The 144,179-nt window shown below is 37.5% G+C and overlaps 7 protein-coding genes across 23 annotated transcripts in view; 4 read left to right on the forward strand and 3 right to left on the reverse strand.

The window, feature by feature from the left end:
• The first annotated feature begins 14,107 nt into the window (after positions 1-14,107).
• Positions 14,108-29,973, forward strand: zdhhc1 (zinc finger DHHC-type containing 1). Of its 2 annotated transcripts, XM_053616784.1 has the most exons (12): positions 14,108-14,503; positions 15,933-16,187; positions 16,548-16,805; positions 17,069-17,244; positions 17,579-17,680; positions 18,840-18,967; positions 19,664-19,819; positions 22,377-22,498; positions 24,014-24,102; positions 25,865-25,979; positions 27,017-27,119; positions 29,367-29,973. In XM_053616784.1, exons 3-12 carry the CDS (start codon positions 16,587-16,589, stop codon positions 29,873-29,875), a joined length of 1,719 nt encoding a protein of 572 aa, XP_053472759.1. In that variant the 5' UTR covers positions 14,108-14,503; positions 15,933-16,187; positions 16,548-16,586; the 3' UTR covers positions 29,876-29,973. The 2 variants fall into 2 exon arrangements, with proteins under 2 accessions (XP_053472759.1, XP_053472760.1); XM_053616785.1 differs by lacking the exon at positions 14,108-14,503 and having other exon boundaries at positions 16,103-16,187; positions 16,551-16,805.
• Positions 29,974-31,277: 1,304 nt separating this feature from the next.
• On the reverse strand, positions 31,278-35,378 carry LOC128602772 (uncharacterized). 13 transcript variants are annotated; one of them, XR_008384882.1, is made up of 10 exons: positions 35,017-35,236; positions 34,785-34,933; positions 34,595-34,703; positions 34,273-34,354; positions 33,723-33,847; positions 32,793-32,959; positions 32,341-32,487; positions 32,141-32,197; positions 31,776-32,039; positions 31,278-31,620 (listed from the first exon to the last, which is right to left on the reverse strand). XR_008384882.1 is itself a non-coding variant. In XM_053616795.1 (9 exons), exons 2-9 carry the CDS (start codon positions 34,877-34,879, stop codon positions 31,922-31,924), a joined length of 900 nt encoding a protein of 299 aa, XP_053472770.1. In that variant the 5' UTR covers positions 34,880-34,885; positions 35,273-35,378; the 3' UTR covers positions 31,278-31,921. The 13 variants fall into 13 exon arrangements, 10 of the variants coding, with proteins under 10 accessions (XP_053472770.1, XP_053472766.1, XP_053472769.1 ...); XR_008384881.1 differs by having other exon boundaries at positions 31,754-32,039; XM_053616795.1 differs by lacking the exon at positions 35,017-35,236 and adding an exon at positions 35,273-35,378 and having other exon boundaries at positions 31,278-32,039; positions 34,785-34,885.
• Positions 35,314-55,123, forward strand: tppp3 (tubulin polymerization-promoting protein family member 3). 2 transcript variants are annotated; one of them, XM_053616798.1, is made up of 4 exons: positions 35,314-35,482; positions 53,145-53,342; positions 53,786-53,939; positions 54,606-55,123. In XM_053616798.1, the coding sequence occupies exons 2-4, from the start codon at positions 53,155-53,157 to the stop codon at positions 54,795-54,797; spliced, it is 534 nt and encodes a 177-aa protein (XP_053472773.1). In that variant the 5' UTR covers positions 35,314-35,482; positions 53,145-53,154; the 3' UTR covers positions 54,798-55,123. The 2 variants fall into 2 exon arrangements, with proteins under 2 accessions (XP_053472773.1, XP_053472774.1); XM_053616799.1 differs by lacking the exon at positions 35,314-35,482 and adding an exon at positions 49,840-49,989.
• Positions 55,124-60,001: 4,878 nt separating this feature from the next.
• On the forward strand, positions 60,002-66,691 carry LOC128603159 (uncharacterized). 3 transcript variants are annotated; one of them, XR_008384985.1, is made up of 8 exons: positions 60,002-60,258; positions 60,386-60,462; positions 60,548-60,931; positions 62,081-62,244; positions 63,754-63,907; positions 65,235-65,703; positions 65,810-65,927; positions 66,153-66,691. XR_008384985.1 is itself a non-coding variant. In XM_053617409.1 (7 exons), coding segments are annotated over exons 1-7 (1,314 nt in total). In that variant the 5' UTR covers positions 60,002-60,193; the 3' UTR covers positions 65,811-66,099. The 3 variants fall into 3 exon arrangements, 2 of the variants coding, with proteins under 2 accessions (XP_053473384.1, XP_053473383.1); XM_053617409.1 differs by lacking the exon at positions 66,153-66,691 and having other exon boundaries at positions 65,810-66,099; XM_053617408.1 differs by lacking the exons at positions 65,810-65,927; positions 66,153-66,691 and having other exon boundaries at positions 65,235-65,778.
• A 3,073-nt stretch (positions 66,692-69,764) lies between these two features.
• Positions 69,765-81,780, forward strand: dpep2 (dipeptidase 2). The gene is made up of 11 exons (XM_053616511.1): positions 69,765-70,382; positions 73,054-73,204; positions 74,215-74,341; positions 76,712-76,841; positions 77,511-77,652; positions 77,909-77,978; positions 79,017-79,193; positions 79,502-79,586; positions 80,432-80,507; positions 80,661-80,796; positions 81,562-81,780. Exons 2-11 carry the CDS (start codon positions 73,074-73,076, stop codon positions 81,778-81,780), a joined length of 1,293 nt encoding a protein of 430 aa, XP_053472486.1. The 5' UTR covers positions 69,765-70,382; positions 73,054-73,073.
• A 3,034-nt stretch (positions 81,781-84,814) lies between these two features.
• Positions 84,815-112,242, reverse strand: slc12a4 (solute carrier family 12 member 4). The gene is made up of 24 exons (XM_053616984.1): positions 111,249-112,242; positions 102,518-102,615; positions 99,326-99,457; positions 98,745-98,891; positions 97,719-97,773; positions 97,388-97,518; positions 96,961-97,202; positions 96,444-96,658; positions 96,105-96,269; positions 95,643-95,741; positions 95,411-95,468; positions 95,141-95,315; positions 94,652-94,770; positions 93,687-93,785; positions 93,401-93,520; positions 93,180-93,284; positions 92,762-92,930; positions 92,454-92,649; positions 90,841-91,010; positions 90,412-90,543; positions 90,136-90,243; positions 89,303-89,490; positions 88,872-89,005; positions 84,815-86,844 (listed from the first exon to the last, which is right to left on the reverse strand). The coding sequence occupies exons 1-24, from the start codon at positions 111,385-111,387 to the stop codon at positions 86,753-86,755; spliced, it is 3,288 nt and encodes a 1,095-aa protein (XP_053472959.1). The 5' UTR covers positions 111,388-112,242; the 3' UTR covers positions 84,815-86,752.
• A 24,361-nt stretch (positions 112,243-136,603) lies between these two features.
• The window catches only part of slc6a2 (solute carrier family 6 member 2), a 25,022-nt gene continuing 17,446 nt past the window's right edge, over positions 136,604-144,179 (reverse strand). Inside the window, exons 9-14 of the mRNA XM_053617104.1 lie at positions 143,384-143,512; positions 142,733-142,832; positions 140,141-140,241; positions 138,720-138,887; positions 138,392-138,463; positions 136,604-136,908 (exon numbers count right to left, since the gene is read on the reverse strand). Of these exons, the coding sequence (XP_053473079.1) occupies positions 136,885-136,908; positions 138,392-138,463; positions 138,720-138,887; positions 140,141-140,241; positions 142,733-142,832; positions 143,384-143,512 (594 nt within the window). The 3' untranslated portion in view covers positions 136,604-136,884. The remainder of the gene's footprint in view (positions 136,909-138,391; positions 138,464-138,719; positions 138,888-140,140; positions 140,242-142,732; positions 142,833-143,383; positions 143,513-144,179) is intronic.

Consider the following 144,179-nt stretch of genomic DNA (forward strand, 5'->3'; position numbering starts at 1 on the left):
GAGATTTGGCCTGGCTAGTTAGCAGTCTATGAAATGGCAAATGGCTCAAAAAAAGTGATGGTGTTGCTAGATGTGGTAGTATGAGAGTTGACGCTTCGGAAGCCGATCCGTTTGAGCAGAGTGTACAGATGAGAAGGTGAAAGAGCTGGATAGACTAAAGTGCTGCTTCATTGGTTTCTTTAGGTGCAGATGAAACAAGGGTTAAATCCCACTGGCACCACTATCAGCAGGACGTCAAAAAGCATTGTGGGTAATGTAGAAAGCCATTAACCAAAGCAAAAATAGCCCATCGTACTGATGAAAGAAGCTATACTAAAATAAAATAATAATTAAAAATAAAACTCCTCAGAATATCATTACAAAATCAATCTTGACCATTGAAGATTACGTTATTGATAAATATTGACATTCAAGTTATGTCATCTAGACCGTGTGCATTTGTGTTTCGCTTTGTTTCCTGTGCAAGACTGAAGAAATGGATTTCATTTGGAGTCCACATTAGACTGAAAGATAACACCCACATAACAGCATCTTTCAACATTATCACCAGAAGCCTAGTTTGACCCTGAGATTCTCCACTCTAAGGTGAGCGCTTGTAACTTTCCAGACTACACAGAAAGCTGGAGTTAATTTATTTGCACAAAGAATATTTTCCATTGGGCTCTCTAGGGATGCCTGTCGTAACAGAAGTGTTATGCAATTTTCCCAAAGAACACACATTCAATCCAGGCCTGTTTTCCATAACCACAGCTCCTTGCTGAACAGTCTTGCTTTAAAATGTGGTACAAAGGAACAATTTAGTGGGAGCGAATTCATCCCACAGTGAGTGTGGTTTCAGCAAGTGGTTCCTTGGAAGCTTCCCAAATATGAATCAGCACTAAGCTTTTATATCTGTCTCACACTTGCATAGTGAAAATATTTGACCTTTGCTGCACCATTTAAATAAGGTAGGAGTAAATATATTACGTGGATTACAGTAGGGACACACAAACCTTGCCAGAATATGCAACCATTTGACATGAGCTAACTAAAACGGCGCTTCAACTGTAAAGTATGAGGTTAAAGCTGGCTAACATACACAGATTCAGTTTTAGGTTACTTCAGGTGATGAAAATGACCTCACACCTCACCTGATAAATGATAAATAACATGCTAAATAACATGCTAATGTAATGTTGAGAGCAAAGTGTTCTAGTTTTATGCCAGCATTCAAGGATAAGACGTGATAAGTAGCATTGCTGTCTCATAGCTCCATGGCCCATGGTTCAACCCTGAGCTTGGGTTACTGTCTGTGTGAAGTTGCATGATCTCCCTGTGTGTTTCCTCCGGGTTCTCTAGTTTCCTTCTGCTTCCCAAAAACATGACAGAAAGTAGATTGGCTAAGTCCAGTCCAGTCCAGGGTGCAGTCCTACCTTACACCTAGTATTCCATGGATACACTACCCTGGATAAAACACTTACTGAAGATGAATGAATGATTTGCAATGCATTTCAGATCTTCCTATTTACTTTGTGTTAGTCCTATTTTGTGCTATGCTTGGTTTTAAGTCCGGCCATCCATTTGCATGCTGCTTATCCAACACAGGGTCTCGGGGGAGCCTGGAGCCTATTCCAGGGAGCTCAGGGTAGGCGAAACCCTGGTAATTGATATGGTGATGGTAAACGCTCTGTACTTATATAGGGCATTTTTTTAACCTTAGCGGTTCTACAAAGCACTTTACACTGGTTCTCATTCGCCCATTCTCACACACACACTCATACACTCACATACCTAGGGTAGCAGAGCTGCCATGCAAGGTGCTAGTTTGCCATCGGGAGCAACTTGGGGTTCAGTGTCTTGCCCAAGGACACTTGTGGAGTCATGCGGGCCGGCAATCAAACCGTCAACCCTACGATTAGAGGACAACCCGCTCTACCACCTAAGCCACAGCTGCCCACAGGGGTGAGGGGTGCCAACCCATCACAGGTCACAATCTCACACATATTCTCTCACTATGGACAATTTGGAAATGCCAATGGACTGGGGGAGGAAACCAGAATACCTGGAGGAACCCCTCGAAATCACGATGAGAACGTGCAAACTCCACAACTCCGTAAACTCCTCCAACCCTGGAGGTGCAAGGCAAACATGCTAACCACTAAGCCACCATGCCACCATGCCCCCCTTGGTTTTAAGTCATAAAGGGAATTATTAATTCTTTACATTTGGAAAATTTCTAGTCACATTTTTCCCTTTTTCCCATCATTACTTCATTCCCTTGCTGAATTCACCTGTGCTGTAGAAAAAAAAAAACAAACAACCCTAAATCCTTATCATTTTCATACTTGCATCATTCTCCCATCTGGCAACATAGTCCCCAAGAAAAACTGGAACAAGTGACTGTACTGAAAAAAAAAAAACTTTTAAAATTTGCACAAAAATAAAAGGCAAGTGACCCTATTTTGACTTGCCATTGTCCTAATTCATATGTGGTACACTTCCTCCACTTATGTAGACTTCCTTTTGCTCTACAGGGTGTAAATCTGTCTTTTGTAGTAAATCAGAGCACATTGATGCATAATCAACATTCCCCACAGAGATCTTACTGTGAGCTAACAGCACTAGTGAGGGATTTCCCTGGCAATATCAGATAAACAAATTTATCACCATATAAAAATGCCATTGTTGCAGTAACTGTTCTTCCAGAGCGTGGGTGAAGGATGTGGGTGAATGGGGGAACACAATCACTGTACAACCTTGAAAAAACAGCATATCAACTATAATGAATATGTGATAACTACTCATTAAGGCCTGGACAGAGTTGAATATGTTGTTAAATTCTCAGAACAGACACATCAAGCCATTTCTTTTTTCTTATTTCTAATTGGGTTCTGTTTTGATGCCAAGAACTACTTGTGTTTGTCACTTCAAAATTAGAGCACACTCTTACACAAAGGTCCCCTAACCAGAGGAAGTAATCATATTTGGTGAGTAGGACTGTGTGGGAGAGAAACAACTACTAGTGAATGCAAATGTGAATTTTCAGCTAAATAACTAAGTAATCATTTGTATCAACATGACATTTAACCTCATTTTAGACCTATGTAGAGAGGCATTATTTAAACATTATAGTTCTGTGGTTTAGAAGTGTTTAGGTCACCCATATTTGGCTTAAAGAATCACAACATTAACCAAGTTGGACTAAATTAAATTGCCTTTGGTATCATTGGATTGGCTTTATATGAGCACCGGCCACTTATTAGGAACACCTGTACACCTGCACGTTGATGTAATTATCCAATCATCCAATCATGTGGCAGCAGCACACTGCAAAAAAATATCATGCAGGGCAAGCAGTTCAGTTAATGTTCACAGCTAACATCAGAATGGGGAGGAATGTGATCTTAGTGATTTTGACTGTGGTGTAGATGTTGGCACCAGATAGGCTGGTTTGACTATTTCAGAAACTGCTGGTCTCCTGGGATTTTCACGCACGCAACAGCCTCTAGAGTCTATACAGATTGGTTTGAAAAACAACAACACCACCAACAACACCAAAAAACCAACCAAGTGTCAGCAGGGTTTTTTTTTTTAACCACACCTGGTTACCCTTCAGTTAGCTAAGAATAGGACTCTGAGGCTACACTGGGCACTAGTTCACCAAAACTGGAGATTTGAAAAGTGTCACTGAGTCTTTTACCTTTGTGCTCCAAAAGCTTACATCCCCAAGACAGCATATCTGATCTCAGCCTTATCAACGAGAGAGTTTTTGTTGGGAAAAATCTCTGGAGATCAATTCCAACATCGATAAAAACCAATGTCCCTCCCTCTCACTTTTCCTCTTCCTTCTTCACAAACAGAGAGGTCAATGGTTTAAAATAAATAGATGTTGATGACCTTTACTTTCATTCCTTCAGTTGAAGGGATACTTAAAAAGCACATATGCTTTTGGTGATCCAGTGTGAAGTGTTTGGTATAACTGCTTTTGATAACTTTTTGCCGATATAGTTTGAAGATGATCTCTTACAAATTACGTCAAAATTGGACAAACGATGTGGAACAAGTTAAAAAAAGTAACTTTTTCAGAAAATTCAAAATGGTGCACAGGAATTTTAGCCTACCATGGCAAAAATTGGTATCATTGTTCTCAGCATGACCCAGGGAATCTGTCAGGACCAATCTCATGACAATGGACAAAAGTAGTCAAAAACTATTAGCATTTTTTGTAATTGCAATATAATATTGTCCTGAAAATTTTGAGTACTTTTGGGGCATGGTCGTGATAACACCTACCAATTTTTTTTGACAATGCACCAAGTCATTCATAAAATACAGTGTTTAAGACTAAATTCAAAATGGCTGACCAGCAAAATGGCTGATATTTTGAAAATGTAATATCAAACGACTTCCACTGAATCTGTGGAGACCAGGTTAATGATTTTAGGACAAGCCTTTCATAAGTTATAAGCAAAAATGTGCTTTATTCATACATCTATGAATAAATACAACATATACAGGTACCCTAAAGTCATGATGGTTATGATATATACTAAGTTTGGTATGAAAACGCTAAAGCGTTTCGGAGATATAGCCTCACATCCATTTTGGCGTGCTCCCCATCGGATTCATTTGCGTGTTGTTCGAGAACGGTCTGGTCTATCAAAAAGCTTTTGAAATTTTTTTGTCAGCATAGTCTGAAGATGATTGCTTTCGAATTTCGTGAAAATTGGACGAACGGTCTAGGAGGAGTTCAAAAAAGTAGATTTTTCAAGTTAATCAAAATGGCGGACAGGAAGTTTGGCTGACTATGGCAAAATTGGTATCTATGTTCTCAGCATGACCCAACGAACGTAATAAGACCAGATTAATTACAATAGGCAAAATTAATCAAGCATTTTAAATTTCATTATAATTTTTGACCAGAAGGTGGCACTGCCCCAAAACCTTTAGAGTACCTTCAGGGTAATTTATGACAAAATTCAAACTGGCCGACGTCCAAAATGGGCATTATGGGAAAACTGGGTATTGTTTGACTCGACATGCTGCACCAAATCTAAAGAGACCAGGTTTGTGATTTTTTCGAATTCGTTCACCCGTTTTTGAGAATGGTTGTGTTTATCATAAAGCTTTTTGATAAACACCTTTTACCAGCCTGGTCGGAAAATGATCTGAGCCAATTTTGGTGAAAATCGGAAGAATCGAGTTCGAAAAAGTAGGTTTTTCAAAAAAAAAAAAAAATCTAAATGGGGGAAAAATTTTCATGTTGGAAAATGACATCATAGGGTGCAATCAAACTGTATTGAGCCAAGGAATCAGAAGAAAAATGAATTAGCCCTTAGGGTTCAAAAGTTATTAGCACAAACGTAAGTGAAATTTTGAACAGTTGGTGGCACTAGAGGGATTGCACTTGAGACTCCAAAATTGCTGTGGTTAATATTCAGACTCTCCTCTATCAGTGTGCCAAATTTCACGTTTTACCATACAGTTCTATGGGCTGCCATAGACTTCCAGTGCGGAATAATAATAATAATAATAAGAAGAAGAACACTAAAGATTACAATAGGTGCCTACGCACCTTCAGTGCTTGGCCCCTAATAAACAAATACATTTACTCTTCTACACAGCGCTGAGACTAAACAGAATGTAACATTTGACTCTTCTAGCCCACTTCTCGTTAAGACTACATCAAAATTATTGTCATCCATACTTGACACAATAATACTATTACCTTTGCACTAAAAAAACCAAACCTTTTGAAATAATCGTATTTTACATGATAAACACAGGTGGTTGTTACATGAAGTAAGTAGGAATCAAATAGTAGAAGTTTCATTAAAACATGTTTGACGTATAAGGCTAAAAACATCAGCATTTAATTCTGTACAAGCACAAAATTACACAACATGACAGAGTGATTTATTTAATGTGAAATCACAATACATTGTGGACTCGGCCAGTAACAGGAGATGTTCAGCAGATCATCCATAAATGATGTCACTTTTAATAGAAGCTCCAGTGATGTTTGATCCAGTCACCCTGCATCCAAGCAAGCAAGGAAAGGAATTTGGGAAGTGCAGTTAAAGAAATGAGAAACACCCGCGCTTTACTGGGATTTCATGAATGTGCTGAATAAACGCAACCATTCTTTATGACATGGCTCCGAAAGACTCCAAAATAGTGCACTTCATAGTGGTCTAAGATACAAAACGGACATCCTGAGAAGACCTTCTCAGGACAAGATCGACAATGATTTAATTTCCAGATTTCCAGGCAGACATCTCAGTTGTGCAATTAAGTTGAATGACTACCAGAAGAGGATAAACCTGCCAAGGAGAAATGGAGCATGTGTAGGCCTATCTAGTTTCTCGGACTAGTGTTCCTAGAGTTATAAAATCCTTAAATTACTAACAGAAGAGCTTTTGTAACATTCTGCATTTCTATTTGGGTCAAATTTCTGAATATAAAACCTAAAAGTGAAAAATGTCTGAATTTAAAATACTAAAATCTCCATATTTCTCAGCTAGATCATGTGTATATCAGGCTCATTGTAAAACATTGTAAAATGTGCTCACATTATCTGGATTATTACCATTATAGTACAACTGTCCTACATGACCCATGAGTCCTTTTGAACTAATGGCCTAATGAGATGACTCTCATTGCGCTCTGTAAATAAACACAGTGTTCTGTTTCAGTCCATCTGCAGCCAGGGACTCGTTGCTTCTCTTTCTTTATCCTCTGAGCAATAAAAGCATGAACTTTTGTGCCACATCCAATTGCTGTAGAAGCTTTAAGAACCCGTGCTGAATGCTTCATGTTTCTCTCAGCTCTAAATATAGCTAGAGTGCAGACCAACCAGTTTGCGGTGACCGGACAAAAGGCTTTGGTGTGCATGTGTTAATGTGAGTGAGCAAAATGTGTGAGTGTGAGAGTGAGGGAAAGCAGAGGAGAAAGGACAAGGAGTTCCGTGTAAGTGTGTATTTGCGTACATGTATCTGAACATTCCCTTCAACTTCCCTATAACTGAAATCCTTACACGCCTCCACATACACAGATATAACACAATGACATTGATCTCAGGCCTACCGAGGACACCGGTATTCCTGTAATCCCCTCAGTTCTCTGAATTAATCCGGTTTTAGACAGTGTGTTTACTTTTAAGATCATTACTTGTCACACTGTGTGAATGTTCACGCCAATGCTCTATGCATTTTCTCAGCCTCTGTATCATGTTTGCGTGGATTTTGCTCAACATATTCAACATGTTCATATTTGCTCAACATATTCCCATGACTTTTCAGACACCCTGTATAACAGTCTGTGTAATTACAGTACATGTGTACACCGATTCAGATTATACGATGAAGATCTAACGATAGATCTGTGATTAAATGTTCATCAATAGGATATGAGCTCATGCAGAAAAATGGGCTGGGACAAACAAACAATCTTTAAAGAGAGTTGATTTGTTTTACTGAGGTTTCTCCATTGCCACTTCCATATGTAGCTGTCCCATGAGTTTTGCATAATCCTATGCCATCCTAATATTGAGGGTTTTTAGACGAGCACTGGTGCAACGCTCAGACTCTGAGGTTTTAATTAAAAATTTCTGACAGTACCAGAATTTTGTCATTGGCCGTTTTTTGGTCGCACTGACGTTAAATTGCTAGACGCATTATCCGTTATGAGACTGCAGATCTCAACTCATGAGCAATTATTTTACAATGCATCATCATAAAAGTCTTTTTATGTATAATAAATGTATAATTATAATAAAATGTATAATTTAAGTTTCTGTGTTTAAACTGAGTTACAGTGTGTGAAAGCTAGTGTAATATCCTGTTCTTCCAAGGCTTTGTGCCAAGTCTGCCTTGGTCCTCCAATTGAAAAGAATCCTAGTGAAATCCGCTTCCTCTCGCAGGGAGAATGGAGATGGAAATAGCTCATTGTTTTAGAGGACACCCTGTAGGATATTGTCAGGTCTTGTCAATGAGGCTAAATCACTTCATTGCATGCAACAAGCTCTGTGCTGCTTCCAAACATTGTATAACGCTTTCATGGAATGTCTCACTCGGTACTGCAAACGTGCTATGCAAAACGGCCATCAATCGTCCCCGCTTGAACTCTGTAGGCCCTCACTGTGACCTTTGCGAAAATGCTGAAAATGCTGATGTCAGATTTTGGGGTAAAACAGGCGCATTGCTATTAAAAAGCAAGTGCAAATGCAGATTAAATTCTTCTGCCAAACAAAAAAGGCAAACGAAGCATTCCCTGACAAAAGGGATGTGCTGAGCAAAGGCAGATGTTTTCCCTGGTCTCAGGGACAGATCGACATCCTGGACAGGGATCACTGTCACATTCCTCCCTCACTCACTCCCTCACTCACACTTGCTCTTTTTTTCTCTCTGACTCAAGTTTTCTCAATCAGCCTCTTTTCACAGTGAAGAAAAAAACCTATCACATAAAAGAGAGGAAAAAGCTCCCTGAGAGGCCTGTGTGGCTCTGCAGTCAGCGAGTCAATGATGGATTGTCATGAATCATTTCAGTACAGAAGCCTTAGCGGCCATGCATTATACATTTTTTTCTGTTGTTTTCTCATGATCACGACTTAATTTTCTTGTGTGTGTGCGATTTGTCAAATCTTTTATCTTGGTATATAATATTATTGCAAAAATGTATTATCATTGCACTATTCTAGATCATATTATTGCATTCAAAAGTATTGTCTTCACGTGTGCTTTGTTTATTAAGAATAGATCCATTCAATAACATTGCTGCCCACCCTCTGCACTACACGGGCGAGGTAAGGCTTGCGCTCCTCTTCTCAGAGAGAGCTACATGCACCGGCCTCTCGCCCAAAATCTTCTCATCCATTCCTTTAATGGCCACCATGGCTTCCGTTGTGGATGAAAAAGTAACATAGCCATATCCTTTGGAGTGGCCATTCTCCATCATCACCTGTAGGGGACAGCGCAGAGATACAGAGAGCAAAGAATGAGCATTACATGCACCTCCGAATAGGCTATATGTACGTCTTCTATGTTAAAGATAATTTCAGGCAGCAGCTGTACAAAGTACAGTATATGAAATAAACATTGGGGAAAGGAAGAAAATGTAGGGATTACTAGTTCACCTTTGCACTGACGACGACTCCAAATGGGAGGAACTCCTCGTACAGGCGCTTGTCGTCCACGGTGTAGTCCATGTTCCTTATGAACAGCTCGACTCTCTACAGAACAGAGTGCAAACTCCAGTGTGTTAAGTAAGCCATTCAAAAAGCTAAAAATGTGAGAAAGCACAACACAGCTGTACAAGACCTGGTCCAAAAGCATAAATATAAAAGTTAAAAATTAATTAATCGGGGAAGAGATAACTCAGTAGTTAAGACATTGGACTTCTGACCAGAAGGTCATGAGTTCAAATCCAAATATGGACACAAAGGTATGTCCTCTCAGGCCTGTGATCTGCAGACAGACTTTACTGCTGTACTTTGGTGTTCTTGCTGTGGCGAGACTTGTCCACAGGGAACTTCTTGGTCTCGGCAGCTGCTGGTCGACTTGAGCCTGCATCTTCTTGGTCTTCGTTTTCTTCTTCTGCTTAACCTTCTCAGTCTGATTCTGTTTCACAACATCGGCCCAAGTGAAAAGTGTAGGAGTTGGGACTGTGGATGTCTCTGAATTCTCATCCCCTGTTAGAGGTGTAGGAGTGGGGGCTGTGGATGTTTCTAATATAATTCAGAAATAAAATGTCTATTATCCTCATTTGGTGTGTATATGTTTAAAATTGTAACATGTTGTACAAATATTGTACCAGTCACCAGGATGTATTTACCCTCAGGGTCCTGTTCCTGGTATTCCAGAACAAATGGGATATTTTTGTGTATTAGTATATCGGTGCCTCTCCTATTTAACTGTATGAGGATGAATAGATTTGATCAACAGTTTCAGTCTCGTTTAAGTATTAAGTGTTCATAGATGGATAAGTGAGTTTATTGTAATAGTGCAACAGTAACATTTCGTTTGTTTGTTTGTTTTAGAAATGCAAGAATATAACAACAGTGAACCCAAGAACAGTACCCTAGCAATGCCCCCCGTGTCAGTATGGTGCCCGAAAGTCTCTTTCCAAGTGACACCAATATTTCTACAGCTACTCAGGAGCTGCCCCAACAACCTCCAACTTGCAATGTCCTTTTCCAAATCTGACCCATGGCTGAAGGGAACATCCACCTTCAAAATTAATTTAGTCTGAAAACATACACACACCGTCCACTTTAATAGGAACACCTGTACAGTGCATTCATGCAGTTATCTAATCAGTCAATCATGTGGCAGAAGCGCAATGCAAAACATCTGATTGGTCTAAGCTGACAGGAAGTCTATAGTAACTCAAATAACCATTATTTTCAATCATGGTGAGCAAAAAAGCATCACTGAATGCACAACAGATCAGACCTTCAGGTGGATGGGTTACAACAGCAGAAGACCATATCAGGTTCCACTTCTGTCAGCCAAGAACAAGACTCTGAGGCTATCATGGGCACAGACTCACCCATACTGGACAGCTGAAGACTGGAAAAAGACCAGGTGATTTTTTTTCCCCTAATCTTCAACTGTCCAGTTTCAGTTAGCCTGAGATCACAATTTTTTGCCCCCATTCTGATGTTTGGTGTGAACAAGCAAATGTATATCCAATTGTAGCAAACAGGTAGATTTAAACATTAACAAACCATGATTGAACAAAGTTAACATCACTTCATTTTAGTTCTGAACATAAAAAAGAGGAGTAATTATATTGGGGGTAAGATGATATTACAATATATCCCAATCACCCATACCATTTAGCAGTTCTACTAGAGTAATAGAAGTTAGGAGTAGAGATTCTCTTAACTTACCAAAATCGTTTCTAAAGTGTTCAAATGATGGAGGGGTTTCCATTAATCTACACTTATGTTTGAAAAAATGTAGGGGTGTAAAAAATGGGGGTGAAAACTTTTGCAAGGCACTGTGCACACTTCCCTTTATTCATGTGATACACAGTCATCCACGCATTAATGGCCAGAGTTTTACACTTAATGTGATTTCCTGCCCCCAGAACACTTGTGCTTCTCAGTGTACTGTGAAGCTCTCAATGTCCCTGAACAAGCATGTCAGAGCAATGCAATAATAAAAATTTTTAAATCTGTGAGCTTCCAGGTTACTCATCCATGATGTACCGTACAAGTAAACAAAATTTGATCCTGCCCTAAATACCAGAGTAATTACCAACCATCCACAACTACACACTAATTGCACTATTCTGTAAAATGAAAACAAACCTCACCTTCCGGTGAGACCCGAGCCCCTGCTGAGGAAACTGTCCTAATTACCCGCGATCCTTTCTGAAGCTGTCCTGATATGAAAATAGATCTAACTGAATGTGTTTGCCCAAGTAGTAATGTTGTATATTTAGGAACACTGACCATTAGCATGCATTCTCATTTGGGGCAATTTAGCTAAAAGTGCATACGTATTATGGCAGTTTCCTCAAGTTGGGAACAAACAACTCCAAAACAAACAAGTGCAATGTTTGTATTTTGATGTCTTTCAGAAAAGCATTAGTCTTTCATAAGACTTCTGGAAAAGTTTTTAAAGCAGAATTCATTGACCACCTTCTGCAAAGGCTTATCCTATAAGGCTAAACAAACAAACAAACAAACAAACAAAAAAACAAAGAAGAAGAAGAAGACAAAAAAAAAAAAATTAGGTGAACACCTGCTGCTGCTTATAAGTTTTTTTCCCCATAAGGTGAGGACATTTTCCCCGGGTTTTGAACTTAGGTTCAAAACTTAGGTTCTGAAGGTAGATTTCCAGCATGAGGAATCAGGATACAACACCTTAAGTAGTCAGTTACAGTGATAGGGATATTGGTTATTTTAAAATTTTACAAAAAATTTTTGGTTCGTCTATTAATTATGTTTAAAAAATGTTCAAAATACACTATAAGCAAAAGTATGTGGACATCTGCCCATCACACTTGTATGTAGTTCATCCCCAAATGGTTGCCACAAACTTGGAAGCACACAGTTTTATAGGATGCCTTTGTATGCTGTAGCATAACCGTTTTCCTTCACTGGAACTAAGACACCCAAACTTGTTCCAGCATGACAATGCCCCTGAGCACAAATCAAGCTCCATGAAAGCACAAAATTGACATGGTTTGCCAAGATTGGTGTGTAAGAACTCGAGTGTCCTGCACAGAACCCTGACCTCAACCCCACTGAACACCGTTGGGATGAACTGGAATGCTGACTACATGCCAGACCGGCTTGGCCGAAATCACTGCCTGACCCCACTAATGCTCTTGTAGCTAAAAGGGGAAATCCCTCTTGCCATGCTCTAAAATCTAGTGAAAAGCCTTCCCAGAAATGTAGAGGTTACTGTCATAGCAAAATTTGACTAAATCTGGAATGGGATGTTCTAAAAGCACGTATTTTTAGGGTCCACATACTTTTGGCCGTATAATGTAGCAGAAAATGTCATCTTGTGTGCCTTGAATCTCAGTTTCCACATTCCAAGTCTTTGGCATAATTATGGTATATTATGTACATGCATTGCAATCAGTTAATTTGGCTGATTAAAGTGACTTAACCAGTTATCCAGTGACTTAAACATGAGACAGTAGTATTTCAGGGTTAAAGGTCTTGTTCAAGGGCCCAAGTATGATGGCTTGGTGGTGTTAGATTTGAATTCACAACCTTCCCAAACAGCAGCCCAATGCCTTAACCACAAAGCCACCGCTTCCCTGTGTTGGTGTGGTTAGGTGGATGAACATCACTATGCTGCTATCTGCTGGGCTCACACTTGTAATACAGCTGCGATAGCAAAGCACTAAAAGTAACTCTTTTACAGGTGATAGTAACTATGGCATTTGCTCAAATTTGGTTCTGACCACACTGGCATAAAATGTTAAGTGAGGAACAATTGAGGGAATTAGGAAAATAAACAACCTTGGGGTGGTGTGAGTGCTGTCCTGAAGACTTTCCCATCGGGGAAAAATTTCAGACTGTTACAAAGCACTGAACTATGGAAGGACACTTCTTCCATAAACATCATCTTAAAGAAAATTTCTCCATACCAACAACTATATATATGTTTCTTTGTTAAATAACAACGCGTCTGTTTATTTATAGCCTTAGATTATGTAAAGTGCCATCACGTAAGTCCCTGTGAATAAGCTTTTAATATAGAAACGTAAAGTATGCTATATGGACAAAAGTTTGTGGACACCTGACAATCACACCCATCTGCTATTTGCTGTTATAATGATCTCCACTCTTCTGTGAAGGCTTTCCAATAGATTTTGGAGCGTAGCTGTGGGGATTTGTGTTCAATCAGCCACAAGAGCATTAGTGAGATCAGGTACTGATGTCGGGTGAGGAGGCCTGGGGTTCAGTCAGTGTTTCAATTCATCTCAAAGGTGTTCAGTGGGGTTGAGGTCAGGGCTCTGTGCAAGACACTCAAGTTCTTTCACTCCAACGTTGGCAAACCATGCCTTCATGCAGCTCCCTTTGTGCACTGTCATGCTGGAACAGGTTTGGGTCTCTTAGTTCCAGTGAAGGGAAATTGTAATGCTACAGCATACAAAGTCATTCGATTCAATTGTGTGACAGCTGTTTGGGGATGAACCACATATGGGTGTGATGGTCAGGTGTCCATATGTACATTTGGTCATATAGTGTAAACGTGTACAAGGTATAAACCTGTGATTTTGATTTTCAGCCACCGCTGTCAGAGCTGCTTTTATAGAAAACAATGCCTTCTGACTATTCACATTCAAGAACACAACAATGCTGCGGTATTTTATATATATATATATATATATATATATATATATATATATATATATATATATATATATATATATATATATATATATATATATATAACTGTAGTAAATCTCCTGAGTTAAATAATATGAACAAACATTATTTTGTTCTTTTAACACTAAACTGCACGAGAGAAGATTTTAACATTATACCACCAAGTTGATCACTTTATCTTTTCTTTCTGTCTTTAAATTAACTCATCTTTCCTATTAAACCACTAAAACACTCGGTAGCATTATGTGTTGCAAAAACACACGTCTTATTTTGAACAGCTTAGTTAGTTAGTTGGTTAACTTGTTAGTTTAAGGGATAAATCAATGCATCGCTGACTAGCGTATAAAACACACTTTTATTTTGAAACCCACACGCGCGCCTGCTCTTCCCGGAAGTACGTCACTTCAGCATCCTCCTCACATCCCATTCACGCTAATTATTCCTGTCCGGGTTATTTGTGTTGGAGTGAATCTCCTTTTCAGCTGAGTTTACATGTCGAACGGGTAAAATACAGGTTTAGCTGGGAGGGAAAACTCTATAAATATTTGCATTCGCGTTAAGTTTGTTGATATTAGCTGCCGCTGTGAATTGTTAGGATTTCAGTTCACTCCTGTAATAATAACGGCTGCTTTATCTGCCATCAGCTGCAGGGTGAAACGGGGGAAGGTATCTGTCTGAGTTTCTCTTACAGTCTCTTACCTTTTATAAGACTATCTCGTTTTGTTGTACTGTTTGGATCCTTTATTAAAACTTGAATGCTGCTAGCTAAGTAATATTACCACCCCGAGCTGAACTGTGAGCACTGGAGATTGCAGCATGTTTATGCAGTTTATAATAATAATAATAATAATAATAATAAAAAAAATAGCAGTAGTAGTAGTAGTGGTATACATGTACATGTGTAAATTTATTACCACACTACCTGTTATTACATGTGTAATAATAATAGTAATAGTAGTAGTAGTAGTAGTAGTAAAATAATAATAATAATAATAATAATAATAATAATAGTAGTAGTTGTAGAATTAGTAGTAGTAATAGTAGTAGTAGTAGTAGTAGTAGTAAGAATAATAACAGTAGTAGTAGTAGTAGTAGTAGTAAGAATAATAATAATAATAGCAGTAGTGGTAGTAGTAGTGTACATGTACATGTATAAATTTATTACCACACTACCTGTTGTTACATGTGTAATAATACTAGTAAATAATAGTAATAGTAGTAGTAGTACTAATAAAATAATAATAATAATAATAGTAATAATAATAGTAGTAGAATTAGTAATAGTAATAATAGTAGTAGTAGTAGAAGTAGGAGTAGTAATAATAATAGTAGTAGTAGTAGTAGTAATAGTAATAATAATAGTAGTAGTAGTAGTATACATGTACATGTATAAATTTATTACCACACTACCTGTTATTGCATGTGTTATACATGCTACTGACATATTTATTTAGAGGTAAGGAAATGCCTGATACTTTTCTTAATTATTATTTTCCAAACAAACATTATAAAAAACTGTGTTTAGTTGTGAAGAGAATGTTACAATAAAGGCCATTTGGGGCATTTTTGCTCAGCATGCGTGTTAGAGATTAGGTATACACATCCAGATCAAATGATCTCGATATTTCCGGCTCATAAATTGTAGCAAGGCAGGTGACAATCAACCTTTCTAAACTTACATGAAGTTAAACACACCTATTTGCTTTTAAACTGAATGTGTATGCTGTGCCAAAGGAGATAAAATTAACTGTATTAATATTTGTCTTTAAAACAATTCCTTTTTATAAATGAACACTGAGTATACAAACAAACGTCCTAAAATGTTAGTTTTTGTCTGTTTATTTGCCAATGATATTTTAAACTTAACAACAACACATCATACTGTATTAATTTATAGTTAATGTTGTAGGACCTTCGTGAAACAAGTTAACTCCTGTTATTACGTGCATTAGCAAAGATATAAACATGTCATAGAGAAGTCCTCTGTCCTGAAGACCCTCTCAGGGTGGAAAACACAGTCAGTGTTAAATAAATAAATACTTGACAGATAATTTGTTACTATGTAATATGAACGATAATTCATGTCTCGTTGTAGACAGTTCTCCAAGCTGAGCATGTTGCATGTTCATGACATGCCTGTGTAACTTCTGAGCATGGAGGCGGTGCTTGTCAGCAATCGTTACTTCAGGAAGAAAAAAACCCAAAGCATCAATGGAGAAGGTCATGAGCCGGTGATGGACATGGACAGACTGGAATCACTGTTAACGGTCGAAGATGACGACGACTGAAATGAGGTGGAATAATTTACTGACACTTTGATGGACAGCCACTAGCAAATAAGCGAAAATAGGTGAGTGTCATAAAATCATTACTGTCATAATAATATAGTAAATTTATAGCTTATATTCTTTTTCTATATTATTGAAATTATTCCCCCCCATGAACAGACTTTGATTTATTTAAGACTTGTGTTATTGTGTATTTGAGATTGAATGCATCACACTTATAAGCTTAGTTTTTGTTGTTAGGACTCATCCGGAGATTATTGCATATAGCATCTGCCACGTTTTTGGTGCTCAGTAGGTCCTGTCCAAAAATTGGGCTTCATAATGCAGCATGAGTGCTTATAATTGCTTTAGTGGCTTAGCTAAAAGCATGGTAGTGTGTGTTTGAGTCTGAATTTTTTATGTTTTGCTTGTGTTTATTGCAGCAGTGCCGCAGAGACAGGAGAACTCGGGTCCGTTCTCTCATGGACCTGTGCAGCAGGAACCCGAACCGCACGGTGCCTGTGAGCGACGGTGTGCCCAGACGAGCCGACGTACCCCTGTGCTCCAGAACAAATGGGTGGAGCTGGCCTCCTCACCCCTTCCAGCTGTTCGCGTGGCTTCTCTACCTTTACTTCGCAGTCACAGGCTTTGGGGTTTTCATCCCTCTGCTGCCGTCACACTGGATCCCGGCTGGCTATATTGTATCCTTTGTGATGAAGTTGGACACATGGGTTAAAATGTAGAGGTGGGAAAATAATCCGGAATAGTGCATATAGGCTGCGTTCACACAGGAAGCTCAGATCTGATTTGAGCAATTTTCAGCATGATAGCAGTGACAACTATGGTACTTAACAATCTCTCCATCTTATACAGTATGTATTATTTTTCCCAAGCATAATTTAAAAAAAAAAATTTGATTCAGATTTACTCTTCTACGGTTATTTGACTTTAACCCAGTGATCAGTGTACGGGCATTACGTTCGTTTGTCACCTGCTCGTGCACCTGACCGCTGTCTCCATCGACCCTGCGGACTATAACGTCAGATCAAAGAGCTACAAGGGACCACTGCCTGTGTTCGACCGCACAAAACACGCACACGTCATCGAGAACTGCCACTGTTACCTCTGTGAGGTGGATGTGTAAGTGTGGCTAGAGGGTGGAAGGAACATTTCTTGGCCTGCCTGAAGCAGTGAAACACTAAGAGATATTGTATAGTGAAATCCTGTAGTTAATCAAGCAGTCGGTTCAGCAAATAAAACCCGCTAGAAAGATGCTAGATGAGGGTTTGATCACGCTTGTACATGATCGCTGAACTGTACTTACGCACTGAAAGGAAGGAATCGTGCATGAGCATATGGTGTAAGCTGTGGGTAACCAGCAGGCTTCACATCCCTACTCAGCCCTGCTTAGAGCTTCATCTCGAGTCTGTTTTATCGTCAGGAATTAACCGTGGTGTTTCCCTGTTGTTTTCAGAGGGCCGAAATCCAAACACTGCAGCGCCTGTAATAAGTGTGTGGCCAGTTTCGATCACCACTGCAGATGGCTCAACAACTGTGTGGGCAGCAGAAACTATTGGTGAGACCTTCTGAATAATGAATACGCAATATGTTGTGATTGTTTAAAGCAGGACAGAACAGATGGCATTCCCATGATGCCTTGTTAGCTTGGCACTTTTCAGTTTTGCTACAGGACAGCTACAGGAGAATCACATTTCTGTTAAGCAAAGCCAAAATTAGAGTCTTGTTAACCTGGAGCACATTCAGAATGGCACCCAAAACAAACCATGTACATGCCTAAGACTGAAATTACTGCATTTCTTACAGAATTGAAGCCATTTGATCAAATCCAACGAAACCCTGCAAACTGCCTAGTTGAGTAAAATAATCAACTTTGGGGTCGTTTCAGTGATTCTGCTTTACAGTCCCTCCAGGATTTCACGATTTTGCGATCGCAGAAATGAACACGAAGTCAAGCAAGCTCCACAATATTCGCAGGAGCTTGCAGTAATTTTCAGAATTACCTCAGATTTTGGCCAAGATGCGTCACACGACACATTCAGTCAAAGCCCTCTTCGATTCAGGTGTGTCGAACACGAGCATAGCTAAAAGGTCTCATTTACCAACAAACATCACTGTGAAAGAGTGTGCGAAACAATTGCAATTTTGTAATTGTAAAAAGTAGTTTTCTGCAAAACAAACAAAAAGCACACACAAAAAAAAACTATTTTGAAGAAATCAAAATCAAGCATTTTTGGGCCACAACAAATCACAAAAAAAATCTCTGCAAAATCCTGTATGTACTGACTTTACATCAGGCTCCATTCCACCACCCCATCACTGAATATGGTAAATGGTCTGCACTTATATAACGCTTTTATCCAAAGCGCGTTACACTGTGTCTCATTCACCCATTGACACACACACTCACACCAATGGTAGCAGAGCTGCCATGCAAGGCGCTAACTTGCCATCGGGAGCTACTTGGGGTTCAGTGTCTTGCCCAAGGACACTTCGGTATGTGGAGTCACGTGGGCTGGGAATCGAACCGCCAACCCTACGATTAGTGGACAACCCGCTCTACCACCTGAACCACAGCCTGAGCCACAGCCAAATAAATTCCTATAATAGCGTGTTATAGAATCATGTACTTCTATAACAAGGTCTAGTGTCAGTATATTGTTCTGCAGTTGTTCTTGTCAGTTTTCACATCTTTCCACATCCTTTCTCCATTGCAGTGTTTTCCTGACCAGTGTCATATCCGCTCTGCTGGGCATATTTTTAATTGTGATCATCGCCACATACGTTTTCATCGAGTTCTTTTTGGACCCGTCGAAGCTGCGATCTGATAAACACTTCCAGCAAGGTAGGGTGCTCTATATGCTCTGATCTGACAACAACAACAACAAAACCCTTTGGCGATGATTCATTCAATTTGTTTACATGCACTTAAATAATCTGATTATAGCCTATCGTCACTATTTAACTGCAACAAATTTCATTCATTTTCCATTAGCACAGTGGTAGCGTTAAAAAATGTTTTTTTTTTAAAAAAAACATATAGTGCTGATAAATACTTTTCTTGTATAACACAATATGCTGCATTTTAAATGCCATCATGTTATGTATTTCTTTTCGATCGAAAGCATGGGCTCATGTTTATAGGGTGCTCACATTACACATCATCTCTGAATGATAGAGATGATCATTTTTATTTATTTATTTATTTATTTTTTGCAGATTGCACATAATGCTATTCCTCTAGCTGTTTCTGGCTTTTTGATTATATTTGTGTACTTGTTCAGTAAAGATCAGATTAACAATATGTGCTGAATAATCCTATTATTTGGCAAAAACCTTGCCATCCTTATTGGATTTCGTGTAATCTGAGCTTTAAAACAGCTTTAATGCCGTAAAGGGTTTAGTATGATTTAGTATGATTTGGGCGGTTTAGTAACCGCCCAAATCAGATAAACGAATCCAGGTTTCTCTGACTCATATTTCTCTCTGCTTTCTTTTTCGTGCCCACACCCTCCTTCCCCTTCATTCCGCCTACCTTCAGTGAAGAATGAATCTGTGGTGTGGTTTGTGTTCTTGCCTGTGGCTCCTGTATCTACAGCAGGACCAGCCATCCCTGCACTGGCAGGAGTAACCATCACGATGGGGCTTCTTTCCTCACTACTGCTCGGCCATTTACTCTGCTTCCACATCTACCTCAGTGAGTGCACTACATACATCACCATATAGTCTTTACACATGTCTCTGCTACTCTGCGTGCTTTTGTGGAACGTCCGCGAGACAAGTTAGTTCCTGTTCACCGCTTACGCTATAACTGTTATTCCCTCACTTGCTTTGTAAGTTAATAATAAATGCAGTTTGTTACCGAGAAACTGTAAAGCACAAATACCTCCTTCCTAAAGACAGTCCGTCCTTTGGTGGAAAACCAGCTTTACCTTTGGTTGTTACAAAGCGCTAACACTGGAGACTCCTTCTAGAAAATGTTAAATAAACCTCTTCTTACAGAAACCTTCACCATATCAGTGATCATACATTTTCCCTTGTTAAATAACATCGTTTTTGAAAACCCTGTGTATTATTAGTCGTAGATAAAGGCCCCTGTGAATAAGTTGTTCCTATAGAAATAATAACGCATTAGAATATTCTAAAGCTGTGATTTTGTAACTATTGCAAGAGCTGCTGTGTTAGAAAAACAATCAACATCTGCTACCAATCACAATTGAGAATTCATCAGTGCTGTGGTGTAAACATTACTAATATGTCTTTACGCGAATTGCTAGCTAGAGCATAAAGAGGTTGTGATTTATGTATGCAAGCTGCAAGACTTCCTATTGGCCACTGCTATATTTTAGTTGTTATTAAAAACAACAGCAACAACAATACAAACACTGCTCTAGTGCGATGCTTGAGAATATGTTACGATGTTCACATGTTCACGCTGACTTGAAACACAAGTGTTCGCTCAGTCACGATCATCAGCACCGCAGTCAGTGATGTTGCTTAAACCCGATGATTCACCAGTTTTATATTTAGACCGTGTTTCCAAGGATGCCTGCTGGTTAATTGCTCATCGTGATGCACAATACAGGCCAGAACCACTCTGCTAAAATGGAGATGATTCTCTTTAGTCATGATAGTACTAATTATAATAATAATTTTAATAATATGTTTCGTTTTAGAGTGCTCTATTAAGGTACTCTGAATTAATAGGAGGCAAAAGACTGGGAAAAAAAAGGTTCTAATTAGCGAGTCCTGATTAATAGTAAAATAATAACAAAGAAAAAAACCCCTGATTAATAAGTAAAATAAAATAATGATAAAGGAGGAAATATTGAGGACGTCCTGCTGATTACAAAAAAAATGACAAATTCTATACAATGATATTTTGATACCACGTTATCTCAGAAAAGTATATTGTGCGTGGATGTGGGTGATAAGACAAAAATTATATATCACCATTGTTGAAGACTTTTCAATACTTTATTTAATGTCTAAAAATGTAGTATATTTATTTTTTTATATTTAAAAATAATATGTAAAATAAATAAAAACTTGTTAACTCTGAAAGCAGAAAACATTTTGCAGTTTTTAAAGTTTAAGTACAAAACTTTCACATCAAATCAGCTGCTTCTAGTCAGTTTGCTCTCCATCCATCCATCCATCCATCCATTTTCTATAATGCTTCTCCTACACTGGGTTGTGGGGAGCCTGGAGTATATCCCAGAGGACTCGGGGCACAAGGTGGGGGACACCTTGGACAGTGTGCCAACCCATCGCAGGGCACAATCACACACATTCACACACTATGGACAATTTGGTAATGCCAAACAGCGTACAAGACATGTCTTTGGACTGGGGAGGAAACCGGATTACCCGGAGGAATCCCTGAAGCACGGGGAGAATATGCACATGTGCTAACCTCTAAGCCACCATGCCCCCCTAGTTTGTTATTAAAAATGTAATAAAATAAAAAAATGACAATCCCAGAAAAGTGGATTGTCCTATAATTTATTGTGATATCACTATAATATATTGTTATATCTCCTAGCCCTAATAGTGACATAATTTATCAGTATAGTAATACATTATCATAGCATTTCCCATCCCTGTAGCTGATTGGGCATTAAATTACTTGGTTATGTTTTATGATTTTCCATATTAATTTATGATAATTAATTTTAGACATTAAATAAAGGTGTATCACGACACTGCTGTCTTGCAATGGGATAGTTGGATATAACAGATCCATTTTATTACAGTACTTTTGCAAAGACGAGCCTTTCAGCATCTGCTTCTGCGAGAGAGACGAGACGGGAAAGTGAACTGATGCCGGTTATTTGGCGGTTAAATACAGCAGGATTCTGATCTTATGCTGATCTTTCCAGTGCCGAGTCCGATGATCATGGTGTAGCGTACAGCTCAGAAGAGCATCTGCTTCCTATTCTTATATAATAAACTGAACTTCATCTGCACTATTATATCCTCAGGGCAGTTATTTAATTACCATGAGTAATGGAATACAGCTGCTTTGGGTATAGTTAATGTTAAGTCTGTGTATTTGCATTGGCTGTCCATACTACCTTAATATTAATATTAACTATACCCATCTACACATCTGTATTCCATTATTCATGATAATTAAATAACTGCCCTGAGGATATAATGGTACAGATGAAGTTCATTTTATTACATAAGAATAGGTGGTTCTTATAGATGGTTCATAAGATAGGTGGTTTATGACCTCTGTCTTCTCTCAGTGTGGAACAGGCTGAGTACATATGACTACATCGTTCGACAGAGACATCGACAGGAGGCAAGAGACACTAACAGAGGACCTTCAGGGAACGAGCCTGGAGTTCCCAAGATGAACCTCATCAAGGTGAACATCCAAACACTCAGGTCTGAAATGACGTCCAGGTATGATGTTTAGATATTCAAGGCCTGTTTGCGCACACAGGTCCAGATTAAGTCTTCTCTGGTTGTGATCTGAGGCTCCTATCTATAAACTGAGCCATGCCAGGTTTGTGGACTGCTCTCATAACGGGATGTTTTTATTAGATTAGTCATTTAAATCATTCATCTGAATGAAACTAATACAGGATGCTGTTCATTAGGTTGCAAAGATATAAAAAATATTGCATGCCGTATTAACTATCATGTTTTACACATGGATGCAGTTTAGTCCATGGCAACCAGGTTGTTTTGAATTGTCATGGTTGCTTCACTCCATCGTGTAATTTTTGGAGAAACGTCTCTGCTAGCCGTCGGTGAAAATCTCACTTGGATGCCACGTTGAAGTCTTGCAAAGCCATGGGAAATGAGCATCCACACTGTTGGGTCACTTCCTGTTTTAAAGGGTAGTTATGTTTGAAGGACAGTGTGACGACTGGAAAGTTTCCAGTGGAGTAGATAGCGTGGAAACAATGTGTTATTTGTTAGCTACTGCAGAAAAGTGGACGGGTTAGAGTTAGGGTATACACTGGCAACAAACATGGTAATGTATATAAACCCTACATTTCCCATAGGACTTTAGGATAGGATTTTTGATCACCTTTCACCAGCAGCGTGAATGGTGCATAATGTCGTCAGGTTTGGCTCAATGGTGCAACAGACCATGTGGACACCGACTCCTACAGATCCATATGGCTCTCTATCATGCCAAATGCATGCTTCCTATGTTCTGTGGCTTACTCACAATAGACATAATCCTCACCAACTCGGTACCCAATTCTACATTCACAGTAACAGTGAAGTTTTATCTTTCACAATAAATCGTGATGTGCGTTCATGCAAATTTTGATAAACAGTGACCTATTTGAAGATGAAATGGGCAACTGATCTTTCTTGTGATTGCTGGATGAAATTTTTTTAAATAGAAATGCAGTTTATAGGCTCTTATGGAAGAGCTCATGCAATGCCAGCTTGCCACCTCACTGGGGCGCTATAATTTCAAAAAGCTCATCGTGTCACTGTTTAAAAGCACTGTATGGAGGTTCGTGTACAGTTGCATAAAAGTCCATTTACTTGGATTTGTCATGAGCTTCACACACGTTCACTTCCTGCCCTGCAGCTACGTCCTGGTGGTAAAGCCTCTATGAAAATGGTGCACATGGTGCCGCTTTAGGAAGCTCTACCATCTTGGACTATAGTGCGCTGGTATGTTCTAGGAGGTGGATTGGCTACATTAAATCGCCCCTAGGTTTGAATGATTGTCCATGGTGCTCTGTGATGAACTGCCACCCCATCTAATGTCTATTCCTGCCTCGTACCCATCATTCTCTGGATCTGCAAGATGGATCTGACCAAGATAAAGTGCTTGCTGAAGATGAATTTCTAATAGGATTTACATTCTCTGAGAAATATATCGATTCTCTTTTCCTTTCTTTACATTTAGGACGTGAGCTATTCAGGTACTCTAGGCTACACCAATCCCGAGATGGAGGTAGAGGATCCTGCCACCAGGAGCTCACATGGAAATCCCGAGTAAGACGACAGAACGCATATATTGCTGATGTGTACCACTACAAGTCAGCCAAAATTCATCATAAAGTGACCCATAGAAAGCATCAGGGAGGAAATTCTGATACCAGTCTAATCCTTGATTTGTTTTATAAAGAGGTTTAGCGACTATTTTAAATTCAGTGCTTGCAATTGTGCTATTAAATATGCAAGCAGAAGAACATTACACATCATTAAATTATTACACAATATTTATTATACAATTACATATGTATTATTATTAGCTCTGGCAACCGATTCTGAGGCATTTCTTTATTGTCTTGATTGTCTGATCATGTTCTACATATCTTTGCTTTGAAAAGATCTTTGAAGACCAACATGTACATGCTGTGGGTGCCATAACATTTCCAACAGGCACCACTGCTCAGCCGCTGACTATGTATTCTTAAATCCGTTAAATTCAGCATAGTTGGCTCAAATCAATCATCTAGCCTGCTGAAAGAATAACCGCTTAGTGGCTTATTGGTGTTTTTTTTTTCTTTTCTTTTTATGATCACTCATAAAAGTAAATAAATTTTACATAAAAACATTACAGTAAAATGTTATTTTATTGTATAGAGCAAGTCCTTCACTAGCTCACTGAAGTTCGGTAGAAGAGAAATAAATGCAGTTTATTAGGCAGTGAAAACTTGTCGGTATGAGCCAGAAACTAAATTGTCATGGTGACTGGCTTTTTAACTTTACCTTCGTGCCAGTTTTCACTTTTGCCAGGATAGAAAAAAGGAAAACATTTTAAGTGGTTGTGGTGTCTGTATTCTTAATTTATATCACATCCAAGACTCTCTAAGCCTCATGCATTTAGCGCCTGTTTATTTATATTATTAGCCCAATGGGACAAAGTGTGGCGAAGCTCTTAAGTTCGTACTGTGACTCGATGTGCCGTTCGGTAACCACGTGTTGAAGCTGCTATGTGCACGTTTCATAAGAATGAAACCGAATGTCATTTCTTAATAGTAGGCATTCATTGTGTTGTCATGGTGAGCATTTCAAAATACACAAACAAAGCGTAAATTCAGTTTGCTTTCCCATGACTTTAATGGCACTTAGCAAATTGGAGAAGAAGAAGAAAAATGTTTCGAGCACTGTCACTGATCTCAGCTGTCACTTTCATTAAATGTAGAAGGTCAGAACAGTTAGGCAGCAGTAATGAGTTACACGCTGTTAAACTGCCATTTCAGTATAAATTCTAGCTTAGGCTTTGTAACAACTTTTTTGGGGAAGAAAGTCCTTTCCTCATACCAGGGATCATTTTCAAACATGTTGTTGATCTTAAAACCATCTTGTTGGACTTGTAATGTAAATCAAGAGATGGTGAGAAAGAGCGAGCTTTATCATCTAATGCGAATCGCTAAGAAGATTCGATCGCTCGGCAACTGCAAAGGACACGCGGTGTGTAGTGATATGCACAAATAAAGGTGTGTACGTGTGTGTTTGACCTCTTGGTATCTCCCCCACCCCCCCCCTGAAATGCTGTTGCTCACAGTGGAATGTTTTAGTCAGGAGCTCAGAAACTGTCAACACTGTTGCTATCATTTGTGATGGATAGCTGTAACATTTGAGTGGGAATTAAAGTCAGTTTGCTAGTCTTTTATCTTATCCTGTCATGCTATTGTTAAACCCGATATGAAAAAGCCTCTTAACAAAGATTTGTGACTAAAGCGAATATACTGGTTGAATTCACGCAGTTACGTGCTGTACTAATCCGACGCTGCGTCTTTGTATAAAGGTTGTACGGTAACGGCAGGATCAGGAGCTCGCAAGAAAGAACGGCCGACGAGGAGCTACTCCCTACCGTGTCCACGGAGCAGAAACCAGCACCTCGTCCTTCTAAAAACACTCAGGTTCGACACACACACACACACACACACACACACACACACACACACACGCTATAGCAGTGTCGTGGACACTACTCCGTAGGGAACCCAGACAGTGCATATTTTAGGGTTAGGCAATGACGTGGGCCGTCAGGGCTTCCCAAACATTCCAGGGCTTTCAGAACGAGTGTTACTGTTCAAATATTAGTCACATTTTCATAATATGTATAGTATATATTCAAAATAGGCAAAAATGACAAGGCATTGAGTACTATAATTGTTCAGTAATATTTACATACTGTAAAGTAAATTAAAGGCCATAAAAAAAAAAACAACCCAAAACTAAACCATATTTGCTGTCTTGTATGATCCCCATGTTCCACGGTCATGCAGTGTAAGCCAACTGAACTGGACAACACATATCCTGAACATGTTTAGAAAAAAGGATATAAATATATAATCTGTTAATTAAGTTCCAGCATGCGCTTATTGAAGGTTGAATCTCAAAGGGCTTCTCATTTACTGTGAAGTGCACCTGTATGTATTTTGTTATTCCCTGTGTAGTGAGAATATACTGTATAGTGAATAGAAAGCCATTTGGGACTCGGTCTAACGGATTTGTAGGGGCTTTGGTAGCACCTCCTTTTAGTTTTCTTTGCTTAAGAAAGTGACGTTTTTTTTTCCCATTTTGCGGTTTACGAAATGCTTTCAAATACTACATTTAAAGTAAATACAATTTGAATGCCATTTTAAATGCTTTGGAAATCTCTAATACGCTCTGAACCTCACCTCACCCTGTGTCAAGATACTGGTTAGATAGAAGCAAGCTGAGATACAAGCTCAGGCACAATACCACTTCGTTCAGTTCTGGAGCTATGACTAACACTGGAAATAGATCTTGGTTACGATCTGTAAACTCTATTACACACACGCTTTGTGTTGGTTATCTCCATATATTGGATTGAAGTGTTTCTTGAACAGTAAAATACACTTCTGATCCCTGTCGTATTTTGAATTGTTCTTCCTTGGTTTCTTGTTTTTTTTTTGTTGTTGTTTTTTAGAAGAAAAAGAAAAAAGTGCGTAAAATACCAGCAGAAGTGATCAATGACCGAGGCACAGAGATGAGTACGAGTAGAGGCCTGGCACATCATTCAGCTGAGCAAGGTAACACACACACACACACACACACACACACACACACACACACACACACACAAACAAACAAACAATCAGCCATCATGCTTATTTGATAGTCATCAGTGTGGCCTCCTACATGCCTGGTTTGTTCCTCCAGGGTCTAACACCGAACTGTCATATACATATTGGGTAGAATTATAGCATTTTAAACACACTGATGCATACTTTTACTTAATACACTACTTACTAGTGTTTTCTAACTGATTATTGCATTTTATATTACCTAATATGGCTAATAGTCTGTACTCCATAGCCACATTTTAACTAAAATGGAGTTCTTTATTTTATGTTCTGCATTTTTGTTTTCCCTGTCCATCCATGTTTTAATTGTGTTCATGTTCCAAGCAAAGGCTGTGACAGTGAAAATATCAATGTTTCCCCTCATGTTTGTAACTTACTTAAAAAAAGACTGTGTATAAGCAGAGCATCAAGTTAGCGACCTCTAACCGACCTTCCATGGGTTCTGCCATACTGCGAAATGTCAGTTTGACTCCTGAAGTAGAAAATATCACGAGAGTGGGCCATTCATGTGGAACCTTTTCATATACACACCGAATACACGGCCATATTCCAGTTTGCATTATAGTTCGTGAGTACTGTATCTGCAGAAAAATGGAAGTTTGGTTAGTAGTCGATGCTAATTGGAATTACACTGCCAGTTTTATCACGCAAAGACGTAAGGAAATGTTGGCGTTCCTCATGGTTTTGTTTCGTTGCCACCACCACTCTCATGTTGTCTGTAGAAAAGACATAACAGCTCCCTGCTAGCTAAATGGTTAACCTCATATACCTTAACCTTATATTCGCATGTTTCCTAGTAACTGCGTTCTCAAGACTTTAAAGGTGAACATATTATGCGTTCACCTTATGTTGAATCTCATAAATCGGTAGTTACGGAGCTGTAGTGTTAGGGAAGAAGTTTACGATTGTCTAGTGTAGTATTTGCTTAAGAGCAGTGGTTCTCAACCATGTCGAGAGATCGGGAGGGGGTTCAAATTGTTTTCAAGAGAATAAAAAACACAGACAGGGCATCATTTGGGTGCTCGGTGTATTTTATTGCTTTTCAAATAGAATGTGCGTAAATGAAAAACCCCACGATCCCTCTCAGTCTGTATTTTCTTTTTGCTGGGGAGAGACGGAGCTTAGCTGGCCTTTTATCTAGCTGTCAGTGCAGTCCAGTGTTGCCAACTTAGTGACTTTTTTTTTTGCCAAAAAAAAAGCGCCTAGCGAGAAATCTAGCGACTTTTTGGACAAACCTTAGCAACTTTCCAAATGTCGCAGGTACTGTCCTGCAAGCGCGAGGTCTTGCTTTCCCTCTGCACTCACACCTCTCTCTGCGTCCACTCTGTACAGTGAGGGGCTGAGAGGCGGAGATTTAACAATGTCATGGATAACGAGACGTGCCCTTCGTCCCAATTTACATCATTCATATGCGAATGTTTTTAGAATGTGATACGAATGTAATTCAACATGTTTTACATGTAAAATAGTCCACATTATTACAGCCTAGTTCTCTTGTTCAAAGTAGTTATAGTTCAGAAACATTTCTGGTCATTCATGTTCCATACCTGTCCGTTATATAGTTTTATAAAAGTCATGGAAAGTACTTTAAAAAAGTACCAAAAAAAAAAAAAAACAAAAGCGAAAAAAATCTATCTATCTATCAAAAAGAGATTAGGTTATATATAGATAGATTTAATATAGAACAGATAATCATTGTACCAGGTCTCCTCCAATTTGGGGGGAGGGGGCACATGATATGGGAGGCTTAGGGGGTGCTATAGTTGCCAAAGGTTGAGAACCTCTGCTTTAGAGCAATTTAGAGAAAATTGCAATAGTGCTATATCTGGTACTGCTCCGTCCTGACACCTAGTAGTTTATGTATGATTCTATTTGCTCATTATGTTGGGCTGTTTGCATTGTGGTGGTTGCTGTGTTCTTTGTGAATTATATGCACCGTTACTCCTAATCGTGTTTGCTTTGTTTGAGTGTAAGCAGTGTGTGTTATCTTCAGTGCTGTGGAGTCATGTGGTGATCCACTGCATCAGGATTACTAATTACAACCTGCACTGCCAAATTATTAACATAACACACATTATTTTAGTTAATAGTACATTCCTCAGCAATGTGTTAGCGTTCATTGTGTGAGTGTGCCATATTTCTGTACAGTGGTTTGTGTGCATTTTTTGTGACCTTGTGCATCCCAATCCCTAGAGTTCTCCGTAGCTGCTGCCACTCTGTCCTCATCCTTAAGCCAGCGCCTCGCTTTCCCAGCATTCCCTGTGCGGGTGACCCTCCCCCCTCTGGCCCCTGTGCAAGCTGCCGGCCCCCCTGCTGAGTACCACTCTGATTCCGCAGAGTCTCTGGAGGAGATCCCTGTAGCTCTGGCACGCCTGGGGACTGCCACACCAGCGCGGGTGCCCATCACTACCGTTGGCCATGCCTCCTCTACACAGCGTGTTTTACTTCAGCCATTACCCTCTCCACAGCCCCGGACCAAAAAGAAGGCTGTGGCTCGCAAGGTTGCAGAAGAGAGATTCGAGATGGCATCCCATAATCCTTTCGTATTCGTCAGTAGAGGAAGTGAAGAGACTACATTAACTCTAGACGGCGCCAGAGCGGAGGACGGACTCGGTTACGTCGGAAAACGCAAGCACACAAGCAAGAGAAGAGGCGTAGAGGAGCCGAGACTCGGCTCCAGAACAAACACACCGCTAGCATAGGAATACAATTGCCATGACTTACCTGGCTGAGCAAAATGCTAGCAAAACCTCCCAGAGATAAGCTCTATCATAATCATACGAATCCACGGGCACTACAATCTCAGATGTAGCAACAAAAGTCTCGGTCCACCTATGCAACCACCACTGAGTGGAGGATTTTCAAACTGGATTCTGATCGATCTTTTCAGAAATGGTCATTGCGGTTTCATTTAGCATTTCATTAATTTCAATACATTTTCCTAATCACTTCTCTCGTAGCATTGCTCAATTGTATTTGTACGTTTTTTTTTTAATTTATCATAACACGGTTTTATCAACTATTAATTCATATTGAATGCCAAAGCTTGTATATAGTGTACAGTCTATAGCAGATTGAAATATCTGTTGACTGTTGCTCTAAACATAAACACCAGTGGGTTTTTTTCTTCCTTTTCATAATTCCTATATGTTTAGTTGTAATGTTATCATTAATGTTAGTTGTTTTTACAATGGCACATTTTCGTATATTACGACCTACCTACTTTAATGTTTCGTTCTTATACTTGCAGAAATGTCACTCATTTCCTTGAGCATGAGCCAAGTCCTAAATGTCCCAAATGGAGCCCTAATCCTACAGTCCTCCTCCATGTCCACACGCTGGTGATATAGTTGAGATGTATGCGATTCAGGCACAAAGATGTAAAAGCAAGCATTTCCGGGCGGTCCTTAAAACTTCATTAAGTTCCAGGTGTGTTGGTTAATGATGGCTCGCCGTTCAGTGATGCCAGGTGAGGGTCACAAAACTGCACAGTTATTACTTAAAGAGGATGTTTAATAACTGATAGAGGTGTGTGCAGGAATTTATATCCTGCATCCAAAGGATTTCTGACTTTCTGAGGATTTCTGTTCATTCTGACCAATCCCACATGCCCCCGCAGGAAGTTTAATCAATCCCACCTTCTCGCACATTTATTATTTCTGTTTGCACTTGGACGTAATATTTTCTAATAAAACGAGCCAGTTCTATTTAACAAATGGGTGATTAAACCACTGTGACACTGACTAGGATAAAGTTTGTACTGCCGATGAACGAATGAACACGGTAAACACATCGCACAGTGGTGTTCAAGCATCCAATATGCTACAGTGTTAATAAACGTGGCCTTTCTTCATATCTTTATTGCTGTTGTTGGCTTTGACGTCGCTGTATGCGCTTTACCTCGCTCTTAAGAAAACTCATCCACTGTGTTTTAAGTAAGAGACCACTGCCGAGTCCACTTTGATGGCTTTGTTAATGAGCCCAGTAAGTGTACAAAGTGAATACTGTTTTAAAGCCATAAATAAGAAATGCGACACCTTGCGCCCACGTGAGGACCGTGAACCTGCAAATGTGCCATTTGGGACAAGGACTATATCTGCACAAGCGTTTTCTTGTATGGTAATTTATTGGAAATTTGCAGTATTTTCTTTTTAAAAAGGCCCGGGTACTATATATTTTCTGTGGTATACTATTGGGGGGGAAAAAAACAACTTGTTGCTTGTTTTGTGTCGTCTTACGTCTTGGTAACACTAATGGATAGATCAGGCCAGTTTTGAGGCCTGAACACAAAAAGGGTCCTGTTTCTAGGTTGTTAAACAGTTATTTTCCTGGATTATCCCGAATATCTTGTGTAGAAGCGCAATCTTGACGGATTGTGTGGAAGACTGGTATCAGAAAGTGTGTGGCGTTGGGCAAAATACAGTGGATATAAGAAGTCTACACACCCCTGTAAAAATGGCAAGTTTTTGTGATGAAAAAAATTAAACGAAGGTAAATCATGTCAGAACGTATAAAATGAAGTGAAAAATTTTAAACAGAAACATTTTAGCAGAAAATACAAAAGTTACACTAACACTAACCTTGTTGCATAAGTGTGCGAACCTTTTTATAATTGGGGATGAGGCTGTGTTCAGAATGAACCAATAGCATTCAATCTGACGTTCAAAAGTAATGATCGTACAGCTGTCATCAATGAAATTATTCAGATTAACCCCAAATAAAGACCAGCTGTTTTTGTGGGATTTTCTTCACATCTTCTTGGTTTTATCTGACTGTGAAGCCAAAGAGCTGACAAAGCCTGTACACACAGATTCCACTGTCGAAAGTAATCGATCAGGAGAGAGGTACCGTGGAACACCGTGAAGGCTGTCATCAACAAGTGGAGAAAATGGAGCACAATGGTGACATCACCAATAACAGGACGTCCCTCCAAAATTTATAAAAGGTCAATAAATACAAAGACTTACCATGGAGGCTGCCAAGACACTGTCGTGGAAATTAGGCAACACTCGCAGACTCGTGCGCTGAAGGTAAAAAGGTTTATTACAGAAAGATGGTTGATACAGAATAGAATAAAGCAGGATTGAATAATGAGAGCGCTCTAAAGCGCTTGTGCTGAACCACTACTATAGATATGAAACGCAGAGCATGATACACTTCTGTGTACCGATAAGAAGCGGTTTGAGGCGGTTCAAACAGGCTTTGTTTCAGGATCTTAGAAGATGTGCAGATGAACCTTGAACAGAAGAACATGTTTGTGTCTCTGTAAGCAGGTAAACATTCTGTACTGATCTCAGCGACATGACATGGCCTTCTTAACATGGCGTTATCCTCAGATGAACATGAACAGAAACAAAATTATTACAAAGTAAAAATGAGTAATTTCCCTCACATTTCCCCCATTTTATCATTACAAAATACGATAACTAAAATTAACAGAGAAATTATTATGCTGTGAATACATCAGAACTTCAGAATCCTTTCACGGTTCAACTGAATTCATCATGAAACAGACATAATGAAGGCGCTAAGGCTGTTTTTGGGGATATAAAGTATCCTGTAGTCAAGCAAGCTCATTTAAGGTGAAATGAGAGTCGTCATGGTCCATGGAATATTTACAATAGACGTGAAATGGATGTCAATGGGTCATCATCGTCAGTGTCGCTGGGAGGATCTGATACCCAGTCAGTTTTAGGAAACAAGTCAGGTTGGTCATCAGAGGGATCGTACTCAGTCTTTGTCAACATCAGCGTTTGGTCATTAGTGATTTCAACGAGCGTGAGAGACTGCTCCGAACGAGAGAAACGATACAAGGCAAAATGAGCAAGACAAGAAGAATCATTGCACCTATTGGTAGACAGATGGTTAATATCCACGAGCCCCATCCCCCGAGTACTGAGTTCAGCCAATCAAACCCCGTCTCGCTAGTCTGCAGAGGGTTGCGTATCGCAGACCGCATGCGTTCAATGATAGAATAACCATTATGTGTCTGCGTGACGAGGGGACGTGTGACGTTGTGTGGGAGCACTGTTGGTAATGATTCTTATGACCAAATGTGAAACAGAACGGTTTACAGAGGCGGCCAATATCTTGTCATACGGGCTTTTAACTACTAATTGTCGTCCAATCTGCAGCAATAGTCTACTAAAGAACTAAGCCCATCCTAATCCTGTTTCAGAACAGGATTTGCTCAGTCTGTTTTTTTTAGTGTCCCATTTTCTCTCTCTACCACCCCATCACTAGCTGGATGATATGCACAGTGCTGCTTTAAGTCAATACCCAAATATTCACCCACCTACTTAAGGGCATGGCTCACAAAAGGTGTGCCATTATCACTGGAGATTTTTTGTTGGAGTTCGCCATCTAGGAATTACTTCTCTAAGCAATACCTTTGCTACCACATCTGAGTCCTGTTTGGACATAGGGAACGTGGCCTTCTCTACCTTCAAACCTCAACCCACATTATGAGTTGTGCAAACAGCGTAAAAAAAAAAAAATTTTTTAAAGAGTAATGAGAGAAACCAATGCTTTATCGCAGCTACCATTCACCCTTTTGACGCATGGTCCCTGCCATGCGTCGATTTTGTAGACAAGGACAGCCCTGGGGGCACCGCCAAACACACACAACACGGCCTTTTCCTCGTCCGCGTAGCCCGTGCTTGGAGGTCTGAAAGCTGTAAAGAAGGAGTGATTATTTTCTTTTGAGTTTTGGGACCATAGATGGAGCTACTTGCTTTGCTGAACTGACCGCTCGAGCGTTTCCTAGGAAAACAGGGTCTAATTTATTAATGTGTGCATCACATTGGCATACTGCAATAGTTTTGGGGAGTAGGACTGCATCCAGCAGCTCAGATACTAGTTTGTGGTGGGCTATATGTGTTCCTGAACTCATGAGGAAGTTCTTGTGTTTCCCCAAATCATTTACTACCTCAAAGACATATCTACGGTCTGTGTAGATATTTACTGACCATCCCTCAGCATGTCTTCATGCCTCTATGAGGGCATATAGTTCAGTTGCTTGTGCTGAAAGGTTTGAGGGGAGACTTCCTGGCAGACCGTCTCGTGTGTGATTACTACTGCATAGCCACTCAATTTTTACCTGTCTCTGGGTCACGTGATGCAGACCCGTCCACAAAAGGATCAGATCTGGGTTTTCCAATGGAACATCCTTCAGGTCGACTCTAGGGTAGCAAAGTTCATTAGTCAGTACAACACAATCATGTTGTTTCCCCGTCTCCCTCTGTTGGAAGAAGAGTAGCAGGGTTAAGGACAGTACATCGTTTTATAGTGACATTCGGCATGTCTAGTAGTATAGTGTTATGGTGCAGCCATCGTTGGGTGGACAGTCGTGAGGTTTTCTGTTCAAGTAGGAGTAACAACACCTCATGTGGAACCAAGAGGTTCAATTCTGAGTAACCTACCAGGTCTCTGGATGCCAACACAGCTTTCTCAGCTGCTGCTACTGCACGTACACACGGGGGAAACTCTGCAGCGACTGGATCCAACTTACCTGAGAATGAGCTGTCCAACCTGTCACATATGCCATCTCTCTAAGTGTTGCTTCTACAATGGAATAGTTTAGAATGAAAGTTCTGCAATACGAACATATACCTGGGAAAGATAGAACCTGTTTCTTCGTCAGAGGCTTTGGAATCTTCTAGATTGCAGATACTCTGTCTCTCACTCTCACTCTCACTGCTGTACATATCTTGCTGTACATTAGCAGGAATGTAGCAAAACATGGAGGTGAAAGCAGCGGTCTGTTTATTTAAATGTGAAAGGGCAATAAAAATATGTTGTCACTAAAATCAATGAATAATCGTGATAAATAATCGGGATTAACATTTTGGCCATAATCGTGCAGCCCTAATATATACCCGTCAGTATATATCTTAGTTTGAAGCTGTGATCTAAGAAACACCAATATCTCTGCCGTCGCAGAGGCGAAGTTCCTGGAACTTCTTATAAGAATTCGCTTCATGTAATACTTCTCTCAATGCACGCATTTCTTAAATCATTGACTCCCTTCCCTGGAAACAGCAATACACAATGACTTCATAAAATTCTAATTGTAATTCTAAATTCTTGATGATTCATACCAGTCACTGTTAAGGCTGCATCCTTCTTTCGCTCTGCACAACAAAGGGTAACTCGCCTTCGCGTCAACACAGACTTCAGGGTGAAACTTTTCCACGAGCGTCCTCCGGTTTGCTTGTTGTCCAGAAAAGCTGAAAAGACTCGCGCAGCCCACCCAGGGATGCCAAATTGTCGTGGAAATTAGACAACACTCGCAGACTCATCCTCTGAAGGTAAAAAAAAAGGTTTATTACAGAAAGATGGTTATTACAGGAATGAATAAAGCAGGATAGAATAATGAGAGCGCTCTGAAGTGCTTGTGCTGGATCTGGTGGATCTAGAACGTTTTTTGGAAGAAAGAGTGGATAAATATTGCCAAGATGTGGCACGCTTATGGTAATAAAAATCAAAAAGTGCTTCAACAAAGTATTAGTTTAGGCGTGTGCACACTTATGCAACTAGGTTTTTATTTAAGTTTTTATTTTTTTTTTCCATATAAAAGTTTGATTGTTTTCACTTTTATTTGTTTACTTTACAATTTCACACTGAAGGTAGGAAAAAGTGATTTGTTTCATTATTGTACTTCACAAAAACCTGCCATTTTAACAGGAGCGTGTAGACTTTTTTATACCCACTGAATGTAATGTATGGGGTTTGATGACTGAAGGATGATCCAGTGTAAAAACCCATGAAATCTGTCATATATGGGGTCTCTCACATTTTTAGCATCTGTTACGATTGTTTAATTTATACTTTGGCCCAGGCATAAAACAATTTGTTGCAAAATCTATTTCTTGTACAGCAATGTGACACATTAAATCTTTTTTTTTTATCCACTTCCTGTTTTCTACTTCTCTCACCCTGGAGGTTATTCTAGCCTCAACACCTGGTCAGTTTTCTACACAACATCTCTGGACATGATAAATCAGGAGCTTCTGTCATATATAATAGTCCCACATGTGGACAAATTCCTGAATATATTCACTGAGGTGAGAACACATGCTGTAGGTGGGGGTTTTTTTGTGGGGTTTTTTTTTTGGTTGCTTTTTTTTCAAACCATCTGTCCTTCCAAAGTGGTATCCATGGCAACACACCAACACACTAGTCCAGAAATGTGGAAGCATGGAAGGTTAATGGGAAACAAACAAGAGCTGATGTAAAACCCTATTCATCCTGCAAGCCTCCATTGAGTTTGTTCTCATGGCCTGAAACAAAACTGTTGTAACTGTTCCATTCTTCATAATGAGGTAATGATGCAGGACTAAAGAGGAAATTAGCCTTTAGCCCAACGTCACAGATACATGAACCGTGAGGCTGCTTGCTAAATGAACACAGTTCAGCTCTTTTGCTGGGGCTGCTTCTGTTTCAGTGTAATTGGCTTCATATTGGAAGAAACACATAGGAATCAGAGGACTTCCTATGTGTAATCCTTGCAATCTTTCCAATTTGACAGTTTTGTGGGCTGTATTGTTTAACAATTCATGAGTTGATTGTGGATTTTATATATGGAATCATGTATTGCTTTGTCTCTGTATGAGCTAATCAGTGTCATTGTCACTTAAGGTGAAAAAAACCAACCAAACAAACACACACGTATTTACTCCCAGCTGAACGAAGTGTATAGAAATAAAGCTGGTATATTGGTATAAAGAAGCAAGAGTATACCAGCTGAAAAAAAAATGCTATAATTCTTATTTAGCTTCCTCAATGCAAAAGTAAATTCTGTCAAATTAATCCCAGTTTCATCATACTAATCATTAAATTTCAAATCTGTTGGAGTTCAGAATTCAAACTACAAAATTTTCGTTCTATTACAAACTGAACCACTTTTAGAATTATTGGCAGCTTAAATAAAAAAAAAATGAGATATGTATTTATGTTTTTTTTTTTTTGGGGGGGGGGGGGGGGTGCTTCATCAAGTGTAGGACAGTTCATGTAATGTAATGATTACAATCCCAGTCCATCTCAATTCTAGCTTGTAACACTACAAAATGTGAAAAGTTTCAGGGGAGGTAATTACTTAAGACATTAGACAATATGACATTAGTGATAGTGATTTTTTTTCCCCCCAGAACAATATTGTTCTTTAAGCAAAAGTTTTCTTAGAACTAAGTCATTTCGCAAAAAAAAAAAAAAAAAAAAAAAAAAAATGGTTTAAAAAATTGATATTTGGTAAAGCTTTTCCTGGAGACAAGAACACAAGTATCTCTTATAGGTTTAGAGGCAGTTGTAGAGGATCTTGGACTCCTCCATATGCAACACTTCAAGTTCTTTTAAGTTACTAGGTTTCAATGGGGTTCAAACTAGTAAATGAATTTATTTATTTATTTATTTTTACATTATTTTGCAGAACATGCATCCAAATCAATGCCAATATGGTTCCAGGACACAAAATCATTATTTAGCATTGATAATCTATGACAGAATATTAACCACATGCCAGAGGCAATAAGGTTTTAGGCTAAAATAGTAAATAAATGGTAACACTATAGTTTATTTTCTAGGATTTAGTATGTTTGCATTCATCCTAATATTATCTATGTGAATATTTTGTCACAAGTCTTTAAAAAAAATGTTTTATGAGAACTTCTATTTACAGAATGGTATGTAGTTTCTCCAAGTGTTTTAGTGAAAAACAATTTATACAAGAATTTTTCTTAAAGGATGCTAATCATTTTGGAGTTGACTATAGCACTTAGTATTAGGTATATTTAAATATGAACGTTGAATGTTTTTAAGACAAGCACAAACTTGTCCAGACTATCTTTGGGTGGCACTTCACGCTGACTCAATGTTCCACCCTTAAAAACGGCCATCAGTCTACTGACGAGTGTTGAGTGTTACACCTGTTTTGTGTTGGATGGCATGCCTTAAAATGTCTTCATTGCGCTAGGTCATAGGGTTTATCTCTAGTCTGACAGGTGCTATGCTAGTATTTACATGCATTCTTGATTCTACAGCGGTGTTGGAGCTCAAAAACACTGCAGGTCTGATGACAGATTTCCTTCGCACTCGTATATTAAAGCACATACATATCCTCAGTAACAGGTGATTGCATATCGAATTGCCATTTATGGATAAACATGGCTGTGGGTATTACTCTATTTATACAAGTTCTTAAGGCTACTCTAATGCATTTCCTGTCTTTTCAGAACCTGAGCCAACATCAATAATCCTTGTTTCCTTTACAGGATCACATTAGCGTGTTTTTTATTTAAATTTGCAATTAAAGCCATTTGGCATTTAGCCGATGGATCAAGTTCTCAGATCGAGCTGTAAAATCGGTTATAGACACCCGTCCCTGTAAAGTCCCACTCAATCCAGATGGTTAAGTCTGAAAATATCACAGTCTCGATTTCCCCCAAACCCATTTGGATCATTTTGGTAATTAAATACAGAGCTTTTTTAGTGCTTCACAAGGGTGTAGGGTATGTTGCACATTCTCTCTGTCTCTCACACTCTGCCTGGTCCCTTTGGTTGCTGTTTATAGGGTTGTATTGTGTTGTTGGGACAGATAGTTTATTCTGGCAGCGTCCATTTCGCATGGTCACCCGTGGTAGCCATGGCAGCGAAACATGACGACATCATAACAGTGTCAGCACGTTCCTCCCTCTAGCAGTGACACCGTGACTGACATTGAAATGGAGTTTAAAGACCTGTGCAGTAGCTCTATTATTGGCATGGTGAAGCCTGAGCAGGGGATTATGACAACCCTGAGGCTCAGCCTCGGCTGAAGACAGGCGTCTACTCATTTTATGTGATTTATGGCAGACCTCAGTGGCTCTGGCTGGGATTTGTTGAATGATGTTTATTCCCAGAGGTAACAAGGGTTTTGGTACACCTCTCAGAGTCCCTGAATTATGGACTAAGAAAGAGTCTTATTTCATCAATTAATTATTGTGAGGTCATTTGGCTTTGAATGTGCTTTATGCTGCTTGCCAGGAGCAGGCGTCCGCCAATTTTATATTGAGGCTATGTACTATGGAGTCTGTTTTGGTTTCTGTTTTTACTTTAAAATCTGAAATTTTCTCAGTTCTGAATTCAGTCCCACCTTGTCCTTGTCCGTAAATTAATGCTACACTCTTTACACACTTAACCGTTTCTATTTCAAACACTTCAAAGGTTCCCAGAGGGGGAAATTTATTTTTTTTTCCCATAAGAAGGTAGGGCCTGGGTCTAATTTCTTCGGATTCCAAGTTAGTAGTCTGGTTAGAGCACTTGCTACGATTACAATACCATTTTATTATTTAAAAAAAAAAAAAAAAATCTAGTATCAATTTAACATCAGGCTTGTTGTGCCAGTGGGACGTGAAGATTTGTCATTCTGATGCAAGTTTATTGAAAATACCTTTGACAAATACCTTCTGTATTCAAAACAAAAATGAAAGAAAAATACAGTGTCTCTTCTTGTGTAGTTTACTCTCCCTGCCTAACCAAAAAAAAAAAAAGACATAATAAATGGTACTTCTAGAGTATCCAGACAGCTATAAAGGGTAAAATTAACTTTCTGATGTCTGATATCTATAACTATATGCTGGCCCACTGCGTATATATATATATATATATATGTGTGTGTATATTACCCCCAAGAAAACACACACACACGAACAACCTGCTAGATTTAAATGACCGAAATATGCATCATTAAAATCTAACTCCTTCTAATGCTAATGATATTTAATATTGCAATTACCAAATAAATCTTCCCTGATCGTCCCTCTGTACACGCAGGGCTCACTATATGTACAACTGCAACCTGCAATGACCCGACCTCCAACCCAACCCCCACTCTTACAGCTGGTCCATTTTCAGGGTCATGCGGCTCATCCATCAGCATATTGATTCTGGCACAATTTTACGCCATATGCCCTTCCTGATGCAACCCTCCAGTGGCTGGGGTAGGTTCCCTGACCGGGAACTGAACCCGGGCCATGGCCATGAAAGCACCACATGCTAGCCACTAGTCCACCAGCTGATAAAATGTTAATATAAGTCAAGTACATGCAAGCATGTAGTTTTTTTATGCATAATTTACTAAACTAGCATAAAACTGCTATATACGAAGTTCAAGCTTGAATATAGTGGAGTTAAGTTGAGAATTCAAAAGTGAGAATAACCCTGTATTATTAAGTCCAAAGACTAAAATAGGGTTAAGAATTAACAAAGCATAAAATGAGTATAGAACTTGAATATACAAAGGGGTGTCAGTTGTTAACTGGGTCTGAAGTAATGTGTGAACATGTGCAGTCATTTTGCCAACAGTCTTCCTTCATATTCTTCTAATGCGATGAGGTCATCTGTCAATCCCCACGTTGACATGGTTCTCTCCTAAACGAGTAGTGGAGAGAGAGGGAGACACATGCAGAAAACCAAAATACATCCAGGAACATACTGTAACACAACCACCCTCAAGTAGCATTTGGAATGACACAACAGAGAAAATTGATCCTAGAAGAATGGAGATGTCAACAATACAGGCACTTTATACTTCAAACCATGTCTTTTACTGCTTTAGTAGACCTGACCCTGGCCGTTTCTTGAACTTTTATTAAATGTCAAACATGGAAAAGTAAACACACACACACACACACACACACACACACACACACACACACACACACACACATATGCTAGTATGGCATTTGATTTTGTAGGAATATGTCCCAACCAAATCTCTATGCTTATCAATGCCTCCCTCTGTTTACATCCATGTTGCCATAGAAACCTCCTCCATCTGCCTTTCCTCAAACAGGCTCAGCAGTTGTCCCCATGGCAACGGCTGTACGAAAAACAAAAGGCTGAAATCATACACGCGGTTTTGTGATGCCATTTTGTGACCCTTTGGCCTGCAGCCCACTCTCCATCCCACTACTCATCAAAACATAGCAGTGTTGTGGACACAAGCGCCTGCCACGGGGCAACAGTAGGAGGGAACGGGGAGCAATTTTCCACTGACCCGCTTCCGCCCCAGCTCTGGTGGCCTTCACACACACACACACACACACACTCATACTATGTCCCTCACATGTGCACATGAGCTGTCCTGATGGCTCATGCTGGACTTTTGGACTGAAGGGAAGTAGAAACCTACTCAAACAGGTCTAAGCATTCAGCTCCTCTAGAGTTGACATCTGTTTCCTGTTAGCTACTGAGTCCTAATTTCTCACACACCTTCAAATGAGCTAAAGAGTGTCCGTTAATATTCCCACAAGGTCTAGAGAAAGTGGGAGGAAGAAAGGAAAGTAGATTAAGCACTAGCTAAAGGATGTTTAAAATGAGATTGACTCATCAACCATGACAATTATGGGCAACCACTTCCTCACTCAGACATGAAGGATCTATGTAGTAGTACATTGGCAGGAAAACACACACACACACACACACACACACACACACACACACACACAATTTATAGTAACAGAAGTATTGAATCAGAAAAAAATATTCACCGCTGCAAAAGTATCTTAGCAAGTGAAGATAAGAATGGAAAAGTTACAGTATTTAAAACATCTCATTATGAACTTATTACATAAATATAAAACCATTGAGCCTATTTCTATACAAATTTACTAATTTGGTCTTTTTCTATTGGTAGATACTTTAGCTTTTTTCTAGAGATAAATGCTGACAATAATACAGAGATGTGAAAATTATATATATATATATATATATATATATATATATATATATATATATAAATTATATTTATATATATATTTATATTACGGACTGAAGACTGGACATTCTCCTTTTAGGATTTTCTGGTTAAGAGCAGAATTCATGTTTCCCTCGATTATTGCAAGTTGCCCAGGCCCTGAAACAGCAATGCATCCCCACACCATCACACTTCCACCACCATGCCTGAGCTTAGGTATGAAGTTATTTTGGGGAATTCTGTGTTTGGTTGATGCCAGATGTAACGGGACCCCTGTCTTCCAAACAGTTCCATTTTCAACTCATCAGTCCACAGAACATTCTCCCAAAAGTTTTGAGGATCATCAAGGTGTGTTTTGGCAAAATTCAGACAAGAGTTAATGTTCTTCTGGGTTAGCAGTGGTTTTCACCTCACCACTCTTCCATGGATGTCATTTTTGCCCAGTGTCTTTCTGATAGTGGAGTCATGAACAGTGACCTTTATTGATGCAAGAGAGGCCTGTAGGTCCTTTGATGCAGTTCTTGGGTCTTTTTTGACTTCCTGAATGAGTTGCTGTGCTCTTGGAGGAATTTTAGAAGGTCAGCCACTTCTGGGAAGGTTCACTACTGTACAGAGTTTTTTTTTTTCCATTTGGAAATAACGGCTCTCACTGTGGTTCTTTGGAGTCCCAGAGCCTTTGAAATAACTTTGTAACCCTTCCCAGACTGATGTATTTCAATCACCTTCTTCCTCATAATTTCTGGAATTTCTTTCAGCTTTGGCATAGTGTGTTACTGAGTAAGACCTTTTAACCAACTTCATGCTGTTGAAAAGTTCTATTTAAGTGTTGATTTGATTGAACAGGGTTTGCAGTAATCAGGCCTGGTTGTGCCTAGTCCAGCTGAACTCCGTTATGAATGCAGTTTCATAGATTTGGGGAATTATTAACTATGGGGGCATATACATTTTCACACCGGCCAATACCCAGTTGGTATTGGATACCTTTTTTGCTTCAATAAATAACATTATTGGTTAAAAACTGTATTTTTTTTATCTTAGATTTTGTTTCAATTTCTGAAATCATTTCGTATGAGATATGCACAAAACAGCACTCTACAGTACATCACTATATTGGTCAAAGTGTGCCATTCCTTAGAATCCCTTACCCAGTGTGATTATGTATGTTACAGTATGTTACAGGAAGAAAAAATGTTTTTCAAAACCCTAGCTGACATCTGATGACTTTTCCCAGACCAACAAACACAGACACACACATGTACAAGTTAGATCTATTTAAATAAGTAGGCTTAAACAAAAACATCGGCAGGAAATAGCTCTTGTGGTATGCCTTTTCTTAACAGGTCAAGTTTGCCATGTTAGCTGGATGAGTCTGCTGAATAAAGAAAGTATAGTTACCACTCCACTTTGATTATAGATTCATGTCATAGTCCTAAAGATTATTTATGAAAACAACAATGAAAGACAGATGAAAGAAAAGCAGATGGTAAAACAGTATAATATAATCGGCAGTATAATGCATCACACACCCTGCGTTTTATTTCACGGAAGTTCAAAAGTGCACTGACGTTTTTAACCGACTTCTGAAGAATAGACCACACCAAATACTCGTTAATCACAATATGCCACGGAGCCAGCGTTCAATCACATTTTGACATGTTTTTCAAATGCCAAGCACAAGGGCAAAGACGACGCTTTACTTCTGCTTCCTTCAAAGCATCTCGCCGGGCTGAGGCTGATAGTATAACAAAGTGTATCCATGGCAACATAAACACACTTTCTAAACATTAGAAGATCAGTCATGCAGAGGTCATTCCAGATCACAGCATCAGAGCAGCTATGCATGTGCACAGTTCGCATGCAATGCAGTCTAACAAGGAAACCTGGTTCAAAGGCCATATCTATATACTTTTTAAATGTTGTTTAGAAGGGGGGAAAAAATGCAACAAAGGGTGTAAAACATTGTAGCACAGCAGTGTGGTAGAGCAGGTATCACCTTGAACACTCGCTTTAGTATTTAATACTTCACCCATTACTATAGCAGTATAGTGTGGTATATGTGTAACACAGACAATGATATCGAAATAAATTCCCTGTAATGAGAAAAGAACAACAATTGAAAAAAAAATGCAGTTGTTAAATTTGTTCGATAAATGGCAGGACAGTATGTAAGGAATAAAATACTTGGGGGTGTGTTGCAGCCCAACACGAAGCATTGATACTGTTACCACCCCAATAACAGCAGGTCTTGAAGTGCTTTATTCCTCTTATACCACAGCAATTTGTCTACGATTACCATTTACTTATTAACGAATGACACACCATACTTTTTTAACCATTCATAGTTACATTTAATGTTGTAGAACATCCACAAGACAAGTTACTTCCTGTTATCGCTTCTGTTATAGTTGTTCCCTCACTAGCCTCTCTATTTTTAATTTTCTTGAAGTTAATACGAACAAAATAAATCACAACTTGTCATGTTTCCAAGGAGACAGAAAAGCACAATATGCTCTGACCTACAGAGTTGGAAAACTTACAAAGCGCTGACTCTGGAGACTCCTTCCATAACTGTAGTTCCATAATAAATAACAATTCCTTATAGACAGCTTTGACATATCTCTGATTGTATGATTTTCTTTGTTAAATAACACAAATAAAAAAATAAAAAAATTATTATTAGGCTTAGATTTTTTTGACCATCGCTCATACAAGTCTCTGTGAATGATTTGTTACTATAGAAACAATAACGGATTCGAACGAGCTCATTAATATTAACAAGAAGTACTGTCAGAGCTGCTGACCAATCAGAATTGAGAACTCGGTAGTGCCAGGGTATAAGAAAAAAAGATCATATCGCGATATTTAAAGATATATCTATACACAATACATAATCTGGATCATGATACTGTATAGTTTACCATTTCTATGTACTATTGCATTTTTTGTAATTGCTGTGAATAATAACTAAATGTCTCCAAAAAAAATATTTAATATTGAAAATGTGGGGCAAAGTACAATTTTACCATTTTTATCATTTTTGAGTCAGTACAGAATTTTAACAAGTAATTACCTGTTTACAATCAGAGTTTGTATGAGTGAGGAACACACCATCAACTAAATGGAGCTGTGAAAATTAGGTACAACACTGAAAACTTGGGCTGGCGTTCTGGGCAGCTTCTGCTTTACTCAAGACAGCTAGTTAAAGTCTAGCTAGCTAAAGTCTCTTGAGTAAGAGTTGATGAATAGTCGGGAGGGGACGGGTGTGGAAACGTTACTAATAGAGAAAGAGACAGATGGGAATTTATAGGACATTAACTATGAAGTATGTAGGTGGAGCTTCAGGTGTGGAAAAACTTTGCCACTGCATGTGTTGGAATTGCTCACAATATCGATAATAAACGGTGATCTTATCGTCCAGTCGTATTCAAATCTACAATCAGTTAACAAAGCTGTTATGGAGTTGTATCCAGCTGTCAAACACTTCAAAACATTAAAAACAAAACTCAAATATCAATTCAAGTTACTTAAAGATTTGTGTAAAATGAGTAAAACTATCGAATTCTGGCTTCTGAGTTAGGAATCCCTTCTTTTAAAGGAAGAAATGTACAGATTTAGAGATTCACTTACAAATAAGGAGAAAAGGGAAAGTGCGTTATAGAATTGTATCTTCTTGGTGAAAAAAGTAGCTAGTTACTGTTACAGTTAATGCTATTTTGAAAATAGTTCAGCTAGCAAAAGATCTAGTTAAGCTAGTAGGATCACTTCTTGTTTCTAGCTACTCCCCAACACTGGTAATTCCACATACACTATGACTATGACAGAAAGAACGAGTTTGAAATATTTAGAGTTGAAATTTTTCCTTTCATATTACCGTTTTCGATGGAAGCCTGTTTCTGCCATGGAGATTTTTTTTTTATTTTATTAAAAATTTTTTTAAAAAAGGTAATTGTGACTTTATATCTCAAAATTGGGACTTTATTTCTCAAAATTGCGACTTTATTTCTCACAATTTTGAGTTACCATCTCGCAATTCTGACATTTTTCTCACAATTTAGACATCTACTTGTCGTAGTACCTGAAATGTGGCCTCAGGTAACGAGCACATGCTAGCGTGTAGTTTCCTTGTCTTGACGATCTGATAAGTGTTGTTTTCATATAGTCTATTCATAGAGAAATGACTGATGCTTTGTCGGTGCATTCTTTGTAGCTTGCTAAATGTCAAGTGAAAATAGTCCGAATTGTAAGCTGTAGACTCGTAACTGTGAGAAATAAACGAAAAACATTATGCGATATGAACTCACAATTGTGAGGAAAAAATGTCAGAATTGCGAGATGTTAACTCATAATTGTGAGGGGGAAAAAAAGTCCGAATTGTGAGATAGAAAGCAATTTAAAAAAGAAAAATTCTTCCATAGTTGTCCCCTCAGAGCTTTTGAAAAACTGGGTATTGGTGTGACTGGACTTAGAGCATAATCTGAATAAATTTACATAAAGTTCAGAAAAATTCTCTAATCATAAACACAACTGAAGAAGAAGTGGCAAAATGTCTTTAAGATAATAACACAAGTACAGCGGCCTAGGCGTACTGCTATGAGACTCTATCCTATGGCCCTGACCTGTATGGTCCATTAGTGAAAGCTAAAAGCCAGGACTGAGACAATGTGTATAAGTGTTTGCATACATGTCTCATTTCCAGACTTCCAGAATTGTCCTTGACGTCTGAAAAAAAGCTATCCTGCATGCTTTTTGTTTTGGATGAAAGGTTTGAGGACTGCCTGTGCTGCTAGGCAATAGACATTTTGAGTCTACACTAAGGAACAAATTCCATAAACTCTCAGAGAAATGTGTAAAACTCATTTATATGGATTTCTGTGTATATAGTTTGTGTCCCTTTCTGTCTCTCCACATTTATTGGTCAATCTCTCTCTCTCTCTCTCTCTCTCTCTCTCTCTCTCACACACACACACACACACACACAAAAAAAATACAGTTTTGCAGTGGCGTTTGTATACGGTGTCCATATCACTTTGTCCCAGCCACAGTAATAGAATCTGGTTAGGGGAGTGGATTGAGACTGATCACATTATTAAGTCCCTACTTTCAATGGCAGCATAACAAACACAGCTGTATCACATAGCGGTGTTAGTCTCTGACTGGTCTATTATGCACGCCCACCCACTTTGGTTTTACTATCTTTGGCAGATTTTTAATTGTGTAGCAGGCTGAGAAAATCTTTCACATGCTGAAATTTTCTATTACATGTTGTTCACTATAACTTTGATGTCCTCTCTATATAATATCAGTTAGAATTTATATCAGGTTGGATTATCAGTTAAAACTGTATCCACAGTCATCTGTGCAGTGTGTGTAAGTGCTCTTCTCTGTTTTGATGATGACGTGACAGCACCGGAGCATCACATTTTGACAGACTTTATCTGATCGTTTCTTTATCTGAAACGATTATCTTGATTTCAAATTGGAACGATATGTCCATTTCGCTATGGTGTGTAGCTCTCCAGTAAACCGATCATTCATCGTGTAAGGAAATCACAATTTTTATTTATTTTTTTATTTTTAGAAATTGGCAGACGTCTTTACTGCTGTGTTTATTAAACGGTCTCTTTACACAACATAATCTTTGCAGGAAAATATCCTAGGCAAGAGTGAAAAAAAAATGTTTTGGTGAAATATTTTGATGGATTCGTAAAGTGTTGTGAGCATACAGTATGTTAAAAGCAGAAAGTGCTTTGTCAAAAAAAATAAATAAATAAATAAAAATGTTATGCCTACACCTAAACCACATAACCTAGATATTTTCATAGAATTTTCACATAAAAGTAAAAAACACTATTTATTATGTAAGGACCATGTAATTATACAGTCCCCTCGGAAGTTATTGGAACGACAAGGCCAATTCAATTGTTTTTGTTCTCCCTCTTTCTCTCGTCTACCCTTTCCATGTTTCAATAATTTTGCTCACTTACAAATTGGGTGGTCTGATACAAAAGGTTCTGTTTTATGTTGTTTAACACATGTAGATGTAAATAAGAGCGAATAAAAGCTGAAATCCTAAATCCTCGTCTTGTATCCATCTTTGGATCTCAAACCCAAATGTCTACAGCAAAAAGAATTGAATTGGCCTCGCCGTTCCAGTTGTTTGGGAGGAGGACTGACATGAAGCTATTATTATGAGGACACTTAGTTCTTTTTGGTCCTCACAAAGGGCACACACACACACACACACACACACCTTAATGAGTGTTTGTACTTATAAACACACCCATTGGTGGTGTTGTACTGATTGAACTGTATCCATGCAAATATTAATGATGGGGAGATGAGATCAGACAGGTAAAGTATCAGATTGCTTAACAGTTCAACATTCCAACAGTGATTAACTCAATAAATAACAGCAGATTACAACTTGTTTAACAAAGCTACACACTGAGCATCAGCATTCAGCATGGACATTTTACAAACATGGAACACAATAGTTTTAAAGGAAATGACTAGGATTCAAAACAGCTCACACGTTACTATGGTTACGGTTAGGTTTAAGGGTGGGGTTTTTTTTGTTTATACCTTTTGTGATGAATTTAAGTGAAATCTAACCACAAATCAAACTAAATACGTTGTTCGAATTTGCACACATGCTACAAGAGGTTTGGGATTTTTGGAAATATGAGGCATGGCTAGAACAGAGCGATTTTCTTCGATTGTTTGTGTCTCTGCCATGGGTTCGTCACAGACACACCAGCACTTTTGGCAGTACTGCAAAAAAAAAAAGAAGAAGAAGAAGAAGAAGAAAAAAGCTCTCCTTCAGTGTTGGAGACAATGTACATTTATATAATCGTTAAACAATTAATACAATAAGGTTGTCTATGAAATGTTGATGTTTTGCATTATTACTGCATTCCGTACCAGCAATAGGAGGGAAAAAGAAGACATTTATAGGGTAAAACATGAAGGAAAACAAGTAGTAGAAGAAAATATGTCAAATCCATGGTTTTGTTTAAAACCTTGCAGTCCATTAACTAGTAGGAACGGGTCCAGCCCGTGTTTCCTTCGCCTTCTTAATCCGAAGCCTGCGATAATTAAAAATATATTTCTGAATGACATCAGACAGCGCTAGATCATATTTGGCTCACTCGAGGCTATTACAAAGTCTCGCACCCGTCTGTTTATTCGTCCCAGCCAGACAAAATGGAGGTGGTAGGGTGGGCAATACTGGAAATTGTAATGCCATTGCAGCAGACAGTGTGCGGAGAAAGAAAGCGAGAGAAATATAGAGGAAGGCCAGAATGCGGTTTAAGCAGAGCTTTACTGTTAACCCCTTAACTTCTTCGCTTATTATTTCTCAACATATTATTTCATGATTAATTATGGTGAAACTAAGAAGAAACGCATATGAGAGCGAGAGTGAGGAAAGTAAATATGGATCAATGATTGGGTATGTGTATGCGTTATAGTGTTATTTACCTAATCATAAGAAAATGCATACAATTCATATTCATACATATTCATAATCTGTCCAAATACAGACACACCTGCACGTGTATATATATATTATCTGCACATGTGGTGAAGTGCATTAATGCATGAGTGTATGGAAGCACACACATCTCAGCCAGATGCCAAACCTCACACCCATTCACATTCTTACTTCCAGACAGCATACTATTACTGTCTGCATGTTTAAATCCGATCATCAGCAATCACACACTCACAAACACACACACAAACACACTCCTGCTCCACCCTGTGACATTGTTTAACTCTCTCCCTCTCTCTCTCTCTCTCACTCACTCACACACACTTTCTTTTTATTGCCCTCCCTCGATGTTAAACAGGATGTCTCTATGGATACAAGGATAAACAGATGATAACAAGCCCCCAGCCCTTTAAAGCTCTATTGAAAAGAGAGTAAAAGGGTAGACGAGAAAGAGAGAGAGAGAGAGAGAGAGAGCAGGTGGTGCTGTAGACCGTAGCCCTGTATATAGAGAGGTTTTTTTGTGCATGGGTGTAAGTTCATGTGTGTGTATATGCGTCTGGAGTAGCAGTATAGGAAGGAGCAGGGTGCCACAGGTAAGAGCTTTATAGCAGTCACTACTCAAACACATTCTGATACACACACCTACATGCACAAGGCTGCAGAATACTTTCACACACTCCACTCATGGATTGATTATTTGCTTTATTTTTGCATGCACGCTCAAACCCTGTAAGTACTTCCTGTATTTCTTTATTACAGATGATAAGACTGTAGTGATGCACTTTTTTTTTTTTTTTTTTTTTGCCAGCACTCTGAATAAGATGATACCTGATTTTTTGGTATGATATTGTAAATGTGTTATCAAACATTAAACTCTACTTCAACAATATTGAACCTGATCATGTTGGGTCCCTTTATTCTGTCCAATTAGACTTTTCAACAATGATCATTATAAAATATTCAGATTTATCTGTTTATTAAAGATTCCAGATGGCTGTCAGTAGGAAAGCCTGTGCAAAATAATGCTTTATTAAAACAGAACGGTGTTAAACCTGTCTATAAATACATCAACAATCATGATCTGGTGTCCAAAGAGCTGTCAAATGCCAGAGATGATATCATGAGCATAGCGTGAAGGTAATGACAAATGAGGTGCACTGAAGTGAATCAGCGCATGATTAAGTGCAATCATACCTGTGCTACCTTTCATGTTGGTGCAGTTCCACATCATTTAGTCATGAATAGGGCTAAGTATCGGGTTTAAATCTGCATTATATGACAGGTTAGAACTTTTTAAACAGTCAAAAATCTTGTCACGCTTCCAAATTCAGAACGGTTTATGTGATTCAATCTGCTCGATAGCTTATATAGGGTGAGGTTAGGCTTAGGGTTCGAGTGTGCATTTATACGGTTGTATTTTTGTATTTATATGAAATTTTCATGGGATGCAGGAAGTGTGGATTCACAGTCTGCAAGGAATATTTTGCCTATATTTTAATATTATATATATAATTTATTTATTTTTATTTTTTTATATTATTTATTTATTTATTTATTTATTTATTTTGTGCAGAGGTATGTTGTATGTTTGGACATGTTTATACTTTATGGGGACCCAGGAATACGTGGGGACATTTGGTCCGCACCAAGATATATAAAAATAAAAACCTCCCTCCACCCTACACACATACACACACACATACGTATTTACACATGTGTACTTTTATATGGCTGTATAATACTCTCCTTAAGTTAAGTAACTGACAGGAAAGCTTTTGACTCTTAAAAAAATAATATAAGAAAAAAAAATCTAATAGGGATGAAATAAATGTCCTCACATGAATCAGAATATCTGATGGTTTTGACCTTGTGGGTATTTTGGCTGGTCCCCACAAGGAAAATTTATATTTTGTTTAAAAACTGCAGCTTCTATTTAAAAATCTAAAAGAGTTTAGTGAGGTTAAGGTTATGGTTAGGTTTAGGTGTAGCAGCTGCATTAATAATTATGTCAATGGAAGGGAAGGTGCACTCAAGGACAGTAAGACAAACATGTGTGTGTGTGTGTGTGTGTGTGTGTAGGTGTTTCCCAGGTTTGTGTAAAGGTTTCCATGGACACTTCCTGACAGTCCACAAGCAGTAGAGTCAGACTGAGGGAATCTCTTAAGCTATGGATGTGTATGTGTGTGATATGGGATTTATTTCACTATTCCGCCAAAAGCAGTAACACACAGATTAGTGGTCACTTCTATATTTAGACACATCACACTATGGAGATCAAATCGACCGTAACCTGTACAAAACAAACCTACTATCCTGTTCTTGTTAAATAAGTGACGTGTTCAAACTCAATACACACCCACTAATTCAAAACAGCTCTGAATGTAATGACCAGCCTTACAGTTTGTGTATCTGCATCGATGCTTGTATTGTGTACGTGCCTGTGTACATGTAGTTTTCTGTATTAGAACTAAAAACAATCTACAGATGGTCGTGGAAGCTGTGTTGAAGTCAGGCCAAGCCCACCCACCACATTGTCCGTCCATCAGCTCTGTGTAGAGCCGTCCCCTGCCAAACTTCTGACATCCATCTGAAAGATTCCACAGTCACACACACTCTGCTCAGGGCTCATAGGATCATTCGAAGAGGCCTCCTTACATACTTCTACTGCTTCCCACAATTAGGATTTACTTCTCTTGGGTTGTAGAAATAGATATTTCAGTTAAACTGGTGTTGATGTTAATTTAACTCATATTAAGATCCTGAAATTGAACTAAAGAACTTTGACTGAAAGACAGGTACATTGGTTTGTTGTTTTTAGGGAACCATTGAATGTTTTATGCAAATTGATACAATCCATACAGAACTCCTTTAGAAGGTCAGAACCACGAACCATCTAGAGAACCATTGATGAAACATTGATTGAAGTCTAGGATTTAACTGATACACTCCTTATACTGGTCCTCATCTCTACTACATTCTTTGCTAATGTCCATCATCCTTCACTTCATAGAGACTAATGGGTTCTTCTGTTTGGCATTAGGGGAAAAGGACTCTGTAGAACCCTACATGTAGAACCCTAAACGCTCTATGTAAAACACAGTGTTTCTCTCCAGAAGTCCTCTCCAGAAACTAGAACCCTTAACTCTTTAAAGAACCCAAGAGAACCTTTTTTTATGTATGATATAACATGAGCTCAAAGGATTTAAAGAATGTATATTACTCTAACATTGCATTTATATGCTGGCAGAATTTTACATTTTGTCCTGATACAAATGGGGAGGAAACAAAACAACAAACATTCCACAAAATCCACTGCAAAATATAAAAATAAAGTTAAAAATGAACGCAATGTCTAAGCAGGTTCTTTGTCTAGATGTAGTAAGCCACATTACTTACATTAAGATAGTCAAACCAGTCTTTTCATTTGATTTTCACTTTTAATCAATTTGTAATGTTAATCAAATCCAATTATAATTATAAGCAGCAATAACAAAAATGAAATCTGTGGTATCATGTTGAAATCAAGTCAATGATAGAACTGCTAAAAGTGAGCACTGTTGCACAAGTCACTCTTCTTTATGATAGTCCTGAGATTTGATCTTCTTGTCACAAGCAAAGAAGCTTGACTTCTGGGCTGCTTTGTAACCACTGCAGAACACTCAATTATAGTAATTATGTTAGTTAAGGTTTTAATGTAAAACCCATGTTTGCAGTTTTAAAAATCAAACCATGATTTTCTTTCCTCCAGCATAGGCAGGATGGCAGAGAGCACAGATGTGGACCAGATGCTAAGTGCCTTTAAGAAGTTTGCTATCCATGGAGACACCAAAGCCACAGGGAAGGAGATGAACGGCAAAAACTGGGTCAAACTCTGTAAAGACTGCAAAGTTATTGACGGCAAAAATGTCACGTCCACTGATGCAGATATTGTCTTCACTAAAGTCAAGTGAGTTAATACAGAAAATTCTGGAACAGTTACTGTTATACTGTAATTTATATATATATATATATATATATATATATATATATATATATATATATATATATATATATATATATTATACAGTATGTAAGAAGATAATAATATAGTAAAGCACCCTAAAGGTTCTTCTATTTGTTCCTTGGAGGAAACCGTTACATGTTCTTATGTACACTCCACCACAGAGGATTTCCTTCAAGTGGAACTCCTTTAGAAAGCTCAAACCATTAGTCATCCTTGATGAACCTTCTTAAGGTTACAAAACGTGTCTTGAATTGTAATTGTTATAATGGAACAACAAACATTGCACTTGAAATCAAATATTAGATTTTGTCCTACCCCAATGAAACACTGTTTGAAACATGCCAGTTATATATATATATACATATATATTGTGCATGGGACTTTAGGGCAAAGTCATCTCGGGTCATCACTTATGAGGAGTTTCAGAAAGCTCTGGAAGAACTGGCCCTGAAGAGGTTCAAAGGTCAAAGCAAGGAAGAAGCATTGCAGGCCATACACAAGCTGATTGAGGGCAAGGAACCTACCAATGTTGGTGTTACGGTGAGGCCACTAATCTGTATAAAATTCCTACATACATGTATATGACAATTTTGAAGAAAACAATGACTTAATAAGCTTGTAGCCCAAGCTGCTACATATGAATGTTTGAAACTGAATCTGTACACTTGAAAATGAACTTTCAAGATGAATGTGCATAAAAGCAGCCATAATTATACATTTCTTTCCTTTATTAAATAACTGTAAAGTTTTTTATTCTGTTTAATATTCGGTTTAGATTATGAGGAGTATCTGCCATATAAGTCCCTGTGAAGTACTACTAAGAAATATAAACTTGTAATGTGTCTTATAACCGGCACTCCTTTCAATATTACTCCCATATTGCATCATGCAGAATCATTCGATTTAGGCTTCTCCATTCCCAGTTCTTTCTGTGTACTAAGTGATGATCGAGTAGTTCATGTCACCTGTATTTACATTTAGCTTAGAGAGCAAGCGTTCATGAAGATTTATATATAACCTCTCACACACCCAAACCTGGCAGTATGCAGGATAAAACTCCTTTTTTAACCTAAAAAAAACACCAAAACCTAACCTAAAAAACCTTGTAGTTTTCAGTGTGTTTTTGGACATCCAGCATTATGTAATATGATATACAGTAATTTGTCACGTCCTCTAAGATTATCATGTGCTTTACTTGCTTTTCAGAAAGTGGCGAAGAGCGGAGCAGTGGACAGACTAACAGACACCACTAAGTACACAGGCTCTCACAAGGAACGCTTTGACGAGAGTGGCAAAGGCAAAGGGAAAAGCGGCCGCGAGGAGCTTGTAGAGAACACTGGCTATGTAGCATCATACAAGAATGCTGGGTCTTACGATGAGAAGACCAAATCCAAGTGAAGGTCGCAAGGCTGGTGGAACGTGTGAGGAATCAGGAAGAGCTCCATTTCCATCAGCACTTACATCTGGACCAAAGGCAGACCTGAACTTTGTCATGGTGGAAGCCAGTGAATGTCAGGAAATTATGTAAACAGCTGTGTCTGGGGTCTCCGGATGCAGTTATTTAAATGTATCAATGTTACTGTTTTGTCGTTTTATGATGTTTCTGTACAATGTGTCTTCAAATGTTAATGCATCTTTCTAAATCTGGCCAATTTTAACATTCATACCAAAGCTAATTAACTAATTAAAGTAAAAAAAAAATAAAATAAATACATGTCAAAACATTTTGATGTCACAATTTTAAGTTTCTACTCTGTTAATGAAGGTGAACTGCCTGGTCACAAAGCACTGGATGATGAATTGTTCATTCATTAATTATAGCAGATTTAATTTCTGGGCTCTTTTTATTTTCTTAGGTTAGAACTCAAGCAGTAAAGAAAAAATACGCCATTTTAACATCGTCTTCTATATATGAAAAAGGATTACAGACAAATTGGATACTGATGAGCAGTGGCGTAGTCAGGAAAATATGCTAAATAAAATGACTGCATGTAATTTAATTGATAACTGCGACATGTTCATACAGTTTGGGTGGGTGGGAGGCAGTAGTAGAATCAGTGATGGTACTGTCTATTCATTATTCAAGGCATGATCTACCAGTCTTTCCATATTAACAAGATTAATAAATACCCTTATGACAGTTCTACGATAGTAATGAAATGAAATTTTACATTATAAAACCACATATACCCAGACTTCACCTGTCACCTTGACATCCCTTTGCTCAGAGTTTATATAGCTAGCTAGGGCCTTTAAAACAGAAATCGGAAAAATGCATGATCCTCATTGGTTAATCCCATTTCTCATCATAGTAGCTGGTAGATTATAAAATGTGATTAAAACCAAGAAGTAATGCATTCATTTGACATCTGGGGTGGTTAAATATGGAGGTAACCTCACTGACATTTTATGAAAATCATTATAGCACATTTACTGTGTTACATGGCATTTATGTAATTAGCGCCACTCTATGTGTGTTAAGTTAAACACATGCTAATAAGCATTTGGAACTGTTATAAAAATAATTCAGGGAGGTTCAAACCTAAAACTCTAGCTACACCATTGCTGATTTTGTTTCTACTATACAACCTTTGACAAAAAAAAAGTTTAAGTTTTTAAAAAAAAAAAAAAAACGTTCTATTATAAGCTTTGTAAGAAGCTAAGAACCCTTAACTATCCAAAGAATCCCCTGAAGTATCATTAAAGAGTGTACTCTACATAGACTAATGTGAAATGATCAACCATTATTCATTTGTCAGTGGGGTTTGGATGTGATGCAGATATAAAATTCTGTTCAGATGGTTTTGTCTGGCCACAGACAAATAGTTCATAACTCTTCCGAATGACTGAGAGGAACTTCATGATTAAGACATTTTCTTGACTATTGAGGTCTGAATTTTTTATGAAACACAGAGCGAAGGCACTAGTGAGGATGACCTTCCTTTCACCTCTATTAGTCACTATATGTTTACAGACAACAGTGCTAGATATGTCCATTTAAGTTACAGCTGGTTTAATTACAATCTCATCATCCTCAGTCTTCTCTGGTCTTTAAGTATAAAATATGCAGGCATGCCTTCTTGTTGCACTTTAATGGATGCATATGAACGATAAAGCTGATGGACACTTCGATGATAAGAAGCAACAAACTAGTTATAATTAGTCTTCTAGTATTAGAATACTGGAACTACTGGAATACTGGAATATACTAGAACATTATATTATAATCAACATCCATCCATCCATCCATTTTCTATACCGCTTATCCTATAGGGTCATGAGGAACCTGCAGCCTAGCCCAGGGAGCACCGGGCACAAGGAGGGGTACACCCTGGACGGGGTGCCAATCCATCGCAGGGCACAATCACATACACATTCACACACCCATTCATACACTACGGACACTTTGGACATGCCAGTCAGCCTACCATGCATGTCTTTGGATTGGGGGAGGAAACCAGAATACCCGGAGGAAACCTCCACAGCACGGGGAGAAGATGGAAACTCTGCACACGCAGGGTCGCGGCAGGAATCGAACCCCCGACCCTGGAGGTGTGAGGCGAACGTGCTAACCACTAAGTGTGCCCTATAATGAACATCTATGTTTCAGATATCCAAAGAATGACTTTTACATTTTCCTTGACTTTGGTCCTATGATTAATGTTGTTTTGTCAAGATTAAACGTTAGAGTATAAAATACATTAAGTTGCAGAAAATGTGGTGGGAGTTTCATTTTAGACTGTTTTTATATTTCTTACATGGTTTATTATTCCATACGTTAACAATTTCTCCTCTTCATACTGAAGGCTGATATAAAAATGACAAACATATTTATTTAAGCAATATAGCATATATGAGCAATATATTAATGTGATTCATACATTGAAGCAAATATAGCCACTCAAATGTACTGTAGATCAGAATATGAAAAATAAAAATGTATTAAAATGTATGCATAGCATAGTTATAAAGTCTGTGCATGTGTTGTACCATTCCTTGTAGCCTGGTATTGACATAATACAGTTTCTTCTCTGTGGTGAACCATGTAAGCCTGCTTTAATAACAGTTTATGGTGTGTGTGTGTGTGTGTGGCTGGAAATGTCAAGCCTGGATTAGAAAAAAAAAAGATCTTAATGTCCTGTCTCATCCAGACACACACAGCCAGGCCCAAGCTACTCATTTATGTGGACAGTGGACAGAATGATGTGAAGTGTCCACCGCCCCTCCACTGCTGTTTGAGAGGAACAGGATGCCGAAGTGGGTCCTTCCGTCACCATGGCAGCAGAAACGTACACAAAATAACAGCTCGGCACCTGGCTCCAGCACTTCTCGCCTGCCTCGTGTGTTTGTAACTAAACACGCTGGTTCATGGCAACGTTTGTTTGGGACATCTCCTTGGAAGTCTTTAATCAAAACCATATCTCAGACAGGATCTGTTCAAATGTGGCCCCTTTTTGCCTTAAGCCACGACTTGATGAATTCCTTGAACCCTTCCTTAGGCGAGCTCTGCTGCTGCTTCCTCCTCAATTTATAATAAATTGCCTGATGAATTGCTTGTCAAACTTAGTTTGTAGTCTTGGAGTAGGGTGTGGAAGTGCTGTATATTACTACATGAAGACCGGAGTCATACTGCTGTAGCTATTATATGATAATATACAAGCAAGAAAAACACGAACTGATATGGCTCACAGGGCATACTGTATATCAAGTCTGAATTCAAATGAAATCTTAAAGGGATAACTTCATGAAATGTATTAGTTTGATCTATTTATATGTTCTGTGTAGAAGTTGTGCAGCTGACTGAATGCATTTTTGACAAACTTTTGTCTCTCACATCCATTACACATATTCGATTGATTTCTGTTCAGATTACAACCATAATAGGTTAATAATATGTTTTTTTTTTTTTTTTTTTTTTTAAAAGGTATTGATCTTAAAGAAAACCCAATAGCAAGCTATATATTTAACCTGCTCTCAGAGAAAGCAGAGATTTCAGTCTTTTTCATATAAATGAGGTCATACTAAAAGCTATGATCAAACTCGCCTCTGTTGCCATACTTCATCTCTCAGGATTTCAGAACATCTCGTTTTTTTTTTCATTTTCTTATCATAATGCCTTTGAAATAGACCTGATTTCCAAATATGTCTTTGTGAAATCCTGCTTATGCAAAATACCAAGTTTCCAGTTAAGATGTTTACATGTGGATAAGGACTAAAATATTATACGAGTGGTTGATTTTTATTTTCGTGTAGGTGGTCAGATATGAAGCTTGCAGACCAAAAAAGGACAGCTTCATCCTTGATTTATTGTGCTTAATAATGGCTAGCACTGCTGTGGATTAAATTACTAATTTGCTTGTATTTTGGCAAAAATTTATTTATATATATATATATATATAATGAACAGTAACAAACAAAATTAAACACTGTGGGAATGGATGGGATTGGGATGAAAAAAAAAAGTCTTGTGTACACCTCTACTTCCAGTATTTTAAGTAATTTAGGTCATTAATTAATTCATTAATTAATGAATTCGTTCATTCATTCATCTTCAGTATGCCGAAGCATATCGAGTGAACAGTGTGCACTACATGGAAAAGCAAAGTGTTGTCTGAATTCAAACAATTTTTGCAATTGTAAAATTCTTTTTGGAAGCGTGAAATTCACTCAAATTCAGTCAGTCAATGTACGTACTATTAGAACGGCAAGGCCAATTCATTTGTTTTTGCTGTAGACTGAAGACGTTTGGCTTTGAGGTCATGTCCTTTTAGATTGCTTCTTGTTTAAATGATAAATAGCTCTTGTTTAAACAATAAATAGGTTTTAACATCTACTCTTGGTTTTAGCCTTCAGTTTCACTGGTGAAGATTGCAATTTGTTATTAAAAAGGATAAGCCAACATTAAGATCAGAGAGCTGTCTATGGGAGAAAAGCAAGCCATTTAGAAGCTGATCAAAGAGGGAAAATCAGAGGCATTGCACAAGCACTGGGAATAGCCAATACAACAATTTGGAACGTTCTAAAAAGAAAGAAACCACTTGTGTACTGAGCAACAGACACGAAATGGGTCAACCATGGAAAACAACAGCTGATGACAGAAACAATGTGAGAGCTGTGAAGAAAAACCCCCAAAACAACAGTCAGTGACATCACAAACAACCTTCATAGGGCAGGGGTGAAGGCATCACAATCCAATGTCACTAATCTTTATTGATGATATAACTCATGATGGAAGCAGCAGAATGAATTCAGAAATTTTCTGTTTGGCTGATGATAAAAAAAAAAAAAGTATTGCAAACTCCAATGTAACCTGAATTCTCTTTCCACACTCGTGGGGACTGGGGAGACAATCCCACTACCCACTTCAACAAGAAATAAAGTTCACAGTTGTACTAGAGATGACAGTAATTTACACATGCTTTTCATCATCATAACAGCTACAGAAATCTGAACAATGGGGTCATCAGAAGTCATTACTTAACTACGCGACCTGTTGTGAGGAACTTGAAAAGACCTCTGAGCAATGAGCTGTAATGGATAACCAGCTCTGCTTTTAAATGTTACTACATTGTGCTGCTATGGTGATATCTGACCTTTCAAGTCTCCACGCCTTCAGCTGTAACATTGTTGAACCAAGTCTTTATGTCTCTATGGCTGCACAGAGAATCTTTTCTGCCCTCACCACTTTCAGTGAACTTGAAATATCTTTCAGCTGGTGTAAAAACAATCGACTCTGAATTAGAACGGTAAAGAAGTGAAAAGCTTGGATAAGATGATGCATTAACGAGTGAGGGATGAATTCTGGGAAAGCGGCGAAAGAGAAAAAGAAAACGCAAAGTGATCAACGGGATCTTATGAGGTGAGCACTATACACCAGATATGATACTTAATTGTGCTTAATTATTTAAGTATATTAATATTTTGAATGATTCATTATTGAATGTGAAGACATAATTGTATTATGTGTACTATTTACTCTTGAACAGCAACACTCTGGTATCTGCAGATAAGGAGTTAAGGCAGTTTGGAGTTATGGAATTGCACAACTCCAGCCTTGATGAATGTAAGAGACGCAGAACATGCAACGTTCAAACAAGCGAATAACTACAAACGATTAAACAATAACAGTGCCATTTTGAATCTTTCAGATGACAAGTTATCTCCTGGTCCTTCTCACTCTGTTCTCCGTTCCCCTTCTTCTCCTCCTCCACGATCAAAAGATCTCAGAGTGACTTTTCAACAGGAACGTTCAAACAGCTTTCCAAAGACAATGCCTTTCTGTAGGATTTTAAAACAAAACGCATCTCCTTTATTATCAAGATCTGATCAGCAGTCAGTACTCACTCGTACACAGAGTACACCAGAGATCAGATCTTTATATTTGGACTCTGAGCCTACAGAAGGAACTAATAAACCCTGGGATAAGAATTTTAGGGATGCTGTGTTGTCATGGACCTCAATGAATCACCCTTTGGCTGAAACACACACAGAGCTGGAATCACATACTGACAGACTGCTTCGCCTTACCAGGGGTACTAAAGTATTATTCTCATTTTACATTCATTTTATAGAAACCCTTATAAATGATATCATAAAATCTCTTAAAAATCTTGCTGTGGCAATATGAAACGTGTCAAATGTAAGCATTTAAAGGAGAAATCCACCTGAAGAACTTGTATATTAATGTTTCTAATGTTCAATTGCAGCCAAAATTTTTCATAACGAGTTCACATTCACTTTGGTTAACAGTTTGATAATGATAATGAGTCTTTATTGGTCACATATACATATGCACATAGAAATTCTTTTCTTCGCATACCCCAGCATGTTAGGAAGCTGGGGTCAGAGCACAGGGTCAGCCATGATACAGCGCCCATGGAGCAGAGAGGGTTAAGGGCCTTGCTCAAGAGCCCAACAGTGGCAGCTTGGCAGTGCTGGTGCTTGAACCCCCGACTTCCTGATCTGTAACCCAGAGCATTAACCACCAAACCGCCACTGACCAGTTTCCTATATTACCCACATTATACTACCTGCTGATAGCAGTGGGATTTAACCCTTGCTTCAGGTCTACCTGAAGACAGCAATGCAGTGGCATTTAGTCCTTTAGTCTAAGCTCTCTCACCTCCTCATTGGTACACTCTTCTCAAACAGCTTCAACTTTAACGCTAATATCACCATCAACCCCATCGTGCTCATGATGATGTAATTTGCTAACTAGCCGAGCCAAGTCTCTGCTGCGTCATATAACTGCATCATATAGCTGCATTGCATTCTGGAACTTTCTGTCTTTCTGTCTAACTTCTACACTGAATTTCATGTTAATATGACATGGAAATATTGATTGAGTAAAAGAAACTCTTACTCCTTTGTTTTTTTTGGAGCCAACAGTGAAGTCTTATTGTTATCCCTTGTATTTGAAATTGTTTAAATTTTCCTTCCATTAAATGCCATTGTAACTGCACTAGCAATGCTGTGACATCAGCGTGACACACCTCTAACTTCTCACAGGAATAAGAAAATACGGCACCATCTAATGCATTTTAATATTTCAATATAAACATATCCCTAATTTCTACATCTGGGGATTAATAAAGTATTATCTTATCTGATCTTATTTAATGTGCTTTAGAGTGGAGTTTTCCTATAACCTGAATAAATGTATCCATATTGTTATTCTATAGACTTGTATGAATCGACCCACCTACCTGATGCTGCCATACAATTTTTCGAGATGAGGCAAGAGGAAAGATCACCAGTTCATAGACTCTGCATGAATTCCTTATCACAGCCAGACAAACAGGAGACCCAGCAGACTTCTAAACAACGGCTAAAAACCAAGGAACAGGTTGGCTTTTTAAAAAATGTATTAATTATTATTTTTTTTTACATTGATAAGATTATAAATGTTTTATAAATTCTGAGTATTCTCCATGACTTCAGTCCCCCTAATTTAGACCACAAGATTGGTAATGTATTCATTTCAATTTATTTTATTATTGTAGCACTTTTTACAGTGGACAGTGTCACAAAGCAACTTTACAGAAATCCAGATATAGGTTTAAATTTCTCCATAACAAGCAAGCCAGACGCGACGGTGACAAGGAAAAACTCCCCGGGATGACATGAGGAATCAGACTCAACAGAGAACCCATCCTCTTCATATGGAAAGAATTTTACTGTCATTTATTACAGCTGCAAAAAGAGAAATACTGTTTCACTTCCTAACAGAAATTGTCCAAATGGTTTCCATTTAAACGTTTCCCCATCAGGAAATAAATGGCTTCCATTCATTAAGCCTATTCATTCTTGTTTCAGATCTAGGATATATTTGGTGTATAACGACTCATATTCTTGGATCCTGATAGAATATCTGTTAGCCCTATCTAGATAAACATGGACGCTACAGTGTATATATCAGTTTTCTGGCAAATATTCTAAAATAAAGCATAATTATAGATCTGAATATCAAAAAAAAGTCCATTACTCTCAATGATCAATAAACCACGGCATAACATAACGATGCCAGCAGAGAGCACTAGACTACTATAAAGAATCCTATTAGAAAGTCATCAAAAACCATTAAGATCAACATGGTACACACAAAATACCACCACTAACTATTACAAAACCACGAAGAACCACTGGAAAGTTTTTTAGTTAGTTTGTTTGTTTGTTTTGAGAATTTCATTGGGAATAAATTACATTTACAATTAGCAGAGAATTTAAAAACAAACAAACAAACAAAAAAACCCTTTGTTTATGGGTTTTGGACGCAAGGATATACAGTATGACACCTACATACTGTAAGTCTGACATAAACCTACATAAACATTTTTCAAAAAATGTCAACTGTCACAAAGAGTACTTCTATCAGGATAAATGTCAAGCTGAAAGTCACTTTTTTTGTTGACATAAGTTTGTGTTATGTCACTTTCGGAGCTGAGTTATATTAGAATGTAAGAACAACTGACTTTGTAGTTCAAAGACACAGTGATGATGTGGCATAACTTTTTGAGAGCTTTATTAGTGAGCACTTTCAGTAGATACTTGACACATGGTGGTGAACATTAATTCAACTCAGAAAGTGCCATGGCTTCTGTCAACACAAGTGCTATGTAAACACCATCAAAACTGATAAAAGCTATTGCGGTTTGGATGACAAATGATGTCTGTTGGAATAAGTCCTTATAAATGTTTATGTAAGTTTATGTCAGTTGTCCTGAAGAGCATATATACACAGTAGGTGTCATATAGCTTCATGATCACTGCCCTTTTTCTTTTCTTTTTATTGTATAAAATAAACAGTGTTACCAACAATCTCACCTGAGTGGTGCTTGATACTGTATGTCTTCAGTTGATCGTTCCAGAAGCCCAGGGAAGCTCTTTGTCTGGTCCAGCTGTCCAGCCCTGTGGTCCTGATGTGTGCGCTGTGTTGAGGACTCTTCTGGACCTGGTGGACGAGCACTGGAATGGACAAAACTCTCTCCACCTCAATCTCAACTTTATGGGTATGCATCCATTACGAAGTGAGCTTTAGGCAATGTGAAATTTTTACATGGCCTTTAAACTTGAAATTTTATTTTTTTTGAGTAACAATGGTCTCCAAGATTATTACCATACACACCATACATAGCCAAAAATTTGTGGACACCTGACCATCACACTCGTACTGTATGTGGTTCTTCCCCAAACTGTTGCCAGAAAGTTAGAAGCACATCAATGTATAAGACGTATTTGTATGCTTTGTAGCGTTACAATTTCCCTTCACAGGGGCCCAGACCTGTTGCTGCATGACAATGCTCCTATGTGCTAAGCGAGCTCCATGAAAATAAGGTTCGCTGAGATTGGAGTGGAAGACTTGGGGTATCCTGCAAAGAGAGTTCTACTGAACACCTTTGGGATGAACTGGCACGCTGACTGCACCCCAGGCCTACTCACCCAACATCAGTGCCTGACCTCACTAATGCTCTTGTGTATGAATGAGCACAAATCCCCACAGCCACGCTCCAAAATCTAGTGGAAAGCCTTCCCAGAAGAGTGGAGCTTATTATCACAGGAAAGGGGGACTAAATCTGGATTGGGATGTTCAAAAAGTATGCATGAGTGTTATGGTCAGGTGTCCACAATCTCTTGGCTACAGTGTACAGTAGATGACAGGACCAGTCATGTTACTGGAGTTTTAACAACCTTTGGAGTTCATCTACCTAATTTAACCTCAAACAAGACCTTCAGTAGCATCCGAATATTAACAACAGAAGTTGGACCAGGGGAAGAACAGCGCAAAAATTCATGATATGATAAACATATAGCACATATCATGGTTTTGGTTTCATAACGGAAACCTCCCATTTTCAAATAGGATGACAATAAGTGACATATGTTCCAGAAGTTGCAGTCAAGATATTAAATTATGAATTGTTAGAATATTTAGAATATGTTCAAATACCACCGAACCCCAAAATACTTGAATGGCTGATAATGATTGTACAAAATGGTAGAAAAACTCACATGAATGATAAACAGCCCAATAAACCAAACACATGAGATTAATGAAACATATGGTTCCAGGAAACTTTTAGACACAGAACATGCATGCTAAGCTACATGCTAAGCTAATGTTGATGTACAAAATGTCATTGTATGTTTTGACAGCTTTAGATGCTGTTAAATAAATAACTTTGAATGAACTCGTGCTGTAATATTACCCGTGTCCACATATACAGGGCGAGAAAAAATCTTTAAAAACATATTAACCTACACACCAATTATGTTTTTTTTTTTTACTTAATTTAAATTCTTAAATAATTGTCGAAAAACTTGTATGGTTGCTCACAGCAAAAGCCATCCTCCTTCTATTACCTCTAACTAACCCGGTTCCACCATCCCAATCTGAGGACAAGTATATAAGAGGACGTAAGGATGAGCAGAAAGGAAAGCGGGAGAGCAGAGAATGGTGGGATGTGGAGAAATCAAGGCAGGTAAAGAGCATGTTGGGGAATGAACAGGGTGGAAACGAGGAGTGCGAAAGCTGCGGAGAACACCGATCAGCAATCGATGTCTCCAAAGTTAGACAGCTGAAGAGACAACTTGCCAAAACTCAACATGAACAGGTCTTTGTATTGCTTCTGTTTTTTTCTTTTTCTTTTCCAAATCACATTTTTAAGACTTACTTTCTGTGTTTCCGAATAAACTTTAAATACTTCTGTGTTGAAGGAGTCATTGAAGACGAGACTGATCTCGGCTTTAAAAGAGAACTTCGTTTTGCGAGCAGAGAAAATGAAGATAATCACAAGTTTGGAAAATGGTGAGCATTTATATAAGGTAGAACCTGTGAATATGTAGACTTACCATGACCTACATACTGCATGTGTCTTCTCTGTGTGTGTGTGTGTGTGTGTGTGTGTATTAAGACACTACACTGTTGGACTTGGGAGTACATTTGGACAGAGAAACAAAAGTTCTTCAACAGCAAGACAAACTCTTAAAGCAGTTGGAACGAACACTGCATCTTCTACAGGACAATCACAGGTAAAGTCCTTTACCATTAATCTCTACTAGTTTATAAATATTAGTCATATTGAATCATTTGATCATTGTTTAATTATAGATCCAAATAAAATTAGACTTGAATCAAAATCCAGGCCTGTAAATACAAAAATCCCTTTAACCTAATCCTTTGACAAAGTAATATAAATGGTATTTATTTAACAGTATTTTTATTTCCTGATGTAGTAATATATGCTTTTTTTCTAGATCCTTGGTATCCCGTAATGACTTGCTGCAGAATTTGATCAAAAGAACCAGCAAAATGCAGTGAAACATTATAAATCTACTGAATCGATATTGGTAAAATAAACAGTTTGTATATTTAACTGTATATGTTTTTACTGGCCGAACTTCAAATGTATTTCTTTTTTGTTATAGTTTGTCTTATATGCCTAAATGATTTAAAATAGTAAAGGTGCTACTGTTCTCTAATTCCTCTGTGTATATAAATATATTAAAGCAGGTAGCATTACAGTGAGTGACGATTAAATTGGAATAACCATCTTTACAATAAACAATAAATAGTTATCTTAAAAAAAAAATACATCTGAAGTGTTTATGTGGGGTTTATGAATGTTCCACGTAGAACCCTACAACAGAGCATGCCTCTTTGATAAACTGATCTATGATAGATCATAATTATGTGATCATTTCTATGAATGTGTATTTCCTGTATGAGCACAAGAAATATGGAGACCATGACCAAAGACTTCAAACATACGCGTTCGTACGTAAAATTCGTAACATTAGACCACCAGCAGATGGCGGTACTGATCAACAAAACACTACCTTATAGACCTGAGTCTAAAGGTGCATTCGGCTAACGCTTATAACAAGGAATTTCTGACCTCTGACTAGGAAAAAAACGAAGAAAAGTCCCTTCAACCCCGAGTTCAGGAGACCTTCCTGACTCTCACTGAATGACTCTCAATCAACATAGACATATTAGTTGGTTAAATGTTTAACAGTGACCAGTTGCTGTCCAATAAAGTAAATAAATCACAAACTCATGATCACTCATTTTAGCTGGCTAGCTTGTTTCTAACAAAACACACACTTTCATGGAGGGTTTCATGCTTTTCTCACTTTGGTGCACGAACATGCCGAGCATGAAATGTATGTAATTGTGAGTTTAGACTTCCTGGAAAATACGTAAAACATTGTAATAATAATAATAATAATAATAGTAATAATAATAATAATAATAATAATGGTTTAAGCCATTCCTTTAGCATCACCATATATGGTAATATCCCTTTAAAAAGGCAAGCATTCAGTTTGTGCCAATTGCATCTTAAGTGATATCACATTTCAACAGTATTGCTGTTTTACAAGAGAAACCAGAGTGGATGTCATTCTCTTCTATCTACTTTTAAACTGCGGCCCCATCGAGGTCTGAGTTTTCTCATCAGATAATCTGTCCAATATATATTATATATATATATATATATATATATATATATATATATATATATATATATATATATATATATATATATATATATATTTGTTGTTGTTGTTGAGAACCAATCTGCAAGTTACAGCAGTTCATATAGTTGAACTCCTCCATCTTACCTTTTTGCTCAAAGCCATAGTGCCATCTGGTGGCAGAAATTTCAGAGCTCATCCACTGATCAGCTGAATGTTAAACATATCCAGTGAAATCATACTTACCAAGTATCTATTTTATTTTCATTTTCATTATTTTCACCCACTTTATAGCTTTTTAGCTGCTCATTCCCTCCTCAAACACTCTCTATTTCTGTTTTTAATGAGTTTAAATATATTTTATTGCTTATATTCCTGATTTGAGTCCTAAACAAACACACACACTTCCATATATAATGGCACCGTTCATGAAAATAACCAGAAAAAAAAAAATGAAAAAAAACAATAATGAACAATGAACAATATATTGAGTTTACACTTACAGTGATGTTCTATAGTTTTAGTGTTACATGTTTCCCCACAAAACATTGACTTCAAAATGATTGGCACCCCGGTAATTAATTAATTAAGCCTGACAGGTCCTGGAGAGCGAAACAGCACCAAGTTCCTTTCTGTAATCACTAACAAGCTTGTAGAGATGTGTAGACGATCTTCATCCACTTCATTTTGTTGATGGGTGGGGTGGGGTGTGTGTGTGTTACGGTTGTCACGGTACCAACATTTCAGTAGTCGGTACTAATACCGGTAAAATTCCACGGTACTCTGTACCAATTTCGGTACCAAAGCAAAACACAAAAACATGCCAATTAAACAAGATACTATTTTTATTAACCAAGTTAAATATCAATATAAAATATATTTTTAAAAATGGCATTCTGTATACTTCAAGTATATCATTATTAAAGCTACTAGGAGTTATCCAGACAAGAGTAGAAATGTTTTTTTTTTCTGACTGACTGATATTAGACATAAACAGTGCTAGCCACACACCTATTATTTTCTAACACACAAATTTTCCTCTCGTGTGTACAATTAATAAACCCCAACGTGTCCTCCCATTTATTTTACCCCAATACAAATGAAAGCATGCTTAATAAGGACTCCTGACCGTATTAACGTTAAACGCGCGTATGCTAACATTAAGTAAGCAAAAACGAGGATGTTTTCTTGCAATAATACACTCTAATTAAACTATGCTACAACATTCATAATGCAACCGCTGCCATCATTTTAAACTCATCTGTTTGAACTCCTTGCATAAATACTGCGGTTAAGCAGCAGCTCTTCCTGAAAACACGGGTAATCTATCCGCACATAATTTTTTTCAGAAGCGGCTTTTACACACTTGGCGGTAATAGCACCGAAAGCGGAAAACGAGCGTCTGCGATAAACACATGTATTTCGCCTACTATATAGTAGGTAAGTATGCGGTTTCGGACGCAGCCATGGTAACCAGGGGAGCTGCTACTGCTTTGGCTCTTCTTGTTGCACGGTGCACCCATGAAATATTCCCGACTGACTACATGTCAGGCAGCGCGTCAGTACCGGGTGACCTGTTACTACCGGTACACGCTGAGAATCAGAATAACCCGTGTTAAATAACCTAAAGGAGTTCTCCATCAGCTGAATGTAAATTGACGGAACACAGCGAGATGTGAAATAAGCTCATTATTTACAGTGCAGGACGTTAATGAGATGTTATATTTATTATCAAAATGGTTAAACGTCTCTCCCAAAAGGATGCCCACGGTAAAACAACAACAACAACAAACTTCCAGAGACCCGGAGTTGTGGAAGTCAGAATAAATTAAACTTTATTTAAAACAAATAAAGTGAGACAGTCTGCAGGAAGTCTGAATTATACACACACACAAACATTGTTGGAACACCCTGAATGGGTGTCAACTCATCGCAGGGCACAATCGCACACCCATTTACACAATTTGGGAATGCCGATCAGGCTACATCACATGTCTTTGGACTGCTGGAGGAAAGAGGAGTATGTTATGATGTTTATAGTGTGCTATGACTTTTCTAACTGATCGGAATTACGGTTTATTTATAACACTTCCTATCTATCTATCTATCTATCTATCTATCTATCTATCTATCTATCTATCTAATCAACTCTACAATTATTGGCACTCTATCTATCTAACTAATCAACTCTACGTGTATTGGCACTCTATCTATCTATCTATCTATCCATCCATCTCTAAATCTGCCTACCTAATCAACTCTACAATTATTGACACTCTATCTATCTATCTATCTATCTACCTACCTAATCAACTCTACAATTATTGACACTCTATCTATCTATCTATCTATCTATCTAAACAACTCTACAATTATTGGAACCCTATCTATCTATCTATCTGATCTAACTTACAAGCAAAGCGATATATCAAGCATTGAACAATACAAGTAGTGCTACTATACAAGATCTTTAATTGAGTTCTAGAAAAGCAAAGTGTGCAGAGTAGAGTTGTAAGTCCCAGAGTAGGTGTTTTTTTTTTTTTTTTTTTTGTGGATTTTTTTTTTTTATGATAATGTGGGGTTGGCAATTTAGGGGTTAGCTGGGTGTTCACGGAAGAGGTGGGTCTTTAGTTGTTTTTTGAAGATAGTGACAGATTATGCTGTCCGGATTGAGTTTGGAATTTCCTTCCACCACTGAGGGACTTTAACCTTCAAACTATCTTCAAGCTTATGAAACAGTTTCAAACTTCCAGACTGGCTTTGTCAAGCCAACATCAAAAGGTTGTCGTGACGAACGTTACCTATCTAGTTAACTTGCAAATGAGCAAATACAAGGAACCACGAATGTTGCATAAAACGCACACGTGTATTTTTTTAAATGTCCACCAGAGGGCGTCATTTCAACTCCAGATTAAAGCTTCAGCAGTTAATGGAGACGTAGAACAGCACATTTGGGTGGTGAAAAAGAGGATCCACAACACAACAGCGCTCTTAAACTTCTATAACCCGGTGAGTACTTTTAAAAAAAAAAACTACAATACTTTGGTAGTTTTATGGTGAGATATGTATTATGTAAGCAATTATTAAATAAATAAATAAAAATAGGATTGCCTTCTAGGTGCTGTTAAAAAAATCAGTCTTTCAGTTTAACCGGTTTTGCTGTGTGTTCTCAGCAATACATGATTATGCCTAAACTTGTCAGATTTTCTATACAGTATGTGGGATGTGATAATCATCAGATACATGACACATATCACATTCCCTAATGAATTATCTCCTGCTTTGGTAAATTAACAACTTGCTTTGTGTTCATTTGTAAACAAACAAACAAACAAATAAATAAATAATCAGTCTTTTCACTTAAGTAAGCTTATAATCTTCACTCTGTACATGTTTCTGATCCTAACTCAGTATAAAACAATGGACCCACAGACACTTTCTCTTTATCTGACTATGAAAATATTTTTGAAAAAACAAACAAACAAAAACAGTACACCATGTAAAGTTAGAAGATAATGATGGACTTGGTAAATGGTAGCAAATTTAGGAAGTGTAAGTTGCTAAACAGTGCTCTGCTTGATTTCACAAGAGGAAATTAATTAAGATTGAGTCGACTCCAGAACTATTGACACCCTTCAGGATCATGATAATGAGCAATACCTGAATAATTATATATTATATATATTATATTATATCCAGGGTCGGGGGTTTGATTCCCACCGTGGTCCTGTGTGTGCAGAGTTTGCATGCTCTCCTCTGGTTTCCACACATTGTTAATATGGTAGGTTATTGTGAAGTAAAAGAATGACACTAAGATAAATAAAGTAAATAAATACAGTGAAAGACAATCATAAACATTTTAGGGGGAAAAACGGAGGAAAAAAAAAAAAACATACAATGACCTAGTTGCATAAGTGTGCACAATAACCTAGATGCATAAGAGTGCACAATAACCTAGTTGCATGATTGTGCAGATCAGTACTTTGTTGAAACACCTTTTGATTTTATTATACCACACAGTATTTTTGGGTGAGAGACTTGGTGATATTTTTGTACTCGTTCTTCCAAAAACGTTCTCGATCCGCCTGATCCTACGGGGAATCTCCTGTGCTCAGCCCGCTTCAGGTCATCCAACAGATTTTTAGTTGTGTTCAGGTCTGGGTTCTGGCTAGGTCATTCAAAAACATTGATATTATTTTGGTTAAGCTATTCCTTTGTTGATTTGGATGTATGATTTGGGTCACTGTCATGGTGAATTCCTTCTCATCTTCAGATAACTAGTGGACACCTGAAGGTTTTGCTCTAAATTCAACTGCCATTTGTAGCTTTTAATGATTCCCTCTATTTTGGTAAAACCAGCTGAAGAAAAGCAGACCTAAAATATGATGCTGCAATTTTTGTTGCCAAACATACATTTTGGAATTATGGAATTATTATACCTTTAGGAATTGGTCTCATCAGACCATTACACATTTTGTCACATGGTTTGGGGTGATTTAGTTGTGCTTGGATGTTTTTTGTGAGAAAGGGCTGCTGTCTAACCCTCCCTACCCCAGAGCCCAGACATGTGAAGAATGAGAGATTGTTGTTACATGCAGAGAGTAATCAGTACTTGTCAGATATTCCTGCAACTCCTTTAATGTTGCCGTAGGTCTCTTGGAAGCCTCCCTGGTAAGTTTTTGCCTTTTCCTTTCGTAAATTTTGCAGGGACGTCCTGTTTTTGGTGATGTCACTGTGTTGCTACTTTTTCTCTATTTGTTGATGATGGCCTTCATCGTGTTCCACGGTGAATCTAATGTGTTGGAATTTTTTTTTATACCCCTGTCATATTCTCACCTTTCAACGAGTGAGACCCTATACAGGCTTTGTCAGTTCTTTGGTTTCAGCAGTCAGATGAAACCAAGATGATGTGAAGAAAATCCTACAGAAACAGCTGGTCTTTATTTGGGGTTAATCTTCATAATATAATTAATTCCATGTCAAGTCGATTAGTTTAGTAGACCAGTAACACATCAACTCCTTTTAAATGTGTTCATTTATTAGCATTTATCTTAAAAAAAAAATATGCATAAATGGATTAAACATATATCACATACAAAACGGATGAACAGACTGGACGTAATGGGGATTAAATGGGATTAAATTTTGTATCATTAGCACACTTTGTCAGTAGCTGAGTTTATGGCTCTGAGCTAATGCTTTATTTTGCCTCCTAGTGGAATAACAGAGACTAGCTCTTTTCTCAAATTTTTCAGTTCAGTTACATTCACTTACGATCCCATCCAGTTACGGGATGATTGTAAATAAATTTGGTGGGCTGTATTAGAACCTTAATAGGACTGTATGTTTGGCACCCTTGGTTTGTGCAGTAATTGTTCCCATTATCTTGAAAGGTGCCAGTAATTATGGAGTTGACAATATGTGAATTTTCATAAATTAATATTTTTAAATGCAATAGGTAGACTATTTGATATACAAAGGTAAGAAAATACAAAACAATACTGAAGATGACATCACTCATGTCCACTTTAGCAACATTGAAATATTTGGGCAGTATCAAAATTATTATATTTATATTTCTTACAAAACACCATGTATAAAAATATATGTACATTGTAAAGTTGTTTTGAAAGCACACGGTTATGCAATTATGTGTGAGTAATCTTTTATGTGTTCATAGCTGTTAACGAGAACCAGACCATGTTAGCCCTCAAAGGACTGGGCGTATGTGAGCTGAGCCTGTGCTGTGCTTTCCTCCTCCTTCTGCGTGGAGTGCAGTCTGATTCCAGTAAAACTTTGGAGCTGATGTCTATGTACCGACTGATAGATGGGTAATGATACCCATTGCTTTTTCTCGCTTTAGATAATTCACAGGCGGTATAATTCAGAGTTTATTATCTCCAGTTGTGGAAACATCATTGCCTTCCAAGGTTTCCTAAAACTCGATCGAACCTGAAGAAAAAATTCATGGCACTCAGGACAAAAATCAGAAACCATAAACTAGAAATCAAGAGACTTTCTTCCTCTTCTTCTTTTGTTAAATTATAATGAATTAAGTTTTTATGGTTTTGAAAATTCAGATACCTTAATGAAATTTTAAACATTAATGGATTACTGGATATTTGGAAATCTACTAGATGAAGAAAAAACTTTGTTGATAAGTCGATCCTTTTAGTTGGAAATTTTCTTCACTACATTGAGCTGAAAAAAAAAGCATACATGGTTTGCATGATTGCACCTGGATGGTGTGCTACAGGGTGGTAACAGTAGTTGAATAATCTTTGAAGCAAAACATGGTAACTTCTTGTGGGGGGAGGGCAAAATGTTTCAGCATTTTTACTCTCTTGGTGAAAAACGAAAGTATAATTTTTTGTGGGGTTTTTTTTTTTTGGCGGAAAACTACTCGAATTGGCGAAATTACATTTGCACAAAATTGGTTTGTACCATCTTCTGCTGTAATTATTTCTGGTAAATGAGACCTTTTAGCTGAAGAGGGCTTTGGCTGAATGCCCATTGTGATGATGTCGCATGACACATCTTGGCACAAATATGCAGAAAATCTGTGGTAATTTAGAAAAATTGCAAGCTCTTCCGAATGTAGCAGAGTTTGCTTGATTTTGCATTCATTTCTCTGATCACAAAATCCTGGAGAGAATGTCTCAGGGTAAGAGGAGTGCTGCAAGTGGCCACTTGTGCATTGTGCAAAGTTGATGAGAGTGTCTTAAAATCAGAAATACAGAATAGAACTGGAGCCTAGAATCCCAAGAAAACTTACTGTGAAGTGTGAAAGTGTACCATTCCTCACATATACATTCACAATCCCTTTCCTTTCTTTCTCCAGACACAATGACCTCCCTTTGCACCTGCGCATGCTCAGGAATAACAAACTCAGCCAGTTTGATTTGTACAACAGCCCGAAAACAGCTACGGATATTACCCGACTCAAAGCTGGTCATGTTGGAGGACAGGTAGTCTCTGTTTTACACTGTTCCTTGGAAATATTCTATAATATATTTTTTATTTATTTTCAGATTTTTTGCTGAGATTAAGAGTTAAATATGGCCAGTGTGGTGGCATTACTGGTGTAACAGGTAGAGTTGGTGTCTCACAGCATCAGGGAACGATTTCTGAGCTCTGTCCTGCAGTATGTATGATACTATATACAATTGTGGAAGAGTCATGATTTCTACCACTATCTGGTTTTGGAAAGAAAAGGGTTGGCTCTCTTCTGAGTCTGTTTCCTCTCAGTGTTCCTTCCTCATGCTGTCTCAGGGAGGTTTACCCTTTCCACTGTGACCGCTGGCTTGTTCATGCCTGGAAAGCTGCTTTTAATGCTTTGTGTCGATCGATAAAAGCACCGTTAAAATTAATTCAATAAATAAATAAGTGAATTAATTTCCCAGCATTCTGCTTTTCAACCGTAAACCTTGGAAGAGAGGATTACTTTAATGGACAAAGTCAGTGTTCAGTGTGACCACAGAATGATTATTCCTGTTTTGACATGGCTGGTTCAGCTCGTCTGCTCATAATGAACAGACTATAAGCAGTAATGTGGCCAAGGACAACTGCAACAAAAGCTTGACAATGAGATGGCGAAAAAGCAGAACTTAAATAGTGGTTCTAACAAGCCATAACAAGACTCAGGTGCTAGTAATTAGTGAGGTGTGTGACATGCTGGGGCTGATGGGTAGTGTAGTTCTATTCCCTACCATGACACTTTGCAGTAGATTTTTACAAAAGCAGTTTTGACACCAGAATCTAAATAGATTTTTTTAAATTTGAAAGAAATAAATATGAACTACTTTTAGCACTACGTACCAAATGCAGTGAGTGCAAAATACTATGATTGTATGTTTAGACACCTGCAATGCCTTCCACTAATATTGGCACCCTTGATAAATATGATCAAAGAAGCCTGTGAAAAATTGTCTTTATTGTTCAACCGTTTGTTCTTTGTTTAAAAAAATCTTACCCATTGTTATGAATGGCTAAGGGAATTTGGCCTATGTGTTACCTCATATTTATACCCCTGTGAAAGAGTTAGTCATGGTTGAACAATTTCCTGTTAATAGTCATCCAGGTGTACTAAAAAAATATAAAATATCAATGGGAATATACTTCAAATATATTTTTCTCATATGAATTTATAGGGGTGCCAACAATTGTTGCACACCTATATTTAACAAAGACTTTTTTTGATAAGCCTGTGTTTTGTTTGCAGTTGTTTGATATCCAGAATATTTTTGTGAGTTTTTTTTTTTTTTTTTTTTTAAACAAACGATCAAAAGTTTAAACAGTAAAGACAAATTTTTTCACAGACTTCTTTGTTCATATTTACCAAGGGTGCCAATATTAGTGGAGGGCACTGTATCTGCTCCTTTACAGCTTCATTCAAATCCTTCATAGCATATAAACATTTTTAGGAAAACTTCTGTATGTGTAAGAACCAGTTATCCAGAACTCCAGTTTGTAAAGCTGTACAGGTCTCCAGTGCTGGGTTTACATGTGAAGGCCTGACATTTGCCAGAAATGCAGTTTGTACTGTATACTGTGTTACTGCAGCATGCACTTTGCATAAATAAATGCTTCCTTGAGTTTACTGATCAGAGAAGAGTTAGATCTGTGTGTACACAACCTAAAAATACACATCACACAACATACCACCTGAGGCGTGCATATCCTCATTCATGTTTCAAAGTTAGTTCACTGCCTCATGAAAAGCAAGAATACATTTCATAGTTATACATATTTTATCATCCTAAAACCCTTAAAATATGGGATATAAAGTCTTGAATTAGCAATCGCCCACTGTCAGACCTTGCAAAAAAGCCAGAAAAAGCAAAACAATTAAAACCAGATATTTTATTTACATTACGTTCACTTTTATTGTCTATATAATGAGTTTATGATTAAACCATGTAATTTGTACACAATATAAAAGAGTTTTTAAATGATTTTATTTAGTTTATTGGTGACTAAATAAAAAGAGTGGGTGTGAATGCATAAAATACTAGGAGAATTGCTAACATAAATTAATGAACTAAGTCCTAGCAATGACCGTGATATAGTAGGAAACTAGATGAAAATGTAAATGTCAAAGCAGACGATTCAATAAATCTATAAGTTTTCCTCAGTGAAGGCTTGTTTGTTATTGTGTAGTATTGCTTTATCTAATACAGCTAAGTCCAACAGATGCTGCTGATTCCATACTCCTATACTGATTCAATACTCTATACTGATTCAATATTCTAGTCTGATTCAATATCCTGTACTGAGTCGATATCTTACTGATTCAATAACCAATATTAATGAACTGTGACCAACTTTTCCTCTGTCAGATGTTTGCGGCATATGTGTTATGTACAGCTCAGGACAAGGACGCCGTTAGACTGGCATTGGAGCAGATTGATGTGATACGACGTATGTGCACTGAATACCCAGAGCTGGAGTTGGCTACCACCGCTGCAGGTATGAACCCGGTGTATATAGGGATAAAAAAATATTGCCACTTTCCTGACCTAAAAAAACCTGCTATTTTTAATTTCCTTTAAAGCTACTCTATTTTGTTGTATTATATACTCTGCAAACACCCCCCCCCCCCCCCCCCCCCCAAAAAAAAAAAAAGTTCCTTTTTTCAGGATACTATGTGTATTTGAAAGATAATTTTGTCAAATCCAAATAAGCTTTACAGATCTTTATTGGAAAGGGTTTAAACAATGTTTTCATACTTGTTCAGTCAACCATAAACAATTATTGCACATGCAGTGTTTCATACAAGAAACATATTTTCTTATTACATTGTATAATCACTGTGTATATTTTAGACGCTGCACATTTGCATCTCATACATTTGGTGATATTTTTCACCGATAACAGAAAGGATGCATGCACAGCTTTTTCTCAGTTTCCATATTCACTAAAGGCAGACACTATGGCACACCCAGAAATGGAAATTGTGGGATAATATGTGGGAAAAGGGCAATTTCCGAAACATAATGCTCATTCAGGAGGCCATTTTCCCACATCACCACACATTTGTACTTGAATGAAGATTGCATTCATAACTTGCTTTGATGTGTTTGTGTGTGTGTGTGTGTGTGTGTGTGTGTGTGTGTGTGTGTGTGCGTATATTTGAAGAAATGAATGCCACAAAGAAAATAGCTTGTTTGATCAGTGTGGAAGGAGGCCATGCAATTGATAGCAGTCTGCCAGCTTTACGCATGTTCTACCAACTTGGAGTGAGATCTGTGGCACTCACACACACCTGCAACACACCTTGGTAAACACATGGACACACAATCCTTCATGTTATTATTATTATTATTATTATTATTATTATTATTTGCATGGTGGGTCATTCTCTGCACGACAGCAACATTGGCACATCAGTGTCACTGCTGTTTTGAGAAAGAGCACCATACAGATAACATCTACTCATTGGTTGGATTTGGGTAATGTATGTTTGTGTGTGTGTGTGTGTGTGTGTGCATAGCAAGATAATTGAGCAGATGTTTCTCACTCATTTTCTTATATAGGGCAGAAAGCTCTTCCCTATATTACCCTTACTACAAGAGAGAAAACAAAAGCTTGACAGAATTCGGAAAGGTAATCAAAAAACATTAGAAATTAACACAAAAGTTTCATTTGTGTGTGTATGTGCATAATGTAACCGGATATGAATACATTATCAGTATTGAACAGGTGATGTTCTAAACGAATACAGGAAATACAAATTCTGTATACATAGTACACCTCCTATTCATACAGTATTTATTTGTTGTATATTTATATGGCAAAAAAGCTTGGCAGATAGCTCCATGTTGAGATTAGTGGTATGCATTGGGACAGGGATCCCATAGGATGCAACAAAAAAGCTTGAAGGGCAGCAGTGGGAAGGTCTCAGCAAAATTCACCTACCTGAAGTGCATGTTAAAAACTGCACAAAAAGTCTTGATGCATTTCTGACTAGCAGTACAGTATTTACAATTATTATCCACTCCATAAACCTGTTCCCAATCTTTACAACATATATTAAAACAGAAATTGTTCTGTACATTATAGGTACACTGTCTGTACTTACACTTTCCCTTTGTTTGGACTTGCTTTTTCCACTGACTACCATCTTGTCATGTAAAACCATGGCGCTGGCAACCCTGCTTAAGGGACTAATGCCACGTGCATTAACATGATATGAATAGGAGGTGCACTATCTCTGCTGGGTTCTCCAAAAAATAATTAAATAATTAATTTAACCAATATATATATATATATTTTTAATCTTTGTTCATCTTTTTTTTTTTTTAAACAAACTTAAATGAATGTTCTTTATCATTATTAAATGAAAATTGCATTGTACTACATGCCTAGTGTGTATGTGTGTGTGTTACTGTAAATTAATCATTGAGTCACATGCTGGTAGGGATCCTTCAAACAAAGATATAGAAATACAAATGTGTGTGTGTGTGTGTGTGTGTGTGTGTGTAAATTTGATCTTGACTTAATGGTGTCCTGTTAGGCTTGTCATTCCTGTCCTACAATAAGAAAGATAAAATCTTTGTTTGGACAGTGAAGCCATATTTGTTGCATTTATTTTGAACAATAATAATCTATTATTATGTGTATGCATCCTGCTCATTACTCCAGGCAGTAGTGCATGAGATGAACAGACTGGGAATGTTGATTGATCTGTCTCATTCTTCCTGGGCTACAGCGGAAGCTGTGCTGCAACTTTCCAAAGCTCCGGTCATCTTCAGCCACTCCGCCGCCTACAAAATCTGTAACAACCCACGCAACGTCCCTGATAAACTGCTTCTCATGCTGGTGACTCCACGCTGCCTTGTGCAAATGTGCCAGAAGAGAGAGAGTATATTAGATTGAGGGGCTCGTATAGCTTTTGGATTTTAAGGGTTTAAAGAAATAAACCGAAGGCTATAGGATGTATCTCTGGAATACTTTGATTGTATAGCTGAAGGACTTTTGTCTGAAACGTCCTGTTTTTCTGGAAACTTTGTGTGCTATGTATCATCTATCTGTATTAATAGGCCTGTCATTATTATTATTATTATTATTATCATCATCATCATGATGCCATACTTATATTCATTTAATCCTTTCCATTTCTACACTAGAAAGCAAATGGAGGACTCATCATGGTGAACTTCTACAGTGATTTTATAGCCTGTGGTGCTCAATCAGATGTCTCTCTTGTAGCTGGTGAGTTCAGCACTTTTAGTAAAGAATATTTAAAATATATGCAAACCAATTACCATAAAAAAATGTCTTAGTCTCTAATAATTGTCTTTTGTGGATTAAATATCAGGTTCTATCAACACAAAACAAACCAATGGTAAACTTGGAAAGGAAATAGGTGTAAAATATATAAGAATTTATAACTAACATTAAGTACAGGTACAACTAGACACAAGTTACACAAAAGACAGCCTTTTTTTAAAGTAGCCCACACAATATTGCACCTGAAGCATACATAACATTTTGACAGCTTTTTGCCCATGCACAACATTTGCATTTTTGGTGGAAAAAAGCCGAACCAGCTATAAAATATGTTGATGAATCATTAAACTGATAAACAAGTGGTTTAGGTGGCTACTGTAAAATATTAATTGAATTATTTGTAATTGTAAACACAGTGGTGTACAGTCTAATCTACCAGTGCCAGTGTGGCTGTAGGTTTTCGTTGCAAAAGAGTCGCACAAGTTTGGTTCCTTAAACTAAGTTTAATGTAGCTCGAAAACTGTTTACCTCTGGCAGCCGGTTAAAATGCTCCAAACTTGGTACATCCAAATCAATACAAATGCTTGCAAAAAATCAGTGTTTGATTGCCAAATGCTCAGTGTGAAAACAACTAAGGATGAGCTTTAGGGTCCAAGATCTCCTTAAAAATGTCTTAGGGATTGTAATCAATTCTGATATTCCCTCCAAATACTAATAGTAAGGTTTCATGGTTGGGGAAAACTTATACAGTATACAAACTGTATATTGCATCATCTTTTTAATATTCCCCTCCACTGAAATTTTTATCTTAATCCTGTGCCCTTCAGACCATTTTGACTATCTTAAGCATGTAATCGGAGCAGAGCACATTGGAATCGGGAGTGACTACGACGGGGCCAGTGGGTAAGAGAACTTTCCTGTTTGCACATTTCTAATTTGTCCGATCTCCAGTTTACTCTGTTCAGACTGGCATCTGGAATAAATATTTGTCCTTAATCTCATGAAACATGAGACATTGTTTCCTTCTAAAGTGTTTGTCTCTGTGTCTACTTGTAGATTCCCTCAAGGTCTGGAGGATGTGTCTAAATACCCTGCTTTGATTGGAGAACTATTGAGTAGGCAGTGGAGTGAGGCGGACCTGGCAGGTGTGCTGAGGCTCAACTTTCTCAGAGTCTTTGAGAATGTGGAGAAGGTGAGAGAGGGCCTTCATTTAAACCTCATGACCTATACCTGCTCACATCTACTAAGCCTGGTACTTCATAGATGGGCTGAATCAGGTGTCTCTGAGCATAAACATCACCAAGTTTTCATTAGTTCTGGCTCTGCAGGAGGAATTGGGCACAGTGTATACAGTATATGAAAGTTCATAGCAATAGAATGTAAGCAAAAGTGTATATATGAGCTAGAAATGGAAGACCTGATCCATTGGCAGAAAATCCATATCACTTGGTCGCCACCAAACAGCTATGGACATACATATACACCACAGCTCCATTGAATCATTGATTCTGATTGGTAAGAACGTGTTGATTAAGTGTTTATTAGTAGCTCTGAGAGTAATTCTGGCTGTATGGCAAATCAAAGGTTTATAATAACGTACTCATTGTAATACATTACTGTATCTTGTATGGCACCCCAATAAAGAGAGTTTTTATTTTATGTATGTAAAGCAGAAGAACTACTTTTGTGGCAATAACATTTCAAAGCAGTTGCTATACGAAGTACATCATGTGATGTAAATAGCTATTGTACTCAAGTCCTCCATTTTATGATATCCGTCCAGTATTTCCCACACATTCTTATCAGATGTATCATTATTGCCATCTGTTTCTACAGTTTCCTGTTCCACTGTAATCCCAGACTGTGTCAATATTCAACCTTGTTTGTAGAATGTGTTTGCAAGGTCTTGCACGTCTAAAAATAGCTGCATTTTCTGTCTTGTTGTGCTGCTGTACAGATACGTGATGAACTACGCAACACTCTTCCCAGTGAAGTGTCAATCCCCCTTGCAGAGGCCCAAAATGAATGCCGTTTGGTTCTGGGGCACCCGAATAGCTCAAAAATGGTCAAGTCATCTGGTATGCAAGCGAGTAATCTTTTAAGCTCAGGTGCTCTGTTTTGGACTGTTCTCTTTTTCCACTTTATGCTGCTACATAAACCGACATATCTGAATTGATTCTGAGACAATAGTTCATTTAAAAGTCTCAAGAAATTCTTTGTGAAAAGGGCATCGCAAGTTTGGGTACTATTATAGTGAAGCAATATATTCAAGCCATATATTCAGTATATATACACTGAAGACCTTGTTTATACCTGGTTTTCATGCTGTTGCAAATTCCCCTTCTCAGCATGTGGTGGGTTTCCCAGTGTAATGAATGCTGCCCTATTTTGTTTTGTTGAGTTCTCTCCAGGTGCTTTTTTGTTTACTTTGCCTGTTTACCTGTGTTTCTGTATTCGATTCTGTCTCTACCCTGTCTCATTACTTGTCTGTTACCTAATGTGTGCACCTGTTCCTAGTGCATCCCTTGACTAGTTTTCTTTATATACACTCATGTTCCTTTGTTTCATCGAAAAGTCTTGTTCAGTGTAAGAGTGCATTACTGTGCTGCCTTCTCTGATTCAGTGTTTCTTAGTTGTGACCTTGACAGCACTTTTGTTTTTGAATTTTTCTTGGTTGTCACTGCCTGCATGGGATTTGACCCCCTCCAGGGACTGTGACGATGATTTTTGGCTTATCCCTAATAAACAATGAGGAGTTTAGGGAGTTTATGCACTTACATCCTACATTTGAGTATCAGGAATACACCTGGATAAGGATTATATTAAATATGTAAATGCATTTATAACAGTTCTGTATCCTCAAATTCAAATTTAATTTATCGCACGTACAACCATGCACAGTACATGTCGTGAAATGCTTTTTATGACTGACTGTGACATAAAACAGAATTTACATAGATTAGAACTTGTATAAAGTTAGAAAAAGGAAAAGTATTATTTAAAACTATGCAAATATAATGTAAGGATATTAAGATGGGTGGCAGCAGCAGTCTGACTATGATTTGTATATGCAATTATTTATGCAATATAATGCTGTGCAACATTAAGCTGAGGCAGTTGTATTGAAATTGTCCACATATACGATACATATTTATAAATACAGTGTAATACAGGATAAAATGGTTACCGAAGATGAATGAATAGAAGATGAATTAAAGGAATGTAGGTGGTGTGGGTGTTCTGTAAGCAAGAAGATTTAAAGTCCGATGCTCTACTGACTGAAGCTCAAATAATTCCAGACTTGAATAATTACTTGTATTATTACTCAGACATTTCTCTCCAGAGTAAAAGAATTTCAAGGACCCCCTTATTATCACAACACAGATTTAGTTAAGAACAGGGCAACTGTATGCCATCATATAAATGAATGTGATTAGAGGTTTTTATTCCTGAAATTTCCACTCATACAGATGTAGATTTAAAACATTGTGTAATATATTACCAGCACTTCCTGGTTTAAAATTGCATTTAAAACTTTACATTATTTGTATATAGTTGTTGATAGTTAGTGAGTTTCAGAAGAACCCCTTTCATTTCAAGTGACCGGTCACTTAGGCTTACAACTATGATAATAGCCATAACAACCTTGATATTAGTTAATAGCAGAACTATGGGCTTACAACTGCTTCAGGGGGTGGTCTGACATTGTTATATACATCTGTCCTAGCCACATTTGAGAGCCAGAAACTCTTCCGGTAGGTAATGCTTGAGCATCATGAATGCTGACGTTGATGCGTTTGAAATGTTAGCTAGATTAAAAACAGCATGAAACATTAGAAAGTAAAACAAGGAACAACTCAGGCAATTGGCGTGCAAACGTATTTAGCTCATTTGCATATTCGCATCAATACAGCTATCGGATTTCATGCTCTCTGATCTGAGACACATTTGACTGCAAATGTAAATACATGTGGTTGAAATCTTATCACATGCATGAAATGACCAGGTGTCAAAGGCACCTAAATTGAGGCAAAAGTATCCTTTTATATCTGGGAATTGACCTCAGGGCAGATGATCGACACTTTGCACATCCATCCATCCATTTTCTATACCGCTTACTTTGCATATGATAAATCAAATATAAATAACTGCAAACATATTGGGGTATATGTATAAATCCATTGGAGCCATGAATCCAGCATGCTTTACAGATGATGATTTGTTTTGTTGTCATTATTTGAACAGTCTTTATCATAAAAAGCAGAACTGTGAGCTTTTCACCTTATGTAGTTTTTATTTAATTTTTTAAATTTTTTTGCATACTATCCTACTAAGGATTAAGAATTTTTGTTGCAATTTACTTGTAATCTTCCACTATTCTATTTTAGGTGATGCAATAAGATTTAGTTTTATGTAAATTGCAGGTGGAATGGAAGACAGGTGCTCTTAATTCTCATTTCACGTTTAATATATTTTTCACTAATCAAAATGTTATGATATATTTGACTTTTTGCAACTTGGTCATTTAATGTAATGCTCAGTTAATTCTCATACTGTACATTCAAAAAGTTGAAAAATTGTAAGACTACACCAATACATTTCTTCTTATTATTTTTGGCATTACTTTTATTTACAGTTTACTGCTACAGAAAATAGGTGATCAATATTATTTTTATGCATTTATATTTATAATTATATATATATATATATATATATATATATATATATATATATATATATATATATATATATATATATATATATATATAAATTCTTTGAAAATCAAGTTTTATTTTATAACCATATGCATAGTATAAGTTTGTAACCAAATAACGTGTAGGCTTTTTATTATTTTATTATTTAACATTTCTATGATCCAAGCATTCAAAAACTGTTAAGCTAGTAGCGTACAAGATTTCAGATTAACATGCTTCTTTTGAACGTCCCAGTTATTAGTTATATGCCATTTAATAGCATTTCACTCAGAAGCCTCCATGTGTCCTGCGATTTGTAGAGATAACATGCTCTAAAAAGCCTAGCTGTGATTTTATCTAAGCCGAGAGGCTAGTATTTGATTATTTATTGTAAGTAAAAACTACATTGGCTAGATTCATGATGAAGCTGAATCTCGAATGTAAAAGTGTATCTTGAATGTAAAACTTTTTATCATTTTGAATTTTAAATGCTACATAGTGATACAGGCACAATTAAATGCCATAATTGTTGTAAAATTGGGTAAAAGCCTGGTCAGTTATTATGATTTAATATTTGCATGTTTTGTATTTCATATTAAAGCATTTCACTGTCTGTTACTTTTTTTTTTTATTATTATTTACATTACGTATAATATCATTATGTTAAATGCATACTATTTTCATTATTTATATTACATTTGTGTTTTTCCTACTATTCATGTATAACTCATTAAACAATAGGCAGTTTTAAGGCACTTTAGCACATAACCTAAACCTAATAATAAACAAATAAAATGGGGGAAAGGTGTCATTATTTAACAAAGAAAAATCTAATCATTGGTATGATGATGTTTTCTATGAGATGTTTATTTAACATTCATGGAAGGAGTCTCCAGTGTCAGGACTTTGTTTTCTGCCACAGGAAAGACTTCAGGACAGAGGACTTTGCGCCTTCTAGTTTCTCGAGAACTTGACGAGCTCCATTTGTTTTTGTTTTATTAACTTTAAGAGACAGAAAAAAAGAGGGTGGTGATGGACAGAGTATAGTTTAGACGGAAAGATTATAGTTGCTCTAATGTATGTGGTAACAGCTTGTCATGCATTAAGTGTAACGAACATATATGTATAATGACCTACAATATGTCATTCATTAATACATTTAAAATTGTAATCATTGACAAATTGCTGTGGCATAAGAAGGACAAAGTACTACAGGACGTGCTGCAATAGGAAAACAGTCCACTTCAGGGTGGTAACAGTGATTATGCTTCATGCTGGGCTGCATTACATCACCCTACTGTTGATTTGTTATTTTATAAAAGTGTAATCTGTCATGTTTTATTTTGCAGACTTTCTTGTAGTATTGTTTCGTGTGCGTTTAATGGCTGCTCCTTTAAAATTTATCTATAAGATGGATTTAATTTATGATTTGAGACTAATACAGTAAAAAGCGGGCCCTGTACATGATGTATAAACATGTCTCGTATATACTTGTTAGTTGGTGACTCACGAGTCTCGGGTTTGTGAGTAATTCGGCTTGACTAGGTTTGCATGAACACAAGCAAATCAAGCATTAACACATGCTAACTCAGTTGAATTTGAGATTGATTGATTTATTTTTTCATTTTCATTTTCATTTTTTCACAGCTGTCATTGTGAGTTGTGTGGATGCCTAAGTATGAAAAACATGCCTTCTTTTCATTTACAAAAGTTTAACCTAAAATGTCTTTGAAATTCAGTACAAAAAGTCATAAGTTATAAAATCATTTCATGTTTCGACCCAAAATCATGAACAAACTCAATGCTCTTTCTTTGACCATTATCTACATCCTGCTGCTCTTAAGCGAATGGGGAGTAAAAGCAAATAAATAAGGAAATAAATAAAATAAAAATCACCACTTTTCAAACTACAAGTAGAATTTGTGTTTGGACTGAAGCTGGTCAGAAAGAATCTTGCAGAAACACATGTACTGATGTGTCTGCAGATGCTCTGAATTAATGTAACGTTATATACAGTAACACTTCTCAAAACAGCAGACTTATGTGGATGCAATTTTATTTCCCTGTCCAGACTGATAGAACTTCCTGTTTAATGTGGATTCTTTGCCACAGTATTTAACTACAAATAGTTTAATGAGTTTCTAATGAGTAGAAGATGAGCTGACTTCAGTCTTTCAAGTAAACAAAGCTGGTTTCTTATCAGCTGAAACATGCTTTAGTGCAGATGTAGATCATTCCCGAACATGAGCCATGTCTCCTAATGCTTAAATACTTGCAAGTCTGCAGCCAGAGAATGCCATATGGGCATTCATTTAGAATGGATCGCAACTGAAATTCTGTGAGATATAAATGTCTCTCACTAAATATTGATACTTTATATCTAAATTCAAATTTAGATAGCATTTATTATTCTACATAGCCCCCAATTAGTCTTTCAAGGGAAAATCTGGCATGTTATGAGTAGATGGTAATGACCTCACGACCGCCACCCCTTACAAGCAGCACTCTCTCAAGACCTTCTGTCAACACCTCCAGGAACTCCATATCTGAAAAGTCTGAGTTAGGGAAGACACAGGATTCGGACACAACGGAGTCTGATAGTGATGCCCGTAATAATCTTAATACTATTAAATGCCTTGTTTCACCAAGAGATCAATAAAGGGGTTTTATCTCATATCCCAACATGGATGGAAACATGTTGCAGTTTGCAGAGAGAACATGGAGATGAAACTCATCCTGGAAGTTTCCCCAGCTCAAAAATGTCTTTAAACTGAAATATACGATCTATGGCCAAAAGTTTGTGGACACCTGACCATCACACCCATATGTGGGTCTTCCCCAAATTGTTGGAAGCAGAAAATGTATAGAATGTCTCTTCAGTTTCCCTTCACTGGAACTACAAAGCCCTAACCTGTTCCAGCATGACAGTGCCCCTGTGCATGATGCAAGGTCCATGAAGACATGGTTTGCCAAGGTTGGTGTGGAAGAACTCAAGTGGCCTGCACAGAGCCCTGACCTCAATGCCACTGAACACCACTGGGATAAATTGGAACTAATGCTCTTGTGGCTGAATGAGCACAAATTCCTACAACCACAATCCAAATTCTTGTGCAATGCCTTTCCAGAAGAGTGGAGGCAGAGGTGAACCTCTGTGGGGGTGAAATAAATGTGCGGGGCCCTTCTGACAGATTTATGTTGTTCTTATGATTTTATTGTGACCCTTTACTTCCTTGTAGGAATCGCACTAGACGCATATTTCGAAGACTTCATTTCTTTATTGGAAAACAAGCGTAAGAACCTAGAACAAACTAATAAAGAAAGGGGCTACAATTGCTGAACACTGTGTCAAAACTGTGTCCCTCCCCCCCCAATAATTCATTTTATAATACGGTGAAATAAAACTGAAATTGAACAACTAGATGTGGGGTTGTTTGCCTTTCATTATGCTTAATTCATTAGTCAGTATCTCCATCACTTACAACTGTCCTGTTTCCTCTTTTCCTCCTCCTCCTCCCTTGCACTTCTGGCTGCCAGATGTTCATTCTTCAGATTGATTTACAAGTATTAAAGCTCACATGATTTGAGTGTTAAAGGGTAACTCAAGCACATACACAAAGCAAAACAAGATCGTGAGTGCCCTGCAAAGGGGCTCACTTTAAAGGGGCTGCTGAGACATTGCTGCACATTGTTGTAAGACATTGCTGCACATTAAATTGAAAATTTCTGATTATTTAAATGATCAGCCCTCGGGGGCCCTCTCAGTATGCGGGGCACCAGGCAATTACATGCCTTGCCTGCCCTGTAGATACGCCTCTGAGTGGAGGTTATTATAAATAACAGCAAACGGGGTCTAAATCTGGAATGCATCACGTATAGATGTGATGGTCAGGTGTCCATAATAGCCATTATGGTGTAGAAACATCAACCAGTAAACTAACTAATTCAGGGCTAAACAACAGCCACATTACCAGCTAGAAATATGCAATTCGACAGTGACACATACAGTATGCAGGATTGCATTGCATCACAAGCTTGCATGTTCTTCCCGTACTTCTGGGGTTTCCTCCGGATACTCCAGTTTCCTCCCCTAGTCCTAAGACATGCATTGTTGGCCGACTGGCATCTCAAAATTGTCTGTAGTGTGTGAATGGATGTGTGTGCAGTTGTGCCCTGCGTTGAGTTGGCACCCCATCCAGGGTGTCCCCAGACTTGTGCCCTGAGGCCACTGGGATAGGCTCCAGGCTCCCCGTGATCCTGTGTAGGATAAGCGGTACAGGAAATGGATGGATGGATACGCAACCACATTATCCTTGTTCGTTCTAATTTGTACGAATTTCTCATGAAGAAATTGGGAAGAGGAAACTTTTGGTCACTATTGCAAGCTTTTAATAGCTGAGAAGCCACTACTCCCAAATGCATTACACACCATCAAAGTTGCTACGGCTTACTATTTTTGGAGCCGGGATACTGATTACGACTTTAGGACTATAAATGAATATAATTTAAGGTGTAAAGTTGTTCGAGCGTTTATTCAGTACTGTTGAGTCAGTATTTTGCAGCATGTTAAGGATACAGTTCTCATCTCCATCAGGATTGCGAGGAGGCCCAGGCATGTTGAGCAGCACCAGCCTGGCATCATGGGACTTGTTCACAATGACTTCGTTGAGCTTCACTGCTGTGTGCATCCGTCTCACATTAGACTGATCTCTGTCTCGCAGATAGACGAAAACCATTGATAAAGCAAGAGACAAATCAGAGACCGAATAAACCAGCTCATAGTGTCACATAAATGCAGTTATAATGCCATGCACTTTATATACAAGCTCATTCTCTGTGAGCACAAAGGGATAAAAATGTTATAAGGAGATTAGCATAAGCATTTTTGCTAACATTTTGTTAAAAAGCTACAATTACCAATACTGTCTCAAGTTAAGTGTACTGTTTCCTACAAGAGATTCAGAGCAAACTAGAAACAAACGAAGGCACTTTTGCTTCAGTACTCACGGCTTAAGACTAATGAGTTCTCTGAAGTTTTCTGGAGCGTTGTTGCGGTTTCGTCTCTCTGTGTCCAGCTTATCTTTGGTCCACGTCATCTGGATCTTCTCAGGCATTATATCTAGAGGTTCCTCTTCTTCATCAGAGTACAAACTGCCCATTCGCACCAATGAGTGTCTGTCTTTCACTAGCTGGGCCTATTAGGAACAATTGGGACATCAGTACCAAACCACTACTTTAGATTTTAGTCATCAACGTTATGTTGAGGTAAGAGACGTCTCATCTGCACATGTTTATTATAAGAGACAACTATTTGTTAATATGATAATAACAACATACACAGGGACTTGTATAGGAGACAAAATATGTGTAATCATATAAAGTTTTCTGTGATGACTCGTATGTTTAACATTTATAGAAGGGGTCTTGAGTGACTTCAGGTCGTTGTAGTTTACAACGTAACAAGCTGCATTTTGTTTAAATTGACATCATGTGAAAAAGAAGAAAACGTGACTGGTGAGGGTCTATGTGATAACAGGAACTTGTAACGCATTGCAAGTTAGTTTAACTATAAATAGAAAACAAGTATATATTTTTAAATAAATGAAAAAATTCCAATTGTTGGCAATTTGCTGTGGTGTAAAAGGAATAAAATACTGCTATTATTTGAAAATAATCAGCTTCAGGGTCAGGCTGCATCCAATTCATTCATTCAGGCCACATCTTACCACCCCATCATTGTTTATTTTCTAAAAAGCATCATACTTTCAAGAGATTTCTATATAAGCTATATAATGCATAGAATAAGATGGCAGTCTGTTGAATAGATATTATGCACACACCTCTCGGTTCCTCTCAGCTGTGGAGAGTCTCATCTGCCTCAGCATCTGAGACCTCTGCTCCATCATTAGTGTCCTCTCATAGGTGTATGCAGAGATATCACTATCATGCTACAAATAACAGCAAAAATAACATGATTTTAGAATAGTTCCAGGGATGTGCATGCTTTCACGTAGGTAGGCCAAGCCCAAGCAATCATGGCATAAAGCTAACACAGTTTAAACTGTATGGTTTTAAACAGGTTAGGATAATTCATTAGCTGAAGGTGATTTATTTACCATTTCCACCACCTCAACCTCTGCTTCCAATCTGAGCTGGTATAGGAAGGTTGCCAGATCCTTCTTCATCTGAATACTGTTATCATCCATCTGGGCTACAGTGAAAATACGCATCTTACACTTGCGCCATACCTAAACAACACAGAGATCATAAGATGCATTTAGCATATAGAAGTAATTTAAGAGAGCATTCAATTTTATTTACATTTATGAGCCATAGTGCTGAAAATGAACTCCACGTATACAATAAACATGGAATGTTCCAATGAACAAGGAGGCTGGGGATAAACCTAAGACAACTATACAAACTTTTTGGTAATAGCAAATGAATATGACCCACATTTTATCATTAGTTTGGCAATATTGATTAACTATACTCAGCGTTTGTGTTCAATGTTTATGTATTGTATTAAAAGACCAAATTTGAACCTTGTGCTGTTTGAGAAGGAAGGGTAACAGCATGAGCATTCCCCCATCATGGACTATCCACCATACGTCGATGTGTCCGTCAGTGAAGCGCTCATGATTGCTGGGGTAGAACGACACATTCTTTGGCACCATCAGCGCCAGGTGGGCAGCCGTGGTACACCGAACTGTATCTAAATATCAAAAACAAACAAACTGTTTTTTTTAATTTTCCAGAAAATTCCATTAATGATATATTTACTTAAGTATAAAGTTCATAGGGCTACATACAATCTACAAAGCCCTGACAAACTATTTAATCTGACCTGCATAGACCTAGATAAACATTTATACTATAAAAGCCTATTCCAACAGACATTAACTGTCCTAAAGCAGCCTTTTGTCAAAAGATATCAAATCTATTTCACACCATCAGCACCACCACACTGTCATTGGTTTTCGTTAAAATCTTTTTTAAACCTAATTTAACCCAAGTGCAAATGAAAATATACATAACCACACGTTATAATTTTATAGCACTGTCATAACACTTTATATCCATCTTATAAAAAGAAAAAAGAAACTTTATTGCCATATGTATTCAGAAAAACTTTCCTGATGTACACTGAGCTTATGTTTTGACGTAAGTCGACATAAATAAAAATAGTAGAGATGCACCGATGTATCGGCCGATAATCGGTATCGGACGAAAAAGGCTATTTTTCCTGCTATCGGCCGATAGTTTAAAAACATCAGATGATCAGGGCCGATTATATCCAGCTGCTCCCACGCTGCTCGCGTCGAATTAAAGGGCCAGTACACCGTTGAAACATTTAAATGAAGATGAGTTGACAAAAAAGTAGCATATATTGCACAGAAAAATAGATTTGTAGAGTAGTATATTTCATATCTAGTTAATGTTAATATAATCAAAAAAGAAGTTTATATTAGGCCTATATATAAGCAGTTTGATGTTCAGTGATGAAGTAGAAATGCTTTTGTTTGTCGAGAGTGAATGTGAGACTAACAGGAGGTTTTTTAGAATTCAGTCAATGTTAATATGAATTAATAACATTCAATAAGTTAAGAAATCTTACTTTAATCCTCAGAATTTAGTTCATGTGTTAATGTGAGTAATGTGTTTTACAGTTACTGTCAAACAACTTGTTGAAATGGAGAGAATAAAGTTTTTAATTTGCATTTCCTTCAGAATTGTGGAATTAATTATTATTAATTTAAAAGAAGGCATAAAAGGCAGAACTATCGGTATCGGCCGATATCACTCTGAATAATCGGTTATCAGTATCGGCTGAGAAATTTAGTATCGGTGCATCTCTAATAAATAGACAGACATAACCTTATGTCAAAAGAAATGCATGACATCAAGAATCACAAAAGGAGTCTTTTTGACAGGTAGCAGCTATTGGAATTGTACTTGTTTATGTAAGGCTTATGTCAGAGCCATGTAGCTTTATGAACACTACCATTAACTGAGGTGTTTGCTGAAATTCTAACTCAATTTGTTAAAATATTAGTTCATAATCTTTTACATTTCCAAGAATATGGACAAGTATACTTTAATAAAGTCAAGCCTACTAAAAGGGAAAAAATGGATAATGGCACAGAAGGGCACTTACTAATGAAAGTTTTCCATGCTCGAGGATCCTCGCTTTGTCTCCAGCCATAAGGCCAACCCATAACTACTGTGTTGTGCTTCATCCCACCCAACCCACATGACTGAATAAGATGGGTAATTCCTTCGCGCACCTTTGAGGCCACCACCACCTGGCAGAATCCCTTTACTCTCTCTATTTCCATCATGTTCTTTATGGCCTGAAACACACACAACAGTTTTTCTGTGACCATGAAGCACCAGGTCAGTGTCATGCTTCCAGGCATTCATTTAGAAATTAAATTTACATTCAGTGACTAATCATATCATTACCTGTTCCGAGGCCTGAGCTTCACCATAGCTGTCCAGGAAGTTGCCCTGGATTACTGATCCCACAATCGTCAGGCCCTTTCCAGCTTTTAGTTGTGACGCAAAGGTCAGCATTCTGGGATATTTGACATGCAAATCTTCATCCAGCTTCAGCAGCACAAGCAGCTGTGGTCTATAAATGTAGTTAGAACCAAACTGTTAATTCAATGCAATGCTATGTTATATTTTAACCAGAAATATCGGACTCTCTTGCCGTCAGGAGTGCTTGCAAATACAAATGAAAAAATGAATAAATGAATAAATAAATAATAATAGTTTTTAAGCAGCTTAACTTTATGACCCTTAACCTTACATGCAACATAAGGATTACGATATCCTGATCCTGCTGATTGCCCTTGTTTGATATAATAACAGAACAAACCTCCAGTTTTTGGTGTGAGGTGGTCCGGCTTCCAAACGAAGCAGAGCATATCGAGCAGCACTGAGTGACAGACCCCGAATCCCATCTCCCCATTCCTTCTCCGCTCTGATACACAGGCAGATAGAAAGTGAGATAAAGTGCCTATACGATAGCATATACCTTGGTGCTACTCCAGTTCTCTCAGTGAATTAAACAATTAAAGTGTTTGAACCACCGCTCACCCCTGGTATTCAATGTATTTGTAGATCATGCCAGCGATGCACATGGCTACGATGGCATAATACCAGGACGAGATGAACATTAGAGCCAGACACATACTCATTCCTAGGAAAGACAGCGCCCTGAGAAATAGACAAATAGGGCACTGGATATATATTCCTGTTCTATTTAAAAGCTACAATGCTGTTCATTATTGCATTGTTGTTTTTTTGTTTTTTTTACCAACCCTAGTGTGGTTGTAAATAAATGTCATAACTGAAGACAATTCCAGACGGCATGCACACTCACCAGTGATAGTATCTGAACCGTGGCCTCCAGTTTGGGGTTCTCAGGAGAGTTTGTACAGCACAAGCCAAATTTACAAACAGGTAACACATCAAGAAAAACCTGAGGAGGCCAGCACATAGGCACATTATTAACAATAAGACAAGCAAGTACAAGAGCAAGAGAAGCAGACAAAACAAAAATCAATTAGGATAATTATTCTATCTGTGAGAAATCCTGCTCACTGAACAACCATAGCCCAGACACTCCATAAAGCTGGAATAAACTTTTAAAAAGCCATAACAAATCCAGTTTGGCGACACTGTTATATTTGGTGGAAACCAAAAACATGTCACAATCCTGAGAACACCATTGCCATGGTGAACAAGATGGTAGCATCATGTTTGGAGACTCAGAAAACATGGAAAAAGGTTCCCTGGGTTTGGCACAAAGTGCTAAATTTGGTGGAAACCCAAAACTACTTGTGACTTTGAGAACACCATTGCTACTGTGAATCATGATGGCAAAAGCATCATGTTGTGGGAATGAATCTCATCAGCAGGGACTGGAAACTGGTCAGGGTTGAGGGGAAGATACATGTAACCAAATACAGGACAATCCTGGAAGAAAATATGTGCCAATCTGCAAGAGACTTGAGACTGAGGTGGAGATTTACCTTCCAACATGACAAAGGCCATAAGCATGCTGCCAAGTCAACAATGCAGTGGCTCAAAACCAACAGCTTGAATTAGTTCGATTGACCCAGTCAAAGTCTGTGGCAAGACTTGAAAATTGGTGTTCACTAAAAGGCTTTATCCAATCTGATAGAGCTTGAACAATGTTGCCAAGAAGAATGGGTAAAATGATCAGGATTCAGATGTGCACACATGCTGATCTGTTGACGTTTAAGGATATCAGTTACAGTGTCATTGTACAGTGTGGCATGTATGTGAGTGTGTGATTCTATGCACTGTGTGTTATGTTCTTACATGGAGAGAATGGGAGCCACCAAATCCAGTGATGCGATTAAAATGCCCAGCTCAGCTATAAGTGCAGTGAGCAGCAAGGCCCATGTAGGCTCCCCATTGGCTTTACCATGTCCAAACACCTAGATGTTACACACGCATACACACACAAACACAATGCTCATTATACAAAGTACAGTAATTTGCATAGTAACATGCAAATATATCTATCTTTGTTTATTACTTCCCAGAACAGCAGATCATCATAATTATTCAGATAGCCTCTAAGATAGTCCCAACTTATTGTTTAATTATTCTGAAGCACATTATTCAGAAACTATTAAGTGTTATCCAGTAGCTACAGTAGTTGCAAAAGTCAGTTGTAAATTAACAACAATGAAAAAATATGCCAAGAGTACATGCAATGCTATGTAATTAACAGAACATGCAGGTCTAATCTAGTCATATGCCTTGGGATGTTTACTAAATGTTTAGAAAATGTCAAGGTCTTACTCTGAGGAAAGGAATGATGTTGTCTTTTGCAATAGCTTGCAAGAGACGGGGCGCTCCAGTTAGCGACTGGAGCCCTGCCCCTACCGTAGAGAAGAACGAGCCAATCACAATGACCCAAGGCGAGGGCCAGGAGAGCGTGCCAACTACCAGGTTTTTACTAACTGCATCTCCAAATCTGTACATTCACATAAGAAATTTGCTTGTGAAGGCATTTAAATGCATGTGAACTCAATTTTTTTTCTGAAATGCTGGATAAGCAATCTTACTTACTTGTCTCTGAGAACCACTCCTTCAATACAGGCCCCAAACAAGACCACTGAACTGAAATCTGACAGTGATAGTTCAGGAACAAACAGATTTCACAGGTTGTTTTAGATTGAGTGGGATGCATAAGATGTTTTGTCTGCCAATATTTGTGGGTATTTTCTTTTGCTACAGACGCTATGAGATTCAATATGGGGTAAATGAAAATAAACAGATTAATTAGCAACATGGAGGATACAGACAAGGGAGGTGGTGGTAATGGCCAATATTGTCCCTACAGGAATAGATTTCTGAGCGTCCCTCAAATCTCCTGATCTGTTTGATCCAGCCATAATGCCTAAAAGAGTAAAATTGAGAAAGAGAAAGCATGATTTAGTGAGAGCTACACTGAGAGACTTGTCAATTAATTCTCTCTTTTTTAAATCATAAAATCAATAGTATATTACTTTTCTAATACCAATTTTAAAAGTGAAAGGAAGATCAAAGTAACTAAAATACCACAAAACAAAAAGAAAACAAAACATGTATACAATTAGAAAATGATATTTAAATGAATAAACATAGGTAAAGGACTCCATTCTCCATTTAATAATAGGTTTAAATACAGTAGGAGCATTTACAATAAAAACCAAAGTCGGCCTTGTACAGAGCCCTGTGGTGCACCATATAGAATATCATCATTTGTCTGAAATGGCTGTACCTGTGGCTGAAGGAAAAAATATTCCCACAAGGAGGGTGAAGGATGTGGCAATGTCTGCAGATACGTAATATCTGAAGGACTCCATAGAACCGTGGACATCTTCAGAGGACAAACTGGGTTTCTCCAGAATCTGCCCTTTCTCCATGTAATCACCCCACATGTTCTCTGCATCAAACACACACTCCGTATAAAAGATTGACTTTATGGAAATACATTTTCATAGCAGGGAAACCGTATAGCCGTTAGGACCAATTTTATGCAATTTTAAAAATCATCTCCTTACATTTTTGAATATTCGGACAAACGTCCAAATATACTTTTCATAGTAGATCTTCCTACCTCGGATAATTCCGCTGGCCAGTCCAGGAATTCCCTGAATTTCGGTCACATTGTTCTGGGCAAAGTACTCATCGCAGTGAAAACTGCTGCCATTCTCTGAACTACAGAAGTTACTCCACAGCTTACTGGGAGTAGTCTCATTCCCTACAAGTACGGTCTTTGCACATACATCGAAAAGATCACGCACCAGCGTCCTGTTCCCCAGCATACAAATCCTGAGCAAGAATAAATATTTTTTTTATCACAGCATTTTGGCTTCAAAGGTCAAAGTTCATCAGAGTTTACAGCAAAAAACTAAAAACAGGAAGCACAGCATTAAGTGTCCAGTGCATTTGATGATTCATAAATGTTTAGGCAACTACCATGAGTCACTGCATTGCTAATTTGTTCATCTCATCAAGCAGTACACCCAATACACCAATACACCCCCATTCCTTTAAAACATTTTACTACAGTTTTCTATGAATGAGGTCATAAATCTGGCTATATTCTGTTTTTAGAGTGTACTTGGACTTACGGGAACTCCGGGGGCTGGAAGATGGATTTCACTGCCCCACCATAGATGGAAACAATGGAAATGATGACACAGGCGAGGAAAAGTGAGGCAAACTTGTTCACATATTTTACTCCAACAAACACCACGACAGCCATGAGACTGAGGCAGATGCTGCCATAAACTCTCATGTTGTTCAGCATGACGCTGTTTTCTGCATGGACATCAGTGGCATGAAATATGGCTGCTTGCGGCACCAGATATTTCTGTGGATTTTAGAACACAATTATCAAATATCCTAATGTTGTATAGTGGTATATTGACTACCATGAATTATTCCATAACAGTAATGCAACCATGAGGAACGGTATGTATGTAGTATGAATGTAACCCTGGACAGGTTTTTAGAAATGTTCCTAATGTAAATAAGAATAACAAGGGTTCGACTTACAAGAAATATTTCTATGGCACCCAGGATGTACATGGCAGCAGCGAAGGTTGTTCCCAGATAGAAACAAAGCCCCACTGCACCCCCAAACTCAGGACCCAGAGAGCGTGAAATCATAAAGTATGCACCACCAGCTGGAAAACAGACCACACACCACTGATATGGACATAATAAACAAACACTTCGATACACTTACTAAGATAAACTAACTGTGAGCTCATTGTCTACATGCATGATATGTGAACATTAAAAATAACAGAGTGAAAATATTTTCTTGTCTGTTTGTCCGAAGAAAAGGTAACTCTTGTATACAGCAGGTTATTTTAGGCATTACCTGGGACAACGCCATTGGTAGCAATGGCACTCATTGAAATCGCTGTGAGCATTGTCTGTAAAAGAGTATGAAAGTGGTTAATCATTGTAGTTTGCAATCATTTTAGTTCTGACTCTTTGATACAGGTAAGGGCACAGACATGAATTCTTTATACAAGCTAGCACACATAACCTTGATATAGTTATATGTTTTGTATAATATTGATCAAGGTTAGGTTTTCAGTTGGTGACACATGTCTTGTTAGTAGGCTATTATTATTATTATTATTGTTATTATTATTATTATAAATATTTTACAAGTGACAAAAATTATTAATCTCAATTACTAAGCTGTGCAACTGATTTCTTGAATGTTGATGAATTTGCTATAACAGCAGCTCTGACAGTAGTGCTGGCTGACAAACCACAGGTTTATATTAAATGTACTCGTTCTAATATGTTATGGCTTCTATAGTAACGTCTCATTAAGAGGAACTTGTATCATGGATGCTCCAGATAATCATAGATTAATAATAAACAAATTTTTAAAATGTGCCGTTATTTAAGAAAAAAATGTTGAAGTATTTCGTGAAGAGATGTTTATCTGACATTTATGGAAGTAGTCTCCAGGACAGCTCTTTGTAATGATCCTTAACCCCAGTTTTTTCCCCACTGGTTTCTTAGTAACATTACGATTTTTTTTTTTGTTTTTTTTTTTTTTTTGTCAGAGAGAGGCTGATAAGGGACATATAATTTGCTGTAGGTACTATAATGTAAGCGATAACAGGAACTAACTTGTCTTGTGGGCGTTGTGTAAATGGCGTGTCATTTATTAATATTTTTAAAATGTAATTGTTAGCAAATTATTAGAGTATAAGAGGAGTAAAACACTTTAAGACATGCTTGTATACGAAAATAATCAACTACATATCAGGCTGCATCACACCATCCCTATTATATATATATATATATATATATATATATATATATATAAACTCTGAAGATCTAGGTGTGTATATGTGTAGGTGTTTGATATACAACAACTCACACAAGAGCAGCACATGAAGACAATGAGGAAAGACTGCACGACTCCGGCTGTGCCGACAATCCAGGTTAGACGCAGGAAAAGGATAACGCCAAATATGTTCTGCAGACACGGCAGGTAAACTCCCATCAGTGTGCCCATGTTTGGAGACTGTAGCAATGAGGGAAAAGAGAAAACAAGATCAGTGTGGATCACAATTTTTAGCGGAGACTGATACCAAGTCTAACTTCACTTCACAAGCCATATGTTTAAGCAAATGTGGATGACTCAATATCTAATAATAATAATGACTCAGTCATTGTTTTTTTTTGTTTGTTTGTTTGTTTTTTTACTCAAAATAGCTGTAAAAATTTAAACACATTTAAATTTAATCCCAGGACTCTTGTAAGCAAATCATTTTCCTATTAGTTTCACTGTAGCAGCTAAATAATTCATAGTAGTTGCTTACTAATGTTCTTCATTTGTGAGTCACGTACTGTATGAGATGTTTCAATTGATAGCAGCATTACATTATTTACATTTAGAAAAAATATATTTTATACATGATTGTCCTAAAAGATTGTGTGTAGTTGTGTGGTTTGAACCTTTGGCATTTTCTTCTTTGAAGCATCAGCACTTTCTGCCTCTTCATGCTCCTTTGCCCCTTGAGTAATGTTTGTATAGTTGACCAGGCGGCTGAGGAGGGAAGAGACCTTGGGCCGGATGTCCAATTCTTCCTGTAGATAGAAATCCATCCGAGAAATTTCATGAGAAAATTGATACATACACAAACTTCTTTTCTAATTATTTCTGCTACTAGATTATCTTTCTCCATCCATAGTAGGATAGATACTCAGATTTATTATTTATAGATGTGGCAGTGGGGGCATGGTAACACATGATGATTCTCACCTGTGTCTCATTACCAATAGTCTACTTATTTGTGTCACTTTTGCTTTCAGTGACTTCCGTAAGCCACGAGAGAGAAAGAGAGAGAGAGAGGGAGAGAGGGAGAGCACGAGCGAGCGCGCTTCTGAGACTTGCACACACATACACACCAAGAAGATTGAACGTAAACCTCAAAGAGTGGATGCCATGAATCTGGAACAGACCTGTTTCCTGTTGTTGTATTGCTTTTGTTGAGTTTTGAAAGTGCACTGAAAAACATAGACCGAATAAATGCAAGCCCGGAGCTTAGTTTAAATTCCACCTGTCTCCCGAGTCAGCACCGCTGGGAGACCACCGGTGCTTCTGGTCACTGCAGCTCTCCGAGGTTTGCCTCCCCTTCACCTACAGCAGCTGAGGGACTCGTCACAGGTGGTTGATGAAGGAGGAGTGGTATGTGGAACAGATCATTGAGCCAGTGGTACTGGAGCAATTCGTCACTTGACCCCGGACAGGAATGGCAGAATGGATCCAGAACCAGCCCCCGAACCCGGTTTCCTTTTTGGTCGGGCCATTAGAAAGGTGCATGCAGAGATATTGCTTTGTGTTAGTCCTGGTGGATTATACAACGTGATACCTGGAAGCCATGCCTCTGTGCAACATCTCAGCACAGCGTTGCATGTTACCTCCTGAGTCGGGATCCCAAAAGAGGACTGACCAAGGCACTATGTTTACTGTATATCAATGAAGCTATATGAGTGCTATGAATTATTCAATCAAATTTAGATAAGAATTTGATTCATTTAGATTAAAGTTAGATTAAAGATAAAATCAATTTGCACCAGTGTTTAACATCCATAAACAGATGACCTGGTTGAGCGGTTTAATCAGATGGTAAAAAGTATGATTCATAAGTTGATTCACGATGATGTGTGGAATTGGGATAAGTGGCTTGAGTCCCTGTTATTTGCAGTAGAAGAGGTCCTGCAAGCCTATACAGGGTTTCCCCCCATTCAAATGATTGTATGGATACAAGCCTTGTGGCATCTTAGATGTCATTAGGTAAAATTGGGAGGAATGACCTTCTAACAGCAAAAATGAAATTCAGTATGTTCTTGACCTGAGAGCAAAACTGTTGCAGTTAACACGGGAGAATATGCTACAGGCGCAAGGATATCAATCCCGGCTGTATGACATGGGTACTTGGCTACAGGAATTTGCACCAGGAGATAAAGTACTCATTTTGCTACCCACATCGAGCTTTAAATTACTTTCAAAGTGGCAGTGACTCTTGGAGGTCCCATTATGAGTTATACAAGTCGACCATGAGGACACGCGAATGGATAGAGGTGATGCACTTCTAATATACCACGTCAATCTCCTGAAACTGGGTAGAGAGGCAGTTCCTGTGGCTTTCGCAGTGGTGGTTCCTGAGAGGGAGGAGCTTTTGCCTCTACCCAGTCGCACGGACCTCATAGAGCACTCCTCCTGGGGTCTTTCTACGCCCATGCTGGTTACCTGAGCACAAAAAAAAAAGTGGTTTGGGATGAACTCAAGGCTAGGCTCAACATGGGAGTAATTGAGGAGTCCCACAGTGACTGGAGCAGCCTGGTCGTCTTGGTGCCCAAGACTGATGGGTCAGTCCGTTTTTGTGTGGATATTTGAAAGTCAACGTGGTGTCTAGATTTGAAGCATATCTGGTGCTTCACATTGATGAACTGCTTGATCGATTAGGCCGACTCACTTTTATTCGACATTGGACTTAACCAAGGGGTATTGGCATGTTCCCTTGACGCCAATATCTCGGGGGAAAGATGACATTTTCCACTCAGTTTGAGTTATACCAATTTGTCACCCTTATATTTTGGTTGTTTGGAGCCCTGGCAACATTTTAACAACTCACGTATAGAATCCTCCACCCGTACGCTGCTTATGCCGCTGCCTATCTATATGACATCATTATTTTAAGTAATGATTGACAGTGGCACATTTGGCATCTGAGGGCTGTCCTAAGATTGTTGAGAAAGGTAGGAAACACAGCAAACCAAAAGAAATGTGCAATTGAGTGGGTGGAAGTATGGTATCTGGGCCACTTGGGCCATGGGCAGGTGCATCTCCAAATTAACACAACAGTGTTTGCAGCCTGCCTGAGACCCAAGACCAAAAAGGGAGGGGCTGGCTGGTTATTATCAAAGGTTTATTCCTAATTTTTTGGCCATCACCAGCCGCTGACTGACCTCCCTAAAAACGAGGTGCCAGATCTCTGCCAGGAAAAAACAGTTTTGTGTGGGGGCCCACTGTTGTATTTACTTGACTTTTCTCTCCCTTTTGTTCTACAGACTGATGTGTCAGACAGAGGGCTGGGGGCAGTTTAGTCCCAGGTGGTGGAGGGGGAGGACCGCCCTGTCATGTAAATCAGCCAGAAACTCATGGTAAGTGAAACCAAGCACAGCACAATTGAGAAGGAGTGCCTGGGCGTCAAGCAGGGCTCTCTTTTACCATGCTCTTTTACCATCCACTGCATGAAGGATGCCAACGCACAGATCATACGTTGGTATCTGGCACTTCAGCCATTCAAATTCATGGTGTTCCACAAAACAGGGACGCATATGGTGGTGGTGGATTACCTCTCCCACCATGGGTGAGTCAGCTGCAGGCTGGATGGCTCCTTGGCCTGAGTTGGCCAGTGGGGGTATGCGGCGGGGGACCTGTTTTGTGCCATTGTGTTGCTTTTGTTGCGTTGTGAAAGTGCACTGATAAGTGCAGACTGAATAAATGTGAGCCTGGAGCTCAGTTAAACTTCCACCTGTCTCCTGAGTCTTCCTCCATGCCCTCACACACCAGGGTTTTAGAACAGATCATGTGAGACCTTGGACCTTGGCTCTAAATAGATCAAAAATGAAAACAATAACCTCAAACAATGCCAAGTTCTTGTCATAATAGTCATTCCGCTTTGCTGCTGAATCTGTACTGTTGAGGAAGGGAACATCTTCTTTGTGATTGCCATGCCCTAAAAGAAAGAAAGAAAGTGAGAGAGAGAGTTTATATCAGTGTAGAAAAGCAACGATTAGTATTTATTGATGTGTTTATGAGTGGTTGGTCTGAATATCCAGAATGAAAAATAAATGAGGTAGTCCTCCAAGATATGTTACAAGATTTACTGGTTATGATTTACATTAAGGTTCCTTTAATTGATATTATTCAACACATAAGTTAATGCTAACAAAATTTGTACTTCAGCTTTATACACATATTACAGCTTATACTTAACAAAGTAACTAACACTAACTGTTTTATTATAATAAAGAAAATAAACCAAACAATCAACACTTACATTAACCAATGAGTAAATTAAAGCAAACGATGAACATGAAAATGAGAATATTCGTGTATGTTAACTTGCAATATTCAGAACTGAGTCTGTATATAATATTTACAACTTGAGATCAGAGTTTATTAAATTACCAGCATTTAGGAACATGCTTTAAGTTAATTTTTGTTAAATTATGTGGAATTAAATAAACCACCATTGCAAATGTGTTTCATTAACATTTAAACTAACATCAAGTAATACATGTGCCAACATACTTTGTTAATTTGTTAAGAATACTGAATTTATACTGACTAATACAGTAAATAATGTTAGCTATGGGAATTTTAACGTAAAGTATCAAATGTATATTTCATTTCATATATGCAATAAAGATTTATATGCTGATATGCACTGTATATCATATCAGATAATGATTTTATGCTAGCAAATACACAAAACTTACCATGTGTTTCTCTCAGTTAAACTTTCCCCTTTTTCAATTCAAGACTCCTTGTCAAAGCAACACATATTCCCTTATTTGTAAAAGTATGAGGATCTATCCGGTTATACTTCAAAAAACATAACATGCATATCCTTATTTAGGCAGAATAAATATTTTGAGAAACGTATTCGTATTCATTTAACTGCCAGCATGCAAGAAAACAAGCCAAAAAAGGCAAAGGTCAAAAAAAAACAAAAAAAAAAGAGAAAAGAAATGAAAAAAAAAAAGTCTCTCTCACTCTCTCATACACACATACATACACAAACAAACAAACAAGCAGCACCTATATGTAAGAAACACTCACAGGCCAAATCAATTCCACACAATACTTTGAGCCTATCACTAACTCCTTCACCTTCCCAACAGCTGATGCATCAGAACAGACTTTAATATGTCCCAGAGTTTAGCCCTTAGCAATCAAACAGTCATATCTGAACCTCATTTCATGCTATCAACTCCGTCTCTCTTTCATTCTGCATTCTGTAGGCCGACTTACACTCACCTTTGTCTTGTGTTAGTTTGCTGTTAGTGTTAGTGTTAGCATTGCTGTGGGTCGGCATGTCTCTCTGAGGTGGGAAATGTTATAAGCTCTGGCCATAGTCACCCACGAGCCAGGCCACTGTTACCTCACATTGAGAGAGAGAGAGAGAGAGAACTAATACTAATGCAGCGGACTGGCGACACACACACACACACACACACACACACACACACACACAAAGTACTGATGCATTACAATCATGTGAATCAGAAAGTGAGCTAAAACCAAACTAATCCAATCACATGTTTACTCATCTATCTATCTATCTATCTATCTATCTATCTATCCATCCATTATTGTTAAGGACTATCTTTCACAATGAACTTGATTTCTCCCTTAATATTGTCTTTTTTTCTTTTCTTTTTTGCATTTCTGCGTTTCAATTCTGCTCAGTTCTTCATTAGACAGACTTGGCCCTTTTACAGTTAACCAGAGGAAGGGTTTTAGATTTCAGCCACATTATATACAAGGCACAATTAAACACTGGAAATGGAAGATGAAAATAAGACACCCATTATGCAGTTAATGATATACGGATGAAGTAGAAGATGATGAAAAAATGGTTTAATGCTACCACCTAGTGTCAAGCAGTATGACAGAACTTCTGATCTCATTGGTGATGATAGCATGAGTAGATCAGACTGTAGATTATAAACAGTATTTTAAGAAGTGTACAAAAATGTTTTCTTACATTGATCTTGATTGTCTCATTCTTGGGTTTGGCCATCCAGTGGTTAAGAAAAGTATTTGTTTGTGGAATGGAAGGTGTAGAATTACAATTTCCTTTCACTTGCACTAAGGGGCCCAAACCTGTTCCAGCATGACAATGGACAAAGTGAGGACATGGTTTGCCAAAGTTGTAGTGGAAGACCTTGAGTGGCTGCAAAGATCTCTGATCTAATCACCACTGACCACCTTCGGCATGAATTGGAACGCTGACTGAACCCCAAGCCTCCTCACCCAACATCAGTGCCTGACCTCACTAATGCTCTTGTGCCTGCATGAACACAAATCCCCAAAAGCCACGCTCCAAAATCTAGTGGAAAGCCTTCCCAGAATAGCGGAGGTTATTATAATAGCAAAGGGGGATTAGTTGTGGTCAGAAGTCCACAAACTTTTGGCCATATAGTGTATTTTACAGAAAGGGTCATTGTAGAAGTCAAAAACTGTAATAGAACAGGATAAATTGAATATTACAGTAATTTTAATATGTGATACTATTGCCTATGTCCTGACCTCATAGTTGTGTCATAGTTGTCCTCAGTGTACTCAATTGAAAGGTTTATTAGTAAGGAATAAAACCTGACATTTTGAAATTCCATTATTATTTTTCTACGGAAGCAATTTGCCCGTGATTACAATTTCTGTAGCTGCTATGATGTCAGTGATAAACAGTGATTCCCTCAATTCTTCTTGAAGTTAATTAGACAAAAATGTAGCTGTTGACTGAGAAACCGCAAAAGTCACTTTGCGGTTACTATGGAAACAACATTGTAGTAGAATGAGAGCATTAATATAAACCTGTGATTTGTCTGGGCTGCTGTTATAGAAAATTCATCTACACTTTCTGACCAATTAGATTTGAGAATTCAGTAATGATTTATGCAATGAATCATGATTTATGATGTACGCAATATAAGTTCTATAATATGGATGTTTTAACGAGGCACTAGTGTCACTGAACTCGTTGAATTTTTAACTGACTCACCTGATCTTGCCACAAACTGAAAATGTTAAACATTAGTGTAGAGCATTGTACTGGAATTCTCATTATAGAGATTAAAGCCTTAGAATTGTTTTAAGAGCACACACAGTGTCCCCCGCTGTGCAGCTGTAGCTGAGAAAGGAACACACTGACCTGACAAGTTTGAACACATTAACAACGCTACGTGAAAAAATTCCACACAGCTTTGGAGATCAAAGAACGGCAACAAAGCTACGGTTCTGGTCTCACCACACGGAGAACAGGCCCTACACGGACCTATTGTGTTAGTTTGGATGGGTATGTGTACGTTAAGAGTGGTCTATATGTTATAATACTTGTGACATGCAGTATGTGTGCTTGTGAGAAGGTGTATGTTCTAGACATGGCAATGAGCCGATATCCAGGATCAGTATGAGTCCAATACCAACAAAAAATGGTGGATCGGATATCAGAGAAAAAAATTATTCATGAATTTCATCCGATTCGGTGAGAAATGGAAATGACTGGAATTGGATTTGTGTATGAGATTTCACTTAAGTGTAAGTGTGAGTAAGTGATTTTTGTGGGGCAACTGTGGTTTTACGTTTTGTTTTGACCCATATATATATATATATATATATATATATATATATATATATATATATATATATATATATATATATATAACTGTATTTTGAAGTGTTTATTAAATCATTTAAAAACTTGTAGGTTTTTTTTTTTAAAGAAATATCAGATGGGTGTTGATATCGGCTGATACTCACACCACCAATGTATCACCAATGTATTCACTTATAGTCATATATCATTATTATCCGAATTCTCTTACTACCCAAGGGTTCAAAATCTTCTGTGTGTATGTATTAGAGAACACTTAAACCGATTAACCACAGAAAACATTGTACAATCGTATTACGGGATTTTGTGTGAAATCCTATTTTCCAGAAAGTTCTCATTTAATGGACGTTTAAAGATTGTATTAGGACAGGAAGTCATGCTGCTTAGGCTGATTATCCACTGAGGTATGTCACCAAAGGTCTGTGTTTTGGCTGCACACTGCATAGCTTGACGTAATAGTCATGATAATGAATACCGTGTTCTTGTATATATGTGTGTTTGTGTCTAAAGGCTTTCTCTGCAGTGGTGTGTAGATTTTTATGACTAAGTTCCTGTAAGCAAAACCCATTACTTGTTCTTGTTTATAATTTCAAGTACACCTGTCTGTGTTTTCTAACTGCAGTAACCACTAAACTGCATTTATAATCCTGTCTGCTCCCGCCACAGGTGGAACAGTGATTCATCACACAGAGACAGAGGGGAGACGTCCTCTGGCCACAATGGTGAGTAAAATAAGATACGAACAGTGGACCAACAGGGAAATATTTGTTCACCCCAACCTTATTATGTTAGTTCAAAATGTAATTCTGATTTACAGAGTCAAGCTTACAAAAATGTGACTCTTATTTTATTTTAAAGTGAATACTCCTGTAAAGTTGTTGAAACCGTGAATATGTTATACACAGGGAAGCCCTGAACTGCAAGCTGTGAAAGAAAATTGTGACGTTATTTTGACTTTAACTCATTATTGTGACTGAATAACTAATAACTAATTGTGACTATATAACTAATAATGCAAGTTTAAAAGTGTGCACTATTGCTCGTTACCTGCTCTGCTTATCTGTCTGATAAACACACTTAAATTTATACACACACACACACACATATATATACATATACATATATATATATATATATATATATATATATATATATATATATATATATATACATTCATTATATATATATTTATATTATATATATATATATATATATATATATATATATATATATATATATATATATATATTCTGAATACTATTACCATCTGTACAGGTTACTGACATAATATAGCTACATTTTTGTAAAACAGCATCTTGTACATCCTTTGAATGTTGAAATTGTTACTGTTATCCATAACAGTGAGAATTATTAACCTATAACTTTCTTGATATAGTATTGATTTATTACTCTTGATTTTTTTTAATCTTCATTTTATTTGTACTTAGTTTTTTGCTTTGTATATAATAGTACTGCATTACAATCCTATCCTTATCGCTATAAGTTTTACAGAATCAATGTAAGATCTGTATCTACAGGCAAATCTTTGAGCTATTATCATTTAACATTTTAAAAACACTAGTAAAAATTGCACCAAGGAGTTTTTTATTTTAATATTTTCATATCAAGGTGCCTGCAAATCTGTAATTTGCATAACACCAAAATATGAACTTAATATCTCAAGTTGTTGCTTAAGTTGACTCTGTATTAATAAATGGAAGATTAGAGAGTAGTTAGATTATATCAGGGTGTTTTAGGGATTAAGCTGTCTTTTATAAAACTAGTTTTCTGGCCCTCTTCCATTTCTTAACTTAATCAGTGGGACAGCTTAATGAACAAGGATATAGTCAAGTTATTGTGCCCTGGAGAGAGACTACTATCTTTCAGCAAAAATGAATCATTTCAAGCAGAAAGGAGGTGAAAAGCCCAACATTATTGCCTGTTTTCACTACAGCCAGGCAGTCCTCAGTGATAAAAAGTTGCTTTTCTATTAGAAAGTCCCATCCCACTGGGTCAAATAAGGCAACCTCATGCTTCTCTAGTTACAGTAGGCCTACTGGATCTGTTAGTGTTGAGGCTGTGGCTGTCTGCTGGTAGAAACCATGGGCTGATTTAGGCATTACACTGATTCTGAAAATTACACACAGCAGTATAGTTATGTTAACAAAACCCAACGAAATGCACTTTCTAGAAAGGTTCTGTCAGCATGTTCCCATATGGGTGGTATCCTTTTTCTATTTTAATTTGTACTTTATATAGAGAGTTCTTACTATGTAAGGAATATGACACTTAATAATCAACAATGGGATGGTGTGACGCAACCCAAAGCAATGTGGAGTTACTGTTTCCACACTGAAGTTTTCAATTAAAAACACTTTTTAGTCCTGTTACACCACAGCAACGATTACTATTTTTAAGGCCCCAAGTTTCACTTTTTATCCATTTATAGTTACTTATATTTCATGTGGTAGAACATCCATGAAACAAATTAGCCTAGTTAGTGTTATCACTTATGTTATAACAGCTATAAACAGCTTGTAACTAAAAAAAACCCTACAAAATGCGACATCCTATATCCTCAGACGTTCCTGTGGTGGAAAACTTAAAGGAACAGGTTTACCTCTGACTGTTACAAAGCGCTGACACTGGAGACGCTATCCAAAATGTTAAATAAACATCTCCTTACAGAAAACTTTACATTCAATGACTATACTACGCAATTTTATCTTTTCATTTGGGAAACTTGCTATCTTTGGGAATCAGCTATTGGACACAAAATACCTGTCCTTCATCTATTCCCTGTCTTCTTCCCCTGGTATGTGTTTATCTCTGCTTGGCTAATGCTGGTTTTGAGGTATGCAGCAGGGTGTTATGCTCAGACCATGACTGGATTTAATACATGTTTAGTTGGGCTAATGTTCTTCTTATGAATTTCTGCAATGGATAGGAGTTCTGTGCAGAACTGAATTTATGTTCAAGGTCATGAAAACTGCTGAATATGTGGAGGAAAATCAAAAAGGCTCTAAATAAAATGATACGTAGATTACATAGAGTAAAGAATACATTATAATAAACATTGCTACACTAATGGCAAGGGTATGACTTTTGGTATTGATAGTAACCTGAAATTATGGAAATTTTGTACAATTTTGAGGGGAATAAGATGGTGGAACTTCTTTTTCATATAAAAAGTTACAAAGAAAGGTATGACCCTACACTCACCCCTGAACTTGAACAAATTGGATCATGCTAATTGTTATGATTTGGCAACCATGTCAGTTCATACTCTGAGACAAAATCATTGAGCGACATACTATTGGTACATGTATACACACCAACTTTTTATGATATGATATAAGTCTTTAGCTGTTACTATGGAAAGTGTAAATGCTTCTGAGCTGCTGCTGTAGATATTCCAGCCTTAATAGTACACAATGTGTGCACTGTCTACTGCCGACCAGCACAACATTCAGCTCACACAGGAACAAAGTCATCACTGTGCCCACCCATTCCTTCAGCTTCAAGATAGTGCTCATATAAAACACATACCCTAACCATTAAACTCAAACATCTATACATTAAGCTATCCCTGGTATAAATATATGCATGTGCACACACAAATTAGTCTTTTTTTTTTTTTCACTTTCGCTTCTTTCCTCTTTTTCCATTCTTATCCTGATTCCTCCTGACTGATGATGGGTCCAGATGACATCTTTTGTATAAGGTAAAGATATTTTATACTTTTGCAGATGCATAAGCGATCATCGATGACATCAGTCCAGGTCAAATCTTCCAAATACATTAACTATGCTAATACTACAATATTCAATGTGAAAAGTGCAGAAATGTATTTCGAGGCCTGTAAAAGCCTCCTGAATGATCAGATTGATAAGCCAAACCCAATCACCTGAATATATGTGTTAAAGAATTTAATGAATAATAGCACACATTCATTTTGCACTGGAAATTTAATAGCAAAATTATTGACTATTTCCTTGTTTGATTAGACATATAAAGAAAACTTTCTGAATGGAAAATCAGGCTCTATCAGGCTCTATCACATCTGAGACTTTAACCATTATAAAGATACAAAGGTTACACAAAGAATTAGGTTTACTTATTCAACTTTAACATCAGTGTTAAATCCCATAAAATCCAACCACATCATCCTGATTTATTTGAATGATGATTTCAAAAGCAATTTCTTGTAACCAAAATCCTTTCACCAAACTTAGACGTGCCACTCGGTATTAAATAGCATTCCCTTTCCTAGCTCTAAGACGGGGCAGCTTGCTCACAGTGGCATCCAGAAAACCAGTTCAGGCATGCAGATGGCATACAAATACTGATCTCTATCCCAGCCCGTATGACCTGGAATTAAAACTCATACCCTAGAGCAATGTTTCTCTCTGTTTCTTCCTCACTTTAGTGGTGACTCCTCCGTAGCTTACTTTATGCATACAAAAAAAAAACAAAAAAAAAAACAACAACACAGAAGACAGGCAGAAAGCAGCTGAGAAATGCTGCAGATGAAGTGATTGAGGGTGTGAGACTAACTTATAACAGTTGTCATGAGAAAAGAGAGACATGATTGGCGGCATTAGGGAAAAGAAAAACTCTGGGACCTCCATCTTTGGTGTGGGAGCACTTGAGGCCTGTCTGATTACTACTACACTACTCGCCCTGTCTTCTACATCTCCTTTTCTCCCCCACTCCAATTGTTTTCTCTTTGTCACCACAGTCATGTGTGGTATGGAAGCAAATTGATGGGAATATCTCCTGATGAAAAATACCACGCTTCCTTTCAACAGGCAAGTTCGGAAAGACTTGGAAAAGTTGGCTGTCAAAAAAATCCCATATTTTCCATGACTGGAAAATTGATGTAATCCCACACGGATACTCCCAACTGTCAGAAAGTAGCACTTAATGATAAATGATTTGTAGAAGTGCGCTTGTTTGAAACTCACCATCAGAGCTGACGGTGTCTCCGTGTCCAGGGTACCCATCTTGCCCTGTGTCTCTGTAATCCACACAGCTAATTCCCTCCAGGCTGTCATAGTTGGACTGTGAGTTATCGTCCACGGGAACCACAGTAAAATGGGGCATGTTTTCATTCGCCTAGCAGCTTTATCTAGGCCTGTCTTGTCTTTTGGGAAAGATAACGTTGGACTCTCAGCTGAAGCTTGCAACTTCCAAGTGCATTCCTCTGCTCTTTGCTCACTTCCTCTCAGTGCGCTCCATTACCATAATCCCCTCCCTCGGCTCCCCGGGCCCTACCCCTGTCTGTAAGGACATTCAATAGAACCAGCCCTACCCCCGTCATACTGCAGAGTCTCCATTCAGCCGTAGCTTATTTCCCCCTTTGTAAAGGGGCCTCTAAAACATGATTCAGGCCAAGCAACAGCTTGGGAACAAATGACGTGGCCAGGATAGCATAATAACCCTACACACCCCTGCACAGATGTTAGTCAAAAGAGTAGAAGGCGGGCAGAGTCATATCCAACTGCGCATGTCATCCCCCGGCTACTTTAAGTTTACCTCCAGCAATGTTAAACAAGTTGTTTAAGCAACTTCTGGTTTAAATGCCATTAGAATACACATCCACCATCAGTACCAATGTTCTAATGCAAAAAAAAAAAAAAGCCTGCTGTGGAACTCCAATTGAAATTTATATTTAGTTGAAGATGGGGCTCAACGGGGTTTGACTTCTTTTATGATGAAAGGAAGAATGATTCAAGGGGTAATGAACAGATTCTTTGCTTAGATTTCAGATAGGGAAGCATTACGTCTTTGCATTTAAAATACACTGTCATGGGGTTGTCTGAGGAAATAAGTTGGTAAGTTTTTCCAGGTTTCTTGGAGAACCTGCTGCAGACTCTGGTCGCAAAATAAATAAATAAATACAATAATAATAATATTAGACAAATTCATGATGCTTTTATCAGAAACATGGCCTATTACTTTATTACCTGTTACATTGTTTTCTAAATATTTTTATTATAAATAACAAAAATCTAGTTTTTTTAATGTCAGTAATTATTCAGTAATAATAATAAAATATCAATGCCTTACTGAAAAAATTACTGACATGTATTTTAACGAATGTCCTCATATTGTGTTACTAGAATATGTTAATATTACTATACAGAATCTGTATAGAAAGTGATTTTTCATTCTATAGTTTCTGGTATATTGAATAATGTTGTATTAATATGTCTGTATAACTAATTACACATAACCATAATTAATTTACCTCACACATTACTGCATACTGTATATCATTATATTAAAATGTGTTATACATGAATACAACATTAACTAATGCAGTATTGACTGGACTAGACTACTTTGACTAGGGAAATATTTAATAGATATGTCAATAACTTGTGTCTTGTACATGCTTGTACACATTAACACATGCATTTCATAACATTAGCATACACATGTTATGTGGTAAGTTTGGTTTGTTGGTAATGTTTTATATATTTAACTAGTTAAAACATTATTTAAAATTGCCATCATACTTAAATGCCCACACATCCTAGTCATGGAGCTTCAATTTTTCACCACCATTCCGTTGTGGGGTAGTTTTTCTTTGTTTAGAATATGATGGAATATTTTAAATACTGTCTTGGATCATGCGAAGCTATTTCTATATGGCAAACCTGTAATTTGGTCATCGTCCTTTTCACAGTATACCAGATGCTAGATCAGCATTGCTTTAAAAAGAAGAGCTTTTAGAAAATAATAATAGATTTGTATGTATGTATGTATGTATATTTGTACCAAGACATTTCAGCTTAATCCTTCTTCTTTTTTTGTTCTTCTTCTTCTTCTTCTTCTTCTTCTTATTATTATTATTATTAGTAGTAGTAGTATTGCAAGGGGGCTGTGTTTTATATTGAATGGGAAAGTTTATTTATGCTATTGAACTTTCTCCCCATGAGTTAAAGGCGTATTCCAACAAGTTAATAGTTTACAATAAATACTTGAGCAGAAGCATGTGGTTCATTTGATCTAGGTACATTTTAGAAATGGACAAAAGTCAATAACGATAAACCTACAGACAGTAAATACAGACGGTTTTCTTGTTGCAGCTCTTTAAAACACTTTGCTGAATTTGTAGTGGGCTAGCTGTTCATTCCAGCCAAACATTTTCAATGCAGGGACTGGAAAAAGCAGTAACTGTAACAGTAATCTGCAGTAACTGTAGATGTAGTGTGTAATTACTGTAGGACTTTCTATTTTAAAACACTTCCCCCAGTTCTTGCAGAAAGTTGTATTTTTTATTTTTTTTTTCCTTCCTACATAAACCATTTTGTTATTTTTCAACTGGATGGGCAGGCACAGTCAGGTAAACAATCCTACTATCAGACACTTAAATCTCTAACCTGACCAATACACACCCATTCCTTTTCATATCATCTCATCTTCTAATCACCGTTCTAAATACTACTCTGTCCTGTTTTTATAGAAGCCGTAAAACTAGACTGGATCCAGGAGTCATTCATGTGTCATGTTGTTATTGACGTTATTAAGCTTTCATGTCTGCTTGCTCTAGACTGCTACTGTCTAATAAAAATTGGGTTTCTTGTGCAGGGACAGACTGTAAGGACTATGAGCAATGTCTAAGTGCAATATCACAGTAATTATCAGATTACAAGACAGTAAACAAGGTGTTTACAAGTATACAAATGGCCATATTTCATGAATGGTTAACGTATACAGATCATATGTGTGAAGGCCTGGGAAAACCTTTTGCAGTGTGAAATTTTGATTGATTGATTGATTTTTTTTTACATATATAATACTGAAACATAGAACTGAATTGCGTTTTTGTATGACCTGCATCGCTTTTGAATATATCTCAATACTTTTGTACAGTACGTATTTCAACCAAAAATACAAAATAAAAAAAAAAAAACGCCCTAGAATACAGATTTGTAAATTCTTTCACAACCTACCATTATCCTATGTATATTATGGAGGAGTGACTTAAATTCACAGAAAAAATGTAATCATTCCAAGCAACTGCAGTGTGTGTGTGTGTGTGTGTGTGTGTGTGTAATAAACAGTTTAAGAATGTGTTTTTATTTTACATTGAAATGTTCTGTTGTGGGGGTGTGGGTGGTTGATGGGGAACGTTGGCTTGGTGGTTGGCACTTTTGCTTCGCACCTCCAGTGTTGGGGGTTCGAATCCCACCTCTGCCTTGTGTGTGCCGAGTCTGCATCTTCTCCCTGTGCTTCAGGAGTTTCCTCCGGGTACTCCAGGCTTCCCTTGCTCTGAGTTTCCTGGGATAAGCTCCATGCTCCTCCTGCAACCCTGTGAAGGATAAGCAGTATGGAAAAATAATGGATGGATGGATGTTCTGTAAGGAGGTATTTTATTTAACATATACTGAAGGAGTCTCGAGTGTCAGCGACTTTGTAACAGTTTTCCACAATGAAGACGTTTTCAGGTCAGAGGACTTTGCACTTTGTAGTTTCTGGGTAACAAGCTGCATTTTTTTGTTTTTGTTTTTGTTTTATTAACTTCAAGAGAGAGGAAAAAAGAGAGGCTGACTGTAATGGAGTGACTGTTTAGAGCTGTAACCAACTTGTCTCACTGACATTCCAGAATAATAATATAACTAGAAATAGATAAAAAGTATAAAGGGTACATTCATAATATATAAAGAAAATCAGCAATGGCAAATCGTTGTGGTATAAGAGGAATAAAACACCTCAGAACATGATGGTATAGGAAAATAAATCAACTACATGGTGGTAACAGTAACTTATATATAACTATAACATTGCAAAATAGTTTTTTTTCCCTTATATAAAAATGGTATATCGAGAGGAGAGAGAGAGTTAAAAGGAGACTGTTTCGACTCAGAGGAATGGTCCTTTGAGGTCAGCCCTTTTGCTGTATCACAGGAAGTGGCGAGTGTTTAGAGTTGCAGTGTGACATTTCCTTTCAGGGTGGGGGACATTGAGTGAAGCCTATGAATTAGAGTCAATGCTTATTTTTTCCTACTACTAAATAAGCGCAGTCTTTTATTAAACTTTCTCCTACTGACTTATATAACAGTGTGAAATGTCATGCAGAATTGCGAGTACTGTAGCTGGATATGGAAGCTAAACAGCACTTTATTATTTACTGTACAAATGTCTCACATCAAAATCTAAACATGCCACTTGTGATTAAAGACATGATTAGATGTACAGTAACTACTTTCTGAATGTTACTATAAGTAAAGGTACAACTCCTAATTATAGACTGACATGTTGTAAAATCTAATTAACATTTAATATACTATTGAAATATCATAAAATATGATAATGATATGATATCCGTAACATTATATGATATTTCCTTAAAATCAATCATACTATGTAGCACTATATAGTATAAAACTATTTCATATTATGTGATTATTTAAATGAGCACAATAATATTTGGGCTAAGCATTAGAGCCATTGAGGGTTTTTTTTCCCCCTCCTGAACTTTCCACACACAGAACACATTTCTATTAAAATTGATATTAGGTTCGAGTTAATTTTTCATATATTGTAAATTAAAAGTCCAGGCCTACTTGTAGAATAATGACTATGAAAACTCAGTAATAAACAAAGAAACATGAGGAACACTTGGCTATGCTTTACAGATCCATTGGGGTACCCAGACCCCACATTGAGAGCCATGGCTAAATCTAATAGACTGTACTAAAAAAAAAAAAAAAAAGCTGTGTTTATAATCCTATTAAACAGTTGCAGCCAAAATTCTACCAGTACAGGACATTCACAGTCAAACGTTTTAGATAAATGTTCCTCCAAATACCACAAGGAGGCAGTATCTGCTCATGTCTTAGAGTAGCTTAACAGGATTACATAATGAAAACAAACAAGCTCAAGTTTTATGGCATGTCAAGTGAGACTTTCCAAGAAAGTTCCTAGAAAATGTATTCACATATTTTCTTAAGTACATTTTATATTAATACATTTACATTTATAGAATAATCCATATCCAGTGTGACTTGAAGAAGTGCTCTGTAGGCTAAATAAAAAAGAAATCCTCATGCTTTTACAAATAGCTCAGGGAAGCTTAGTGAAGTCTTCAGTATTTATTTGTTCAATTCTGTTGTTCAGACATTCAGGGAAAGTTCCTCTAGGTGCCAGTGCAGACAAAACTCTTGACGCCCAGCAAAGTGGGATCTGATAAAATCATTTGAGCTACACTGTGTTTGATATTACAGTGTTTCTGCTTGGCAATGCTGCGAGTATGGAGTCATGCTTTCCACTATTACAAGTGTGCTCATGTGTGACATTTGTGCGCTTGTCTATCTGATACAAATCATTTTTCTTGGACAGAGACAGACTGTAAGGATTATGAGCGATGTCTAAGTGCAATATCACAGTAATTATCAGATTAATAGAGAACAAACAAGGTGTTTGCATGTATCGACATGGCCATATTTCCTGAATGGCTGATGTATACACGTGTGTGAAGGCCTGAGAAAACATTTTTATTTTAGAAATATTTGACACTTTCTACTAGTATACAATTCTGAAAACAGTACTGAAGTATGTTTCTGTTGCATGTATCTCAACCACAAGTCAAGTTATTAGTCTGGTCACCACAAAGAACTAAAAAACAACAACAACAACAACAACAACAAGAAGCCTGAGCTACCCTTGCCCTATGCATATTATGGAACTGTGCCTTATAGGCATTTGACTATTAAATAATTCCAAGGCAACTGCAGTCAATGTGTGTCAGAATGTCTGTAATGAGTTGGTGTGTGTTGAAATAAGTTGGATTATAAGCTAAGAAAGGTTTTATTCTGTGACATACTGCTGTACCGTAGTCATGCTTTCCTAATTCAAGATGTCTTTCTGATTTTCTAGAATTAAAAGTGCTTCTTGACCTCTGATTTAAAATGAAAATGTACGAGTTAACCACTAATTCAAATCACTTAAAAAAAAAAAAAATCACTTTCCTCTACTAAGTTATATAATAGTGCAAAATGTCATGCAGAATTGCAAGTATGAGTACTGTGGATGGATACGGAAGCTAAATGGCACTTTATAGTTACAAATGCTTAGCCTATTTATTTATAAAGCACATTCAAAAACAACAGAGGTTGAAATCAAAGTGCTGTACAACTAGTATAAAACAGATTTAAAACAAATATTTAATAGTATCAAACACCGATACACAAACGAAAATTCTACACCATCGGACCAAATTAAACGATAATGAATAAAAGTGCCTTCAGAGAAGATTTAAACATGGCAATAGAGGGGGAAGATCTAATATGAAAAGGGAGACTATTCCAGAGCCTGGGAGCTGCTACAGAGAAACAGAAAGGAGTAGTTGACTGGATGATCGAAGAGATCTTGCAGAAGTATACAGGGTTTGTCTCACATCAAAATCTAAACATGCCACTTGTGATTAAAGCCATAATCAGATGTAACTACTCTGTGAATGTTACTATAAGCATATAGTACACCTAATAAAAAAATTTATCTGTTGCGAAATCAAATTAATATTTAATATACTTTAATAAAACACCAAAATATAATATGTAGTTTACTGCATGAAATAAAACATGATAATGTTATGATATGATATCCCATACCATTACATATTTCATTTAAAAATGGTACTATAAATCAGGGGTTCTCAAAGTATTTCAGATTATATATTATTATTATTATTATTATTATTATGTCCACAATAATAATAATGTGCACAATAATATTTGGGCTAAGTATTGGAGCCATTGGAGGTTTTTTCATTCTGTCAAAGGTTTGTTTTATTCTGTGACATACTGCTGAACCGTAGTCATGCTTTCTTCTGTTACGAGTGTGCTTACAGTATATCACATTTGGCAAACCCATTTAACATGTAAGAAAAGCAAATAAATCACATTTGGGTCGTTGTTAATGCTGCTTATTTGATGTAATTTATTTTTTAATATTATTGGAATTTTAACACCGTTGAAATTGTGCAAAATTTGACACGCAGCAAATTTAAGACGTCATTCTGATCTTCTAGAATTAAAAGTGCTTCTTGACCTCTGACCTAAAATGAAAATGTACGAGTTAAGCACTAATTCAAATCACATAAAAAGGCCCAAAGCCTCAACTGAACTGCTCGATCCCTCTTTGGTCAATTATGCTTTTGACTCAGTCTTTGGGAACCCAGTGAAGCTCGGATCAATGCGATTACTGAAGGACTTTCCTCTTGAGAAGGTTGAGCAGAAACAATAGCCTTCTGCTGAAGGCAGTCCTGTACTGAAGTTGTCCTGTACTGAGACAGAATCATGAAGAAGAGTCTTAGTGGTTTTAATTATTATTATTATTATTATTATTATTATTATTATTATTATTATTATATCTCTAGGTCTGTCCGCCAGCTTGGACATCCAGATTTTACTCTGCCACAATGTGTTTCCATTTAGGGTTGACCCTATTTACACAAAGTTAATGAACTTTCACAAATGGAGCCCTTATTGCATTCACTTTATGTTTAGATCATATATAATGTGACCAGTACATCAGATAACGGATATTAACAACAATTGCAGTCTTGAAAAATCAAATTTATCCAGAGACATTGCACATATACTTTCCATGATCTCGTTATGTCAGAATAACAGCACACATTTTACATAATCACCTTTGGAGAGACTACACACTGACAAAAATATCTAAGTGGTTTTTCTAAAGCCATCAGGACTAGTCACAGTATATCCACTACAGACAAAACTAGGCCTTCTGATTAGTGATTTCCAAATAAAAACCACAGCTCAGCATTCGAAAGCATGTATGACAGTGAGAACTTGAACTATGCCTTTGCTGTTTTGTTCCCAGATTCTTCAGGGTTTGGACTTTTCCATAGAGATCATAAAGCAAGATGGAATGTTGTGATTTACTAAAGGTTGTTACGCACCAACACTATCATTCTTCCATTCAACTATGTGTTAGCAATGCTCTCTTTGCAGGTGTTTCCACTACAGGACATAAAGTTTAATATTCACCTTCCTTCAGTGATTTGTGTCTTACACAAGTCTTCTCTCACAATACGATTAGTTGCTGTTTTGACGGTAACACTTGGTGAATTGCACCAAGTTTCTCCATGTATAAGATGATCCATAATGTTTATATGGCTTGTTTAATAATGTTGTAAAATTATGTTTTACATTTCTTCAACTAAATGTCTACCAGGTGCACTAAAGCCACTCGCAAATGCAAATTCACATGGAGAAAGACTACTGATTGATGTTATGGGTAGAATCGAAGGTAGTTTTTATAGCATTTTCTTGTGATGGAATCCAAGACAATTGTTATTTAGCCTATATTAAAATGCTGTCACAGTCCAGTTGCTCTTATGAATTGTAACAAGTAAAAACAATGTTACAACAAGAGATGAACATCTTAAATGCCTTTGTACATACACGGAAGCATACGACACAAAAACACACACACACGAAAAAAAAAAAAAACGCCCTCGACCCTCACCACCACCACTACCCACAGCCAAACACATTATTTCTGAGTTTGTTATCACCAACTTGGGCCTCTAATTCCCAGACTACCTCTATTTGTTTCCATTGTATGTTGCCCATATAATCACGGATGTTGATGAAATTTTTACACATAGGAAACGGAAAAATACACTCACTGAAGCCACCACAAGATTTGCTTTACAATTAAGCAATGAAATGTAATCCTCAACAGAACATTTGATAACACAGTTTGTGCAGGTTTAAATAAATCCTCTTAAAAATATTCTTTTATGTACACAAACCTCTTGTAATTAATTGTAATTCTCTCATCCTGTGTGTGATAAAGAGATGAGACCAAATGACCTCCTTCAATTCTTTCAAACGGTGATGCTAAGATGTCAAATGAGGTTCTGTTTGAATTGGCAAGCCATCTGGACATACAGGAGTTTGTGTCTTTGGGATCAATTTACCTTTGAAAACTTCAAAGGCTGGGTCAGGGTCTTAGAGCGACCTGGTCTGCATCTGGAGTCTTGGAAGATTTGCACTTGGGACTGAGTCCGAACCTGAGGAGTTTGCTCAAGGTCTGCACCTATAGGACTTAAATAAATCTGGGCTAGGGTGGTATAATGTGAGTCCTGTAAGATTTGTCTTGCTCTGATTTTGGATCTGGTTCTGATTCTGGTATTGTTCTGTTTTGGCTCTTAGGTTTGGGTATAGTCTGGATCTTGAAGGGCTGGTCTGGTTCTGCTTTGGGTTTTGCCTTTGGTCAAGCCGGAATCTTGAGGGGTGTGGTCTGGGATCTGAGGGTCTGGGTCTAGTCTTGGTTTAAGTCTTACTAAGTCTAATAAAGTTTTTAGCCTTGCAGGCTGCAGTGTGGGTTTGGGCTTTGGGGAACCAGGATTTGGGTTTTGGTGATAGAGAACATGAGTTTAACAAATAGATTCCATCTGCAGCAGCATTGTTACAGTCACTGTAGCTTTCCCCTTTATGTTTACCAGACAATCTACGTTTCTATCCTCACCTATGGTCATATGCTGAGGGTAGTGACCGAAAGACTAAGAATGCAACTCCAGGTGGTAGAAATTATGCTCTTCTAACCCTTGGGTTGCTTGGTTTCCTCCCTGTGATAGGTTGATTAGATTGACAATTCAGTAGAACCTCAGGCCGGCCAGAGTTTCTGCTCCTCAAAATTGAAAGAAGCCGGTTGAGGTAGTTTGGGCACCTTACAGATATGCCCCTTGGTTGACTTGCACTAGAGCTGCATAAGGCATGCCTCTAAAGATGTGGGATTATCCCCCTGAGATTATATCTTACAGTTGTCTTGGGAACATCTGGGGATCTCCCAGGAGAAGCTGGAATCTGTGGCTGGGGATACAGCTGTCTGGACTGACCTTCAGTTTTAGTGCATAACTGCCATATGGTAGCTGGATAATGGGGCATCTGTACATACAGTACAAATGGGATATTTGTACCTACACCAGTATCCTAAATGTTCCATATGTGTGGTGATCCTTTGAACTCAGATCCTTTATTTTCTTTGGCTGTTAAGTGTGTTTAAATGGCTAATGTCCAACATCTCTGACTAAAATAACAAAAGAGAGAACTTGGCCTCTAGGTCTCTCCTAGTCTTTGTGTGATATGTATATGGTATGATAAACACAGTTAAGGTGGTAACTGACCATTTTGCTTGCTTCTCATTTATTCAAATAGTGACCCTGTGGGGTTACCCAGTGCTATTTTGTACTTCATCTATCTCAAGAGCATCCAGAAAATACCACAGGAAACCTGGTAACATGCCATGGCTTCATCAGTGATGGGATGGAATTTGTTGATGTTGGAGTGCACTTAGAGAAACTTTCAACACTCGTGACCCAACAACCTTCTGCTTATCTATAACCCCAACATGCTTTCTTTTATGAGATGGAACACATCAGCTCAAGGGGCAAAAGTTGATAGCCATCAAGGAAAAATATTTATTGCTCACTCAAAGTTAAAACTGTTTTTCTTCCCCCCGATACTATATTTTACAAAATACTGTAGCCTAAATGATCACCTTTGCTCTACCTTCATTTAAACCTCTGACCGAGGTGTTCTTGGAAGGTGTTTTGATACTTTCAGATTGATATGAATGCCACAATTGCACTGCCTTCTCTGTGAACCCTCAGACACATCAACACACCCTCAGAGCAGACAAAACACAACATGAAAGTGCAAACACAAAACATCTGCACAGGAAACAGGCACAAGACCGGAATAACCAAGACCCGGCAGAAAAATGAGTACATGCTATCTTCCAGGACTTATTCAAGACATGGGTGGGTGAGTGCACCTCTTACACGGAACTTTCTATCAAAAACCTATTTCTTCCTTCCACCTTGTTTTGGCAAATCCAGCACTATTGACATTAGTTCCTACTATTAAAGTTTGTTTCTGTTGGTTTAGGTTAGTGTATTTTATTTATAGCTTACAGTATCATTCATTCATTATTAATTGCTTTATCATTGTCAGGGTTGTGATGGGACAAGAACAGAAGACACCATGAAAGTTCTCTCTGCAGATCATTTTGCATTTACAAGCTGTGGACTAAAACAAAGCAAAAATGACAGTGTGTGCAGTGTGGGGCTGACAGTTTTTTTTTTGTTTTTTTTTTTTAAAGTCCTCACCATCAGTTGTCTAATGAGTGAAAACACTGCAAAAAGGGAAAGTAGCTAACTGTGAGAACAGCAACTAACATTCTAACAAGCATCACTGTGTGCTTAATTTCTGACTTTATTAAACTCATAAAATGCATAGCTCACATTTTGTAAGCATCTCATACACCTTTAGCATCTCATAAAATGAATGCTTTAAATTTGTGTCATGTGTATAACACTGCAAGTTTTGTTTCAAGTATGCGTGGGTGTATAAAGATAATTATGAACCTCAATGAAAATGTAATTAAGCGTTGATGGCAAAGTGCAAAATCAAAAATGTCATTGATAAAATAAAGTACAGAATTACTTAACAAATGTCACATTTCCGTTTTATTACATCCATATTCATGCTAACAAAAAATGCTGAAGGTTTAAATAAATGAATAAAATGCCCTATAAAAATAAAATGAAACATAAATGGTCTAAGGACCAAATTAAACAATTGGTGTAGGGTCCATTTATAGCTTGTTTTAGAAAGTGTTTTATTACTCACTCACATTTTGTTCAGTGGCTGATATGATTGCATATTTAATTATTGATTTATTTTGCCCGAAGTCTTCAAATTTATTATGAGTGTGTGTGTACCCGCTTTTGAATGTGGTTTCACTATCTTACGCAAACCACTGCAAATCCCATTGCACCAAAGATGTTATTTAAGGTCCAAGATCTGTGTGGATCTTACGATAGTACACTTGCCATGGTGATCTTACTACAAAGCTCAGATTACATGCCAGAATTTCTTCCTGAGATTGATTACTAGGACTGGAGTCCATTTAGAGATGTGACTTGGACTTGTCTTGGACTTACTGGCATTTGTGCTTGGACTTCTCCACGTGTTCCATATTAATGCACATTGTTTTGGAAAAGGATGTTCATCAAGCACACCTGGTTGTGATGGTCAGGTGTTCACATGCTTTTGGCTACTGTATATAGTGTATAACTTCTAAAAGTTAAGGTAACCTTTCTCTCTTTCTGTTAGAGAGTAGAGTATGGTGTGGCTATGAAGAGGTTTGATGCTAAACTGGTGACATTCTGTGAATCTTTTAGTGCTCTAAAGTTAGTTTCATAAGGAGACTTTAATATACAGTATTTCTGGTCAGTAGCGCATGAATGGCACACCAAACTATTGTAGAACTCCATGATTTGAATGTGATACTGAAAGGAGAACCAACTATACCTGTTTAATCAACACCTGGGAGGTATTCCACGAACTGAGCTAAGGAAAGTGGGGCAGATTTGGAACAACCTTGCTTGATTTAGTGTAACAAGTCAACCTGGGCTCAGTGCCTTTCATCGATGAAATTCAGGTGCAACTTATTTCCGCTAATTTAACCCGGAATTTTCCAATGGAGGCTCACATGCTAGCACACAGTATACAAGCAGTTGAGTGAAGATATAGGAATACTTTCACTACACCCGAACAACAACTAATTATAACAAATCTTGAGAAGAAGCATGGCAGAAAATTGTTACAGTGGTGTTAAATTGCTTTTACAAAATATTGGCTCTGAATTTGGAAAATATTGAAGATTTTCTTAAACCCTGTTATTGTTGTTATTGCTGTAAGAAATGAATTACAGAATGTTACTCAGGCCAGCATCTTAATATGTAGTCAATGTTATTGTGTCTACTGTGTCCACATACAATATTATGCTGATTATGGATTGATTTGGAGAACATTTTTAATTTCATTTTATTGAAATGGGACTTATTTATGCAGGGAATAAGAATGCTACTAATAAATAAGGTTTTAAACACCAATAGAAACCCTCATAGAATTTGTAATGGTTTTAATGGTTATAGTGGGAATTGTATTAGCTTGAATGGAAACTGTAATGGTCCCTGCGGGTCTCTACTGGTAATGTGTTGCCTTCTATTGGTGGTATGTTATGGCTAGTGGATACCATTACGGACCAATAATGGTAGTGGTAATGGTTTTTAATGAATAGCTGGTGGTTTGTAATGGTATTTTTAGTGGGGGGGGGGGGGGGGTTGTATCAGCAGGCATGCCAAAAAATTGTTTCCAGTCATTCTTGACAAAATGGTAAGCTATTTCTCAAAACATATGATATATTTCTGATATCCTACATCTATCATGTGGATACAGAGCAAATTTGTCCAAAATATGTTGCATATGTTGCCATAGTAACTCAGCTGGGCTTATGATTAGTTTTGCTTGTGGAACTGAAATTGAAAGAAATTAGCCTGGTTTGATGAAATACACCTGACTTATTGAGTTAGTCCACTTCATGGAATCCCCCCCATCATCCAGAGTTCAACATTTTCTCTCCTTTAGTATCTGTGACACTGAATCCTTAGGGACCAGTGCTAAAGTGCACCAAACAAGAAAAGTGTGAAACATTTGACATTACCAACTACCTGTTTTCAGTTGGGTCCAGTGCACATGACTCACTGTTTTTAATATAATTTCATTTCTGTGCTTTAGTTACTATACGGAAGGGTTGATTATGCCACTCCATGTCTCTCTATCTATCTATTAAGAGAATACTTGCTGGTTTTTTTTGTTTTTTTTGTAATAGTAGTAGCTATTAGATACGGTTTTGTGCTAAAGCAGCCTTGCTTTTTCTGGTTGGAGCAGCTGTAAATTCTTGTCATTGTGTCTGTACAGGGCCCCAATAATGGTTCAAGACCAGGGGTCTTGCTTTCATTTGGACTCAGTCTTGCCTTGCTCTTGAACCTCTTAAGACTTGGACTCGACTGGGTTCTGTCAATTACATGTGCGACTGAATGGAATACTTTTTCAGTAAAACAGCAAAATTACTGTTTTGCAAGATTTGCCTCTGCACCTTTTAAACATCCACGACAAAGCACTTCCCTGCAGATTAGAGTCTGGATAAGGACAATATCTGGCATAGTCACCATGAGTGTGTGGTCTGAGATCTCAAAATGTTTTTGCGGACAGAATTCACCTATACACAGGCCAAATGTTTGAAGGAATGTGGGCTATGGGAAATATACAGGAAGCACACGTGTATTACTGTAACTTCAAGTAAGATTTTAAGTTAATAAATGTTTCTTGTAACCTTTGACAGACATTGTGCTGATGTTCCAAGGCTTCCAGTGTTTTTGTGTGAAATTAACAGATATTCTATTTTTATCTAGACTTCCTGTCGGTGCCCAATTTGGAAGAGGAAACAGGACATTTTGACCCACACTGTTCTCAAAGAAGGCAAAAACAAAAGCATAACAATATCACAAATCAATATAAAAGATAGCTGTGGTTTTCAGGAGCTCAGTTGTGTCTTCCAGGAATGAGTTCACATGCTGTCTAATTTGCTAACAATTTTTTCTCTGAATGTGTTAGACTTCTAAATTCAGTCATGCCTGTGGGGCATGCTTGTCAATTTTAGCTTGTGTGTTGTGTTCTCTGCTCTGTGTTTCTTTCTTTGCTCTCTTTTTAGTGAACTAGCTAGCTATCATTAGCTAGCTGGTTTGCTAAATGTGCATGTGTGTATGGTCTTAGACTCTATGCTTGGTCCTATCTGTCAAAGTGCTGTGTCTTTTATTTTCCAAATGTTTTTAGATAGCTAGTGAATGTTGGCTGGCTAGTTTACTATCAGCACCTGTGTTGATGGCTTCACAGTCCTGAACTTGGTCAGGTCTGCCTAGCTGATAACCACATGCCATTTTTTTGCTCTCCACTCTATTTTTAGCGAGCTAGCTTAAGGTAACTAGTTTTTTTAAGCAATACTTGGCTAGACGTCTACAGGGGATTTGTCTAGACTACAGAGTTTGGCCATGTCTGTAATGGCAGCCTCAGATTTAACTGTCTGCCAGAGCACGAGTTTACCACAACACCAGTTTCAGGCTGCTTTTGTTCTCTATTCTGTTTTATTTAATTAAATTGTGTTATCTGCTCTGTGTTTATTTGGTAGCTAGGATGTCTGGATTGTTTTAATCTGAGTTTGCATTGTACAATGAGAGAAATCTTAGCATCTAGTGATTAGTCATACTGCTTGATCTCTTGACATGTTAATGAAAATGACATCACACATCATGACACAGGTGCTCAGACTTTATAGCCAAATAATTTCAAGTTCAAAATAAAACAAAAACATGACAAAATCAACAAGACTGTACAATGTAAACCTTGTAAAACTACAGGGTTCAGACTATCACAACTTCAGATCACAGAGCCTGCAAATTTTTGGTGTCTGTGTTTTGCACTTGTTTCTAGGTTTTAGCTATTTAGCTAATTTTAACTGGCTAGCTTGCTAGTTGATTTGTGTGCTTTGGAGTTAGCTACATACTACAGTATGTAATGGGATAGGATGACGAAGCTCTTCTGGACTCTTGAATAATGTTACACCAAAAAAAAATGGCCTCTTGAGAGCTATTCTGGACCAAGAGTTCCTACAGCTTTTAATGAAATTGTCTACTACAGACAAAAATAAAGTGAAGCACTAAAGTAAGTCAAAGACACCCCCTTCATTCTGTACGCACCTGAATAAATAGAATCACGGGTAGTCGGGAAATCGTAAAAGGAAGAGAAACCAAAGTAAAATAAATCTGACATCATGTTAATAAACCACCAGCAGGTTATTTTTCTCAGCTGTAATCATGTATTCCAAAACATAGAATTAAAAAATTCGAATGTCTTGGATGATTTTATTTATTTTGGGCAGTCTTAATTTGGATTTACTGTCTAATAGAAATTGAGCCCCGTGCTTATAATACAGCCTGCCTCAGAATAATTGTTATAAACACAATCAAATGGCTCCCCAAGACTATGTTCATTCCACGTAACCCATTTCCAGAATGTTTTCCGAGTAAAAGTGTTCTTATCTGAGAAATTGAGTATAAATGTGACTGTCGTGCTTGGCTCAGCTCAGTGGAAAACCTAATGGCACATTACTATACATCAAAAACTTGAGGCAATACCCAAAATCAGCAATCTGCATCTAACCCTCTAAATCTCAGCATCAGACACACTCTGGTTCACCTTACGCTACGTGTCCTGAGTTGACAATGTCCATACTTCATTATTATTATTATTATTATTATTATTATTATTATTATTATTGTCGTCATCATTTTGCTATTTGTCTCAGTCCAACAAAAGCACAGGGAGTATTTACAATACTGAATAAAAACCATTTGATGCCTGACTTCCTTGGTCACACCCCAAATACTCTCTGTTTAGGGAGGAAGTGTCCCATGATGACCCCCGCTCTCTAATATTAGACTGATGGTGGAGATACACTCTGACTTCATACAGAGGAGCTTGAGTTACATTAGTGCTGTTGGAAAACAAGACAGAAAATTCTAGCAGATCAGATTCATGCAAACACACTGTTCTTTGGCCTTTGGGTTTGGGCAGGATTAATAGTCAACCTTAGATTAACAAGGAATGACTATGCGTTATAGTCATGCATGATAATTTTTGAACAACATCAGATATAAATCCAAGAAGAAATGGACAAGCTCATGGATTCTAATGATAAGTGTGTATTAAATATATATATATATATATATATATATATATATATATATATATATATATATATATAGTGAGAGGACACTGTATAGGTTTGTTTTAATACAATTTTTTGTTTTCAAGCTTAAATGTTCATCTAAATAGTGTATTTTTTCCCCAGCAAAACATTGGTTTTAAAATTACTGCCACATCTACATCAATTTGTGAAGCCTTCCCTTACAAAACGCTGGTACAAAGATCTTGGGTTCAAATTGGCCCTTGCAAAACACTGATATTTTTGTTCCTACGTTAATTTCTATGTAGATTTGAATATATGTTTGATGTTGGCCAAGTCTTAAGCTCCTTGCAGAGGCAAATGTATTTTGGGCAAAGATATCCTAGTGCACATGGGGGTGTTGGAATGTGGATGGGGCAGGTAATGAAAGCACTTGTTACAGCCCTGACTGTGCCCAATAATATGTATTTGTTCATTTATTTACTTACTGATTTATTATAAGTGACGTCAGTTGTGCAGGTCTGTTACTTTTCTTGCTTTTCCATTGCAAATCTCATATTTGGTCAAATGAGTGGGCCAGTAATATTAGAGCTTTCAAAGACTTCTTTCTTCCAATGATTCCATTTATTTTGTCAGTAATGTTAATGTCAATCATTTTGCCACCATCATTTATGAGAAATGTTCACAAGTTTCACAACGACTTGTGGAAAACTTGTATAAAATAAACAATGCAAATAATGATTCAAGCATAAAACAAGCCAATAATTCCGGAGCTGGCTGCTTGACATAACCCTCAAAACATCAGGTGATCTTAATTGGCAAAACCAATCCATCAGTGGAAGGTCTTATTTCTTGGGAACTACTTTTTTTCCCCCAGCCTGTATTATAGCCTATGATGTCATTTTCTGCAGTAAGTAATCACATTAGTAAATGGATTGTTTACGAGTGTATGAGAGTATGCCAGTGATGAAAATCTACTAAACCACTTAAAATTCTTTTGGAAAACCCAACAGGATACAGTTACTACTTTATTTTGATGGTGTTCCCTGGCACTCGGGCCTTTGTAGTTTTATCATAGAGCTTAAATTAAAACTTTGTCAGATGTATATCCCAGATGTGGTATAATAGCTCTGCATAATACAAATTAATGGAGGATCAAGGAGTTGCTTTATCTATAAATAATGATAATTATTATTATTAATTCTAGACATTTTATTTCATTGCTAACCTTTTAAATTAATAGTTCCACTAACAGCAGCACTCTCTTTCTGAGTGCATCTTATTTTGTGTCCCAGTCTCATCCATTGACAGAATGAAGATTTTATCGATGTGGTCACATGGATTAATCTTCAACAATTGGATTATGAGGAGAGGACAAGGCCTTCAATATGCACCAACTGGCCTAAAAAGTCCTCGAGCTCCTCAATCGCATTATGGGTGAACAGGGATTGCAATTAGACCTCTGTCTCTTGAGAGATTAGCTTTTATTTTATTTGTTAAACAAATTTGGTAACTTTGACCTTATTTGGTGTGATAGGTCAAGTAATAGCAAAAGGGAACAAATGAGACAGGAAAGGAGATGTCGAGAAAAAACAGGGAGATGACAGGCTGAGAAATGGGGAACAGGAGAGAAGTGGGGAAAGCGGAAATGAAAGAAGGAGGTAGAAAGAGAAATTCTGTCACTTATCTGTGCTGAAAATCTCTGATTGGGAACATTGGAAAATAGAGTCAGGACGCTTGTCTCTTTTTCCCATCGGCAAAGGAAACATAAAAAAATAAGATACTCTTTTTATACCCAATCATGTTTCTGACCTTTTGCCAATTAACCTCCAGCTGTTTTTTTTAGTCTTTTTAGTAACACTTACTTTCCCAGCCTTTTGTCACCCATGTCCCAACTTTTTTGAGATGTGTTGCAGCCATCAAATTCCAAATTACCTTATTTTTTCTTAAAATGGTACATTTACTCAGTTTAAACATTTGATGTTTTCTATGTTCTATTGTGAATAACATATGGGTTTATGAGATTTGCAAATCATTGTATTCTGTTTTCAATTACATTTTACACAGCGTCCCAACTTTTTTGGAATTGGGGTTGTAAATAAAAGAACTACATTTTTATTGGAATTTACTATGGCTACATTCACATTACCAGGATGAAGTGGCACAAATCCGATTTTCTGCCCTAATGTGACACAGATTAAATTTTTTTCCCAGGACTGTCTGGACACAAAAATACAATCAAATGTGATCCCAAAACGGTTTGTAGTCATGTGACATGAATGAGAATACTCATATCAGAATTCAATCGGCTTTTTCCCAATGTACATGTCACTCTTGTCATTATCCAATGACTGCAGCATGTCAAAACAACAATAGAGGACAACAGCAGTAAATCTATCCAAGCACAGCTAGAGGGAACTTACTGAAACTGTGTAGTAAAACAATTTTCCCAAGAAATTGATGTGCACATGTGGAGAATTTTGGAGGACGGGTGCATTCAGATTAAAGACAGATTTGTGTCATTTGTGATTACGAGGGTATGTGCTGTAAGTGCACGTTTTTGGTATTTACAATATTACATGCAGCCCTTGGGTCCACCTTGCACAAATGTTCCTTAGTTGGGTTCCCCATAGTTAACCTCACTGAGATACACAGGAGAGTACTATATACACTCAAAAGTGGTGTTGCAAATCTGGAAAAGGTTTGGTAAGGTACAGGTAGACTTATAGGAGGAGCTGGATAGCCCACTGGAACAGGATGAACTTGCCCCCACAACCAACTTTATGTCTTTCATCTGCTACTACTAATTTGGACCACTTTGTACAGAATTCGGCAAGTAGGTCACAGAGTCCTGCTCATGGTCCCAAGATCGGGTCAGACCTTTCTATCCACTGCTGACTTCGCTTGTAGTTGGAACACCTTGTTGGCTTCCTCACTGAGCAAATCTACAGTCCCAAGGATTGGAAAGATTTGGCACCTCCAGTCAGGTCATTTGCGCCTGTGGGTTTTGCTCCTTGGAATGAATTGCCAAATGAGTACTGACCTAGCAGTCCAGGAAGCACTACTGAACATGAACTTTGTATGCCTTATGACAGATGTCCGAAATATTAAACATTTTCAGGGACTATCATCCTGAAAGTAAGAGGGCAATTCCATGATTTCTAAGATCCTGGCAGGCAATCTTCCCTTTGTGCTGGAGTACCTTAAAGACCGTCCTTACAAGCTGATGCATCTGAAGGGGGTGTCTCTGAAAACAAAAACAGCAGAAGAACCAGAAGAACAGGTTCTCCTGTCCAGTAGGAGAACAGCTTGCCAGATTAGTTTGGAGTGACCTTGTGGTTGAACCTGCTGAGATTTCTGCCCAGAGATGTATCACTCAATTTTGTAAATCGATCAGTTTGACTTCTTGTGCTCCATGAAGGTGAGCCTACTGGTAGTATTTAGACCAGATAACGCCCATCTGATCCTCAAGCCATCTGTACATGGAGGAAAGACACAGAAAGCTTCCTTGTCTAAGCAATGATTGGCCTACTGGTTGATGAAGGCATCTTGGTCCTTACAAGGTTTCTTCCTCATGTCATCTAAAGGAGTTTTTACTTCTGGCTTGCTCATTTGATTTGAGTAACCATGACCTATAGATGGGTTGGACACCCAGCTTCTACCATGACATGGCATCTCAGTTCCTCATGACATGAGCAGTTAGGCAATAAATTTGGTAATATGAACCCTGGATACCTGCCATTAATACCAGTCATTTGGAACCAGCACCTACCCAGAGAGAAGATTCCAGGGATAAAATACTGGTAAAACTAAAATACGATAACGTGTATATCACTGGATATAATCTATCATGGAAAGCTATAATATTTTATAAACTTTCCGTGAAATGTTTATGATATGGTTATGCGAATGAAGTGTAACCAGATGGTACTTATTTGTTTGTTTGTTTTCATTCAGTTTGCAGAGGATCCTGGAAAGTCTTTGGAGTCTTTTGAACTTCTAATCTTGATCAGACGTTCAAGCTCACTTTTTATTAGAGCTGAGACAATGCAGCCTACCTCAGTTGTGCGCCACAGTGGAAAAATTCAGAAAATACTTTCTCATGGAAAAGACTTCTTTTTTTCCACAATCAGTCATGAAGATGGATGTGACTGATGTTTCAAATATTTTCCTTGTTTTTTTTTTTTTTTTTTTTTTTTGTCCAGGTTTGTGTTCATGATCCTTTATACATGTGCATATTGGTAATATGTGGCAGTTGTGGGGTCGGGGACGTGGTTGGATATGGTTAGATTATATTGTATACACAGACACTCTCTCTCTCTCTCTCTCTCTCTCTCTCTCTCTCTCTCTCACACACACACACACACACACACAATATAATATTGTGAATATACAACATTCCAAGCTGAATATTGAATCAGGGCACCATCAACAGCTCCCGGGAGTTTAGATCAGCTTGAAGCAACTGTAACTTTTTACTACAAATGGGAAAGTACACTGTAAAACCGTTTAAGTTCATTTAACTCAAAAAAATTTGAGGAAACTAATTACGGCAAAATTTTTAAGTTGATACATCAATTTCTTATAGCCAGCAAAAATGTAACTCAAACTTGTTATATTCAAGTGTATTTGGTTTAAAGAAATTGATTTATCAACTTAAAAATTCTGAGGTAATTAGCTTCCTCAAATTTTTTGAGTTAAATGAACTTAAACGGTTTTACAGCGTAGTAAATGGCTTATGTAGTTATAGTTCTGCTTTTGTGACTGAAAATATATGATTTCAAATCCCACAATCTCTCCCAATATGCTGTGTCCTATGCTTGGATTATAAACATCTTTAGATTACTCCAACAGTTTTAATGAACACGAACAATGCTAGTACAATGATTATTTTCAGTATTTCTTATTTTGAAGTATTATATAAAATCAGTATTATTTTGATTTCTAAAACATGTGAGAATTTTTTTTTTTAAATAATGATTGAATTAATATTTGTAAACCAGAAACCATCTCTTATTTATACTCTCTTCCTCCTGTGTTCCATGTTTCACCATCAGGAGAATCCCAAAATGTGTGTAAAGGTTTGTGTGTAAAGGTATAGTTTCATAAATATTGTTTTGCATTATTAATAATTGAGATGACAATATATATTGATTAAGATCAATAATTGTATTGCTAGACAATCAAGTGAAATGTCCTTGATCAATGAAAACTCCATTGCTAATTTTCTTTTCATCATGTACCTATTCACATCCATGCCTGAGTGTGTGTAATGAGTAACGTACAGCCTATTATTAATCATGTAAGGAATAACACGAGGGAGCATGTTGTTAGAGGAAAATACGTAGTTACTCTTACCACCCTGAAGTGGATTATTTAACCTATAACAGCACGGAAGTGTATTATGCCTCTTATTCCACAGCTACACTACATGGCTAAAAGTTTGTGGACACCTGGCCATCACACCCATATGTGCTTGTTGAATGTCCCTGCCCAGATTTAGTCCCCCTTTGCTGTTATAATAACCTACACTCTTCTGGGAAGTTTTTCCACTAGATTTTGGAGCGCGACCATGAGAATTTGTTCATTCAGCCACATGAGCATTAGTGAGGTCAGGCCAAATCTGTTCTATGGGGTTGAACTCAGGGCTCTGTGCAGGCAACTTGAGTTCTTCCACTCCATCCTTGGCAAACCATATCGTCGTGGAGCTCACTTTGTACACAGGGACAGGGACACTGTCATGCTGGAACAGGTTTGAGCCTCTTAGTTTCAGGGAAGAGAAAATGGTAATGCTACAGCATACACACACTCTATTCACGGGGAAGGCTCACAAATGGGTGTGATGGTCAGGTGTAACAAAACTTTTGGCCATATAGTGCATTTTGCAAACATGAACGATTTTTAATTTATTAATGAACAACATGTCAACTTTTAACCATTTACTGTTACATTCAATGTTATAGAATATTCATGAAATGAATTTGTTCCTGTTATCACTTGTGTTATAGCAGGTATAAATAGTTTTTCCCCATCACAGGTTACTCCTTTTTCTTTCTTGAAGTTAAAAAGACAAAATAAATAAATAATAGCAATAATAATAATAATAATAATAATAATAATAATAATAATAATAATAATAATAATGCTTGTTCAGTTACTGAGAAACCGGAAAGTGCTGCAAAGTCCTGAAGAATTTCCTGTGGTGGAAAACATTTGTGTCACACAGCTCTGACACCCAAAACTCCTTCCATAAATGTCCTTAGAAAAAGCTTCATCATAGCATTGATTATGTCTTTTATATAACGTGTTTTTAAACCTGTTAATTAGTAGTCTTAGATTATATACTATAGAAAGTATAACATTATAATGAGTGAATTAATATAAACCTATCATTTGAATTATAACTGAAACTACTATCAGAAGTTCCAAAAAAAAAAAAAAAAATTAACCAACACCTTCTGACCAATCAGTTTTGAGAATTCAATAGTGCAGTGGTTAAAAAAAAAACAGATAGTAACATATCCAATAAGCCAGTTGCTCAACTTTCTCTGAATTTCGAGATAACATCAGCCTGTTTACAAACCCAATACCGTCCCAAAAGACAGAAAAAAAACCTCCACATTGTTTTTGTTGTGTGGAAACCTCTTTATTGTAATAGTGTGCATATTTTAACTTCATCATAGATATCTATCAGCTATGAACAGGACAATGGAATTTGCACTCAATCTGTAAACATTGCTCAGAAACACCAGGCTGATCAGTTTACCTTCTCATGGAAGAACCACCCCAGTTACATAGAATATATTTTATTATTATTATTATTATTATTATTATTATTATTATTATTATTAGTTTCACCTTTACATACATTTAACACATAATATTACAGTAGACAGCCTACATTTAAAATACTTTACATTCACGTTTCATTATAAAGAATCTGATAAATACAAGATTAGATATATTTAACAAAAGAATATATTTATATATAGGAATATATTTATTAATTAATATATCTAGACACCACAACTGTGGCTTGATCCCAACCAGTTAGCATGTTTACAGTGTAATATATATATATATATTGGAATGCATTTCCACTCTAATAAATATAGAAAATACAAGAAGAATTTTGCCACTTCCAACACTTTTTGTTTCTTCCACGTGAATTATAAGGAAGTAGGTGTTGTTTTCTTAAACTACTGATGCAACACAAATTTGACCTGAGAGAAATTCTCAACAAATTAGTAACCCCAAATCACACACACGCACGCATGCACTCTCTCTCTCTTTCTCTCTCTCTCCAGGGAGAGATTGTGATATGGGCATGAGAGTTGTACGTGTGTAACACAAGAAATAGAAGTTTGTATACAGTTACATTTATGGCATTTGGCAGATGCCCTTATTCAGGGTGACTTACATGAATCTCATTTATTCAACTAAGCAGATGAGGGTTAAGGGCCTTGCTCAGGGGCCAGTAGTTGTGGCTTGGTGGTACTGGGATTTGAACCCATAACCTTCAGTAATCTAGCATCTTAACCACTGAACTACCGCTTCCTTCTGTAATCTTTTCAAGCACAAACAAACAAAGCCCTGTTATTTGTTTATAACAGTTTCCGTCTCTTTTTTGGCTGTCTTAGAAATAACTATCCTAACCTAAATAATCTATGTTTTATTGGGTAGGCTATTTGATGGTCTTTATTCTCCAAGTCAGGCTAACAGGCTTTCAAGACGAAAGGCTAAAACCACTTTGAGAGATTCCTTTAATAGAACATGTATCCGTGACCCGAGGTTTGTTTTTAAAAGAAAAACTTTAAGCTGTATATAATCTAGTTGGCTCCGGCTCCATTCGGTGTACAACTTACATTTTGATAACATGAGCTTTAGAACAATATTGAACATGACACTTTTTTTTTTTAAATAGAAATGAATTATTTTGGCACAGTGCAAATTTAAGGATAAATATCCTTTATTATATAGCCTGACCTAACATTTTGTATTTTATAGCATGAGCTAACATTTTGACATAGAACTCAATCCTTGGAGTGATTTTATAAATTTTTTGCAATTACGCATAAGTTCTGGTAAATTTTTAGGGAATCTATGCTATCTAGTTAATCCCTAAAGATAATATGTATCCTTGCCATCATGTCTGTAAAGGTTCCTGTTAATTTGAATGCTTTGGTCAGCGTAAACACCCATTTGGTCTTATTAAAAGAGGATTAAAAATGTCAGTACGTGACCAGTAGATTCTTGATAAGGCACTGACACAGTGGTGTGTCTCCACAAAGCAAAAATGGTTTCAGGATACACTTGTGAGAATAGTTTTACTGCAGCTATGAGACACAGAAGAATGTGTGGGATCCTTATGCTGTTAAAGCCTAACAATTGCTGGGAAATGTGTCAGCCTAAAATGAGTGGATAAATGGTTAGAAAAAAATATTAGAGGAAATAACTGTGTGTTAGTTTACTGTTCATGCCCTCATACACACTCCACCCACACAGACACAGAGGTAAAATACATGACATACGTGTACGTGTATTTTTAACTTTGGAAAAACGCTAAATGTTCTGCAGGTTGAGATGAAGTATAAAAATAATTAATACAAATAATTAAAAAAGGTCATAAATATATATATATATATATATATTTTTTAAACCTTTGAGGTTTTTGGAGGTGTCATGTTTTAAAAATCATTTTAACAACAAAAACAACAATAATAACAATAATAATAAAAACAAACAAAATACAGACATAAAAACACTTTTTCTCTACCAATGAGAAAAAGAGACCCACAGGACAGAAGCAGTGTTGTGCAGACAATAGGGTACGTGGTTGAGACACACAGACGTCATCGCTTTGCTTTGTCCACTTCACTGGAGGCACATTTCTCTCAGGTTCCACACATGGCACATCAGCGGCCTGGGATTTTTGATGGCATTCCAGCGCCAATGGTCACATCAAATGGCAAGCCAGTGTTTGAGCTGTAAAAGCAGGTGAAGAATAATACTTGAGTGAAATGCTGACCAGATCTGTGGTTATTAAAGAACAGTCAAGCTTGTTGTGAAACTCGTTGGTCTAATTAACGTATTAGTCTACAACTGTAATTGTGTGCACTTGAAGAGCTGGAGTTTTAAAGTCCTACTTTAGCATTCAGGGGTTTTTTTTTTTATATTAAAGTACAATATTCAGTAATTACTATGCAACTACAGTGAAACTGATGAGAAACATACAGGATGTAGTTATGCGAGTGAGGAAAATACAGTACGCCTGGACCTTAATCATGTATAAGTGTTTAAGGGTTTAATCTTATCCATCCATCCATCCATCCATATCACAGGCTACAACTACAGAATTATTCAAATATTATTCAGTCAGTGATGATGCAACCCCAGCTACTGTACTGTTATTATATCAACCTCTACGCAGACTGAAATCTACAATGCTGCATGTGCATCATCTAACTTTTTTTTAAGCTAAAGTTACCAGCCCAAAACTTTCGCAGATGATTTCAATAGCATTGCTCTTACTGGATGTGCTAAAGCTGACAAAAGAGTCTTTGTGTACTAGAAAGAGGTCAGAGTGATGCCAAAACAAAGATTTTAAAATCTCTGTACAACCAGAAAACTCATTTCAGATGCACGCAATACATGCAAAGGGACTGGCTATTATATTCCAATTTCCCTTGGCTCTGTGTTTTGCTTTGCTTGCCATCTCCTCAGTAATGAACACTGCTAGCTATAGTGATTGGATGGGCTTTATAGTATGGGTGGGTCATATTGCTGTCTGTTAACAATCCATGTATAGTAGAGTGTGGAGAGTGGGCTATATAGAGGTTGTAGTTGAACCCTGGCATTTTCAAATGTTTTCCAAAAATTGCTTGTCCACACTGAAACCTCTGAAAACACATACATCCCGACTGTATACTGCACATGCGTAAAAACGTAAGATGCTTTGGCTGGTGCCATTTCTGGTCTGAAACATACTTGTTCTCATGTTCAACCACGAATAGCGATTGCGTGTGAACATTCCGTCCCCTTTGGGGAAAAAAAGCCATCTGAAGGTTGTACAAAGCGACATTAATCTTTAACAATGCTATCAAACTGGATAGCAGGCACAACAACTGCAGTACAACATTGTCCACCATCTTGTTTGTTTTGAGTTGAATGGGTCACATGTCTGTGTCAAATTGTTTTTGAATATCTCCATTTTCTTAGTCCACACTACAACTTGAAAACACCATTTTCAAATTTTTCCACTTGGGACAGCGTTTTTGAAAAGCTCAGTGTGGATGGAAGGCCAAAACGTAGAGAAATGGATGCGTTTTCATCTTTATCCAGATTAATGTGGATGTAGCCTTAGTGACTACTTGCCATTTTATATTAAAGTAGTCTTGTTGTTTTTTTTTCTGATTGGAGGTCATAAACAGACTTTCAGCTAAAAAAATTAAAATAAAAAAGGTCTTACCTTGAACTGCCTGACGTTTCCCTCTGCCACCAGATGATATTCGTGCTCTGGTGTAATACAGTACGCTATCCTCTGAAATGGAAATCAATGGAAGTATAAATAATGAGCTAGATATTTGGACAGGACTGGAAACAACTGAAACAGAAGGAAGACTAAACATATTACATAACACAAACTAAGATATAAACAATCAAGGATTAGAAATTAGAAAAGAGCTGAGATTATTACATGAATTATCAGACAAAACGGTACTTTTGAGAACACGTTAGGACACAAGATGTATAGTATAGAGTAACTGTGAAGCTGGTAATATTAAAACAGTGCTAACCTGCTTGAAGGTGCCTGGCACACTGAGGAACTTGTAGATGGCATAGAGTGGTACGAAGATCATAGAGGAAAGGGCAATGCCCCAGCCCACCAAAGTAGCCCAGCTAGGAAAGATGTAGTTTTCATATTCCATAGTGTTGGAAGTGGCAATGCTGGCAATCACCACAACCTACAAAAACAAGGCCATGCTATAAGAGAGTGTCATCCAATCCATTCATCCAGTGGGGTGTGAGTCAGCTGAGACATTAATAATATTGTTATTGCTCCTATTATGTTTTGCTACAGGTTCCTGTGCTTATTTCAAACAAAATACCATGAATATCAAGAGCATGTGTGTGTTGATGTGAAATATTATAGTAACCTCCTTCATGGCCTGTAAGGGACTTAGATTTTTTTTTTTTTTATTGCTTAACAGGTGTCATATTAGACCAAATTTGTTCCTTCATTCTTTCCTAAAGTTCACAGAGTTGTTACAAACAAAGGAAAGAATCGTGCCTTGGTCCAGGTGGAATAATGTTTTACTCAAACTTGGTCATATGCTTCTCATAATCCTGTTTATGGCCGCCTTTTAACACAACCATCTGCGTTTGATAAATATGTATTAGCTCCAGAAAGAAACCCTGAACCGAGACATGTCTTTTCAGGATTGGAGGTGATATATTATTCTTTCTTGCTCTGTATGAAATTGTTGAAATGGAGAATATAGTGCAATGTAATCCCTAGCACTAAACCTATTACGCGACACCAAGATCATTAATGTTGATAATGTGACTAGACCATGATAACTGCTTTAATTTAATTTAGTTTTGCTTCACAAAAGGTCAGAGGCACTTTACACAGTCTCGGGCTCATGCTGCATTGAGCAAGCCAATTGAAGGGGGGTGGGGGGGGGGTGGTCGGGGGTCGGGGGGGAGCCCTTGAAATACGATAAGGGAGAAACCTTGAAGAGAACAAAAGCTCAGAAGGGGAGCATCTTTCTCTGGAAAGCACTAGGTTTTCCACAAGTGAAGTGTTCTGTTAAGAACTGGTTTATTTGTGCCCATTAACATCACACTCATTGGATAATATAGAGACGTTAAAAAAAAGCCATGTTAATACAGAGGAAATGGTGAAAAAATGTAGTTAAATATGGAATTTAGCTAATAATGTGGATAAAAAGGTTAGTCAAATTCCATAACTCTGTTGACCAGACCAGACTGTACGTTTTGTCTGGTTTGAAGAAAAATATTGTAGCATTCTGTTTACCATGGTTGTTATTTAGAAGAGAGACACGGCATGATTACAGATTTGAAAAATAGCCATGACGAATGAATTATTTGTGTTAACTATCCTGTCTTTCAATGAGTGTGTTGCTATGTTAGAGTATAAACATGAGCCTAATTTTCCATCATCATCATAATCATCATCATCGTCATTCCTCACCAGCAGAAAAATAGGACTGACAAACTTCCAGCAAAGCCTCCAGTAGAGTCCTGGCTTGAAGCCCATCATCCGTTCAATGTCTTCACTGAATCTGTCCACCCCTGAGACACGCACACACACACACACACACACACACACACACAGTGAGGGAAGACACTGATACATCTTATCAGCCAGCATCTGCATTCTCAGCTTGATCAGAAATCTGACCTTATAAATTATGCAGTGAAATTACAGAATAAGGAAGGAGGTGAGACAATCAAGGCTGAGGAGGCAAAAACGGATGACAAGTCTGTCAGTGATATTGTCAAATGTGAGCAACGCTGTCAAATGTCAGCCCTGTTACATACTGAAATCAATGAAGTGCAAGAAATGCACCATGACTTATTAGAGTAAAAAGATCTAACAATATATTAGGTCCTGGCTATGGCTTGGATTCTTAAATGCCTTTCTTTCATTCAGACATTCAAGCTACAAGCCTGCCCTGGTTAACCCTGATTGAGGATGTAATGTTAGTGGATTTATTAGGAATTGCGGTTTCTTGTTTTGTCAGACTCATTTGTCAGTTCTTCACCATTTCGTTTAAGAAAATCTATTGTCCCTACGACATAATCGTATGACTTGATATATATTTCAGAAAAGTCTATTCATTACATTACATTACATTACATAGGAATCGTAGCACATCGTTTGCATTTGTGCTATAAACAAAATATACACTACTATTTTTATCAAGCCATGTTGTGCTTGAAGCTGCATTACAGCAGTGGGAAATTTTCATGATATAACTTCCTAGTCTGAAAATATCATGGTTTCACGGTATCTTGGTATTAATCGACAATTTAACACAAGCTGGTACCAATAGTTTTTTATACAAAAGTCTCTTTGCACATGCTTGTATATATTACAACAACAACAAAACTAAGGAAAACAAGATCAAATCTTACTTTCTTCGAAATATTTTTGAGAACGATTTTTCCATAAAATCTCATTGGGCATCATTTATCAAGCTGGATAAGAATTTACTTATGCATAACTCGTTCGTATGAGCAATTTTCATATTGAGGTCGCAGGAAAATCCCATCAGTTCATAAAAGCGATTGTATTCTACTCCTGCTCCTGAGTGTGTGCAAATTTACATATAAGAAGTCTAACTAATGTAAAGCTCAACGTACTTGACTCCAAATCATATAATTTGCAGGGATTACTGCACTTTCATACAAGGAATATACTGTTAAGTTGCTTTTTTTCCATTACGTTTACAGTATTTAGCAGAAGCCATTATCCAGAGTGACTTATAGAAGTGTTTTGGAGTCTCTATCAAAAACGCATGCTAGGTCAATAGGTCAGAGACAAAGAATTAAAAATTTTGTTTTATATCATTGCCATTAATCAAAGAACAATTTTTTTTTTTTTAAATCGAGCTAACGCAAACTCATCAATTAAGACAAATAAAACTATTCATTCAGTTATGACAAGAGAAATGCCACAGTATAAACAAATGATGGGCCGTTTAGCCATGAGCTATAAAAAAATATACAACAAACAGACAAATGTGCATAGCCATAAGCCATAAACATTTGCCATAGCTGATGGAAGATTTAGTGCTCATTTATTATTCTTATTTGTAATATTATACATCATTAAATATTGCCATAGAAGTGAATCAAAATCATTTCCACTTCGACCATTCAGGCTTTACCTTGATCATTAATTTCAAGTCAAAATAAAGTCTACTTCTGTTTTTCAAGCTTTACCCTGATTGATCGTTTTAGGCTCCCAGCTGTCTATGCAGTTGTGTGGGCGTCACTACCTGCAAATGAGCTGTGTCGGGAATGTGTGTTGCACTTTATGGATGATCAACATACTGTACTTATGTGAGTACAAAGAAAATCAGCCTTTCTGAAATTTTTGTATCTGGTGAAAATTGTTGTTCGGTTTGGCTTATGGAAACATACACACAACTGTACTAAAATTTAGTTAAATGAGGCCCATCGTCAATATTTATCACATTGTTGCTATAAGGTCAAAAATAAAGTGTCAATCAGGCAATAAAGATTTAACTAGCGTGGTAGTGTATAGCACTGCTTAACCAAAAATAGACTTTTTTTGGTATAGTTCTGGCCGGCAGTGTCATGTTCTTTCAAGTGGATGATAGCTGTATGATGATCCATCCATTTATCCATTTTCCACACCATTTTTCCTACACAGGGTCGCAAGGAGCCTATCGCAGGAAACTCGGGGCACCAGGCGGGGAACACCCTGGACAGGGGTGCCAACTCATTGCAGGGCACAATTACACACATTCACACACGCATTCACACCATATGTACAATTTGGAAATGCCAATCAGCACTATAACGCATGTCTTTGGACTGGGGGAGAAAACTAAAGAACCCAGAGGAAAGCACAGGGAGAACATGCAAGCGCAGTACACACAGGGCCAAGGTGGGATTCAAACCCCCAACCCTTCAGGTGCTAACCACTAAGCCACTGTGCCCCATATGTATTATAACATAATGTATAATATCCTATAGTCAGTAATGCTTTGTTGAATTTAACCATTTAAACTGACTGGCCTGAATCACTTACCATAGAACCAGGACACTCCTATGGCCTCCACAAGAACCCCAAACAAAATGGATGTCCCTGCAGCATAGTGGTCTAATAGGGTGAAGACATAGATCCCTCCCTATGGACAATGATATCAGGAAAGGAAAAAAAAAAATAGCCAATTATGAAAACTTTTCAAAGAATTAAAACACGTTGAACATTAGTGATAAACTATCACATACATTCTGATATCTGATAAATATTTAATCATTCAATTCAATGAAATGTCATAATGATTGTTGACCACATATACAAAAAAGCATGTGAGCTGGAATACAATGGTTCTCTGTACCCGACAGCCTACAGGTCAAATGACCGTTATCTTCGAAATTTATGAGAAAATAGGGTTTTATACAAGCATGCAGAATGGTTATGTGTATATCTTCTGCATTTATTATCCTGCTTTTTCAACAAGGTATGACATAGCTAAGAAAGGAATGCATGTCCAGCTGAGAAGACTGCAGCAATATTATGGGGAAATTTAGACAGGATTGAGGATGTTGTTAATATCAATTTATCATTTTTTTTCCCATTATGCATGTAATCTCATAAACTGCTCATTTACACTGCCTCAAAAAGTTACTCTCTCACTATCTCACTTCCTGGGTTATGTAATGAGATGATTCATACTTTTGTAATGCACAATAAGGCAACCAGGAAGGTCCCAAATGCAGTGATGAAGGTGAACAATTTCCTGTTTCTCCTTAGGATCTTGAAATCATCTGAGAGTCCAGTAATGACTGCTTCCATGCCACCCATCTGCACAGAAAGGACACGGACACAGTGTACAGGGGGTTTTAGATGCGAGTGTGTTGTGTGTGATGTTTTTGCTTTGCTAATCTGTTGACGGTTTTTGTTTCAGTTTTATCAGGATTTCCATTATGTGTTCCTGTCAACAAGATTGTTTCCCCACAAGTTTGTTAGTGACATGCTGGTGACAAAACAAGTGCTACAGTGTTGCCTACATCATGTTTTGTTCATTATTTTATCACAAAATGTTATTATTTCTTTATTTATTCTTCGTATATAAAGTGGCCTTTCTAAAGGGCAAATTGTGTTTGTCTATATCTTTTTTTTTTACCCATATATTGTTTGTCTTATCTTTTTTTATGTTTGCTTATGTTCGCATACTAGTTAGCATTTACAGTAAATATGATACACATTTGCTGTATTAATTTGACTTGCAAAGCCTCTCAGAAATCCTGTCAGGTTAGTACATGGTAGCTAGTTAGCTAATTTTAGCAATGAAGATCCTGCACATTTATGAATATGACTAAAAATCCTCTTGGAAATACTGTTAAGTTAGCTCAAGTTAGCTAGTTAGCTAGTATGAGCACTGACGATACTGTATGGAACATGAATTTGACTAACAAGTTATCTCATTATTCCTGTCAATTAGCTGGTTGCCTAATGCTTACAATAAAGA

The sequence above is a fragment of the Ictalurus furcatus genome, chromosome 27 (assembly GCF_023375685.1).
Source record: "Ictalurus furcatus strain D&B chromosome 27, Billie_1.0, whole genome shotgun sequence".
In the NCBI taxonomy this organism is placed as follows: Eukaryota; Metazoa; Chordata; class Actinopteri; order Siluriformes; family Ictaluridae; genus Ictalurus; species Ictalurus furcatus.

Bases quoted from the DNA above. Each gene is read 5' to 3' on its own strand.
- LOC128602772 (XM_053616787.1), bottom strand. From the start codon at position 35,154: ATGAAGCGAATTCTTATAAGAAGTTCCAGGAACTTCGCCTCTGCGACG. The intron at 34,355-34,594 runs GTAGGTTACTCA...TTGCTACCCTAG, and splicing joins TGTTGGCATCCAGAGACCTG to AGTCGACCTGAAGGATGTTC. The intron at 32,040-32,140 runs GTAAGTCTTTGT...TGTTGATGACAG, and splicing joins GTGTCTTGGCAGCCTCCATG to CCTTCACGGTGTTCCACGGT.
- slc12a4 (XM_053616984.1), bottom strand. From the start codon at position 111,387: ATGCCCCATTTTACTGTGGTTCCCGTGGACGATAACTCACAGTCCAAC. The intron at 99,458-102,517 runs GTTATTGTTTTC...TTCTATCTACAG, and splicing joins AGAACTTGGCATTGTTTGAG to GAAGAATTGGACATCCGGCC. The intron at 97,774-98,744 runs GTGAGTTGTTGT...ACTCTTTTACAG, and splicing joins TCTTCATGTGCTGCTCTTGT to ACAATGCTCACAGCGATTTC.
- tppp3 (XM_053616798.1), top strand. From the start codon at position 53,155: ATGGCAGAGAGCACAGATGTGGACCAGATGCTAAGTGCCTTTAAGAAG. The intron at 53,343-53,785 runs GTGAGTTAATAC...ATGGGACTTTAG, and splicing joins ATTGTCTTCACTAAAGTCAA to GGCAAAGTCATCTCGGGTCA. The intron at 53,940-54,605 runs GTGAGGCCACTA...CTTGCTTTTCAG, and splicing joins CTACCAATGTTGGTGTTACG to AAAGTGGCGAAGAGCGGAGC.
- zdhhc1 (XM_053616784.1), top strand. From the start codon at position 16,587: ATGGACCTGTGCAGCAGGAACCCGAACCGCACGGTGCCTGTGAGCGAC. The intron at 18,968-19,663 runs GTAGGGTGCTCT...GCCTACCTTCAG, and splicing joins TGATAAACACTTCCAGCAAG to TGAAGAATGAATCTGTGGTG. The intron at 24,103-25,864 runs GTAAGACGACAG...CTTTGTATAAAG, and splicing joins AGCTCACATGGAAATCCCGA to GTTGTACGGTAACGGCAGGA.
- dpep2 (XM_053616511.1), top strand. From the start codon at position 73,074: ATGTTAGCCCTCAAAGGACTGGGCGTATGTGAGCTGAGCCTGTGCTGT. The intron at 74,342-76,711 runs GTAGTCTCTGTT...TTCCTCTGTCAG, and splicing joins CTGGTCATGTTGGAGGACAG to ATGTTTGCGGCATATGTGTT. The intron at 77,979-79,016 runs GTAATCAAAAAA...TCATTACTCCAG, and splicing joins GCTTGACAGAATTCGGAAAG to GCAGTAGTGCATGAGATGAA.
- LOC128603159 (XM_053617408.1), top strand. From the start codon at position 60,194: ATGAATTCTGGGAAAGCGGCGAAAGAGAAAAAGAAAACGCAAAGTGAT. The intron at 60,932-62,080 runs GTACTAAAGTAT...GTTATTCTATAG, and splicing joins ACTGCTTCGCCTTACCAGGG to ACTTGTATGAATCGACCCAC. The intron at 62,245-63,753 runs GTTGGCTTTTTA...GTATGTCTTCAG, and splicing joins GGCTAAAAACCAAGGAACAG to TTGATCGTTCCAGAAGCCCA.